Here is a 144179-nt window from a genome sequence, read left to right on the forward strand (position 1 = left end):
GATGAGTTCTCGAAATCTATATAGAAAAGAAATAAGTGCATTTAGAACTAAGATTAAGTCAAAAGTACTCAGTGGTAGCGAAAATAAAAGCAAAAAAGCGAAACCATATTTTTCGATTTGCCTTGTGTCAAAGCAAAAGAAAATATGCATTTTCCCAAAATGACATAAAACTGTCAACAACAAAAAATAAGAAAAAAAGTAATTCGGTCTACGCATCTTTTAAGCAAACGTCACTAAATTTGAAAACCATTTTGAAGTCTCGTTTATGCCATTTTGTGATCTACATTCGAAGATGCATATCTAAGAAGATCACAGAAGTTGAAGCGACAGAAGGTTTGGGGGAGGGAAGGACTATCACAAAATTTCGTTTTGTGCAATCCAGCACAGATGTCGCGTCTCCTTTCAGAAATGGTTTTCGAAATGAACTGATATCTACCGCATTTTCTTTTTTTTTCTAGTATATAAACACTGTTTTTTTCCCACTACGCACGACCATCTCATTTTCAAACAGCAAGCATTCTTTCTCTTTCTGTAATCTAGGACATAATAACACACAAGGCCTCGCCGAGTCGCTTTTGTTACAGTTAACAATAGAGGGACTGACGTTGGTGTATCAGCATATTTTGCTCAAGGTGAAAACATCAGGAATACATTTAGCCATAAGAACGTAGACAGACAAACGCAACTTATCAACACATATATTATAGCAGCTGCGTTCATATAAAACATAACATTTCACCTTCTTGTTAACTCATTTCGATTTACGTGTACTGAGTTCTTAACCTACATAAATTGTTAGATTGCTGCTTGCAGCAAATACTGTTTTAATGTTTTCTGATTTTACTGCCAAATTTTATGACCTATCTCCCTGGTATTAGTGTATTTTATGCTGAAATTTGGACCACCAGTCTCCTAATGAAGTTTGAGCTCCACATGTTGTGAAATAATTTCCACTGTATACGTAAAGGTCTTCTTTTTTTCCTATGTCAGTGCCTGCTTCACTTTTTAAACTATTCCATGCCACTTAATTTTTTGCCATTATTCATTAAATTTCAGCAGCTTCTATCGGATAAAGGCACAAAAAGTATGTGAAAAAGTATTTTTTTTGTTTTTGTTTGTATAATTCTTTTTTGGTGTTAGCTCCTCATTTTTTTGTTTGTTTTTACTTTGTCTTGGAAATTTCCATTCAGAGTACCGAGTAGAGTTATTGTCCAGTTCGCCAACGAAATTGAATTTGCATGTCATTAATTATAAAAGTGAACTTGGTATACAATAATAAACACATTGTTGCAAACACAAATACTCATTCAAGGATACTTTTTTAAATATATACGTGGGTCTGTCAGAAAGTTAGTTGCACTGCGTAAATATTTTCGGTCAAAGGCTATTTTGATGAAACTGTTTGGCAACACTGCAAATATGTAGCTGTATCGTGTGACGTAACGGCTTTCACGAGGCAAGTGAAGGTATGCTGATATAATGAGTTGTAAACTTGTCTCGACAGCTGCAAATGGCATCCAGATTGGAAATGCGTGCAGTGTTTCGTTTTCTGTGGGCGAAAAGGTGTAGCTGCAGTGAAATTTATCGGCAGTTGCATGAAGTATATGGTGAAAATGCAAGGTCACATCAAGTTATCGCGAAGTGGTGCAACCACCGCCCGCTGGAGTCACTCCTCTCGCTCGCTCGAGAGAACAGTGACTCCAGCGGGCGGTGGATGCAACATGTTTGAGAACGGACATACAGATATTGATGATGCTGACCGCGAGAGAAGACCATCAACTGCGACAAATCCGGAAATCGCTGCTGGCGTGAATGAATGCATTCTTGAAAACAGACGCATAACAATAGACGAAATCGAAAATCAACTGGATACCTCTCACGGTAGTGTGGTTATCGGACATTGGACGGGCTTGTTTTGCAGAGGGCATATAAAAAACGTGAGTCACGACAAATGCTTAAATAATGAAGATAATTACGTTGAAAAGTAGAATGTGAATGGAACTTTACGGCACAAATAAAGTTATTGTAAAATGTCTATCCTGTTGTATTTTCTTAAGGGTCTTCACTACTGCGAAATTAAACTACCACTAATTTTAGAGTTTTTCTGTAATATCCTCAAAACAAATAAAAATATCCGAAAAGCAGAAACGTAATGAACTAAACAATACAATTTTGCGTGTGATACCTTTATCACAACTCATCTATCTGCTTTCGATTTGCAACTGTAGATAGATTTAACAGTTTTTGCGGGTTCTGTAAATAGCGGCATACCAAAAGCAGATAGGTGAATTCTAGTAAAGGTATCACATGCAGAATTGTATTGTCTAGTTCACTACGTTTCTGATTTTCGAATATTTTAATTAGTTTTCAAGATATTACAGAAAAACTCTAAAATTTGCGGTAGTTTAATTTCGCTGTAGTGAAGACCCTTAAGGAGTACAACTAACTTTTTGACTGACCCTTTTAAATTGCAAAACTTAGTCTTTCATTTTATTGCAGTCTTTACTCTCGACCGAGGATAGAAGATAAACAAGGTTTATAATTGTGTAAGAAGAACGAAAAAAAAAAAACGATTTTAATATTTCAACAAATTTACACTTTTCATATGCTATACACGCGGTAAAAGTGAATTTTGGCTCTTCATATGAGGTTCTTTCATTTCAAATGACCGTTTCAGTACTTAATTTATGTCATAAACACACAGGGCCTTATGCAGAGTCGTTCTGACGCGTGATTAGTCACATACTAAAGATTTCGACAAACATGTCTCCTGCAGTAGTCAAGCCTTTAGTATGATGCTAATCATACGTCAAAACGACTCTGCATAAGGCCTACAATTTTTAAAAATACTTAATCAAAGTATGTTTTATCTGTATCAATATTCATCTCTCATCGACTTCAGAGTATTTTTTAGAGCCAGTTTTAAAGAACGCCTCAGTCTTAATGTCTACAAATTATTTAAAGGCTGTTTTGACAGAAATGTATTCACCAAAAATTCATTTAAACGCGTAAAGAAGTAGTGATCAGTAGGCGACAAGTCTGATGAGAAATGTTGGTGAAGCAGAACCTCAAACTGTAGCTCTTTTAGTTTCCGTAGAGACACACGCGAATCGTGCATTTTCTTGGAGAAGAATTACGACCCTTGTGAACCTGGCCCCCCCACCTCTCGGTACAAACGATTTCAGCATATCAATAAAAAGTACTTCGTTTGTACCGGTTTGTACCGCAAATATTTTTGTTTGTACTATACTGCAGTATGAGAAATTAAGAAAACAAAGTGGGGGAGCCAAGTTCACGCAGCCCCCCCCCACATTGTCCTAGGATCGATTTAATTGGCTCATTTGAAAGATTTTCGTTTGTACCGGATTGTACCGTAGTTTGTTTCGTTTGTACCGTTCTGGATTATGAAAAATTAACGAAACAAAATGGGGGCCCAGATCAAACAGGCCCCCAAATCACGACTTTATACACTGGGTACACACGATTTTTGTATGCTATATGAAAGTACGTCGTTAGTACCGGATTGTACCACAAAGAGTTTTACTTTAGCCATAATAGATTATGAAAAATTAAGAAAACAAAATTGGGGGGCTGTGTGAACCTGGCCCCCCCACCACGTCGTACAAACGATTTAGTTGGCTCTTTTGAAAGATTTTCGTTCGTACAGGATTGTACCGTAGTTTGTTTCGTTTGTACCGTTCTGGATTATGAAAAATTAACGAAACAAAATGGGGGGCCAGATCAAACAGGCCCCCAAATCACGACTTTATACACCGAGTGCACATGATTTTTGTATATCACATAAAAGTACGTGGTTAGTACCGGATTGTACCACAAAGAGTTTTATTTTAGCCATAATAGATTATGAAAAATTAAGAAAACAAAATTGGGAGGCTGTGTGAACCTGGCCCCCCACCACGTTGTACAAACGATTTAGTTGGCTCATTTGAAAGATTTTCGTTTGTACCGGATTGTACCGTAGTTTATTTCGTTTTTACCGCCGTAGATTATGTTAAATTTCTTATGTTAAATATGACTTTCGAGAAACTTGAATTTGTCATGGCAGGTCAACCTGGCCCGCACATGTTTGTTTTCTTTCAATTCGAATCAAAGCGTCACCAAAAATTTGTACCAGTATGTATCAATTTATAGCATCAAAGTTAGAATTTGTACCGCCATCAATTTCGAGAAATTTGAATTTTTGATGACAGGTCAAACTGATCCAGAAAACATATATATATTTTTCAATTCGAATGAAAACGGTACCAAAAATTTGTACCCAATATATGCCAATTTGTACCAGCAAAATAAGAATTTGAACTCTTACCAGGTTGTAGACGTTTGAATTTTTGTTGGTGGGTCAAGCTGGAACGCACTTTATTTTCTTTCTAATTCGAACCAAAAATTTGTACCCAATATATACCAATTTTTACCACCAAAATTAAGATTTCTACCCCCACAAATTCCGAGAATTATGAATTTTTAATGGCGCGTCAGGCTGGGCTGGAGAATTTATTTTCCTTTTCAATTCGAAGCAAAAAAAAGTACCAAAACTTGTATCCAATATGCACCAATCTGTACCACAAAAATTAGAAATTGTTCCCCGAATATGTTTTGAGAAAATTGAACTTTTGTTGGGAAGTCAATGTAGTCAATCTGGACAGCACAAGTCATTTTTCGTCTCAATTCCAACTAAACCGGTACCAAAATTTGTACCCAATATATACCAATTTGTAGCACCAAAATTAGAATCTGTACTACCACCAATTTCGACAAACATGCATTTTATTGGCGGATTAAACTGACCCGCAGAACTTTTTTTCCTTCGAATTTGAATCGAAACGGCACCAAAAATTTGTAACCAATATGTACTAATTTGTATTACGAAAATTACAATTTGATCCCCCATGAATTTCTAGAAATTTTAATTTTTGATGGCGAGTCAAACAGGCCCACACAACATATTTTTCTGTTCAATTCGAATGAAAACAATATCAAAAATTTGTAAGAATTTTTACTCCCACCAATTTCTACAAATTTAAATTTTTGATGTGTCACGCTGGCCCGCACAACTTTGTTTTTCTTTCCAATTCCAATCAAAGCGTTACCAAAAATTTGTACGCAATTTGTACCACAAAATTTAGATTTGTACTCCCACCAATTTTGAGAATTGTGAATTTTTGATGGCGGATCGAAGTTACCCTCATGACTTATTTTTCTTTACAATTCGAATCAAAACGGGGCCAAAAATTTGTAGCAGATCTGTACCAATTCGTATCGCTAAAATTAGAATTGGAACCCGCATCAATATCTAGAAATTTTAATTTTTGATGGAGGGTCATGCTGGTTTGGGCAACTTATTTTTCTTTCAAATTCGAATCAACACGGTATCAAAAAAATTGTAGCCAATATTTACGAATTTGCAGTATCAAAATTAGAATATATATCCCCACCAATTTCGAGAAATACAAATTTAATTATGCGGGTTTAACTGATCCGCACAACTTATTTGATTTTAAAATTCGAATCAAAACTGTACCAAACACCTGTACCCTATATGTACCGATTTGTACCGTCAAACTTAAAATCTGTACCCTCACTAATTTCGAAAAAAAAAAAAACAAATTTTCACATATAACAGGTGAAGCAGAGCCGAAGAACTCTTTTCCCTTCCAATTCGAATCAAAATGGCAACAAATGTTGGTACCCAATATTTACCAATTTGTACGACGAAAATTAGAGTTATACTCCAACTAATTTCGAGAAATTTGAATTTTTGTGGTGGTAAAAGTTCTCCTCCACTGTTTTTTTCATTCTAGTTCGAATCAAAACGGTACCAAAAATTTGTACCCTATATGTAGAAATTTGTATCAACAAAATTAGAATTTCTACCCCCACTAATTTCGAGAAATTAGAATTTTTGATGGCGGGCCAGGTTGATGACAAGGTGGCCCGGACAACACATTTTCATTAAAATTGGAATCAAAACGGTACCAAATATTTGTACCCAATATGTACCAATTTGTACCACCAAAATTAGAATTTGTACCTCCACCAATATCAAGAAATTTGAATTTATGTTGGCGGTTCAAGCTGGCCTGCACAACTTGTTTATCTTTCTAATTCGAATCAGTACAGTATCAAAATGTTGTACTCAATATGTACCAATTTGTACCACCAAAATTAAATTTGTATCCCCAGTTATTTCGAGAAATTTGAATTTTTGGTGGCAACGTTAAGCTGGCCCCCACAACTTATTCTCTTTCCAATTCGGATCGAAATGGTATCGAAAATATGTACCTCATATGTACCAATTTGTACCACAAAAATTAGAATTTGTGCAACTACCAATTTTGAGAAATTTGAATTCTCAATACTCGATCCAACTTGACGTCGAAACCTGGCTCGCCCAACACATTACTTTTATTAATTCCAATCAAAATGTTACCAAAAATTTGTGCCAAATAGATATCAGTTTGCGCCATCTATAAACACCGAAGACAAAATTATTTTAATATTTTTCTACGGTGTACCAAATGTTAGAAAGAATAAAGGAAAGCATTATCACAAAACAAGTTGTTCGATAGGCGGCAGATTAAATGGATAGCATTGGCATTTGTACAACTTGGTTGGAGGAGAGAGAGTCAAACATCTACATATGTTGATGACTCCAAAATATTTATGAGCGAGTGATTTTTTCCCCAACCATTTGTGAAAATTGACAATATTAATTTTTATTATAGAACTCATTCAGAGGATCAGTTCTGTGAAGTCATCTCTATCCACTCATATCTCCGTTTCGAAAACAGAGTCTAAGTTCTAATTTTGCTTATACAACTTTTTACAAATTCAGTTACCATCAATAATACACTCCAGAGTTAAAATGTTTAATGGAAATAGTAACAAATTAATTTGCGAAGTAGTGATGTCGAATTTTAAAAAAATGTGTTTCTCTGGTTTACCTTGAGATCAAATAGATAAACATTTTTGAGTAAGCATTTCAGATTTATTGAATTGGTGCAGGTACAATGTAATATTTTTTTGTTACAAATTGTCTAAAAAATTTGGACAATTTTCATATGAATTCTGAATAAGCCTTTGGCATGAGAGAGTTGACTTGGTGATAAATTTTCCGTTCGTTGAATAACGATTTCTTTATTCATACATGATTTTGCTCATGCAAATCATAAGCAAATTTTCCGTTCTGCTTTTATGAATTGCGGGGAAATTTGGTTGCACGTTCTCGTTCGAATCGAATACTATTTTGATTGAATACAAAAAAAAAAGGATTGCCATGCCCAGGAAGACTGCAATGAAAATTTAAATTTCTAGAAATTGGTAAGGTTGGAAATTCTAATTTTGAGAGTACAAACTGGTACTTACTTGGCACAAACTTTAGGTAACATTTTAATCCGAATTCGTAAACCAAATGTGTTGCGCGAGCCAAGGTTCGACGTTAAGTTGGCTCCAGCACTGAAAATTCAAATTTCTCCAAATCGGTAAGGGTACAAATTCTAATTTTAATGGTAGAGATTGATACATATCGAGTACACATTATTGGTACCGTTTTCATTCGAATTGCAAAGAAAAATAAGTTACGCGGGCCAGTTTCACCCGCCACCAAAAATTATAATTTCTCGAAATTAGTGGGGGTACAAATTCTAATTGCGGCGGTACAAATTGGTACATATTTTGTTCAAATTTTTGGTGAGGTTTTGAGTCGAATTTGAAACAAAAATAAGTTGGCCGACCAGTTTGACCTGCAATTAAATTCATATTTCTTGAAATTGGTTGCTGTACAAATTCTAGTTTTGGAGATACAAGTTGTTACATATTGGCTACAAGTTATTGGTACAGTTTTGATTCTAATTTGGAAGAAAAAAGTTTTGTGCTCGCCAGATTGACCGCCTAACAAAAATTCAAATTTCTCGAAATTGGTGAAGGTACAAATTCTTATTTTGGTAGTTCAAATTGGTACATAATGGGTAAAAATTTTTGTAAGGTTTTAGATTCAAATTGGAAAGAAAGTGTTTGTGAGTCAATTTGAACCGCCATCAAAAATTCAAGTTCCTCGAAATTGGTGGGGCTAGAAATTCTAATTTTTGTTGAAAAAGTTGTACATATCTGGTACAAATTTTTGAACAATTTTGATTCAAATTGGAAACAAAAATAAGTTGTGTGGGCAAGTTTGACCTGCCAACAAAATTCTGTCTGACGTGACCTGCCACGCTGCACGAAATTTCTTGGGATATAAATTCTAATTTTGGTGTTACAAATTGGTACACATTGGGTACAGAGTTCTGATACCGTTTTGATCTGAATTGGGAAGAAAAAGTGTGCAAGCTTACTTGACTCGCCATTAAGAATTCAATTCTTGTGAAATTGGTGAAGGTGCAAATCATAGTTTTGGAGGTACAAATTGTTTACAAAGTTTTAGTACCGTTTTCATTCGAATTGAAATAAAATGTGTTGTGTAGACCAGTTGACGTCATATTGATCCTCCATTGCATCCCAATTTTGTCGAAATAAGTAGTGTGTACAAATTCTAATTTTCGTGGTACAAGTGGGCGCATAGTGGGTACAATTTTCTGGTACCGTTGTGATTCGAATTTGAAAGGAAAATAAGTGGTGCAATCCAGTTTGACCCGCCATCAAAACTAAAATTTCTCGAAATTGGTGGAAGTATAAGTTCTAATTTGGTGGTACAAATTGGTAAGTATGGGTACCAATTTATGGTGCCATTTTGATTCGAATTGGAAAGAAAAAGACTTGTGCGGCTTTGCTCCACCCGTTACCGGTATCAAAAATCAAATCTTTTTCGAAATTGATGAGGGTACAAACTTTAATTTTGGCGTTACAAATTTGTACATATCGGGTAAAAATATTTGATACCGTTTGGATGTGAATTTTAATGAAACATAAAATGTGCGGGCCAGTTTAACCCACAAACCTAAATCTAGATCAAACTAAAATCATTGTCTTACATTCCGCTACTAACCAAGTACTTTCATATGACATACAAAAATCATGTGTACCCGGTGTATTAAGTCGTGGTTTGGGGGCCTGTTTGATCTGGGCCTCCATTTTGTTTCGTTAATTTTTCATAATCCAGAACGGTACAAACGAAACAAACTACGGTACAATCCGGTACAAACGAAAATCTTTCAAATGAGCCAACTAAATCGTTTGTACGACGTGGTGGTGGTGGGGGGGGGGGGCAGGTTCACACAGCCTCCCCAATTTTGTTTTCTTAATTTTTCATAATCTGTTATGGTTAAACTAAAACTCATTGTGGTACAATCCGGTACTAACAAAGTACTTTCATATGACATACAAAAATCATGTGTACCCGATGTATTAAGTCGTGATTTGGGGGCCTGCTTGATCTGGGCCCCCATTTTGTTTCGTTAATTTTTCATAATCGGGAACGGTACAAACGAAACAGACTACGGTACAATCCGGTACAAACGAAAATCTTTCAAATGAGCCAACTAAATCGTTTGTACGACGTGGTGGGGGGGGCCAGGTTCACACAGCCCCCCCCCAATTTTGTTTTCTTAATTTTTCATAATCTATTATGGCTAAAATAAAACTCTTTGTGGTACAATCCGGTACTAACCACGTACTTTTATGTGATATACAAAAATCATGTGTACTCAGTGTATTAAGTCGTGATTTGGGGGCCTGTTTGATCTGGGCCCCCATTTTGTTTCGTTAATTTTTCATAATCGGGAACTGTACAAACGAAACAAACTACAGTACAATCAGGTACAAACGAAAATCTTTCAAATGAGCCAACTAGATCGTTTGTACGACGTGGTGGGGGGCCAGGTTCACACAGTCCCCCCAATTTTGTTTTCCTAATTTTTCATAATCTATTATGGATAAACTAAAACTCATTGTGGTACAATCCGGTACTAAAAACGTACTTTCATATCGCATACAAAAATCATGTGTACCCAGTGTATAAAGTCGTGATTTGGGGGCCTGTTTGATCTGGGCCCCCATTTTGTTTCGTTAATTTTTCATAATCGGGAACGGTACAAACGAAACAAACTACGGTACAATCCGGTACAAACGAAAATCTTTCAAATGAGCCAACTAAATCGTTTGTACGACGTGGTGGGAGCCCAGGTTCACACAGCCCCCCAATTTTGTTTTCTTAATTTTTCATAATCTATTATGGTTAAAATAAAACTCTTTGTGGTACAATCCGGTACTAACCATGTACTTTCATATCGCATACAAAAATCATGTGTACCCAGTGTATAAAGTCGTGATTTGGGGGCCTGTTTGATCTGGGCCCCCATTTTGTTTCGTTAATTTTTCATAATCCAGAACGGTACAAACGAAACAAACTACGGTACATTCCGGTACAAACGAAAATCTTTCAAATGAGCCAACTAAATCGTTTGTACGACGTGGTGGGGGGGCCAGGTTCACACAGCCCCCTAATTTTGTTTTCTTAATTTTTCATAATCTATTATGGCTAAAGTAAAACTCTTTGTGGTACAATCCGGTACTAACCACGTACTTTCATATCGCATACAAAAATCATGTGTACCCAGTGTATAAAGTCGTGATTTGGGGGCCTGTTTGATCTGGGCCCCCATTTTGTTTCGTTAATTTTTCATAATCCAGAACGGTACAAACGAAACAAACTACGGTACAATCCGGTACAAACGAAAATCTTTCAAATGAGCCAATTAAATCGATCCTAGGACAATGTGGGGGGGGCTGCGTGAACTTGGCCCCCCACTTTGTTTTCTTAATTTCTCATACTGCAGTACAGTACAAACAAAAATATTTGCGGTACAAACCGGTACAAACGAAGTACTTTTTATTGATATGCTGAAATCGTTTGTACCGAGAGGTGGGGGGGGGCAGGTTCACAAGGGTAGAATTACGCCCTTAATGTTTATCAAAGCTGGCTCTCAGGACAACCATTATAATGCACAATATCAATTTGTTTTCAGTAATACTGTTTATTGATAATTTCATAAACTCCTAGAAAGCTGTAATGGATAACTTCCCTTTGATTTTACCAATCAGTTTCCATTATCTCTCCTACAGGTAAGATAGGTTTGAGTATACTTTCTGGATTTTGGATGCATGAATTTAAGTTCAGTGTCCCTTTCAGCAACGAGGTTATATGAGACACGGACCTCAGCTTAACATGAGATCCGAACCATATGAGCTCCAGCGGAAATCGAACCTGGGTCTCCCACACTTTTGTGGCTTTTGATCAGTATCCAGTCATTGAGAAGAAGGTCTACAATCATTATCACTTTTCATCTCATGTGGTTTTAAGAGCCAAAAAGGGGACATTCTTTATTTCTAGCATTGAATGATGTGCAAACTTCCAAACATCGGGGTTGTGCATTTCTGTCAACAAATAAAGAACCCAATTATCAGGTATTTTTACCCTCTCAAGAGCTGCAAGTTGTATGAAAACTGTGGGCCATACTACCTACACCCAGTTTGGCAGCAAGATTTCGAAACGTTATCAAAGTGTTACCTTCAACTATTGTTTTTATGTCACTATTCCAGAGGACGCTCTCAGCTTCCCCATGGGGTTCATTATGTAAGGATATATCCTCTGAACAGAATTTCTCAAATCAGTATCTCACTGTGGATTCATTAGTGGTATTCTTCCCAAAACCAGCATTAATGTTTCGAGTTGCCTGGCATGCAGAATGTTTAATCTTAAATTCCCAAAGCATAAAAAATGAAATCTCAGTTTAACTTCCCACGATTTGGCCGGTTTGACCAATCGAAACGGATAAGAATGCAAGTGAATGATGATGGAAGAATTGATGGAATGAGAATCTAGGAGGAAATAGGAGTATCACCGAGAAAACCACGATCACGATATTATCCATCATAAACTTACTTGGGAATCGAACCAGGGACCCTATACACCAGATGTAAGCGCTCTACCACTGTTCCACCCAGTGGCAAAACTAGAAAGTGAAAACTGGGGGCAACCTGATTATGATAGGTATAGGCCTATCATGTGTTTCCTATAAATTTTAAAAAAATATATAAATAATGCCTTAAATTATTTTTGTCAATCTAAAAACTGGTAGCTTAGGCCCTCGCGACCCGGTCTAAATCTGGTGCCCCCCAGAAAGCAAAGAAACAGCATATGATGGGTTTTCATGTCTGTACTTAGTTTAGATTTTTCTTTAATACTTCTTCCCTAATGTAAAAATGTATATATATATATATATATATATATATATATATATATATATATATATATATATATACAGATGGTGATCAGAAAAATGGAAACACCTGAAGTTGGCAACACGTCAGATATATGGGTTCGTAGTGGTGTCGTGGCGCCAGCAGCGCCGGACCGCTGGTGGTAGTGTGTTAGGTCGGTCTCCATACTACGTCAGGCGCAGTGGAACAGCAGTGTCCAGTGGCTGCAGCAGTCGGAGGTAGTGGAAAATCGGAGACCTCTCAGATTTTCAAACAGGACAAATTGTTGATGCGCGGTTATGTGAAGTGAGTGTGACGGCAGTGGCTACTGTGTTAGGTGTGCCGCTTGGGACAGTGTCGAATGTGATGACGGCCTACACAACACACGGGCAAACCACATCGGGGATGCGGAACAGTGGGCGGAAGAAAATAATGAGTGACAGGTCACGCTGGGTATTAAAGCGCATTGTCACGCAGAACCGTCGTGCCACTGTGGAGCAAGTGACGGAGGGACTCAATCAGCACCTCCCCCACCCGGTTTCGACAATCACAGTCCGGCGCGAATTACATGACATGAACTTACGGGGTTGTGTTGCACGGGCCAGACCGCTCATCAGGGACCATAACGCTTTCGCACGCCGCAAATGGTGTCGCGACCATGCAACATGGACCGTTGAGGACTGGAAACGTGCGATATGGTCGGATGAGTCATCTTTCACCCTATTCTCAACAACGGGCCGTGTTTATGTATGGAGAACGCCCAAAGAAGCTTATGATCTGCAGTGTCTCCGCCCAACTATGAGACATGGAGGCGGCTTGGTGATGCTGTGGGCCGCTATATCATGGTTTTCATTGGGTCCTGTGGTCACACTTAGTGAACGAATCACTGCCAACGATTATGTCGCAATTGCAGAAGACCACTTGCATCCTATGGTCCGGATGTTTTCCTGGACAATGACGCCATCTTCGAGGATGATAGTGCACCCATTCACACAGCTGGCGTTGTTGCAGCGTGATTTGAGGAACATGGAATGATGTTCAACACCTTCCCTGGCCCGCCCAATCCCCAGATCTAAACATTATAATTATAATTATCCTGAACAAACAATAAGGAATAAAATTTCAATTAGCGTTTACATCTGGTGCTTGAGGTCCCGGGTTCGATCCCAGACCCCGCCAAGTAAACTTTGTGGTTTACAAACACCGTGTGCGTGGGTTTTCTCGGGGTTCTCCCACTTTCTTTATTCCACCATTTCATTCATTACTCATCATCACCGTCTCTTTTAGCCTAACCGGCATAACCGTGAGACGTAAAACTCAAAGATTTCATTTCATTTTAAAATTACATATAACAACTTGCACTGAACTTTAAATTACGCAAAATATATTATAACCAAAATTAAGCAACACAAAAAATACATCTCATATGGAGACCTAATACATTTGTCTACAGTCTGATTTAACAAGCACAGTTCTTTTATTTTTGCTCCTAGAGGCGACATTTTAAAACTAAAATCGAGCCACGAGAGTGTCCCGAAAAAAAAAAAATAGTTATTTTCATTTATACATGCACAATCATTGTTATTTTTTTTTTCATAAAACTTATCAGCTTCATTGTTGACACGTTCTATTTAGATCACCGCTTATGCATATTCTATTCAGAAGCAGAAACACAGAAATATGGTATCTACTCTGTGGTAATGGTAAACAGTGTTTCTTCCAGATATATTTGGGGGGGCACTGCCCCCCCCGTATCTGAGAGTGTTCTCCGGGCGAGACCAAAATAATACGTCTATAATATAATAATAAATAAAATAGCACCAGGAGTGCCCCCCGGAATGCTATGGTTGTCCCCCCGGAACACTTTTACTAAAAGATCAACTGTTGGTAAAAAAAAAAAAAAACGAAACGATATTAGGAAGTAAGTAATTCTTTATTATATTTATGCACCACACTTCTGAGAGTTCAATGTAAACTATAAACCACAAACTGTTGGCGGCACACGCCGTGGTATAATTCGTGAGTAAGCCTAGTGCTGGTGACCATAGTCTGGTAGCATGTAAGCAAAAACTATTGGTGTAATTATTCCAAAGTTCTGCCGAGTAGTCGTATTTTGATCACCATACTTTCTGTTCTATGTCTCGGGCTCAGTGGTAGAGCGTTTACCTTTGGAGTGTAGTGTCTCTGGTTCGATTCGCAACAAAATAAGCTTATGGTAGACAATATCGTGTCCATGAGATTTCTAGGGCCACTCGCATTTCCTCTAACATTCTGATTCCATCAAATCTTCCGCTATCATTCACTTTCCTTTATCATCCGTTTCTCTTAGCCTAAAGGACATAATCGTGCTAAGTTAAACTGCAAAATTTCATTTCATTTCATTTCTATGTCTCAAGGTGAAATACAACAATTGTGTTCAAAAGCTAAATTAAAAATTCAAAGGATACTAAGAGACAAATCTCACATAGGAACTTACTTCCAATAGTTCACTGATTTGGTGAAATGACATTCCAGTGCGTTCTGAGCTCCCTCTTGTAGCTCAACTTTCACGTTAAAGTAAATTGCCAATAATTACGATCCGTTTGGAAGCTCCCCAATGATTCAGTTGGAAGTTTCAGAAAAATGTCCCTACTTCATGTTCTGAATATTTGATAGCCTTAATGTACACACGCATAGACGTTATAACTTTTCAACGTATCCGGTCCAAGTTTTAAACTGAAGAAAATGAAGGAAAAGTGATTACATTAAAATATAGAAAAAAGATACTTCAATAAGGATGTAATCTTTAAAATACGATTGAAATATATATACTAAAATATATACCTAAATTAAAAATCGTTAGCATTAGTATAAAATTATATTAAAGATCATAATATGACGTGGTAGATTGAGCATTGTTCTAATATAAGATTTTGTAGAATAACCTGGGAAGAGTAAAAAAAAAAAAAAAAAAAAAAAGAACTTTTTCATTAGAATATGAAGTGTTATTTCAACGCACGCTGTAGAACCGCACAACCTGTTCTGAAGTACTCTTCTTCACATAAATTGGTTTCAGAGTTTTTTTTTTTTTTTTAAGAAGAGAACAAACGTAACGAAGCATCCACTACAGAGGGAGCTAAAAGCATTTAAAAAAGATAGAAGAGAACTTTCAGGTAATATAAAAGCATTCTTACTCTAGTAGCTCTCACCGTATATTGAATTGTTTAAGGGTTTCAGTGAATTTGAACAACAATTAAGGCTATATATTTAATGGCAGAAGTGTAGGAAGTATTAGTATTAGTTTTATTAATTAAAAGATGATTTTATTTTGTCTTATAATAAGTAATGTATCTGTATAGAAGGAAGCAGGTCCATATCCAGGGGGGTCTAGGGGTACCGGACAACTCCAAATTTTTACTGGTCCCTAAAATTTTCACAGTAGGCTTGCAAATGCACTATAATATGGTGATGAACCATAGTATGGTTGGATCGGGCCTCCTCTATCTTCTACCGCCCCCCCCCCCTACATTTTTGGGCTGGCTACGGGCCTGGAAGGAAGAAGGTTATTTTCTACAAATTTCTAATGTATTACTTCACACAATTTCAATATAGGTATGCCCTTAAGCACTCAACTTCAGAACATGATCGCTTTTTCCCTGATTCAACCACAACCGTACCGAACCTTTATCTATCTTCACCTTATTGCTAGTTCAATTCAGACTTAAACTAACCTAATAACCATAGTCATAATCTCAACCTTAGAGGGCACTTCTACCTCTAAATTTCACTCACGCTCACAGAGCTTTACTCCTTTCCAATCTCAATCTCATAGCAAGTTTCTATCTTTGTATTTCTCCCAGGAGTTGAATTTAGAAGAATTTAGAATCTCGAAGAAAGAGACTTACAGAGAGGGAACAAGCACTATGTTAGTATGTTATGCATGAAAAAGAAAAAAAAAACGTGCTAATGTTTTACAAATGTAACAAGAAGTTTTAAATATATTTTAATTAACAGAGCTTGTTGAAACTGGAGCGAAGAGTTTGTTTTTGAGATGGAAAGGATGAGTGTAATATCCAATACGTGCTCATGCTACTCAGTGCATAGTTGTCACGTTCCATTCACTATGCGCTGATGCTTACTCTCTGTCACGTTCCATTAAATGATTACTTTGAGGTTCTTCTTCTTCTGGCCTTTAGATAGTTTCTGTGCCTTCGTTGTGTCGTTGTCCTTCGATATAGCTGGGATAGTTGGTCTGCTTCAGTCCTGGTTTCCTTTGCTTAATGTTGTCTTCTCAAGCTTTCTCTAGTCAAAGCCAACGACTACTTCGATGTCTTTGCCAAACACGGGTTTTTCTTATGGTATCTGATTCAATAATTTTGTTGATTAGGTACTTAAACCAGGAAAATGCAGCTGTCATTTCTGGCTGATGACTTGGTGACCTGAAATTGTCATATGTCTTCTTCCTGCACTCATCAAGCTGAAAATAGGGTTTGGACAAGAGGAAGGTATGAGTAACATTGTAGTTATCTCATAATCTCATCCAATCTCGCCTTCCAGCAGTTATGTTTTATTTTATAATATTCCGGGAATCTTAACTTCAGTCAACTTCAAAGTACTTTCATTTATTGAACAAAAATTAAAGCAAACCTTACAGCATTTCAATCTTCTTAACTTCACTCAACCTAACAGTTATTATCCCTTTAACATTGTTTCATAAAACTTCAGTTCTCTTAACCTTAAAATACTTCTAACACCTGAATCTTGCACAATTTCAACATTATTACACTGTTAACCATTTCTCATATATTACTATCTTATAACATAATAGGCTTGCCAAAATTATTTCTAGCCACAAGAATATACTTTCACCTGTTTTTCAATCTCTTGTGATCACACACACACACACACACACACACACATATATATATATATATATATATATATATATATATATATATATATATATATATATATATATATATATATATATATATATATATATATAACAAAAGACGAATTATCACCAAAGCATATATTAACTGATAAATAATTGCGTTACAGTTTCGGCACATTAACTTTGCCTTCATCAGACACATTGTGAAATACAATTTCTAAGATTACAGCTTATATACTTCTTAAAATGAGTGGTCATATCTATGAACCAATCAGATTCGTCCTTTCATTTTTAACAATTTTCAATTAATTACATATGCAACTTTTAACTTTCACTTGAGAGCTAAATTTTAACTGGCACACTTGTGTATTCGAAATGAGTAACTTTAACTCTTGAGAAACTTAAACTTTTTACTTGGCTATCTGGTATTCAATACATCAGTTTTTACCTGTTCTTCTTTCTCTGCTTTATCCAATATCTTCCTTTATACATTGTGTATATTTAGTCCACTATTCCTGTTCATAAGTTCCTCGCTTTCTTCCTTTCGTATCCATTCTGCCTCTTTTCATTTTCTTACAATGCTTCTTCTCTCCCTTTCCAGCCCTTCTAAGCCTTCCCAATCTATTTCATGTACTGTCTCCTTTACAAGTTTATATATAGTATTACTATCCCTCTTCAATTTAACGTCATCTTTGTGCTGTTTAATCTTTTCTTCTAACCTCTTTCCTGTTTCTTCTATATAACTCATAGCACATTCTTTGCATTTAATTGTATTTGAATTATATATATATATTAGGGTGTCCCTTATTTAGGGTAATTCCGTGTTGCGATACGCACATCCGCTAATGTGTTCTATGTGACCGCATACACGCATTAGTGAAATAACAGCTCCCTATTAGAACGTTAACCCGTGCCGACTTGACCACAAATGAAAAAAAAAAAAATAATGAAATGACGTTTCCACATTATAGTATAATTTAGAATGTCCAACCGTCATAATGGAGAAACTAAAAGAGACAGAGAGACGAAACTTTGCACGAAGCAACTAGAGAAAGGAGGACACCTGCAAGTGTATTGACAAACATCACCGGATGAACAATGTTACCAACTCAAGACAAAGTTGTGTTTTTGTAAATCGAATTACCTACATTGGATTCATCATTGGAAACAACAATAAAAATGAAGACAAAAAAGATGGTAAACGCAGATGAATGTTGCAAACTTTTCGAGAAATAACGTGAAACATGTGTTAGATGCAAACTCCGTGGCACACACACTGAGTGAGGTACTAACGTTTTGTAGACCATACACTAAATATATACAAGAACTGTATACGCTGACTTCAAGTCTAGAAGGGTCCGTTGAACAGTGTTGTCATCAACAGAAGAGAAAAATTGAGTTTGGAAAAAAAGTACAGTAACTCAGAAAAGGTCACTAGTGCAGTACGGTTTAAAACCTATAATGCAAGACGGAATGGATTTATGTATATTTAATGGGATCTACTATAAATGATTAATTTTCAAAATGCTATATTTTCTAAATTATTTAGCCGGCATAACCGTGGGATGTAAAACTCAAAAATTTCATTTAATTTTTTTAATTAAATTATTACACGTATAAACATGAGACATACGTGAAATTAATAATGAACTCACCAAGTCTTATGCACCCTCTACAAATGTACTGTATGTGCCCTTTGGTCACATGGCACACGTACGTACAAACGGTACTCGACCTCGTTCCACACAGTTTGTAGCGTCGTCCTGTCAATGGTCTGCACTGCAGCATGGATGCGTTCCTTGGACTCAACTAATGATTGTGATAATGGATTTACGTAAAGAAGGTTCTTAATGTATCCCCAAAAGCTAGGTCATATTCACCAACACGCCTCATCTAGCTCTGCGGAAGTTCATCGTTTAGGTATTCACGAATTTGTTGCAAAGAGGGGTGGTGCCCCGTTTTGTTGGAAGACAAAATCACTTAAATTGGCAGTCAGTTACGTAAATAACTACAACTGCAACGTCCAAGTAACGTGTACCGGTCGCAGTTTCCTCAGAGAAGAAAAATGGCCCATACATCTTTGTCTGTAACACTGCACAGAAATCATTCACATTTTGTGAATCTCTTTCAATTGGCCAATACATAATACAAACCAAGTGAGTTTGTGTTTATTTTCATATAAGCCTCGCAGAGTCGCTTTTGTTACAGTTAACAATAGAGGGACTGACGTTGGTGTATCAGCATATTTTGCTCAAGGTGAAAACATCAGGAATACATTTAGCCATAAGAACGTAGACAGACAAACGCAACTTATCAACACATATATTATAGCAGCTGCGTTCGTATAAAACATAACATTTCACCTTCTTGTTAACTCATTTTGATTTACGTGTACTCAGTTCTTAACCTACATAAATTGTTAGATTGCTGCTTGCAGCAAATACTGTTTTAATGTTTTCTGATTTTACTGCCAAATTTTATGACCTATCTCCCTGGTATTAGTGTATTTTATGCTGAAATTTGGACCACCAGTCTCCTAATGAAGTTTGAGCTCCACATGTTATGAAATAATTTCCACTGTATACGTAAAGGCCTTCTTTTGTTTTTCCTATGTCAGTGCCTGCTTCACTTTTTAACTATTCCCTGCCATTTAATTTTCTGCCATTATTCATTAAATTTCAGCAGCAAAAGTATATGAAAAGTATTTTTTTGTTTTTGTTTGTATAATTCTTTTTTGGTGTTAGTTCCGTATATTTTTGTTTTTTGTATACTTTGTCTTGGAAATTTCTATTCATACCGAGTAGAGTTATTGTCCAGTTCGCCAATGAAATTGAATTTGCAGATCATTAATTATAAAAAATGAATTTGGTATATAATAATAAACACATTGTTGCAAACACAAATACTCATTCAAGGATACTTTTTTTTAAATATATACGTGGGTCTGTCAGAAAGTTAGTTGCACTCCGTTAATATTTTCGGTCAAAGGATATTTTGATGAAACTCTTTGGCAACACTGCAAATATGTAGCTGTATCGTGTGACGTAGCGGCTTTCACGAGGCAAGTGAAGGTATGCTGATATAATGAGTTGTAAACTTGTCTCGACAGCTGCAAATGGCATCCAGATTGGAAATGCGTGCAGTGTTTCGTTTTCTGTGGGCGAAAAGGTGTAGCTGCAGTGAAATTTATCGGCAGTTGCATGAAGTATATGGTGAAAATGCAAGGTCACATCAAGTTATCGCGAAGTGGTGCAACCACCGCCCGCTGGAGTCACTCCTCTCGCTCGCTCGAGAGAACAGTGACTCCAGCGGGCGGTGGATGCAACATGTTTGAGAACGGACATACAGATATTGATGATGCTGACCGCGAGAGAAAACCATCAGCTGCGACAAATCCGGAAATCGCTGCTCGCGTGAATGAATGCATTCTTGAAAACAGACGCATAACAATAGACGAAATCGAAAATCAACTGGATACTTCTCACGGTAGTGTGGTTATCGGACATTGGACGGGCTTGTTTTGCAGAGAGCATGGAAAAAACGTGAACCACGCCACGACAAATGCTTAAATAATGAAGGTAATTACGTTGAAAAGTAGATTGTGAATGGAACTTTACGGCACAAATAAAGTTATTGTAAAATGTCTATCCTGTTGTATTTTCTTAAGGGTCTTCACTACTGCGAAATTAAACCACAGCTAATTTTAGAGTTTTTCTGTAATATCCTCAAAACAAATAAAAATATACGAAAAGCAAAAACGTAGTGAACTAAACAATACGATTTTGCGTGTGAAACCGTTATAACAGCTCATCTATCTGCTTTCGATTTGCAACTGTACATAGATATAACAGTGTTTGCGGGTTCTATAAATAGCGGCACACCCAAAGCAGATAGGTGAATTGTAGTAAAGGTTTCACATGCAGAATTGTATTGTCTAGTTCACTACGTTTCTGCTTTTTAAATATTTTAATTAGTTTTCAAGATATTACAGAAATTACAGAAAAACTTTAAAATTAGCGGTAGTTTAATTTCGCTGAAGTGAAGACCTTTAAGCAGTGCAGCTAACTTTTTGACTGACCCTCGTAAATTGTAAAGCTTAATCTTTCATTTTATTGCAGTCTTTACTCTCGACCGAGGGAGGAAGAGAAACAAGGTTTATAATTGTGTAAGAAGAAGAAGAAAAAAACGATTTTAATATTTCAACAAATTTACACTTTTCATATGCTCTACACGCCGTACAAGTGAATTTTGGATCTTCGTATGAGGTTCTTCCATTTCAAATTATCAGTTCAGTACATAGGTTTTACACTCAGGGCCTTGTGCAGAGTCTTTCTGACGCGTGATTAGTCACATACTAAAGAGTTCGACAAACATGTTTCCTGCAGTAGTCAAGCCTTTAGTATGACGCTAATCATACGTCAAAACGACCCTGCACAAGGCCTACAATTTTTAAAAATACGTAATCAAAGTATGCTTTATCTGTATCAATATTAATCTTTCATCGACTTCAAAGTATTTTTAAGGCCAGTTTTAAAGGTCGCCTCAGTCTTAATGTCTACAAATTATTTAAAGGTTGTTTTGACAGAAATGTATTCACTAAAAACGCATTTAAACGTTTAAAGAAGTGGTGATCAGTAGGCGACAAGTCTGATGAGAAATGTTGGTGAAGCAGAACCTAAAACTTCAGCTCTTTTAGTTTCCGTAGAGACACACGCGAATCGTGCATTTTCTTGGAGAAGAATTCCGCCCTTAATGTTTATCAAAGCTTTCTCTCAGGACAACAATTATAATGCACAATATCAATTTGTTTTCAGTAATACTGTGTATTAATAATTTCACAAACTTCTAGGAAGCTGTAATGGATAACTTCCCTTTGATTCTACCAATCAGTTACCATTATCTCTCCTGCAGGTAAGATTGGTTTGAGTGTACTTTCTGGTTTTTGGATGCATGAATTTAAGTTTAGTGTCCCTTTCAGTAACGAGGTTATATGAGACTTGGACCTCAGCTTAACATGAGATCCGAATCATATGAGCTCCAGCGGAAATCGAACCTGGGTCTCCCACACTTTTCTGGCTTTTGATCAGTATCCAGTCATTGAGAAGAAGGTCTACAATTATTATCACTTTTCATCTCATGCGATTTTAAGAGCCAAAAAGGGGACTTTCTTTATTTCTAGCACTGAATGATGTGCAAACTTCCAAACATCGGGGTTGTGCATTTCTGTCAACAAATAAAGAACCCAATTATCAGGTATGTTTACCCTCTCAAGAGCTGCAAGTTGTATGAAAACTGTGGGCCATACTACCTACACCCAGTTTGGCAGCAAGATTTCGAAACGTTATCAAAGTGTTACCTTCAACTATTGCTTTCATGTCACTATTCCAGAGGACGCTCTCAGCTTCCCCATGGGGTTCATTATGTAAGGATATATCCTCTGAACAGAATTTCTCAAATCAGTATCTCACTGTGGATTCATTAGTGGTATTCTTCCCAAAACCAGCATTAATGTTTCGAGTTGCCTGGGATGCAGAATGTTTAATCTTAAATTCCGAAAGCATAAAAAATGAAATCTCAGTTTAACTTCCCACGATTTGGCCGGTTTGACCAATCGAAACGGATAAGAATGCAAGTGAATGATGATGGAAGAATTGATGGAATGAGAATCTAGGAGGAAATAGGAGTATCACCGAGAAAACCACGATCACGATATTATCCATCATAAACTTACTTGGGAATCGAACCAGGGACCCTATACACCAGATGTAAGCGCTCAACCACTGTTCCACCCAGTGGCAAAACTAGAAAGTGAAAACTGGGGGCAACCTGATTATGATAGGTATAGGCCTATCATGTGTTTCCTATAAATTTTAAAAAAAAATATATAAATAATGCCTTAAATTATTTTTGTCAATCTAAAAACTGGTAGCTTAGGCCCTCGCGACCCGGTCTAAATCTGGTGCCCCATAGAAAGCAAAGAAATCTGGTGGGTTTTCATGTCTGTACTTAGTTTACATTTTTCTTTAATACTTCTTCCCTAATGTAAAAATGTATATATATATATATATACAGATGGTGATAGATGGTGATCAGAAAAATGGAAACACCTGTAGTTGGCAACACGTCAGATATATGGGTTCGTAGTGGTGTCGTGGCGCCAGCAGCGCCGGACCGCTGGTGGTAGTGTGTTAGGTCGGTCTCCATACTACGTCAGGCGCAGTGGAACAGCAGTGTCCAGTGGCTGCAGCAGTCGGAGGTAGTGGAAAATCGGAGACCTCTCAGATTTTCAAACAGGACAAATTGTTGATGCGCGGTTATGTGGAGTGAGTGTGACGGCAGTGGCTACTGTGTTAGGTGTGTCGCTTGGGACAGTGTCGAATGTGATGACGGCCTACACAACACACGGGCAAACCACATCGGGGATGCGGAACAGTGGGCGGAAGAAAATAATGAGTGACAGGTCACGCTGGGTATTAAAGCGCATTGTCACGCAGAACTGTCGTGCCACTGTGGAGCAAGTGACGGAGGGACTCAATCAGCACCTCCCCCACCCGGTTTCGACAATCACAGTCCGGCGCGAATTACATGACATGAACTTACGGCGTTGTGTTGCACGGGCCAGATCGCTCATCAGGGACCATAACGCTTTCGCACGCCGCAAATGGTGTCGCGACCATGCAACATGGACCGTTGAGGACTGGAAACGTGCGATATGGTCGGATGAGTCATCTTTCACCCTATTCTCAACAACGGGCCGTGTTTATGTATGGAGAACGCCCAAAGAAGCTTATGATCTGCAGTGTCTCCGCCCAACTATGAGACATGGAGGCGGCTTGGTGATGCTGTGGGCCGCTATATCATGGTTTTCATTGGGTCCTGTGGTCACACTTAGTGAACGAATCACTGCCAACGATTATGTCGCAATTGCAGGAGACCACTTGCATCCTATGGTCCGGATGTTTTCCTGGACAATGACGCCATCTTCGAGGATGATAGTGCACCCATTCACACAGCTGGCGTTGTTGCAGCGTGATTTGAGGAACATCGGAATGATGTTCAACACCTCCCCTGGCCCGCCCAATCACCAGATCTAAACATAATTGAACATCTGTGGTCCGTCTTGGAAACGAGACTCCGGCGATGATTTCCATCTCCATCCTCTCTCACAGAACTGGCCGATGCCCTGCACGAGGAATGGTGTAAAATTCCACTTGCATCCATTCACGACCTGTATGCCTCCATCCCACGTCGCATCAAGGCTAGTCTGAAGGCGAAAGGTGGCCCGACACCATATTAATCTGGTAAGTTGGAATTTCGTTCAGGTGTTTCTATTTTTCTGATCACCATTTGTATATATATATATAAGGAATAAAATTACATATAGGGTCCGCGGTGGCTCAGTGGTAGAGCGTTCACGCCGTGGTATAATTCGTGAGTTAGCCTAGTGCTGGTGACCACAGTCTGGTAGCATGTAAGCAAAAACTATTGGTGTTATAATTCCTCATTTCTGCGGAGTTTTCGTCTTGTGATCACCATAATTTCTGTTCTATGTCTCGGGGTCTACAATGGCTCAGTGGTAGAGCGTTTACCTTTGGAGTGTAGTGTCTCTGGTTCGATTCGCAACAAAATAAGCTTATGGTAGACGATATCGTGTCCATGAGATTTCTAGGGCCACTCGCATTTACTCTAACATTCTGATTCCATCAAATCTTCCGCTATCATTCACTTTCCTTTATCATCCGTTTCTCTTAGCCTAAAGGACATAATCGTGCTAAGTTAAATTGCAAGATTTCATTTCATTTCATTTCTATGTCTCAACTTGAAATACAACAATTGTGTTAAAAAGCTAAATTAAAAGTTCAAAGGATACTAAGAGACAAATCTCACATAGGTACTTACTTCCAATAGTTCACTGATTTGGTGAAATGACATTCCAGTGCGTTCTGAGCTTCCTCTTGTAGCTCAACTTTCACGTTAAAGTAAATTGCCAATAATTACGATCCGTTTGGAAGCTCCCCAATGATTCAGTTGGAAGTTTTAGAAAAATGTCCCTACTTCATGTTCTGAATATTTGATAGCCTTAATGTACACACGCATAGACGTTATAACTTTTCAACGTATCCGGTCCAAGTTTTAAACTGAAGAAAATAAAGGAAAAATGATTACATTAAAATATAGAAAAAAAGATACTTCAATAAGGAAGTAATCTTTAAAATACGATTGAAATATATATATATATATATATATATATATATATATATATATATATATATATATATATATATATATATATACTAAAATATATACCTAAACTAAAAATCGTTAGCATTAGTACAACATTATATTAAAGATCATAATATGACGTGGTAGGTTGAGCATTGTTCTAATATAAGATTTTGTAGAATAACCTGGGAAGAGTTAAAAAAAAAAAAAACTTTTTCAGTAGAATATGAAGTGTTATTTCAACGCACGCTGTAGAACCGCACAACCTGTTCTGAAGTACTCTTCTTCACATTAATTGGTTTCAGAGTTTTTTTTTTTTTTTTAAGAAGAGAACAAACGTAACGAAGGATCCACTACAGAGGGAGTTAAAAGCATTTAAAAAAGATAGAAGAGAACTTTCAGGTAATATAAAAGCATTCTTACTCTAGTAGCTCTCACCGTATATTGAATTGTTTAAGGGTTTCAGTGAATTTGAACAACAATTAAGGCTATATATTTAATGGCAGAAGTGTAGGAAGTATTAGTATTAGTTTTATTAATTAAAAGATGATTTTATTTTGTCTTATAATAAGTAATGTATCTGTATAGAAGGAAGCAGGTCCATATCCAGGGGGGTCTAGGGGTACCGGACAACTCCAAATTTTTACTGGTCCCTAAAATTTTCACAGTAGGCTTGCAAATGAACTATAATATGGTGATGAACCATAGTATGGTTGGATCGGGCCTCCTCTATCTTCTACCGCCCCCCCCTACATTTTTGGGCTGGCTACGGGCCTGGAAGGAAGGAGGTTATTTTCTACAAATTTCTAATGTATTACTTTAGACAATTTCATTATAGGTAGGCCCTTAAGCACTTAACTTCAGAACATGATCGTTTTTTCCTGATTCAACCACAACCGTACCGAACCTTTATCTATCTTCACCTTATTGCTAGTTCAATTCAGATTTAAACTAACCTAATAACCATAGTCATAATCTCAACCTTAGAGGGCACTTCTACCTCTAAATTTCACTCACGCTCACAGAGCTTTAATATTTTCTAATCTCAATCATAGCAAGTTTTTATCTTTGTATTTCTCCCAGGAATTGAATTTAGAAGAATTTAGAATCTCGAAGAAATAGACTTACAGAGAGGGAACAAGCACTATGTTAGTATGTTATGCATGAAAAAGAAAAAAAACGTGCTAATGTTTTACAAATGTAACAAGAAGTTTTAAATATATTTTAATTAACAGAGCTTGTTGAAACTGGAGCGAAGAGTTTGTTTTTGAGATGGAAAGGATGAGTGTAATATCCAATACGTGCTCATGCTACTCAGTGCATAGTTGTCACGTTCCATCCACTATGCGCTGATGCTTACTCTCTGTCACGTTCCATTAAATGATTACTTTGAGGTTCTTCTTCTTCTGGCCTTTAGATAGATTCTGAGCCTTCGTTGTGTCGTTGTCCTTCGATATAGCTGGGATAGTTGGTCTGCTTCAGTCCTGGTTTCCTTTGCTTAATGTTGTATTCTCAATCTTTCTCTAGTCAAAGCCAACGACTACTTCGATGTCTTTGAGGAACACGGGTTTTTCTTATGGTGTCTGATTCAATAATTTTGTTGACCAGGTACTGAAACCAGGAAAATGCAGCTGTCATTTCTGGCTGATGACTTGGTGACCTGAAATTGTCATATGTCTTCTTCCTGCACTCATCAAGCTGAAAATAGGGTTTGGACAAGAGGAAGGTTTGAGTAACATTGTAGTTATCTCATAATCTCATCCAACCTCGCCTTCCAGCAGTTATGTTTTATTTTATAATATTCCGGGAATCTTAACTTCAGTCAACTTCAAAGTATTTTCATTTATTTAACAAAAATTAAAGCAAACCTTACAGCATTTCAATCTTCTTAACTTCACTCAACCTAACAGTTATTATCCCTTTAACATTGATTCATAAAACTTCAGTTCTCTTAACCTTAAAATACTTCTAACACCTGAATCTTACACAATTTCAACATTATTACACTGTTAACCATTTCTCATATATTACTATCTTATAACATAATAGGCTTGCCAAAATTATTTCTAAGCCACAAGAATATACTTTCACCTGTTTTTCAATCTCTTTTGATCAATCACACACACACACACACACACACACATATATATATATATATATATATATATATATATATAACAAAAGACGAATTCTCACCAAAGCATATATTAACTGATAAATAATTGCGTTACAGTTTCGGCACATTAACTTTGCCTTCATCAGACACATTATGAAATACAATTTCTAAGATTACAGCTTATATACTTCTTAAAATGAGTGGTCATATCTATGAAATAATCAGATTCGTCCTTTCATTTTTAACAATTTTCAATTAATTACATATGCAACTTTTAACTTTCACTTGAGAGCTAAATTTTAATTGCCATACTTGTGTATTCGAAATGAGTAACTTTAACTTTTGAGGAACTTAAACTTTTAATTGGCTATCTGCTATTCAATACACCTGTTTTACCTGTTCTTCTTTCTCTCCTTTATCCAATATCTTCCTTTATACATTATGTATATTTAGTCCACTATTCCTGTTCATAAGTTCCTCGCTTTCTTACTTTCGTATCAATTCTGCCTCTTTCCATTTTCTTACAATGCTTCTTCTCTCCCTTTCCAGCCCTTCTAAGCCTTCCCAATCTATTTCATGTACTGTCTCCTTTACAAGTTTATACATAGTATTACTAACCCTCTTCAATCTAACTTCGTCTTTGTGCAGTTTAACCTTTTCTTCTAACCTCTTTCCTGTTTCTCCTATAAAACTCATAGCACATTCTTTGCATTTAATTCTATTTGAATTATATATATATATATATATATATATATATATATATATATATATATATATATATATATATTACGGTGTCCCTTATTTAGGGTAATTCCGTGTTGCGATACGCACATCCGTTAAATGTGTTCTATGTGATCGTAAACACGCATTAGTGAAATAACAACTCCCTACGAGTTAACCCGTGCCGTCTTGATAAAAAAATATAAAAAAAATAATATAAAAAAATAATTAAAAAATCATGAAATGACGTTTCCACATAATAATATAATTTAGAATGTCCAACCGTCATAATAAACTAAAAGAGACAGAGACGAAACTTTGCACGAAGCAGCTAGAAAAAGGAGGACACCTGCAAGTGTATTGACAAATATCACCGGATGAACAATGTTACCAACTCAAGACAAAGTTGTGATTTTGTAAATCGAATTACCTACATTGGATTCATCATTGGAAACAACAATAAAAATGAAGACAAAAAAGATGGTATACGCAGATCAATGTTGCAAACTTTTCGAGAAATAACGTGAAACATGTGTTAAATGCAAACTCCGTGGCGCATACACTGAGTGAGGTACTAACGTTTTGTAGACCATACACTAAATATATACAACAACTGTATACGCTGACTTCAAGTCTAGAAGGGTCCGTTGAACAGTGTTGTCATCAACAGAAGAGAAAAATTGAGTTTGAAAAAAAAGTACAGTAACTCAGAAAAGATCACTAGTGCAGTATGGTTTAAAACCTATAATGCAAGATGGAATGGATATTATGTATAATTAATGGGATCTACTGTAAATGATTAATTTTCAAAATGCTATATTTTCTAAATTATTTAGCCGGCATACGCGTGGGACGTAAAACTCAAAAATTTCATTTCATTTCACATAAACATGAGACATATGTGAAAATAATAACGAACTCACCAAGTTTTCTGCACCCTCTACAAATGTACTGTATGTACCCCTTTGGTCACATGACACACGTACGTACAAACGGTAGTCGACCTCGTTCCACACAGTTTGTAGCGTCGTCCTGTCAATGGTCTGCACTGCAGCATGGATGCGTTCCTTGGACTCAACTAATGATTGTGATAATGGATTTACGTAAAGAAGGTGCCTAATGTATCCCCAAAAGTCACAGTGCGTTCAATCAGGTGATCTGGGAGGCAAAGGGAACAAAAGCTAGGTCATATTCACCAACACGCCCCATCTAGCTATGCGGAAGTCCATCGTTTAGGTATTCATGAATTTGTTGCAATAAGGGGTGGTGCCCCGTTTTGTTGGAAGACAAAATCACTTAAATCAGCAGTCAGTTACGTAAATAACCACAACTGCAACATATCCAAGTAACGTGTACCGGTCGCAGTTTCCTCAGAGAAGAAAAATGGCCCATACATCTTTGTCTGTAACACTGCACAGAAATCATTCACATTTTGTGAATCTCTTTCAATTGGCCAATACATAATACAAACCAAATGAGTTTGTGGTTATTTTCATATATCTCTCATGATTTTACGCATAATACGTTTGAAAATAATAGCCTTTTGAAAACGAATTATTCATTTGTACTAGAACTGTATAATGGAAACAGAAATATATGATCACGCATTTTAATGGATAAAGAAATTGAAATAGCTGAATCTAATGGAAACGAATATAAGTGATCATAGTGAAAAAAGAAACATAAAATACAAATATTCAAATAGAAACGCAATTAACTATATTAATCGAAATTATATCTTGAAAATTTTCAATGGTATAGAAATGACAAAATATACGTAAACTAAGTATCAAATAATCAAATGTTCTTCGTTATTTCTGTCAAACGATTGAGTGAATATCGTTAGTATACTTACGAAACATGCTTATTTTAATCAAACAATTTGTGTAACCTAGCAAGGATAACCAAACCCTAATTCCTACAGAAAACCCTAATTTTAAAGAAACTTTTTTTTTTTCATTATTACTGGAAGAAAAATCTCAGTCAAGATGGCCACTAGGACTATTCCAAGTTTGTGACTTTATGAGGAATATAACTTCCAGATTATTATGTACACAAAGATACATTTAAAAGAATATGACCGTATCGTACGTCATAAAGGCCTTCATATTTTCTATCAGGCAAAGACAACGAAAAGTACTATTTCTTCTTGCTGTCTTACGCAACGTCAATTTGTTGCATAAAACTTTCCGCGTTGTCCATTAGATTTAGGCTTTCTTCTGCTTTCTTCAGGGGTAAAAAGAAGATAAGGACAAAGAAAAAAATGAAGATATAAAATGAAGAGGAGGGAATTTGGTATGTACATTAGGACTCCTCTGTTAGATGTAGTAGTTGGAGTACCACTTGTAGAATCCCTTAGAAGAAGAAGAAGAAGAAGAAGAAGAGAAAGAAAAATGACAGAGGCAGAAAGGGGCCAATGCGCATGCGTTAAAGCTAAAACAGCAGAAGGCTGGAAAACGTGCTTATCATGGTGAAAGGCAGGAGAAGAGGGTAATCGATCCAGAATACCAGAAGCAAGCTTTTGAAAACCAATGACTCCGATGAGTAAGAGGATAAAATTCGACGTGAAGAAACATTAAATAACGAAAAAAATAAAAAAAAAATGATGGCTAATATTAGACAGCATTGGGGATTTAATAAGTATACTCTGTATTGACTAATTTTCAACTAAGAACTTTTTCATCTAAAATGGATGATTCTTTAGGCAATTTATGTCTTACGTCTATTTGCTACCAATGCTTAATAGCATGAAAGTAGCATTAGGAATAAGAACAGGATATTACTTCAGAATCCCCAAGACCCTATTAAAATCAAACTGCATCACTTCGTTTACAGTAGTTATGGAGTTTTTTTTTAAAAAACTTCCTCCTCCTCGTGGGTATTAAGACTTAATGATTTTTTTTTCAAAGCTTTAATAGGAAACAAAATAAGTCTGTAATCAGATAAGAAAATCTAAAAAAAAAAAAATGTTGAATACTGAAGACATTTTCTGAGATACTTGAGGAGCTGGATACAAGAGTACAGTGATGGTTAAAGGGGTGGTCCAGGGTTATAGCTCCCCCTCCCGGAGCTACAAAATTCTCCCGGGGTCACATCTCCAATCGTGCTCAATGTGGATTCGAAATATTTTTCCAGTAATATTTTCCCTCTCCAAGTGTATTGAAGTCTCCCCAAAACATTCTTAATTCGCCACTGCAATAGTATACTTTCCACTATTACTTCATATTTGTAATTGCCAACTGAACGCCCTGTGAGAACAAAGTATTTTGGGGTTCATTTAGTTGAAGTACGACATCTTCAAATCTGAATTTTAACTAGCTCAGAATTTTGTCCAATTTTTGTCCATTTTTGTCCAACCAAGAAAAAAATTGTAACATTGAAATTAAAAATGGGGACAATTTCAAAATTTTGGCCATTTCGATCACCAGTAGTGCAACATCTTCAAATTCAAATTTTAACTAGCTTAGAATTTCCTCCAATTTTTGTCGGTATTGTACTACCAAGCTAGTTAGAATTCGAACTTGAAGATGTCTCACTACAGATGAACAAAGTAGCCAAATTTTAATATGACCCTCCCTCATTTATTTCAATGGTACAGAAGTTTTTCGTGGTTGGACAAAAGTGGACAAAATGGACAAAATTCTGATCTAGGTAAAATTCAAATTTGAAGATATTTTACTACAACCAAATGGACCTAGTTGTTTTGCTCCATTCTCAATAACCAAATGGAGAGGGTAAAGTGGTAGCACGTAACTTGACGTTGATAAATGACAGCGAAGACGGGTTAAAAATAAAAGAATCGAAAGCGTGATCCAACGTTTTTAATCTTTTGCAGGTCTTGGTATACTAACTATGTATATTTTTAAATCCTACGGGACACACACACACACAAAAATCTAGATTTCTTTTGTTTTTTGCATTGCTAATGTCAAGTTACTTTCTCTTTTTGATCACAAAGGAATATAAGGTACAAATATAACATACAGCATTGATAATACGCAAAGTCAAAGACTTCAGAAGATTTTGGTTTACGGATATCGCATTTCCTGGTTCGCTTCGGATTGGAATTCTTGAATGTGATTAATGGCGGTTTAATATACGAGTGCAACATCTATTAAAACGGAAGATGTACTTTGGTGTAAGTTGTGTATGCGTAGACTGGAGAATAAAAGTACATTCATTTTTCAAATATCTATCTATCTATCTATCTATCTATCTATCTATCTATCTATCTATCTATCTATCTATCTATCTATCTATCTATCTATCTATCTATCTATCTATCTATCTATCTATCTATCTATCTATATACAGGGTGGCCCATTTGAATCTTTCCACGGAAATATCTCGAAAACGGTTGAACATAAATGAACTGAACAAAAACTCAAATAGGAACTGAACAAAAACTCATGGGGCAAATCGAATGGTGATGTCGCGGTGCCCCCCAGGAGCGCTCTTCAAGAAGGCACGGGGCTCAACTTTAAAATTTTAAATGGAAACATGGGGCAAGTGACACCTCGTTCGATAAATCTTTAAAAACTAAAAAAGCGATGTGGCAAAAGATTTTTCATATCTGTCACCGTATTCAAAATGGCCGCCAAGATATGTTACCTGTATCAGATAAACGTCCAGTACCACTAATATGAAAACGGCTCAACATAAATGAAGCAAACAAAAACTGAAATAAGAAATCCATGGGGGATGTTGTCGCGGTCACCCCTTTGATGGGGCCCAGGCCCAACTTCGAAATTTTAAACGAAAATATGGATCAAGTGACATCTTGTTCGATAGATCTGCATACACTAAACAGTGTTGTGGCAAAATATTGACCAGTGATATGAAAACGGTTGAAGATAATAACGGATGAACAGAATAAAACTCCTATAGGAAATCACAGAGGATATTTATCATTTCACGGCTTGAAAATGTTGCAACAGAGGAGAAGATTATTAGAGCAAAAGTGCCATAATGCAAAGGAGGAAACCGTAATAATATCTAATAATTATCTATGATGTTAACGAGCACTATAAAAATATCGTGAAACTCAGACATTCTTCTCCTATATGTATGCCAAAGACGCCTCTCTTGAAGATTTCTGTAAATAGTTTAAGTTCTTAAAATTACTGAAATAAAAATGTCTTTTGAGAAATTACCAATCAGACACAGGTCTTTTAATTGAACCTAAATTCAACAGCCTCACATTATTTGATGCGGTGAAAAGTGGGCAACAAAGAAATAATGGCACATCACTACTCAACGACGAATGCTTCAACTCCCAGCATAGATCCATTCATAAATGTAAGTTTTACAGATCATCTATAGTCTTTGTCAGAAGTTATTAAGCATTAATTTGAAATGTACGAAAGTGTATGGTGAGAGAGTTGTAGTGAAGTGTATATTTATAATAAGGATTTGTTAACAGAATCAACAAAATATAAAGTTTCTCCTGAATTCTTTCCTTATTACGAACTAATAAAAAGTGTTGGCTGGTTTTGTACGCTATATGAAAGTGTCACACAATGTCGTTTTCAAAAGTTTTGTCAACTAATTCAAATGAGACACTTTGAAAAATCTACAGGCATTTCGACTCCAACTTTTGTCTTGGTTTGGAAAAGAAACAAATAAAGAAAATCATTCTTTTTTCCCCCGATTTTATTTTGACAAATTGAGAAAACAAGAAGGATATTTCCTGTCAATGACATAAAATCGTTTGGAATGTTGAACAATCAAGCAACAGCATTGCTCCCTCGGCCTATAAGACAGAAAATGGACTCCGTGTGGGTAAGGTCAAACACAAAATTAGGTACCTTTAGCTTCTAATAGATCGAAGCAAATCTCTCCTTGTCTGCTGGTGTTAAGCTACCTTTCGCTTCTGGTACTACTTAAACTGGAATCCTGAGAAGCCTACTGACGCATTAATTGTCCTCTTTCCTTCCTTTACCACAAGCATTTTCAGTCTTCTATCTGGCGTCTCTCTTCATCTCTCTGTACTTCGAGCACCTGCTTGTATTGATTATCAATAATTGATACAAACACTTTGAAGAAACTCCTATCCCCTGTTAATGCCACACAAAATGAACACAACACCGGAAACCAAAAACAATACGTTGCTATACGATGGCTCCAAAGGAAAGTGATTATTTTAAATGGAGTTTATGACCATTTACGTTGTTTTCGAAACACGTACGAATAAGATGACAGGGTACATTGATCATAATCATCCTAATTATGTTGTCATTTGTATCACACATCATTTAGGGTAAATTAAGAAACATCCATGCGTTATATTTCTTCGTTTTGACGTAAGTTATTTGTTTGAATACTGTTTTAATGTGTACGGTCTTCTACTTCTTTCACTGCCTTGTTTTTTCCTAATACATTTTTCTTACTCTCTTTTCCGTCTTCTTCTTTCTTTTGCTCTTCTTCCGCCTTTATCATTTCCAACATTATCTCTAGCATGCCTTCGTCGTTCAATGATGTTGGTGTGGCCTACTTCAGATATAGGACAGTGGTACTCAATGTCGGTGTTAATGTTCCGCAGAGGGCGGCGTACTTATTTCCAAAGGGCTGAAGATCGTAATACGAAACCCAACAAGGATTCCAATCCCTCTGAAGGGTATGAGCATTATCACTACCCTCAAAGTTTTTGTGTTTGGATCCTTGTCGGATTGGATTGCAAACAATTTAGAATCAAAATTGGTTAAGATACAACTAAGTGAAAAGAATCTCAGTTGAAGAAAACCTTAAGAAAATTTAGCTAACATTCATTCTTTCGATGGATGGTGCCGGGTTCGATTTATGGTGTAATAATTGAAATAGATACAAGCTGGTGTAATAATTGAAATAGATACAAGCCCGAACATTGTGACGTAATCCGTTTTAAACAGGAGGCTCTGTCTCATAAAGTCTTGATGCTGGAAAGTAACATTAAATCGGTACGAATCAACATCGATAAATATTAACAAATTAATATATACCAAATTTATTTTAAAATTATAAATAAAAGCAGAGGACTTTTATTTTAACTCAAGGACATTTTGGAACATTTTACACTAAATTTTACGTTGACATAACTTCATATATGAATGAGAACCAGTGGCGGATCTAGCCCGGGGGTAGGGGCCCTAGTCCCCAGTTTTTTGCGTAGCAAAAATAATTTAATTAATTATTTATATATTTTTGAAAGTTTACAGTAAACTCATGATATACCTATCATTGTCTGGGTTCTGGCTGCCCCCCACCCCCCAGGTTTTACTTCTAGATCTGCCTCTAATGAGAGCAAACTAACAAGTTCCATGATTTCGACAACAGAAAGTTTTTTCTTTTTAATTTATGAATTTCCTTGCTTATAGGGACACGGAGAGCCATCACAATAGGAAATACGAGCTCGCCAGTAGATTATGCCCTTTGAGAATCTTAGTCAATTTAGAGCTCCTCCGTGGCTAAGCGGTTAGCGTACGCGCCTTTGGCGCGGGAGACCTGGGCTGGATTCCCGGCGGGAGCTCATGTGATTCTAATTCCTTCGGTTAATCAGTAGGTCCACGTCTCATATAGCCTTGCTACTGAAATGGACGCTAAACTGGAATTCAACTCAACTCTTAGTCAATTTAAATAGATTCTATTAGCGGTATTGTAGCTTTATCAGAGTGGCCACTTTTCCTATTTGCACAATATAATATTCCAACTTTCCCATTCGTGCAGTAGATATTCTACTTCCATATTGTATTGTACAATATCCATATTTTCTATTCATACAATATAATATTCCACATTTCCTATTTGTGTAGTTCAATATTCCACATTTCCTATTTATGTAAATAATACAATATTTTATATTTCCTCTTCGTAGAATACATTATTCAACATTTCCTATTCGTAAAAAAACAATATTCATCATTTCCAAATCGAAAAATGCAATATTCAACTTTTCATACCTGTACAATACTCCGCATTTCCTCTTCGTATAATACAATATAGCACATTTCCTATAAGTACAGTTTTCAACATTCCTTACTTCAATATAATGTTTTACTGTTCTTATTCGTACAATACAATGTTCCGCATTAGCATTTTGATAATAGTTTTTCTTTCACCGTTGCTTCCTTTATTTCTCATTCATATTTCATATCTGAATTTAAAATCATCACGCATCAGGAAAAACTCAAATATGCTACTTTCTTCCATAACAATAAATTTGATTCTCCCAATTAAGGTCTCTTTTGTCTTTTTGGTATTTAATTTCATCCAATATTCTCCCATCTTTTGTCTCAAACCTTCCAACATTTCGCATTTTATATTTCAAAGCTGGAAAATAAATTACTCTCAAATTTTAGAATGACCACAAAACCCCGTTAGCCCTGAAAATAAGTGACATAAACCAGTAAACGTACGTAAATAACTACACAGAAAAAACTGACCGATATGAACAATGCTTTAGAGAAGTTTTATTGAGATAGGAAATATTAAGTGTCCAAATTATCAGTCTGTTGACCTTCATTTTCATGACAAAGAATAATACGCCGCCAAATTCTGTGCGACATTTTGCAGAGCATTGCAAGTGTAACTTGAGTGAAAGCTTGTTTCACAGTTTCTGTCGATTCGGCAGTGGTATCGTAACGGTTTTGTGCAACGATACCCTTTATGAACTCCCATAGCGCATTATTACAAGTGGTGAGGTCTGGGATTTGTGGTGACCAGGCAAGTGGTGCGGGAAGATCTTACTACCACGACCAATCCAACGCCGAGGAAAGACTTCCGTAAGATATTCGCGTACGGCTAGGGCATAATAGACAGATGCCCCATCATGTTGAAACATTAGCATTTATCAAGGAGTAACGGGAAAAACTTAAATTAACATTTATCAAGTGGTAATGGTACTTCGTGGTCACCCTGTATATAAGTTACATGATCAGAGCACTAAAATAATATTTCATTGAGAAGCACGTGAAGTAAATTATAAAGTAAGGAAAAACAACAAGTGCAGTATCTAACTTTTGACAACATAACACACACACACACACACACACATATATATATATATATATATATATATATATATATATATATATATATATATATATATATATACCTCGAGGATAAGTGAACTTTCTAAAAAAATGGAATCCTACCACACGCTAGTATTTGGAAATCGAAACGAAGAACCTCGAACATACAAATCACAGAAGTAACTAACACTCAGCAATGTTAAACCTAAGAAAATTATTGTAAATATCTTGGAGGCCTGTATAAGAAGAAGAATGGAAATATGCACCCATAACATGAGTTTGCACAGTGATCAAATTCACGACCTAGTGGATAAAATTCGTTGATAATTTTCTATATTAAGAACTGTGAAAAGAAACATTGACTTTTCTCTCTTTGTACTACTATGTAATTACTACGGATTACTATGGAAACACCAATCCTTCCATTAATAATCTTTAACATTAAACATATTCAGTTTATTGAATTAAGTACAAGAACATAATATTAGGCACAATATGAAAAGAAGGAATAAATAAAAGTAGGAGCCTAAATGTCCTGGATCTACTAACGTGCTCTGTGCTCTAAAATTTCTGAATCTTCTCGGAGCGGAGTTTTTGATGTCGACATAAAAGCAACTGTCGTGTATGTGGAAACACATATTACACCACAAGAACATTTCACTGTGGAATGTTGTGCTATAACAACTTCAACATGTTTTCAAGTCACTCGTTAATAGTGGCATTTTTTGGTGGGGGAGAAGGGTAGAGAACTTCTCCTGTACGGGTAAAAGCTCCATCTGCTCGATTTTTCAGTGTCACCAGAACATTGTTGCCACGTCTGTTTGCAATATTGCGGCAAACATTCTCGGATACTTCGCAGCTCATCTGCGCTTATTACAACTATAAATATTATCTATTCATGTGATACGAAGGAATTTTTGAAACAGAAGTTTATATACTCTGCATTGCATTTACGCGCCATAATTTCACTAATATTTGCCGGGGACTTTCATAATATCGCAATTAATGCCAAATCACTTTGCTTTTGTAAATTCATTTTTCGACTGCATACACATATATTGAAGAGAAAAGAAAAAGTAAGTTAATGAAAACGCAACTCTTGACTATGCATAAAAACAAAGCACCCAAAGATTAAAAATAATGAAACTATTTTATAATACATAGAATTACATATGTGTTGGTGGTTTTTGAGCTTAACTCTCCTTTCAGCAAAGATTATTTGAATTGTAAATTGTTGAGAAGCATTCGAGCAGATGCCAGTGATATGAACTCCTACTGGGAATAGAAACCAGATATCTCGTACAGGAGGAAGGTATACTACATATATTTTTCCATAAAAAAGCCTTAAAGCTACTGAGTAGATAGTCATACTACTGACTTCAATAACCTAAACCTTGAATTGAAACTCCGACGTCAACTGTCTTGATCTGGTGTAAAGAAAGAGAAAAACATTTTCACCTTATAGTTTTTTAGTCTGAAATAATATCAAGATGAAGAATGGAGATAATAATAACAATAATAATAATGTAATCGTGCTTTATGCTGTAAGAATAGTAATTGACATGTAGATGTCGATCAGTGATTGACTACCAGTGTAGTGACGTCATAATTAAACAATTTTTGTATACGTTGATACCTCTACACGTAATTCGAAACCTATCCATTTAAGCCTCCTGTTAATTACCAATTTGTCTAAACCTTTATGAACCACAATGAAAAAGAACTGGCCATCCTACCCTTGCTCTACTGGTTTTGTAGCCCAGCCAAACTACATTAGAATAAGTGGACTTGAACCTGGGCATTGATACATACAAGAAGTAGATAGGAGACACAGTGGCTCATAATTAGAGCGTTCACTTCTTATGTGATGTTCTCTGGTTCGATCCCTGATCATATGAGTTTGTAGGATTTTCTCTGGCTTCTCTTGTTTCCCCCCGCGTTCTCATTTAATCAATTTCATTCATATTCATGTATTGCCATTAACCCTTCATCTTCTTTAATGTAATGGACCAGAACATGGGACGGTAATAGCACTAGAACACCCAATGGTGAACAATTTATCCTGCTAGAGTTTCTTGCTTTCTCCAGATCATTAATTTTTTTTATCCAAATTTTAATTTTGATCGTGACCGTTAGTTATTTGACCTAAAGGATAGTCTCACAGAAAATCATGTTAGTAACTCTTGGAACTTTCTAGAAAAACGTCAGTTTACCTCAAACGCCCAACAGTAAACACATTTTTCCACGAAAAACGTTATAATTCCATGTTGTAATATGTAACGTTTTATTACATGTTGGGCGTTTCTTTGCAGTGCAGTAACGATATACAATTTAATAATAATAATATAATATTTCGCAAGCACTAAAGTACTAGTATTTATCACTACTTATTATAAAATTATATCTATAAAGATAAATAAGCAACATGTCAATATAATTTACACTGGAGTTGACAATGCCAAAGGTATCCTTTTGCATCTTATAGTTCTGTTCATTGTAGAGCTTATCACAATAATCCTTGCCTTATCTTCGTAGAAAGGATAGTATTTTTGTTGATAATTGTTTACACTATGCCTTTCCTTTCACAGAACATTGTAGAACATTGTAGAACTTCAAAATATAGAGCGAAGAGCCTGACATTTTGACACAAATTTCGGAGACTCAGAAAATGATATATTACTAAACCAAATTTCAAAACTTATGTAATATGTTTAGAAATTTAGTTAAATAAGTAAGATCTGTGCAAAATTATATTTTACTCCGAGAGCTCTTATCCCACAAGCTATAACACTGTCTATACAATATAATAAGATAGAAAGATAATAGGCATCATGAAAATCAATTATGATCGATCCTCAACGTTCATCTAACGACAAGAACGTATAAAGCTATTGAGGATAAATTGTCCACCCGTGGGTGCTTAAGGTTTCTGAAAATCCTAGGCATTTGAGTGTTAAAAATTTTAGTTTTTTTTTTTCGGGCCTACAATAACATAGATGTACTAATTAATGTGTGGTTCCAATAACTTCTCAGACTTGCATTCTCTTTAAGTACCTGCAATGCGAATTAACTCGAAATCATGCGCTTAAGTCATTTTTGAAAATAACTAATTTATCCATGTTTTTCCTTTACTTGTTTTCGTATTACCTAATATTCCTTAGTTTCCTTAATGTGTGATTTCATCTTTAATTTATTAAATAGGAGCACGATCACTCATAAGGGTAAAGACATACCAAAGAGACATCGCGATTGAGGTCGAGGTTTAAGTCGCGGTCGCTACCTCGATGTCTAGGTCGCGATGGATGAAGGGCGCACATAGCGAGGAGGTCGCAACCTCGCTGTAAGTTCTCAGGTTGAGGAGAAACACTATTGTGGCGCGTGTGAAATTATTGCATAAAAGTCACTGCAAGATGACATTTCGAAATTGAAAGGGCCAAACAGTTTATAAATAGGGATGTATGCGAGACGAGATATGAGGAATGGTAAAGTCTCGTCTCTTGTTTCGCAAAAATATTTGAGTCTCATCTCTTGTCCATTTCAAAGATTTTTATATTTTTATTCAGTTTTCTGTGGAGAAATGGTCTCTTTCAGCACTCAGGCGAGAAATTATTTTCTAGTAAAATTAAAATAAAAAAGGCATGTATTCAAGTTTCGAGGCGAAGGGGGTGTTAACTTCAGCAAATGAAGTATCATCGCTGTAATTCCATTATTCGACATTTCCTCTCTATGGATACGTGCGTCTTTACAGGTACGATTTATTTACCTTATATTAGTAACGAATTTAGAAGAAACCTTTTTTTTTTATTAATCTCGGAATTCGGAGGGCGTGGAATTTTTAAGTATAGATATGATCAACAGTAGCTCCTGTTTTCTTTAAAAATTCCACAACTTACGGGCTTCAGCTCGATATCCCCCCTGTAACCGCCACTACCTTATTTAATAATAAGCTACAGTGTAATTCTCATATGAGTAACTTATCTGATATTCCAATTTCAGTTGCTATTTTCTCCCGTTCTCTATTTAAAACGTGCCTATTATGTTTGTGTTTATCCTATACTGCTGGAACATTTCTCACTAGTTCTGTTAATATGTCATTCATAATCAAATTTAATGGTTCAGCAAAACCTCTCGAGCATAGGCACACACAATCCTCTGCAGACGAAATTCTAAACAAATGAAGACTTTTTATTCCATGCAGCGCTTCAGGTAGAACGAAAGAGAACACGAGCCACAGCGATGCTTCTGCTGAACATCGACATAAAAACAAACTCGGTTGTTTATCATCGCAACCATTAATTCACCCTCGTGGTCGACCTCTAGGTCGCAATATAGCGTACATCTTCGACATGAGTTTACCCATTTGAATCCATGAGTTTGTACCAGTATCAAGGGTATGACCGCAACTTAAACCTCGTCCTTGATCGCGAGGTCTCTTCGGTATGTTTCTACCCTAAGACCACTCCACTCGTCTAGTGACTAGCGTACGCACTTTTAGTTCACGAGGTCACGCGTTCGATGCCCAGTGAGTGATCCTTACCAACTTTGAACGCATTATTGTCGTTCGGATTCTATCTTAAACTATAGATCCACATCTTATATTGGCTGGTGCTGAAAAGAAAGGTTAGTTATACTCAGTGTTCAATGTGGAAAAAAAAGCAGAGATTGTATATTTTAGTACGATTTTGACTCGACATACCGGCTATCTAAATGTTGAAATACAGTTATGGTATGATGCCTAAAAAAATGCATTTCTATTTACATAAAGACTGAAAATCATTGGAGGGCTTCTCTTTAGTTACGAGGGGAAAGGAAGGCATGGAGTGACTTTGATCCCCCGCCAACAACTCTTTGAAAAAATAAAAAGTTTCCCGGTATCTTGTATTATAGAGAATTATACACAGAAATGCTCAAAAACCGAGTTTCTATGTATTGACAATTTCTTGAGGGAAAACTCCCGGACTCCTCACCCTACTGAGGGATACTAAAAAAAAAAAAACAAACAAACAAAAAAAAAAACAAAACAGAAGATCCGTCTCCCATACCAGACAACCCCCTAAATCCTCCCATGTTCGAATCACGACATTTATATGCATTAAGGCAAGAAGACACACATACTCATACAGTACATAAGAAAGAAACAATTCAATGTGAGACATCAAAATATAAACTACATGAACTTCTCTGAAAACACCTCATCTTAAAAACAAAAACTTAGGAAAAAGATAACAAAAATGTCGGTGTTGTCAACTTAGAAATTATTTCTACATTAAAATAAAATATTTTTAAGTGCGCAGCTATTTGTCAATTATTGTGTATAAAAATGGATTTATTAAAAGGATTTATCACCTACTCTCCAGTAACTGTATGTCTTCATCACTGAAAAACCAGAGGGCGGTATGTTTTTATCACTGGAAAATCAGAGGTGGTATGGCATACCACAGAATAACGTCTCACTTCGACCACTGGTTAAACTTTAATAAACAAATAAACGAATTACAGGTATTTAACATCGTGTACAATTGAGAACATCTGTACTCGTCAGTGATATTCAAACCTACGATGCATACAATTCTGTTACCGCGGTAGCTCAGTGGTAGAGCGTTCACCTCTGGTGCATGGGGTCTTTGGTTCAATCCCAGCTTGCGCCAAGTGAGCTTTGTTGTGGGCGCCGTGTGCGTGGGTTTCCTTGGGGTTCTCAAGTTTCCTCGAACTTTCTTCATTCCACTGTTTCATTAATTTCTCATCAGTACCGTCTCCTTTAGCCTAGCCGGCATAACTGTTGGATGTAAAACTTAAAAATATTTCATTTTCGTTTTTTCACCATTTGGCTACGACCATCGATCCATTTGGCCCAAACAATGACAATGATATATATATATATATATATATATATATATATATATATATATATATATATATATATATATATATATATATATATATATGTTCACTGTGCAAAAGTGGTATGAGGTAAAGCCGTGGAATTTGGTATAACTTTAGACGAAGGATATAAGTTTTGTTTCGCCATAGAAGCATGTCACTTGTACTGAAGATTGAAGAGATATCAGATCAAAGATCAAATTTCGATTCTTTCCTTATGGAATTCCAATGTTAAATCTTGAAAGAGCCTTAAAACCCATTTGACATGATGAGGTACGGACATTGCGTTGTTTTTAGTGTATTCAAGTGGGTTCTCAAGATGACCTGTGACCTTGATCTGACCGTGACCTCTGACCTTGACACTTGATTCACGCATATTTGGTCGGCTTGCGACATAGAATCATACCATAAAGCAATTTCTTTGTTATCACTTCGATTTATGCTTTTTCAGGCTCTTTCGAAATTTAACATTGGAATCCCATAAGAAAAAAATTCGAAATTTGATCTTTGACCCTATATCTCTTCAACCTTCAGAACAAGTGACATGCTTCTATGGCGAAACAAAACTTATGTCCTTCATCTAAAGTTACACCAAATTCCACGGCTTTACCTCATACCACTTTTGCACAGTGAACAAATGAAATTGACACACGAATTAATCAACAGTCTGTGTATATATATATATATATATATATATATATATATATATATATATATATATATATATATATATACTAACAGGAAGTACATCCTAAAATAAGAAACTATCGAATTGCTTAGCTGCAGAAGATTCTTAAAGGCGGAACCAACATCAGGGCTTGAAAAATATGCATCTTCTCCGTCGAGATATGTTTCTGTTAAGAGAAGAAATGGTGCTGTAAAGAGCTGTCTGTCAAAACTGACAACGGTTGGAAAGCGGCAACAGGAAATTATGAATTATAAATTTAAACTCGTCGGTTGTTTTTCTTTTTTCCTGTTTGTTTTGTTCTCTTTTAATGCTTATACATACAAGGCAACACCATGAATGTGACATTGATTGCGGTCTACTGTATAACACAGAGACTGACGTTTTAGCCTCATAACGTTACGTACTAAATTATTTAGATCCTTCAAATGGGTTTTAAGTACCCTTTAATTTGCAGATTTGTTCTATTCTATATATTTTTGAGAGAAAAAGGACACTGAATAAAACTTCGGACAAAAAAGGAACACTGCGCAAATGAGTTCACCTTATTTTGAGAATCAAATGAAATGAAACGAATTTTATAGCTAAAAGAAGAGATTATAAAATATCTATATCCTAAAAATCGTAAAAATGGTGCACACGAACCACAGAAAATTATTCTTTAGGCAAATATACAATGAAAATGCTATCTAAGTCTATAACCTCCGCAACCTCATTCAAACCAAAACTTTGGCGAATTCGTCAAATAATTACATCAATTCTTTCCCAATGACAGTTAATACTGATAGACATTGGCACTAATCTATTCTATTAGCATCAGTACAAGTTATGTACACTCATGTCCAAAATGATTGTAGCATATCTATAACTGTCTTCTTATGAGAGTATAATTTGATAATGATTTTGCAGGGTACTTTTAATACTGATACTAAGAGTATAATCGGAAATATATATATTTGTGGTAAATTTCATAGGAAAATAATTATAAATAAGAAAATTAGAATGAGTAAAACAAAATGTTCCTAAATGGACAAGAAAAATCTATTTTCGTTTTATTGTTCTTATTTACTGCTCTCTTGAGATGAAATTTGCCACACACATACATGTCTTTTCCGATTATAAACATATTAACATTGTAAGAAATATCGGGCGAATTCGTTACCAAATTATATTCCTACAACAACATATTTATAGACATGCGAGAATAATTTTGGACATAAGTGTACATTAATAAATAGGGCAACCCAAAAGCATAAAAAGCATAACAGCAATGTACACACATTGTTGTGGTTGTCAAAGGGTCCAGAAGAAACTAATTTTAAAAGCATAATAAAACATAATTTTAGAAACTAAAGCGTAAAGCATAATGTAAAATATATAGTACAATTCTTGGTAAATTCTGTTTAACTACAAGTTTAACACACACTATTAATATTTATTAAAACCAATATTTGCAATGAAAAATCATTGAAAACAATGCAACAATGAAAAGCTTCTTTTATTTTTGTAAACTTCTCGGTGTAATCCTTTGAAGTGGAGAAAAGAAAAACGGAAAAGAAGAAGAAAACTTTCTACCAACAATGAATAAACAACAGTTCTATTCCAAATGTAACTGCGCAGTTATGTATGATGATTCGAAATGAGCAAAAAGTGCACAGAACTCCACATGTGTACCTCTTGAACCTGAGCACTTTTGGTGCAATCTCTTACTTTCCCTTTCTGCATATATGCACGTCTAAGGTACACACAAGTGATAAAAAAAGTGACTCGAGTAAAGCATATCTCTTTACAGTGCATTAAGTAGAAAGTTCATTAAATATGAAACCAACTGGTTGCATAAATCAACATATTTAGAATATTTCATAATGTAGTAAATATTATAAACGATTAATGTGAAACAATGATTGAAATAAACAATAAAGCATAATAAAGCATAATTTGAAAGAAAAAAGCATAGTTGCTCTATTAATAAATAATAATAATAAAAGAGTATCCTGCAAACAGAAGAGCAAATAAATACATATTCACAAACCACTAAGGATGCGACTTCATAAAACATAATATATCTTGTACGATGTTATTACATGGGGCTAGTATCAACGTCTACCGCATTTGACTGTCATCTGGCGAGAAGCGATTACTGCTTAATAAATTCATAGAACTATATTCCTACTGGTTAAAAAATTATCTATGACGTTGGTATATCGTGAAATGTTGGTAAGCCCTAGCATCTAAAGAAGACCATCTAGGTATACCATTATATAGCATTTTCCTTTTATTTCGACCAATAGAATTGTATTTTGTGGTCCCATAGGTACCCGTCTTGTACAGCCTCGGTTTTGAGAAGGGACACTAAACTACAATCAACAACGTCATCTGCTTTTCACTGTCAGATACCGAACTCCTCCTAATGTAAGTGTTTCCTATGAAGAATTAACTTTTGTATTTTTAAACCTACTTTTAGCAAAACTGCGTAAGTATGAGAAGTCTCATAAAACGAAACTGCCCATCCAACAGTGTGTCCACCGATAGATGTCAGAGCAAAAACCGTGGGATATAGTGAGAAATGATTTTCTGACATATAACCAGCATCCCAAGGACAGATTTATCTCAGTCTTTATTAAGATATTAAAACAGAAAGTGTTAGATACTCTCAATTTCAATATTGGCAAGAACTGGTTCTTTGACATGGATTCAGAATTCCAGAAATTTAGTAAACTTCCAATATACTGGCAATACTAGTTCACAAAACGCATTTTGAGATATTTGAAGAAAGAACTTTTCGTTTGTTAATGCCAGAAATGTACATTCGACATTATAGCATTCTGCTATAACGCGCGAGTTCTTGCAAATTGTACTACTCTTCATTGCAACTTGTAGTTATACATCTTTAGTGTTATTTTTGGCTTTACCTCAAAAAGGCTTATTTTAGATTCACACTGTTTTCCCACTCGCCGATTCAATTTTAACGTTGAATTATTCCCAACAAGTTCTTTTTTTATTTGGATATGCACAATCAGAGTTCTAAATACACATAAATTCACATGAATAAACACATAATACTTATTAATGGGCATGGAAAAAGTGCACATTACGAAGCCTATCTTGCGTACAAGATAGATCCCAAATGTCATCCACTCTTTCTCGAAAACTATCAGGGTAGAAACAAAACATTTTTCGGTACAAGCGGTACAAACGATTTGCTTTCGAATGGTGTATTTCAATTTTTTTGTGTTGTGAAACGGGGGCTATCTTGGCGCCAGAATATTCGCCCCAAATATCATCCCCTCTTTCTCGAAAACTATCAGGGTACAAACAACACTTTCTTTTCGGTATAAACAGTACAAACGATTTGCTTCCGAATGGTGTATTTAAATTTTTTGTGCTGTGAAACGGGGGGAGGTGCTATCTTGGCTCCAGAATAGCTCCCCCAAATGTCATCCTCTCTTTCTAGAAAACTATCAGGGTACAAACTAAACTTTTTTCGGTAGAAACGGCACAAACGATTTATTTTCGAATGGTATATTTCAATTTTTTGTACTGTGATATGAGGGGGCTATCTTGCCCCAAGATAGACCTCCAGTTGACCTCTCAAGTAACCCTATAAGGAAAATGGTACAAATGAAAATAATTTCGGTACAAACGGTACGAACGTTGTACAAACGAATGACCTAGTCATTGTTTCAATTTTCTAAGGTCGGGGAGCTATCTTGCCAGACGTTCCCCTCGTGCTAAATTTAACATCTGTCTTCAAATGTTTGGAATGTGAAATTTGAACGTGAAATGTTTCAACATCGATTCTTATGTGGAAAAATATGCAAAACATGAAATTTAATTGTATACATGTTATGTTTGGGATAGTGTTGCCATATTTCTCCAGAGTAAACAGGACACCCGTTGAGAAAGAATTTAAAGCAAATACCTAAATATAAGTTATTTTTGCATTTATAAATATATTAAGTGAACTTCTTTTTAACAGTTCACTTCATTTTTTGCACCAACTCTGATTTGCGAAGAAAAAAGGAAATGAAAAGTAAAAGATGGAATACAAGCACATAAGAATTCTAATATCGTAATTCTCAAGATCGATTTCGAAAATGCCTTCAATTCCGTGGAAAGAGATATGCTACAGCAAGTGATACAAGTATTGCCTCAATTATGTTCATTCTTTTGGCAAAGTTATGCTCAACCTTCTTTCTTCTTTTTTGATGAACGAACGATTCTATCACAAGTTGGCTATCAACAAGGCGATCCAGCTGGTCCAATGCTCTTTAGTTTGGCCATCCACCCAATAGTTCACGCTTTATCGTCTGAACTAAATATCTTCTACTTAGGTGGGTCTCCACAGTCAGTTTACGAAGACATGAGGACTCTAATAGAGGAGTCAAAAAAAACTTGGTCTGGAAGTTAACCCGTCTAAATAAGAACTTTTTTTCATGTCTGGGAACCCAAGCAAAGAAGTTGAATCATAGTTTCAAGAATTGTTACCTGGGATACGGATGGTACTCAAAAATGATTCATCTCTCTTAGGATCACCCCTCCTTGAGGATGGATATGAGGAAACTTTTGATGAGCATTTAAATAGATTAAAACTAACTCAGTGTCTGAAGACTTTAACAGCGCATGTCGTCTTTTTTCTACTTAAGAATTGCCTGGGAATACCGAAACTGATCTATTTTTTACGCACCACTCCCACATGGACCATGCCTTCCAAGGTACTTCAGCTTGATAATTGTTTGAAATATGCATTACAGTCAATCATCAATTATTCTTTGAATGAAAATCAATGGACTCAAGCAAGCTTACCAATTCGCTTAGGAGGTTTAAGTGTAAGAAAAGTCTTAGATTTAAGCCTTCCAGCTTTCCTGCCCTCATGTTTTGCAGTGAAGCCACTTGTCTCCAACATTCCAGTTGACAAAGTGGAAATTCATCACCTGGCGGAGGGATTGGAGATATGGAATGGTATTTAATGTACAATAATGAGACTATCGCTGTGTTGGACTTACAACAGAATTAGGATAAAATTATATTAACAACAATAACTGATAAAGAATTGGTCCCTGAAAATGCATCTGATATTGCCCGCTTTAAATCCTTACAATGAAAAGAATCTGGTGAATGGCTACGGCTACATCGTCAAAAAGTATTGGAACTTTCTTGGACAACAACACGTTTCAAATTTGTGTCGCTCTACGTCTCGGCTTAAATATCTGTCACAATTTCAAATGTACATGTCAAGAACAGGTTGATGATGCACTAAGCTGTTCTAGGAGTGCAGGTCGAATTTCTCGTCATAGAGAGCTGAATAATAAGACGAGCTCTTGCCAGCATTGATGTCCAAAGTATTTTAGAACCATCTTTAGTCCCTTGGAAAATGGGGCAACGACTGGTATAGGACGTCACCTGTGTAGACACATTTGCACCTTCTCATTTAGCTTCACTATGTAAAGAGGCCGGAAATGCTGCTAAGACTGCCTATAAGCGAAAACACACGAAATACTCCAAATTAAAAGATCATATATTCATTGCCCTTGCTACGGAAACCATGGGAGATTTTAGCCAGGAAGCTAGGGAATTCCTAAAGGAAATCGGATCGAAATTAAATCTCAAAACAGGAGATCCAAGAAGTGCACGACTTTTAGCCTAGCATTTCAGCTAGGTAATGCAGTTAGCATTTTAAGTTCCTTCCCTTCTAAAATGGAAGAATTTTTTTATTTGAAATGAACCAGAATTTATGAACACTTTGGACTGAAAATTTTGTAAACTAATTAAGTTTTGTTAACTCCATGATATTTGTCATGCTACTTCCAAGGATGAGGAAGGTGGACTTACTCGCTCTTCTCAATTATGAGGTTACTTGTTCCATGTAAAAATTGTTCATTAAACAATTGTAAGGAAAAAACATCATTAGAAATTTGACAATGATAAGATAATATTATAAAACCACTGTTGCAACAACTGGATTTAATAACAAAAGTGGCTGTTATCTTTTATAATATATATTGATACTTGTAAATAAATAAATAACTAAATAAATGTCATTAAGATTTCGCTTTCTACAAATCTTAATTACTTGAACATTTTGATAAATACACACTTCATGAACTCCATAAGTTCCTTTCTAACATCAGTTAATATTTAACAATGGTTTTCCTTAGTACACTTATCTACTGTAACTGTGTTTTATGTTTGCAATAGTGCTAAACAAACACGTGGTAAGAAAATACAGTACAAGTATGCTCCTATACAATTTTCACACAGGACAAGAAAATATATTGTATAATACAGGACAATCTTGCACATGCAGGCTATCTGATAGAGTTAGGTTGGGTTATCTAATTTATCTCTGGTTACAGAATAATCCGTATATACCAGTTGTAGTAGTTCATGTGAAGAATATTTTGCAAGTAAAAGTTCCTATTATTCGTATGGAGAATAGAGTACTTTCAATGAATGTTGTCCACTTTCTATGTGACAGAAGTCTTAGAGAACCCAATGGTATTGTGCTACTTCTGAAGGTCATAAAGGCTCCGTCTTTCTCTTGTGTACTTCCGCATTGCATTTATCATTGATTTCCGCTTCAAAAATCCCAGACTTTCTCGCTGCCACAGCTTCTGTGGAGTTAAAATATTCTCGACATTTTCTGAAAATATTTCCTCCGTTGTTGCTCTGCATTGTAGCTATGCAGAATCTCAGATGTCTTGTCATGCATTGCAGCTGTCTTGTGATGTGGTTTTCCGTTCTTAAGACTGGCAAAAGCGTCTTTATTTTTTTGTATTTTTTGCTTCTAGGTTTCAACATCTCTAGACAATGGAAACATTTTGTCCTCCTGTATTGTCTACATTAAATTTACTCACTCAAAATATTCTGCAAGAGACGTGGGGAAACTAGGAAGAATATGGCATAAATGGCACCGTCTTTTAGCATTCTAAAACTAGTATTAATTTTGTTTTAAGAAAATGTGAAAACTTGATAGTACTAGTACTTTTACAAATGACTTTTACAATAATGTTAGTTTTTCTGCTTCATATAGTATATTTTATAACTTTTCAAAGCACTTACAGAACTTCAAAGCTTTCCGAAACGTTTCTCTGTCCGTAATGAGAACAGTTGGCAGAAAATAGTTCTTACAATCCTGCGAAAAACTGAAATGAAATCTTTAAGTTTTACGTCTCATGATTATGTCAGCTAGGCTAAAGGAGACAGTGATGATGAGAAATTTGTGAAAATGATGGAGTGAAGAAAGTGGAATGAAACAAGAGGAGCCTTAGAAACCCCCCACACACGTTGTTTGTCTACCATAAAGATCACTTGTGCGAGCTGGAATCGAACCAAGGATCCCATGCAGCTGAGGTGATTTGTGAAACCATAAGAGAAGGACAAGAATCAAGTAGCGTGGGGAATACAGAAGAGGCAAAGGAAGTGTTGAGTGGATCTTACTGGAGACGGAACACTTATGTTCAGTCTGGATGTTAAGGCTATGCTCCCGAACCTTAGTAGAGAATCGATAATATATGTCATAGAGGAAGAGATGGGAAGTAATAGTGTCAAAGGATGGACAAAAGATAAGGTAGTTAAGGCTTTGAAGGTACTATGGGAAAAACAGTTATTGTATAATAGGGGAAAAGGTTATAAAAATAAGACAAGGACTGACTAGTGAGTGTAGGTTCGAGGCTGAGCCAAGTACCGTCAGAAATATTTATGAACAAATGGGAGAAAACGTGAGAGAAGAAGGGAGTTAGAACTTAATAATGTTTTGTAGGTATGTGGATGACTGCCTAGGCTTATGGAAAGGAACTAGGAAACAATTAGAGAAGTTCAAGGATAGTGTGGAGGATAAAGAGAAAGGCATAAGCTTGGACATAGTGTTGAAAGTAAATGGAAGAAAAGCTTTCCAGACATAACCATAATAATACGAGGGGGGAGACTGGTTACGAAGTGCTACGAGAAGGAGTGCTCAGCGGGGGGTTTTCTTCCACAAGAGGAGCAAAGTGGATAGGAGTACTAAGAGGAATTTCATAACCAATATGATAAGAATAGAAATGTTGGAGGATGAAGAAGGAGGAAGGAAGGAGAGCATAGAGAAATTCTACAGACAGTTAGAGAAGAAGAGTTACAGAAGAAAGAAGTTAGAGAGGGAACAATCACGCAGGAGGAGGAAGAGAGAGAGATAGGAGAAAGAAGAGGATGAGAGTGGAAGATGGGATGGTACAGAAAGCATGGAAGAAGAAATGTAGAAACTGAAGAAGTTATTTAAGAAAGGAGAGGTCAGAGCTTATAAAAGGAGTGGAGAAAACTTAATGAGATCAATAAATAAGAATAGAAAAGGCACCAAGAAGATTAATGAGGAGGAAGAAGGAGTAATCTATAGGGTATGATGTGGGGACTGCAATATGTCATATAAAGGAGAGACGGGGAAGAAAATTAAAGTAAGGATAAAACAACATAAAGATGACGTGAGGAGGAGGAAATATACCAATGCGGTATACAAACATGTTAAGGAGACTAATCTCGAAATTAACTAGGATAAGATGGAAGTATTTTAGACAGAGACGACAAGTAAATTGGATAAAGAGGGTAGGAAGAGATAAGCTGATGAACTGGACAGGGGGCTTACCTATTAATGAATTATGGCAGAGAATGTTGGATACTGTAGACAAGATGAAATTGAGAAAGATCCTTATAAGGACTAAAAATGGCAGGACGTGATTTTGTTGGAAAATAAATACGGGGACCTACCGGATTGGCTGAAGGCTTTAGCCAATAGAATTTTCATTTTCTCGTAAGAATGACTGTATATATGTCTGTATCTTCATTAATGTTCTATAGTGTCTGATGGAGGATATATTAGGTATCTGAAAATGTAACAAATTATAGTTTAAAATACAGTATGTGTTGAAGCTTTTGTCAGTGTTTCTTTTGTTATAATATCCAACCCAAATCCATGGTTAGTGTTGTTATGTAGATCAAAGATGTGTTAAGTGTAACTTGTCAAATAATAAAAAGAAAGACCATCACCATTACGACCCTGAATTGGCGGAAAATATTTCATATTCATCAAGTGAATTGTAGCGTGGCTAAGTAATGCGCTTTCTGTACATGTTGTTTCAAATTGGATTAACTGTGAAAAAGAAAAATTGAAATTTGAGAGCATTAAGGGTCTTCACTATAGCAAAATTAAACTAAAGCTAATTTTAGAGATTTTCTGTAGTATCTTCAAAACAAATAAAAATATTCCAAAAGCAGAAACGTTATCACAACTAATCTATCTGCTTTCGATTTGCAACTGTAGATAGATTTAGCATTTTTTGCGGGTTCTGTAAATAGTGGCATACCAAAAGCAGATAGGTGAATTGTGGTAAAGGTATTATATGCAAAATCATATTGTCTAGTTCAGTACGTTTCCGGTTTTCGAATATTTTTATTTGTTTTGAATATATTACAAAAAAATCTAAAATTAGCGGTAGTTTAATTTCGCTGTAGTGAAGACCCTTAAGGTGAATTGGATTCCACCTTAAACTTTAGGTTCACGTACCATACAGCCTCGGTGATCAAAAATAACGCTAAACTAACAAACAGGAACAAAGAAAATGCTGTACCGGAATGCTGAAGCGCATGGTTTACTCAATAATTTAACCTGGCAGCCGAACTGGCGTTTCAGCGATGCTTTTAAGTCAAGAATTCTGTCGCGGCCACGTTGCCATTTCTGTGATTTGGAAGTTGTTTCTGTCACAAGAAACTTCTAGCCTGATAGAATAATGGAATTTATAGTAATCAATAATTTTGTTCTGAAGATATTGCGAAACAAACCACAGTTCTGTCTTTATTCGTTTCCATTTTAGTGTTCGACTTGTTTAGCCTTAATTTCTAATTGTGGTTATTGCACCATTATGAAAGTTTATTAATATCGATTAGAATTACATGCAATGTTATTTAACTTTTTAAGTTTTCTGCTATCTTGAATTTGATTGTTAACAACATTTGTTCACCCTAATATACGGGGAATTCAAAGGATCAGCAAACTAAGTCCAATCACCAAAGTTGTGAGAAGAGGAGACAAAGTTTGTGATACACTGAAGTGTATAGAAAATTAATACTCTCTTGTATATTGTAAGAGTTATTTACCAAATCTGAACATAAATCATTTAAGCTCTGAAATGAGATTCAGATAGAGATTTAAAAGATGAAGTCTGTTTTAAAAAATATAAATTTGGTTCCCTCGTGCTTTAAATACGCCATATGCACTGGTGCAAATCCCGGGGATTTTAGGGGGACATGTCCCCTCCAATCTTGGAACTACGATTTGATTTATTTTGGGGTGGGGAGAAATGTGGTGATTTGTGTCCGATTGACACAAAGGAAAGTGATGTCCCCCAGAATAAGCCTCCGTCCACCTCCTAATGTTGAAGGCAACTCTCCTTTCCTGATCCTCCACAGCATTGTCTTTCAATTTCATAATTTTAACATTGCTAAAAAAAAAAAAAAAAAAAAAAAGCGGAACGGTCTTACCATCTTCCTCAATGTTGCAGACAGATTTGCGCCGCTGGCCATACACAGACAAAAGGTATGGGACCTTAGCTAAGGTTCGAAACCAATTGAGAGGTGGGGATAATCGGTTGAAAAGGTGTAACAGCTTTTTTTACGCCAGTCATCCTGAGTGAGATTTTTAATGAGTTTTTCTTATTCACACCAGGCAAATGCCAGGATGGTACCTAACACACAAGCTTCAGGCCGCTTCCTTCTTAATTTCTCCCCCTCACCTAGGTGTGTCATCAATCACACATATGTGTCGAGCTTAACACCATAGACGTCCATATGTATAAATAAATATGTATTCTATCAATAAATATGTATAAATATATACAGCATTTGTATAAATAAATACAATTTTTAAAAAAGTCATAATGAAATAATGTTACACTTATCGTAAGAGAGCATTCGGCTAAAATATCAATAACAAAGAAGATTTCGTAAAATGAAAAGAAATGAAATATTTAAGTTTTACGTCCCACGATTATGCCGGGTAGGCTGATGAGACAGTGATGATGAGAAATTAATGAAATGGTAAAATGAAGAAAGTGGGAGGAAACGGGAAAACTCCGAGAAAACTCACGCACACAGTGTTTGTTCACGAGAAAGCCCATTTGGCGCGAGCTGGGATCGAACCACGGACAGCATGCATGAGAAGTGAACGCTGTACCACTGAGCCATCGCGGTCCCAAAGTAGATTTTGTTTATTAGCCTGATCGTTGGGTCAAAATGACAAACACATTATTTTGCCACTGCAGATGTTTGTTCTTCATTTTATTTAGAAAATATCCAAGGGTAGTATATAAGGTACGTATTTTACAGCAAGCATCTGAACTTCCACAATGTTGATGTGAAAGTAGATCTTTATTTTCTTAGTATAGATGTGAGATATGTATTTTCTTGTGTAGTCTTCGGTTCCCAAGTTATTAGTACAAAATATTAACTCTGTAGTATTGTGTTGGGTAATGTAGTGAATATATGTATATCTTTTAAACTTTGGAAGAGAAAATTCAGACTGCAGCAGTTGAGATACGACACTTTATTTTCCTACAGGACTTCATTAATGAAAATGTAATTTTGTCAAGTGTAGAACACATTTCGTTTCTTTATATGTGTTTAATCTTCTGTCAGAAATAGAAATTTTATGTTGCACTGACACAAAGCGACTCGAAATGAGGCCTCTGATTTTTTATGTTTCGGCACTTACACAGATGTCGCTACCATGTTTCAATGACCAAGAGAAGTAGCAATTTTAGTTGGCGGATAGTTGCACTTACCTGGGTTCGGACGACAAATTTGTAGTCACAAAACTGACAAACACTCTGCTACAGTTCTGTTATATACGAATAGTGATCTTCCCTTCACCATTATCTTCTTTTTTTGGTCTCTGTAGTGGATCAGCTACAGGAATATGCCCAGTACTTTTCGATTTGAGAGTTATTCAGTGAATGGAATTTAGGATCTTGTATAAACTGAATTATATGCCGAAAATTATATTAAATGTATAATTAGTCACAACGTTATTGATAGGTAATAAGTATATTGAAAGTATTAAGGTATTTGTGTTAGACTCCTATTTATATTACTAATAATTTAACGTTTGTTATTTGTTATCTGATGTTTTTAAGAATTTAGTTCCTTTTCTTTAAAAGGAAAGGAGAAATAAAGAACGATAATGGCGAGAGAGAGAGAATTTCCAACCCTGAAAGACAAGTTTTCCTTGCGAAGTCGTTGTCTCGCGAGGCTGACTTGTTTCTTTGGCGTTGAGCGGTGGCGTTGGTTTGGCGCGAACTTGTTCCGACGTGTAGTTGTTACGTTGTTAGCATGAAGCATGTCTTCGTGTTGAATACATTGTAATTTAGTGGAGAAAGCGAGTGGCCAAAGGTGAAGTGAGCGTATTAAGAAGGCTTTTTATGCAAGTAATTAAGCTTTTTTTTAGTAATTGATCGCTGTGAATTTTCCTTTGGATCTAGTGAAATTTTTCGATGTTTGATGGAGTTAACTTGGTGTCCTGGTTTACAGATTTTGTGAGCAAGCCTTGGTGGTCATTTAATTGTGCCCGCAAAAGTGGCTTGTACTTACTGCATCTGCTATTTATTAACTTTGTTCTTGTAGCTTTGTGATTTCCAGTGATAATTGCTCAGTTATTTGTTTCGGGTCGTTAAATGTTATATCGCGATACTCACTGTATCTCGGACCAACTTTGAATGTAAGTCAGAAGTAGACCAACGATACGAAGCTGCGCAAACCATAGGAAGGAAGTTAATATCCATAAAGGTACAAAAAAATCAAAGAAGAATTCATTTGTTTCGAAAATACGTGGTGAGTTTCGAAGAATTCATAGTGCAGGAACTAAACAAAATAAATAATATTTTCATAAGCTTTTATAGTTTAATAAAAACGGAAGCTAGTGGGTGTAGTCGACTTTGTTGTGGTGTTGGGAAGTAGAAATATGTTCAATATAATTTGCTTACAATTGCCAGCATGTACTTTAGTATTATCTACCCGATAGGCGTTAGAATGAGAATTTCGAGGAAGTTAAAATCGGCCCCTCCCAAAAATTTCTTTCTCCATTAGAAGTAATCTTTTGGCTTTTGTATTAACATCGGTTGAATTATTGTCCAGTATACATTGTATTACTTTTCTTTATATGTTTCGTATTCAGTTAATTTGAACATTTGGTGAAATCTCTCTCACGTCGCTTTTTGACTTTCGAGACATCAGTGGTGATTGAATGTAACGAATCTGGTATACGGTAATGAAAATTTTCAGAGGTTAATAGGCACTTTTAATAAGCTTACTAAGAGTGTTCTGGTGTTGTATGTATTGCTTTATTAGCGAAATTATTGCATTTTTGGAATGTGATAAACTTCATTTGATCGGTTGAGGTTTGATAATAACCATAAGTGGAATAAGTTTAAGTAGATTTAGATTTGATTAGCATATTAAACCTTGAGCACGTAATTTGCGCTGATTTCATTGAAATTTGTAATGTTGTCAATTTTGTCCCGTGGGCAACCTTGAGTTTATGGGTCTCTGGGCTGCCTACGTCCTTGATAAAGACAGAGTTTGAAATATTCATTAACTGCAAATTGCGTTATTTACACATAAATGTGACTACATTTAGACGATTTGCATTCTTGTATGCTGAAGAGATGATAATCAAGAGTTGTTTTCTCGCGAGCAACCCTCACAAGAATGGTATTTGAGGTTAAACTCCTGGACAGACGAGATTTTACTTGACTGTTAGCTTGTGTATTTGCGTGCATAAATAAGAATTAGATATTGAGATCATATCTTTTTAACTGAACTGTTAAAGAAAAGAAGAAACAGATAAATATATAGATTTTGAGTGTTCCTTGAGAATTGTGCCGTTGTTATTGCTACTTGATGAGCTCAGAAAAGATTTTTTGGAGTTTGTATACGTTATTGTATTCTGATAACTTTACTTTGTTGTGTCACTTCAAGTTTAAAAAAATACTCGACTTTTTCCTAGATTTTTTTTTACTCAGTTTTTCAACAGTTTAGTATATAATTTACTTGGTATTGCATTTTGATTTTTTGTGTTAAGGAATATTAGTTCATCTAACGCATGTGCAGATATTCATGACACTTGTTGTAATAAAGTTATTTAACTGAATGTATATTTTTTGTTATTGTTTGCTATTTACATTGTGTATACCTAAGCTAGAGTGAATACTGTATAATCGTAGGCTAGTTGATAGAAATTTGAGCTGTGCTGAATCACCTGCCGTAGGCCCTTCTTCGGTTGGGTTTTGGTTGTTTTGGGGAAATTCCAATTTTCTTCAACAGTTTTTTTTTTCTGAATTACCTGATCTTCTAGAGGAGAGGGCGTTACATCTCTTCGTTAGTTCTAGGTCTATCTCAACTCTTGGGGTGAGTTTTCCTAACATTTTTAAACATATTCCATGACTTAATTGTAGTCATTCTTACATTATTATTGTTATTGTTATTATTATTATTATTGTTATTATTATTATTATTATTATTATTATTATTATTAGTAGTAGTAGTAGTAGTAGTAGTAGTAGTAGTAGTAATATACAAATACATAATAATATCGTAAAATCATATATCAAATAACACTACTATTGTGCTGCCAAAATGTCTTGAGCGGTGGCAAAAATGCGAACTAAAACTCACACCCTCGTGTTGAGCCAATAAGGGTTCAGCTGTTGCTAAGCGAGAGAATGTGAATGGAGTTTCTGCAGCCGATAGCAGCACTTGCAACGGAAGACTAGGGATCAAGTCAATGTGGTATATGTATAATGCATATTAGTAATTTAACTTATTGTATTAATCATAGAACTTGGTATTAAATAATTTGAACGATATTACAGGGATGGAAATAAGGGAGGACAGCATCCCCTTAATAAAAGCTAAAGAAAGATAAGAAAGAAAATAAAAAGAAAACAAACAAGGAAGAATGAATGATTAGAATCATACGAAGGTGTGTACACAGAAAGAACTTTAGGTTTTATTCTATATTTCGTTCCTTCTTCGAACATAAGAACGCCGGTTCTCAACAAAGTGGTTAAAGTGACAAAAGAGGCCAACATGGTTTTTGAATTCTGTTACAAATACTCTAAAAATAAAATAATAGTATGAAATTTCAAGAAACAGTCATCATTTCAATTATATAAAGAAACGTCTGAATAGTTTGAGTGACTGTTTTGAAATGTGTAGTTTAGCGTCAAAAGGTTGACACAGAAAGCCACTGAATGGGAGGTGAAATGACTCCAATCTGGGTGAAAAGTCGCTAAAAGATTATTCGTGATATTCCGTCTCCGCCTCCTTCTCTCTTTACGTATATATATATATATATATATATATATATATATATATATATATATATATATATATATATATATATATATATATATATATATATATATATATATATATATATAGTCCCTTGGGCTTGTATTTTCGTGACTTAACTCGATCAGACTGCATTGCACCTATTAATGACCATCAGCCTAGTTCTGGAATTCCATTCCCACTCCTAACTTCGACTATGCCAAATTTTAGCTATTGTGTGCTTATAGTAAAGATTTACTAAATTTAAAAATAAAACCTTGATTATGTTTTCGTTATCGAGAAAGTCACTTAGTTAACATAATGGAAGAGTTTGAAAAGTGCTTCAAAAAGAAAAAATCTCAGGCTATTGAAGAAATTAAAACATACTCTAAGCAATTTTAATGAACCACTTGGACTATATCATATATATTATGTAGACGTGTTCGAGAAATTAAACCATAACTCTTTTACATTTTCTTTACATGGAAGGAAACTCTTACTCAAAATCGACAATTTGATGTAAATTATTGACAAAATACCTGATTTTGATGTTTAATTATATATATATTATATATATATATTTAAATATATATATAGTATTATATATATATTTAAATATATATAAAGTCAACCTAAACATAATACGAAGTGGAGTGTTTGTGACAATAGTAGCTACTACGCTGATAGAAGAAAATACGAAACAAGAGTTACACATTGGTAACTTCCTTATCCAGTATTTCCAAATTTGTAATATTGTCGATATTCAATATTTTATTTATTTCCATTAGCTTATTAATATATTGTTACACACATTTCTGTTAATCTGAAATGTATGTCTAACAATATTGTTTTAACATAGCACTTTCTAGACAATGTATCCATAACTACAATATAATTTGTGAACGTAATGTAACCTATATTTCCAGTACAATCTACGAGCGCATTAAGAATTACAAAATGTTTGAATGGTTGCGCACCATAGCAAAGAATGGTATATATTTCGATCTGTTTTTGTAGTAAATGATGCTGAACGTGTTGAAATGTTACTGTTGAGTGGACGTAAGGATTACACACACCGAGATGTTGTCATTGATTTCAATCGACGCCATCCCGAATGATAACTAGTATACCACATCACAGTCGCGATAAGGTTCATTTTCGCACAAGAATCAGCGACGTATACAAAGCAATTGGTCCAGATTATGTCCTCCATGTGCTCAACAATTTGGGATCCTGCCTACAATCATGTTTGGAACTCAACAGAGAACAAACTGGATTAATACTTTGATTTTCGCCTATAGTGAGGAACTATTTGAATACCCTGCATATTTACAATGTAATCTATTACTAAAGATACACACTTTTGTTGCTGATTTTATATTTTCTGGACGTCCTTTGTAAATCATTTCTGTGTAGGAAAGAGTGGGTAAGATACAAGAATGAACAAATCATTGCAAAGAAGAAGATGGAGGAGGAGGACTCAGTACTCGTTAACAATATATTATAAAGATTAAAGAGATTCTAGTTATTTTTGAAAATGTATTTTAAAAAGGAATACTGAATACTTCCAAACAGAAGAAAAATGCAAATTGAGTTTTGTACCAAGAAGAAATAATAATAATAATAAAAAGACGACTTCACAGAAGTTCATCTTCTTAAACATAATTAGAATACGATGATAAAGAAAGAAAGATCAAGAAATCAAAGTGTTCTTCATCCCTTGAAAATGTTTCTTTCCAGAGTAAAAAGGTTTTTTTCTTTTTTCTTGCTCTCAACCTTATAAAAGTTAAATGAGATTTCTAAAATTAGAAATATAGGCGGAGAATGGTTGCTAATTGCTACATTATTAAGGGACAATCCTTTTTACTAAGAGCTGTTCCAATATATCCGGTGTACTTTTTAGCAGCTCCATTAAATGTTCTCGGCGTTTCTTATGGTTTATCCATCTTAAGTAAGGTACTGAAGGGCAGTAAAAAAATTACAATGCTGAATTAAAAGGAGAAATCTAGTAAAATAGTTTCCTACTTAAACTGGACAAATTTGTCAAAAAATAAATTCGAACTTTCGGCCTAGACACATAAATGAAATCTCAAAATAATCGTATTATTAACGATCAACGGAAAGATACCCAGCGATGAAAGATATACCATTTGACATGTTTCATTTATCCGAAGAAAATGATGAGAGAGTATAAATCCTAATGCGTAGTTTTTGAAATACTTGAGAAAAAAGCTAAAAGTTGATACTATACAAAAACCACGCTGTCTATTACGATAAAACTGATACTGACAATGTGAGTTATGGCTTCCTTCCTCCTTGTTCTGTCCCTTCCCCTCTAAAACTTCTTTATCATCTAATTTGAACTTTTAAAAAAGGATTTTTTTTTAGAAAAATACCCATTTTCCTCCAATTTCCACTTTCATGTGAATGATATGGACATGCAAATGGTGCTTTGAAAGGTACTTAATTCTGAAGAGAATGAGATACGTAGCAAAATCCTAGGATGAAGAGTGATTGTTAGGAAATTTTTACATTACGTCATATCATTTTTGAGACTTAAGGGTTATTTTTGGGAACATCATCGCACATTCTTAAATACTCTTCCTCTCCTTATTTTTCAAGAGACCAGATTGATTTTCAAGAGACCAGATTGAAATTTTGCACACGCACCGCGTACACCACTTAATATTTTTCAAGTGATTTTGAAATCTGTACGTTAACATAGGGCTGATCCAGAGAGGCCTAAGCTTTTGAAAAAGGGATTTTTCTTTTTTAAAAAAATCCAATTTTCCTCGAATTTCCCTTTTCAGGTATATGATACGAACATACGAATGGTTGTTCTATTCTAAAGAGAATAAGATACGAATCATGATGCTAGAATAAGTACTGACGATGCAATAGTTGTTTGACTGAAAGTCTAAAATTTATCTTAAAACTCCCAAAATCCCAACTATATAGTATTTTGTTGAACTACGAATACAATAATGTTCATGGATGAGGCGATAGATGTATTATATCGAGATTTATACAATGAGATGTTTTAGACTAAATTCTTAGATAGAGTTTTGGAGGAAATCCACAAAATTTTTTTATAGCATTAAATGGTATATCATTGTTTACTGATCGTAATTGGCAGTTTCTATTTGGCCGGAACAAGTTGTTTATTTATTTACGTACAGTAATGTAAAACAAATATAGTGTTAAGTAATAGATTGTTTATTGTTTCTTATGTTGATTAGATTTCACAGAATAACTTCTTGAAAAATCGAGTTCATCGTTTTGACTGATCCTGTACAATTTGCTCCAATAAATTAAAATAAAGACTGTCATTTATTATTGGCAACATATGAGATAGTTTCAATGCGTCATAAAAATTAGTTTTCCCCTATTTCCTCGAAAATTTCGCATGTAAATTTAGCCTACCATTTTCACCTCTGGTGCTTGGGGTCTCGGGTTCAAACCCTGCTCCCGCCAAGTGAACTTTGTGGTAGACAAACATCGTGTGCGTGGGTTTTCTCGGGGTTCTCCCGTTTCCTCCCACTTTCTTCGTTCCACCATTTCATTCATCTCTCATCATCACCGTCTCCTTTAGCCTAACCGGCATAACCGTGGGACATAAAACTCAAATTTTATTTCATTTCATTTTTTGAACATTGCAATTTGTTCGGCTTAACGTGATATACCAATTGATAATATCACCTATTGCCAAGGGCGCCCATGTTGTGGTTTGCAAGGGGGGGGGGCAAATAAAAGAGAGGTTTCAAATATAGCTTCAAATTTTGCTATAACTAGTGTAAAAATTCTATTGGGCTTTCGATATTCCCAAGTATGATTTACTCTTAGAAGAAGCGAGCGCCCCACCTTGCCTCCCCCTGATGGGCACCCTTGCCTATTGGACGGATTAGTGGCATGACACCTGTTCCAACTATGAAGTCAGAGACGTGACTTTGTTTGCGATAAATGTTAAAACAATAAAATAAAAACAAAATGTTTTCTTTTGATTATAACAATATATTTTTTTTATTAATTTACTAAGATTAATAATGTAGTAGATGTTAATTTCAATTTTAAACCAGTCGAAAATTGCAAGTTTAACCCATCTACAATTTCCTTTCTATTGTGCATTTTGTAAGAACAGTGTAATGTTTTAAAACCTATTCTGTGTTTTAAAACTTTCTATTTCTGTTGGCCATCTTTCTGTATAAGATTCGACGTTTCGTATACTGTAATCATCAATCCATGCATCCAAATATTGCATGCACTATCTTTTGCAGCATTTACTTCACGATAGAAGGTATATTAGCGAAGAAGGATACAGCCGCCTACAAGTTCTCGACGCCTCTTCGGGAAATGAATCAAACTTGTTCAAATATATGACGAAATTAGCGCGCGTTGCTCTCGTTATCCAAACAGTGCGAATAGAGCCTCCAGGGTGATTTTGCAACGTGAAAAAATATATGTGAAAAAAAAGAGCTCACAGCACACTAGCGGTGAACCAAGATAAGCGTAGGTGGTTTTATATTTATATGGAGAATGGGTTTGTTTGTTAACGTGTGGGATGTTAAATGTTTGTGAACTAACCAATTACTCCATTCATCTTGCGCCACTTTGAGGCAAAATATTATCCATTCATTTAATTTTTTAAAAAATATTTGTTTTTCGTTTTCTAACAACAAGTTCGTAAATATCGCAAATGTTGTAATATATATTTTTTCAATTAATAAACAATATCAATGAAAATATACGGAGAGAAACTCTCAAAATTCTAGAATGTTATTATCTTTTAACGAAAATGGAAGTTATGTGAAAATGATCTAAACTTCAATCGAAGTATCTAATTGAGCAAAACAGTTTTAAGAAAACAGTTTTAAAAAAGTTTTAAGAAAAAATAAAAAAAAACTATAAAATGAAGGTCAACCATTTTTCCATGTAGATAAATATTACACTAGTCGAATGCGGTATAGGTAAACCGTTTTGTTTGGTTATTGCTCCGGTAACAAAAATGTTTTCAGCTCTGGAATGAAGCCCTTCTTGCACGTAAATTATAGACGAAGTTCTGTATGTATGTAATGTTATTGTTTTTATTATTTTGTTGCTCTCTGTTAACACAAAACTGTGTTTAGACGTTTCTTACTCAGTTAAAAGTCCATGGTAGGTATAAAAAACGTAACTCCAAATGGAAACCAAGACATGTTTATTGACTACATTAATTTACTGAACACAATGTGCATATTGTATTAAGGTTTGTTCTAAAAAAAATATCAATTGTCATGGACTTCAAGCTCCATCTACTCAACTGCAGGCGAATTCATAATCAATTCATAGAAGTGTTTGTATCCTATGCGTAGGGCAGAAGTTTCCAGACGTCATTGACTCTGACACACTTGATGGAAACTTTACCGGCGGCATAAGCTGCCAATGGTGGCAATGTTGGTTTTTGTCGTTCATCTTTGCACATTTTGAATGGATGTGTTACTATGCTGTGAATGCTTTGACTTACAAAGATTTTACTAAAGTTCTATTTAAAACAATACAACTGCAGTTAATTTTTTGGTTAGGTAAGTTAGTTGAGGTACAGTTAGGTTATGAATCTACTGACGTTATAATATGTTAGGGCTATCATACGTCCTAGTTTTCCCGGACATATCCTCTTTTTGCATCCTGTAATTTTGCGTCCTGGTAGGTCTTCCATGTATATAAAAATTACAATAACCGAATGTTATTGCCACTAACATATAAAGCAAATATAATTATCCATGCAGAAAGGCCTTCAGCCACTGATTCGAGCCCATTCTTCGCAAAATAATCGAAGTTTACGCCGTCTATCTTATGTTAGATCAATAAAACTGAAGCCGTTTATACATAGAAAAATAAGTGTACGTTATAGAAACAAAAACCCATTGTTAACTCAATTTCGCCATTTTTGTAACTGAAGCTCATTTGTATGAAATAATTCAGATAAAAATGAAATAAATAATAAATATAAAACACTTGTGCTGTACGAGAAACTTTGCCACTAACTGTAATGAAACCGATATTAAAATATACTTTCTTAATCTTTTCATCATGACATTAACAAGATGACAGCATATAATTAACATTTGAATTTTAATTTCCGTTTAACTAACATGCTGTCCAAAGATAAGAGATGTCATCATAGGGAAAACCAATACGTGCAGGGCCGTTCGTAGCGGGCTTACAATGGTCCAGTCAGTTCTTGGGAATACATGTGAAAACATACCAATTTGCACTCACATACTGTAGTACTCAATGTATTCACGTATATTAAATACTATAGTACTATTTTTTTATTTAATGTAGTTAATAAGCATAGCGCGTAAATAATTGTAATTTTATATGATGTATTATGAGTACGTTTGGATCTATGTGTGTGTGTGTGTGTGTGTGTGTATTCGTGACTGAAATCCTATAGGCGTCCCTCAATAGACGTATCTCAATATTTTGAGTTAACATCAATACTTGATAGGATTTTGTAAGATCTACCGATCACTCTGTCTTCTCACCACCTCGGCATGTTATTGCATATGATTCTTGCAGCTATCGTTAGATTTCGTTCTGGTGTTACGGTCACAACGCAAATTTTGAGATATGCCTATTTGTTATTCCAACGACTATACATCATAGTCGATAGATCAGATCAAGCTAAACATAATGATATGCATGGTGGTAAATTGTTATATGTAGTTTTCGAGAATATAAAAATAGTGTTAATAAAAAACGGAAACTGGTTTGTAGAAAAACATTTATGTTTTCTCCAAATCCGGTTGAGTTTTTGCAAAGAAACCGGTTTTTAATAGGAAATTAATACCTATTTGATAGAGAACCGAAACAAGGTTTTTATAGAAAACCAAATCACTTTCGAAACCGAAACCGAGTGTTGAAAAATATCAAACCGTTTTCTTAATGTCTTTTAAAATTGGTTTCGTTTTTTTTAATAAAAACTGAAGACTTTTTTGAGCCCATCTCTAATAAATATCGAACCTTCATTCATTCATGAATAAATAAGAGATGAATGAAATGGTGGGATGAAGAAACTGGGAGGAAACGGGAGAACCTCGAGCAAACCTCGAACGGGAGAACCTCTGTCCGCCTTACTTAATACGAGCTAAGATCGAACCAAGAACCCCATGTACAACAGGCGAAAAAACTTCATATTTCAAAATCTCATGTAAATCGCATAAAGAGAATGTTATTCACTATCACCATTAGAAGATAATTTTCATAATTATATTTTCGGTTGCAATCATAATATAAATATGATTTTTAAATGAGATATTGAACTTCAAAGTTCTTTCCTGAAAATCTTTAATTTTAGAGATATCCCACTTGGTATCCAAGCTCTTCAATTTAATGTAGGGAAGTTCGCTAGTTAACAGGTAAGTTCATGTCCTTGCCTTTATTGTAGAACGTCCAAGATCGATCTATAACTAGACTACATTTGATTTAGATTCACGTCTTCTATGGTCTCAAAGCTGATATATAAGCCTGCAATTCCAACAATTAAACATTTGATTGAAAACAGGGGATTTGCTGAAAATAGTTGTAAATACCAACATAAGTTCCTTATTTTAAATTGATACCAGCAGCACCATGCTCGCTAGTATGTGAACCTTTTATGTATGAGGTCTCAGTTTAACTCTCGGTGTGGAATACATTGAACGCACTACTACAGTGGTGCAAATCACACTTCAAGAAGTAGCTATCGACTTACATAGCCTCGCAAATGACAAATAAACCAATACAGTATCAGTCCTCTATTCTCTTCGCTTGGTGGTCATCTGTCACTTGATATTTAATAAATTAGATCTAATAGACTAAATGATGAAGTAAATTTTTAAATTTACTTTCCATTTACAGTCTGATTTGTTTTCTAACTACATGTGTCTTTATAAAAAATCAGGAATACTAGCTGCAATTTACTATTAACAATATTGAACTATTACCCAACCAGGAAGCAATCAAACGTCATTTTACGCATCCTTGTGGATGAACAGAGAGAAGAAAAAAACAGAATCTCATGTGATTTCGACGTGCTCTTCCGTCAAAGCTGAGGCAGAGGACCAACCTTTGAAATCACGTGATTCCGTAGGAATGAAGGGGAAAACCGAAGTAAAAACTGACGTGCGATGTTAGAATCCAGTCCAATTACGTTTCGTCGTGACCTAACCAACGTGACCCTGTGTCAAAATGGAAGCACACTTCACGCTGTCTCCATGGATACATCACTTTGTTTTGTCTGTAGAGCACCTACTAAGCTTGAATCCAAAAGTGAAGTCACTTTCCAGACACGTATAAAAATATGATTTCGTTTTATGTGTGCATCCAGCAATTATCTCGCGAAAATGTCTTTCTTAACAATGAAATAATGCCCTTTTTTATTTCACATGAAATTGCTTACACCAAAGTGTAATTTCTGCCATAAAAATGTAGTTTCGCAGAAATGCAAATGAATGAGAAGTGAAAGCTACCAGTTTTAAGACATAGAACTTACATCAGAGCAAAAGGTATGCAAGAGCGTTTAAATGTACGTTTATGAAAGCATAGTACTATACATGCTATTACATACATATGAAAGCATAGTTCAAAATGGATACTATTACAACCTAAAATCGAAAATTAAACTTCTTATCCTGAAGGTTATGCTTCCTAACAAAGAATAGTGTATATCAGTTTGTATATCTCCAAACGGTTCATCAATACCATTGGTACGTGAGAATATTTGAATATAACTAACTTGGATGATTGCAGTCAAGAATATTACTATTCCCTACTCATTGTATGGCATGTATCTACATACACCCATGATTTAACTTTGTTTACCCATTATTTAAGTAGGGTTATTCTTTATTTAACTATCTCTCTCCTTCATAGTCGAGTAGTTATTGCACATGTTTGTTGTGCATATAGTTCCAAGTTCTATCGCCGGAACGATTGTTTAGCTTCAAGTACATTCCGAATACTCATTCGAAATCCACTTTAAGGAATACTTTCAACTTCATATAGCCTAGGTGTAAAATTCCAATGAAGTAATTTCATTATTTGAGGATCATGTAGATTTACGTTTGATTTCCTTGTTGAAAAACATATTTTACGTACATCTGATGGGTATCAGGAAACTTTGGCAACACTATGAAATTAAAATAAAAGAAAAAAATGATTATTCTAAATATTTTCATCACTGAAAAGTCATCTTTAACAAACTCAACAGTTTATATGCATAAAGTGTTTATGCTAATCTCTTTATCTCGGTACACATACTGTATGTCTGAACATCATTCACCCATTGTAACCTGGTTATTCAATTTTTCTGACTTTCTAAAACCCACAGAATCTATCATATTCCCGAAAATAGATCTTTTGACACAATATCCAACATATTGTTTCTTCTTAATTAGCTCCAAACGCGCTAACAAAGCTATTTTCAGTCTTACTATTCGAAGGACGTCGTCATTGATTTTTATTCAGTGTAAACAATTTCCTCATTATTTCCTCCATATTTCGAAGCTATCTAGAAATTTCCTGTTGCTTTTCCTTAATGTTTAAGTTTCTCCTCTGTTCAGTACAATAGTCTACATGGAACATTAGATAACAGTGGTATCTCTACAACTGTCTATACTTAGATGTACCACAACATATTCAATATCACAATTTCTTTGCAATAATGCTTGAAGAATTTCACGCTCAACCTCTCATAAAGACTCATAAGGAACCTTGAAGTATTCGCTGCTGACCACATAACCACATTTAAGTGCCATGCCATTGGACACCCAAATGTACAGCCTTACTATTACACTACCTGCAGTTACATTGATCTGTTCCAAATGGTGATTTCTATTGGGGAAGGAATGATTCGTTCCACTGCCAGATTAGATCCGTAGTGTGTGTTACCTCAGACATGACTAAAGGTAGGCTGGCTCAAACCTTTGCTCTTCTATGGTTTCCAAATTACTGAAACGATATACTTATATCGCCCAAAGAAAGATTTGTTCTAATACGAATTTAAGTATTGATTTAAATGAATTTACTTTTCAATGGATACATTTAATAGGCTTCAGATTTTGATATGTATTCAAAGAAAGAACATAGATTAACATTTTAATACTGTCTATCTATGGCTCACTGAACACAAAAGTTTATCACTGAAGAAAATAAAAAGTTGCTATTGGATACGATATCCTACACCAAACCAATTATATCTGTGTTAATTCTTCCATGTGTAAGATCTATTTTACACACCAATTCTTATTTTCATTTTGAACTACTCAATTGTCTATCAGCCATGGATTTTCTAACTAATTCTGTATTAGCATTGTGCAATTGCTATTGTAACAATAATCTTAACAACAATCTCAAATGTGTTGATCTAATTAATTGTAATTAATATTAATGACAAGATTCGTGCAGCGAGACTTACTTATAATAAAGTTCCTTGTTATGTAAGTGCCTTCATTGAAATGTTTGTAGACCGTGATTTTCATGCTGTTTTAAAGTGTTTTATAACACACACTTTCAAAATCTACTTTCAAACATTTTTTCACAGTATTAAGTCCTCTTTGAAAGAATCAATACTTTAGAACTTCGTTAATTTAGTGTAAAATATAGGAACTTCTAAGGTAAATACATTTGTAATAACAGCATCGAATAACTTTCTGAAACTTCTAAGTTAATAAATTATTACAACGATATTTATACATGCACTGCGTGTGGCCAGACCACCTTCAACATGTTAGAACGTGAGTTATTGATTGTAATATGTTTGTTCTTCGTCAAAAGAAGAGGAAAACATTTATCCAGACCGTGTAATACTCGAGTTGTTTGGCTTTGCGTGTAACTTAGGCGTTTCCATGTCAAAACAAGCCAAGAAAAATATTTCACTCCTTTTTTCATTTGTGAAATGAAAATGGTTTCCGTGGGGTCTACCATCCGGCTAATGATCTAGTACCATTAACAGACACCCTGTTTTCCTTCTTTCGCGAACAATGAGGTGTTTTATCCAGGCTGATTTGCATATATTGATGAGGGTTCAAATATTGTTCTCATACATCATTTCACAAATGAAAGGAAATGACCTACAAAGTCTAATATACACAACAGTTGTTTTGTTTCACAAACGCAATCCTATAATTATAAGAAACTATCTTTAAATTACAGTGATCCTTATAGCTTGGTCTTGTTTAATTGGCCACATATTTCTATATACTATTTATTATTAATTAAGAACATAGCGATGTTCATAGTGGTTTGTAAAAGGAAATCAATGTGTTTTGCTTTCAAAATTAAACAAGAAAACTTATGTCTTCGTTTGTACACGATGAAGGGAAGTTTGATCAACATTGTTGGATAATAAACACTGGCAGACGCGCACCCAGATTCTTTTTTGTTATTGGAAGGTATCCAAAGTTGTCTTTTTTTCTGGGAGGGTTCAATACGTTTATGTAGTATAGTATGTCCATAAAGTTACGCAACCTGAAGTTTGATTTGTATTGTGTTTTGAAACAAGAACGATAAAGACCTCCGACTTGAAAAATAATTAGGAGTCTTCTATGTAGATATTTGCGAGATCATGACCAATATTGGAATTTGTAATGTTTTTGTGAAGAAATGAAAGAAGGTACCGAAAGTATAAAATTAAAAAAATGTAAAAAATCAATCAATATCCCGTTACAGAAAACTGATTTCCTGTGTGTAAATCCCTGTGTATATGTGCAGTGTTGGATATAATACGAATGGATATAATATTTATCCATAGATGCAAAAATGTGACAAAGTTGGTGCAGTGTTGCCATGTAAAATAGCTATTTAATGCAAGTCCGTAAAATGGGTGTTTTTTGATAGAAACACTGCCCCTTGCCAACATTGTTGCAAAATTACTGCAATAATTGTGTTTTAAGTTAATTAATGGTAAGCAATGAAAATTTGCAAATAATTGGTAATTTGAGTTTTTATGCAAAACTTGGCGATAAAATTTGGAATCTAAATTTGGGTCAAACAAGGAACAGCTTATTTTTTTCATTGCCATACTATTCATTCATTCATTCAAGTCATTTAAATTTAAACGTTAATTCACTAAAGACTTATCATATCTAATTTTGTACTTGAGAAGAAAAGAGTCAACAATCATAATTAGATTTATGTAGAGAAATTTTCTAATATTTTCCGAAGTCTTATAGTACACTAAAGACAAGGAATTAAGATTACTTACCACAGTGATAAAAAAATCATCATTACTTACTTAATGGGTTTGTACATACCTGAAATGAATAAAAAATCAGATTATTATTATTATTATTATTATTATTATTATTATTATTATTATTATTATTATTATTATTATTATTATATTACTAATCACATTGTAAGACTAATAACATTTGTTGGTAAGACCTAATCTGGTTATAAATATAATAATCATGCCTGGTGTACTGTATGGTTGTTAAACATGGTCCTTTATTCTGAGGCAAGAACTCAGACTGAAAGTATTTGAGAATGAAATTCTGAGCCGAATATTCGGACCCAAGAGGGACAATATGGAGTGGCGGAAGTTTCATAACGAGGTACTGATTAATTGGTATCGCTTACCAAAGTCTAGGAGGCATCAAGTCTAGGAGGCTCAAGTGAGTTGGTCATGCATCCAGAATGGAAGAAAGTAGGATCACTTTTAAAGTTTTAATTAGAAATTCAATCGAAAAACGACCATTAAGAATACCTAGGTGCAGATAGGAAGACAATATTAAGATGAATCTCGCAGGAATATTATTTAATAATACAAAGTAGAAACTGGATCCAGTTGCTAAGGATAGTAGTCAACGGAGAGATTTTGTCAATGGTATTGAACCTCCGGGTTCCAGATGCCATAGAGTTAGTTAACAATCAATTGAAGCATTACTTAAATGTCCCTATAGAACAATGATCACAAACCTCTTTGCTATATTTTATTTTGTGAATTGCTTTTTTGAAACATTTTGAAATAAATTGAAATCTTTCAATACAACTTTCCTTGAGTCTGAGAAATTTTAGTTTTTTGCATAGTAACAAAAACTGAGCAAAAATTGTTTAATTTAATCCCATGATATGCATAAAATACCTCTTCTAAGGAATAAAGGTGGAGATGATAAATTACATTTTATTGGTCAAACTCATATTATTAAATGATTGATTTGTGTATTACATTCTTCGGCAGCAGTGAAATTCACAGGACAAGACTCTTGGAGGTTCAATAAGAGGCAAGGTGGTAGAGCATTTTCTCTATAACGTTGTGTCCCTGGTTCGATCCCCGGATAAGTAACTTTGTGGTGGATAACATAGTGTCCATGGGTTTTCTCGAGATACTTCCGTTTCCTTCCACCACCCTTTCTCATTCCATCAATTCTTTCATCATCATTAACTTTCCTTAGTCATCCTTCTCTCTTAGTCCAACAGACATAAAAGTGGGATGTTAAACTGAAAGATTTCATTTTGTATTCCAAAAGTTTCAAGTTTCATCGAATTAAAGTCCTTTTTTTTGTTTAAAAGAAACTGACTCGGTCCTATTACCTTAACACTAGATCCATTGCATTCAGAAATGTGTTAATTTATTATTAAAAGGAATATGTTATAGCGTTAGGGTATAATTTTAAGTGTGTGGAAATATTATTTCAACTAACGTCTAAATGTACTTAAGTCAAGCTAAGAATGTAGATAACACTTTCTCTTCACTATCAACCTTTATTGGCTTACAACTACAACCAGCCACACTTGGTTTTACCATAAACCACTTAAAATATCACTTGCCATTCTTGGCTCATAAACCTAAATTATAAACAGCCACTTTTGGCTCAGCAACCTAATTATCAATCTCTTCAGCCACTTATGGCTTCATTGCAACATACAAAACAACTTCAGCCATTTATGGCTCCTTTCCCACATCAACATTATTTAGACCAAGGATCTTATAAAATAGAGGATCTGCCCATATGTATCTTCATCCTATTAAATCAATGAAGCCAAAAACAACCAAGCATCGGCACGTCTGATTGGCTACTCTTGTTTCCGCCATCGTCTCATTGGCTGCTTTCGTTTCCGCCATGTTTGTTGGCTCAAAACATTGCGACCCTATTGGGTGGAGTGAGCAGAGTAGGTGTGGCAAAACTGTGACGTATGGCTTCAAGATTTTGTTGTAAAGGCAGATCCTCTATTTTATAAGATCCTTGATTTAGACACACTCTTTATATTTTATAGCAACGACCTTCTTTTGTTACTACAATTTCCCCAACACCTTGTCCGATTATTTCTAAGAAACAGCTTGTCTGGTACTTGTAGATAATTCTCTAGTTTAACTCATCACAAAGCATAGAAAAATCTTTCACCGTTTTATCCAGTTTGTAAGAAATAATTCTAGGACCACACTGGCTCAGTGGTAAAGTCTTCTCTTGTACCGAGTGGAGGCTCTGTCCGATCCTAGCTCTTGGCAAGTAGACTTTGCACTAGACAAATTTCGTGTGTGTGGGTTTGCTTGGTATTCTCTCGTTTCCTTCCACTTTTGTCACTCCATTATTAGCACCCATCTCATCATGACGGTCTCCCTTAAGCTCAAAGCATAATCATGGGAAATTAGACTTAATAAGAAACGGAAAGAAGAATTCGTATGGATGTAACATTTAATTTTTTATCTATGTTCAACCCTATTTTAAGAACTCTTTCAAACTAAATATCACCGGTAAAACTTCTCTATTCTAAATAACTGTTCATATCTCCTTTACAACCGTTTACAAAACCTAATTATAATAAGAATATTTCATTACTCACAGATTTGTTGTAACTTATAGACCAATACATATAAACTAACTAATAAGCCAGTCAACAACGAATTATATAAATGTTGGGCATAAATAAACACCACGTCCAATAATTTATCTATATAATACTCCGAATTATATCAACATTATGCATTTTACTGTAGTGCGTTTTATGTTCACCTACTGGGAATCGATCTTGGCACCTCGTGCGCCACGACCAGAGCCAGTAACTACTAGACAAGCAAGGAAGAATAACATTGATTAATTCACAGCAACAGTAGGTTAAGTTAATAAACGTCTTTTACTGAAGCAAACGCATTAGAAGATACAGGTAAATCTGGTACGTTGCTCCCTCAGGTCACATTATCATCATACAAAATACTCATCTTGTTTTCTCCTTGAAATGTTACATGAGTATTTACATCTAACAAAGCTGAGTAAGCGTGAAAGTTGTCTGTGGTAAATTAAGAGCTATTAACACATTATGCATACACGAGAAACCACTTTTCAGATCTCGTGGCAAATTTCAAGAAACCTGAATATTTTACACTTGGCGTAAACGCGTTAAATTTCCCGTTAGTAATAGGAGCGTACCTAAGTGGCTGTAATAATTGGATTCCTTCTAGCAAATAGTTTCGAGTATTTCTTTTCTGAATAGTTGTCTATTATAAATTCTAAGCCCACAAAAGTAATTTTCTTCCTTATTCTTAATACCTTGAGCACATAGACTACAGCTTAACTTCCTGGCGGGAACTATAGAAAAGCCTTAAGATGATCAGGTTGCGATTTTGTATTTTGAGATGCGTTGTGGACACATCGTTAATTTTTATACTTACAACTCAGAAATGCTTAAGTATGGAAAGAGGGCATAGTGGTTCAGTGGTAGAGCGCTTAACTCTGGTGCGTGGGACTCCTGGTTCAATACCCGGCCAATTAAATTTATGGTGGACAACATCGTGTACGTAGATTTTCTCAAGGTATCCCAGTTTCCTCCAATATTTTTATTCCAAATTTATCCATCATTATTCACTTGCCTTAATCATTCGTCTTCCTTAACCTAAAGGGCATAATCGTGGGACGTGAAACTGAAAAAATGAATTACATTTTTTTAAGTATGGTAAGTCTTATTGAAGCCATCCATAGAAATTACAGTGTTGCCAGAATAACAACTACCGTAAAATCTAAGGTAAAGCAGCGACCACAGGAACGAACTCAACTACATTTGATTACGTATTATGTTGTTTTGGTATCTTGTGAACTAATTTTGTAAATAGCATTATTATTTAATTTTAATAACTGTATGTTAAAACTACTTTGTTTACAGGATACCAAAGTAACATGGTAAGCAATCAAGTGGTGTTGAGTTCTTTCCTCTAGTAGCTGCTTTAATTTAGATTTTGCGGGCGATGTTATTCTTGCACACCAATTTCTGTGGATGTAACAATAAAAATTCTTCAGGTTCATATTTTCTGTTGTAAAATAATATTATCTATAATTGTGGTAAGTTGCATTTCATTATCTCCTTTCACTTATGAATAAACAAACAAAAGAAAAATGGTAAATTTTGTATTATTTTTAGTAAGTCAGACTCTTAAATATTGTTTTTTAATGTTGCATGTTTCATAGAATAACAATTATAAATTGATTGTGCGGGCACCATGAAAAACATTTATCAACATAAAATGTTAAGAAAGTCTTAACATAATATATTCCAATATAGAAAATGGCTTAAATGTTGTTACATCACACCTTTTATATGGACCTCTCGTGATGCGGAGGGATTCGGATGAACTTCAAGGTTAAATTAAGGGAAGAAACAGTACACGAACTTTCTTCATAAATTCGCGAGAAGAGACAAGAAAATCTTATCTCTTGACTTGTAGGCAACTATAGTTAGCCTATAATTAATTATAAACCTTCCAGATATGCAAAAGCCTCTAATATATATTCACCACTAGGAATCTAATTTAAATCAACGACAAATTTAACATATATCCTCGATTTGTCAGTATTTTTTCTGTTTAGGATCGATCTCTTACAGCAAATTTCTTTAAGGAAGTACTGAATATTTTACAATAAATAATTTTCAATATGTACAAAACCCGACAATAAACCAATAGCTTTCTCGGATATATGGGTGCAGGGCTGAATGGTCAATTAACTAAAATGTATTCTATTCTTAAATGAACTAATCTTATGTTTGCCTGTCTGCTTCTTGTCTTCCTTCTCTCAAAATACTACGAAAGTTTTCACATCAAATATGAGAGGAAAAAGAACGCACTTTCTTCTTTATCGTAGTTTTTCCCTTCTTCTTTAATACCAGAGAAATGCTCTGTCTCCAATGTTAGCTGATTGGGGAGGCGTTTTCCCGGCACTGTGATGGAAAAATTGTCCTCAAGTGGACGGAACATTGCAAGTACAACGGAAAGCTAAGGGATGAAAAAGGGAGAACTCACTTTTCCTCCGTTTTTGCTTTCAGTTCGTCGCTCTCGTCAGTTGACACAATCAACGTATTCCTCTCTTCCACCTGTTTTTCCACTCCTCTTCTCCAATTCATCATTTTTACCTCCCGGGGTCCCCGCCAGGCGGCGGGTCGATCGAGCCAGCCACAACCTGCCCAGCTCCAGCCAATAACCAGTTTAGCAAAAGCTACTACCTTCCTTCTCTTCTCCTTCCTCCTCTTTTTCTTCTTCTTATACCTGGTTTATTTTTCTCTCTACCTCATCTCCCACACTGCATTCCTCTGAGGCATATCTATTCAAGTCATCCAGTACTGCTGTTCGGAGTAAAATGCACATTCCATCAGGAAGCAACTCTCCAAGACTTCTGACTTCCTGACAAAGAACTTTAATTATTCGCTTTAAAGGTACAATTTTCGTACTATACGTTTCAACTTAAATCTCTGTTTTCTTTTCCACATCTGGTAGAAACAAATAGTTCATTTCGAAAGCGTCAATGCATTATGATCAATTAAATTGCCCATTCGTGTAGCTTGGTCTAAGTTTTGTCGCCATTTCGAGACATTACGTGATACTCTCGATGAGTTGATTACTTAAATATCTTGAAACTTTGTCCTTTTAAAAACAACTATTGTTAAGCGTAAATTTCTCTTATGCATATTGACCACCTAAATTGAACTTTTACCTATGCACAATTAGTGATGTTCCCATTTCTTGGTTGAAAAGTATTTAACTTACGTTCCACTAATATGCCCTTTAGGCTAAAGGAGACGGACAATTAGTGAAAATGAATGATCAAGAAACAATTGTCAATGTGGGAGTAAACGAAAGAATTTCTAGAAAGACCACTACACCACGTTCGCCACTTCATTTCTTCGAATTTGTATTATACGAAATGTCGTTATTTACTGTTGGGTTTCAATCTAATAAACTTAAATAAAGTCTGTCAAGAGAGTCGGTATCTCTCAATTAAATATTTCTACTTATAGAATAAAATTCCAGAGGAATTTCACACCGAGTCTACTGAACGAAATTGTACACCGATACTTAAAAATTCGAAAATAAGGTAAGCTATCCCCATCACACACTACTGTATTTTAATTAATCTTTTTCACTTATCATTCACAGCAAACCTACGAGACCTTGAGTCGTCAATTCCAGAGCAACAATAATACAGATGTTAATGCTATTTGTTTCCTTTTTCACTCATACATAGATATTTCATTCTCTTCTTTTGTCAATAGCAATAGCTAGAGCCCCTGACTTTAGAGAAGGAGTTTGAGACTTTGGATCCTGGTCAAAGAGGATCGAATTCAGCACTACAAGGATTTAGATCTCAGCTTAAGCAGTAATGTTTGGTCCTTATATAATCATGCTGGTGACAAAGAGCATAAACATAAATCATATCAATTAAGGTCTGACTGTCAAAGAAAATGAAGCACTTGGAAAGAATGGTCGGACGTCGACGTCAACGTAATTCCGTACACGTGCAGGCAGGTATGTGAATGATTAGAGTTGTAATGATCTGTGACTGCTAGAAAGACCAGCAGAATACATTATTGTTGTTACTATGTGTAGGATGTCGCACACCCTATAGTTTAGACGCATACAAAGATTCGGTTCGAAAGAGTGCCATACAGCTATTGTATCCTCTCCCGAGACAAGTTGGTCATTAGTTGTTGTAACTTGTCCTCGATATCCTGTCTATTAACACTGGGACAAAGTTAATGTGATAGTTGGTTCTACACAGTTCTATTGGGGACAAATCGGGAAGACATCTTGTTTGCTAAGACAGTTCATCAAGCTGCCAATATCATGAAACTAGTTCATAGAGGCACGTACCGTGTGTTGATGATCCTTGTCTGTTGAAAGATTATACCAAAATACTGTGTCATGAGAGTTAACACATGATGATTCATAATATTCGTGAAGCTCCACCATGCCGTCAGAGTTCCCTGAATCACTACCAGGGGTGATCTGAAATCATACCTGAAGAATCTCCACGCCATGACGCCAGTAATAACGCTGGTGTTCCACAGCATTAGAAAAATACCTCCCTCAGCACTGCCATACTTGCAGACGATAGTCGTTCGAGGTAGTACCAAACCGAAATTCATCGCAGCAAATGATGTGACGCCTCTCATCAGTAGTTCATGCTTCCGGGTATTGCATCACTCCAATATAATTAATAGTCGTATATATTGTGGTATTAAAGGCAGCCTACGCATGGTAAGGCGACTGAGAATCCGGCTGTTGCTAGTCTCCGACCGATGATACGGGTTGATATGGGGTATTAAAGTCCGTTACTTGTACCCAGATGAGAGGTGCAGATGTGTGACTTACCATGTGCTTGGCGCACAATACAGCAGTCCTCCCTTGGTGTAATCAAACTTCATCAACTGGAACCTTGAAGATGCATGCGGCTTTCTTAACCTTCCCATGCAGTCTAACATCGTGCCACTGCTCCATTCCAGTCCACAATTGGCTGGTTATGTATGATTCTACCATTCGGTCAATGTGAACGAAAATTAGGTGCTTCCAAATTTGACAAAGTGCTGGTAGCGCTGTCTCATACGAGCATGCAGCATTCTTCGTGGTCTTTCTGTCTGACGCTGCGCACAACGCTTATATACAATATCAAGTCTGGTAATGTGGTAACAACAATAATGCACTCCGGTTGCCATTATAGCCTTCACATATCGTTACAATTCTATTGATTTACATAACCGCCGATTGTATGCACTTGTGCAAAATAATACCGACATTGAATAAGTACTTCCTTGGATACATTATGTTTCGTCAGTAACTGCATAAACTCTCTCTCTCTCTCTCACACACACACACAAATATATATATTGTTTTAAAGAATAATGCTGGGACCTTATTAAAAACAGTAACAATGAAAGTTTAGAAGGAACCTTGACAGGAAACCGGCTAGGCATCTACAGTAAAAGTACCATATAAGGGTTTGCCTTTTTAATTAGGGAGGAAACAATGGATAATATTCGATTGTAGTGGAATTTGAACCCCGGACCTCCCGAGTATGATGTGATCGCTCAACCAAACCACACATAATCAGGGATAGAACTTAGACCCTTTGTAACTTTTGAAGAACATTAAGTAAACAGTCATTTGGGGAGTAGTCATTTGCCAGTGTCTGTAAAAAAATATTAAAGAAGTATCTGTAAAAAAATGTATTTTTGCAGTTAAGGTATAACTAATATTACAGTTTTCTCCTTAAAGAAATCTTCACGAAGCATGTGCACGGGTAGGGTCTGCATTGTATATCAATCGAAAGGTTCGAATTCAAATCCACAGTTTCACATCCTAACTAGGTTATCCTAAAATTTTTCTTCAGTGTCACCACATGAATTTAATTAGTATTCATGAAAATGTGCTAACAAAAACATTTGATTTTGTTACTGTTTCTGAATTCAATGTTACCAATCATGAGTAAAATTTTCTTTGAAGAATTGAAAAAACGCACAAAAGAAACAGTTTGTGTAAATTAAAAGACTACAGAAAGGTTGAAACCATACGGTAATTGAAGCGTGATGTTGTTTATACGACAGTTGAGTTTGTTTTCGAAGAAAACAAAGGCAAAGCAATCAGCAATTCCAAAATGGTTGACCATAAGAATAACTGACATAAAAGAGGAACAAAATAAAGCAAAAACTGTTGAGTACTTAGAAGAAAAGGCAAGCGAAAAATAAAGAAAGAGTTATAACAAAGCAAACTTTCATCTGAGTGTACAGTAGAAAGTTGTATGAAAGGGGTCGTTCCGCAAACAAAAACAAAAGACATTACTTAGGAGCGATATAAATTAAATTGCGGAGAACAAAACAAACATAACTTAATTTAGCGTAACATAATGAAACAGAGTTTCAAGTTAACATTGAATGTTTAGTCTAGTAGTTACTGGGTTCTGTTCAAGAAAACGAGTTTCAAGTTAACATGTTTCTCAACTATATTTTGTTCTATTATAATTTATGGCACACGTGTTTATGCTCGTTCACTTTATAGTTATTTCACAGTTCTTTTTGTAGGATTGAACTAGTTCAGGTTTTAGTTATCATATAAGATCCTTTATAATTCTTTAATCAGTTAATCTGCTCCTATTCTATGTAGATACTGTAAAATAATTGGTTCTCTAGTCATATTAAATAGTAAGTTTTGTTTGTGTTTCTATAGAGAATTATATCATATTTTTAATGTGTATTTTTAACTGGCAGTATTGATTTGTTCTCGTGGGAATACTGTTAGATGTTTATTTATACCATAATGGATGATACGGTTGATTACAATATAGACTTATTGTATGATCATGAAAGTATTTTATTTTGTATTTTACTTCCAATATTATAGTTACTATTAGTTTTGGGTTTGGTTTATTTTTGTTATACTGTTCCGAAAATAAATCTACATTCTGTAAGATATGTAAATCCTGTCAATTTATCGGTTGGTAGTTAATTTTCTATTGGATAATGTTGTTCCCTTTCACTGCTTCGATTACTCTAACTTGTTTACGTGATTCTTCATGTAGTCCGGTTACTTGTAACCAAAGCAGTGAATCGAAACATTGAATTATGTGTGCCATAAGCTATAATTATTCCAATAATGTTACTCTTTAGATGTCGAAACTATGCTGTGTATAATGTAGGAAGTGTTATGGAACAGCTATGCTCGTTCGTTTATCTACACTGAGAAAAATTCAATATACGATACTTATATGTTTACCATGGAAATCTTTACGGAGCATAATTATCCACATGCTACATTGTACTTGTGTATATGCTACTTGTGGATGTGTGGATATGCTACATAATACGGAGCATATCTACATGCTACATGCTACATAGTAGCCTTTTTCCTGCTTAGATGTTACATCATACAGTTGCAGGATGTCTGACATTTAACTATCTTCCGTATATTGCATACGTTTACGTATGTTAGATACGTCAGCTAAGTATGATATACGTCCATCTATATATGATATCCTTACCAATATACAGTTATAAGGAAAGTACGTATACATGGAACACTTACACATACAGTATTATAAAAAATATATTTTCAGTTATAGATTTGCTGCTGGATATTATATATAGTCGTAAGGATGTACGCATGTAACCTACGTTTTTATGTACACCACATAGTTTCTTTTTTTCTCTCTCTGTAGATAGTGTTAATATTGAAATAATACTGTATATGTGGAACTCCTGTTAATACGTACCTATTTTCAATAATGACTTCGTAAGCGAAGCAGACTAACAGAAGTGACCATTGACATGGTAAATAAACCTTTAACCCTACAATCACACCGTGGGGTCACCGGCGAACCCAGTACATATAAAATGCGTTCTGCGACAGCGCCGTTGTGAGAAGGAAACACAACACTTCGTCTAGCTTCAGCTCGGAGCATGCCGTTGATACTGCATGTTGCAGTGTTGTGTTGGTGCGGAAAGTTCTGTGTTATTTTGAGTGCTCGGGTCATATATGACCCCACGGTGTGATTAATGAAACATAGTTTGTTTTGAATAGCCATATAACAAATCATTTTCTAGTGGGAGATTTTTTTTTACGAATGGCGGCATCAAGGAAGTTTTCTAACCAGGAAGATATTGTACGCATTTTAGAAGAATCAGATGATATATCCGATGCTGATGAACTGTTAAGTGAAAATGAGGATAATGAGGAGCAGGATGATCAATCGGAGAATGAATTTGAAGCTGATGTTGATAACGATTATGTTGCTGACTTGTTACAACGTAAAGTCATTTATGGGAAGAATGGCAGTAAGTGGTACACTAAACCCTTCCGCCAAAATTCCACTAGAACGTTGAAAAAAACATTGTTATTCATCTCCCAGGGCCCAAGAAGGAAGCGAAACAAAGAACCGATTCAAAGGACATTTGGCCATTGTTTTTTTTTTTCAGGTGACATTTTGAACACAATTGTGATTTTTACCAATGAAGAAATAGAAAGACAAAAGTGTGTCTTCAAATCAGATCAGAGTTATCTATCCCCCACTTACAAAATTGAATTGTGTGCCTTATTTGGTTTGCTTTATCTAGCCGGTGTTCTAAAAAATTCTCACCTGACAGTAAGTGATATACGGTCTGAAGCGTTTGGTCCACCTGCATTTAGGAGCACTATGTCAAGAAATAGATTGGAATTTTTCATAAACTGCTTACGCTTTGACGATAAAGCTACAAGGGACCAAAGGAAATCTATAGACAAATTCGCTGCCATCCGCGAAGTGTGGGATATCTTAGTGCGTCACTTCTCTGAATATTATATTCCTTCAGAATATGTCACGATAGATGAACAATTATTGGGGTTCAGGGGTAGATGCCCTTTCAAAATGTACATTCCCAGCAAGCCCGATAAATATGGGATAAAAGTTATTATTATTTCTGTAGCCGGAAGAAAGACAGAAGAAAAGGAGTAGCAGTGTGTTACTTGTAAAATGAAATGAAATTTTTGAGTTTAACGTCCCACGGTTATGCCGGTTAGGCTAAAGGAGACGGTGATAATGAGTAATGAATGAAATGGTAGAATGAAGAAAGTGGGAGGAAACGGTAGAACCCCGAGAAATCCACGCACATGGTGTTTGTCCACCACAAAGTTCACTTAGTGTGTTACTTGTGTAAGAGAAGTGTGTGTGCTGAACACCGACACAACATTTCCGAGAATTGCAAAATGTAAACAATGGTAAACAATGAAATCTGCTTCATTTATCTCCATGTAAAACAATGAAAATATCAAAGAATTGAAACCCAATGAAAACATTTAATATTGTTATAATGTAGAACTCGTGTATTTTAGACTAATTGGATAATCGGTAAAGAAACGAATTATTTCAACATATATAAAATGTGATACGTGAAATGTATAAGATTACATAACCTAATAAGCCTAACCTAACCTCATCTCATTTAGCCTTACTTAACCTAATCTAATACAGAAATAATAAACACTTCTGACCAGAGTATATACACTTGTTTATTAAAAACTAAATTCCAGTGTAACAGTTTCAACAACGTAACGTTTTCTTCATCAGACACTAACTCTTCATCAGACACTCTTCATCAGACATCAGAGTTAGTGTCTGATGAAGACAACGTTACGTTGTTGAAACTGTTACACTGGAATTTAGTTTTTAATAAACAAGTGTATATACTCTGGTCAGAAGTGTTTATTATTTCTTTAGTGACTTCCATAATCTAATACATATAGATATAATCTAACATATATATATACATATATACACATATATACATAACCTACATAAACATATATAATCTAACAAACCACACACTATCTACCCTAAGCTAACCTAACCTAATATTATCTAATCTAACATAATATAACCGTATCTAGCCTAATAAAACGACTCTCCAGACTGGGGTCGTATATGACCCCACGGTGTGATACATGTCCTAATAAAAACACGGTGTGGTTGTAGGGTTAATTTAGATGTTCATCTTATAATATTTCTTTAGGTGCTTGAAGGACTTTCTTCTCACATCAATACACAGATATTGCTGAATACTCGGAAGTAAATGGCTACAAATAGTATAATTAACATAATAAGGTAACATTGGAGCCTATGGCAAACACAAGAAAGAAAGCGTTTATTCCGTCTCTGCTACGTATTTGGGAAGGTACATAGCGATTCAATCCTTAATTCAAAATACTTATTCGTCAATCGTGAAAACGAAATTATTATCATGAGATTTTTAAGAATCAGTATGTAATAGAGTACAATTTCACATTAGTTTCTGAAATATGGATTAAATCAAAATTCAAGTCATCAGTATTATACATTTTTCTGACTTACTCAGAGAAATGAATAATATTAATTAAATACTAATTTAATATTAATAAATAGGTTAAGTGGACTACACTTTTAAGTTAAATAGTAACATAAAGCAAGAACTGACTGAAGAATCTTCAGTATAACTTAAAATGATTTCTATGTAAGCATGGAATGTAATTTCTGGTTTTTCGTTCCTCAAATATGTCTTTTATTCTAAAGGCGAATGGTTAATGAAAGTGAAAGCTAATTGAAGTACTAGTGGAATAAAAATACGGGAAAAACGGGAAAACTCCGATAAAACCCAGGAACACGATATTATCCACACTAAATCACATAGTGCGGGATTGAACGAGAGATCCCATGCACTAGAGGTAAGCTATATTACTGAGTCACCATGTTTCCTTGAGAATAATAAGAAAAAAATTTGTTGAATATTCGATATCAAACATGATATCAGTATGTTGAGATGCGAGGTGATGCTATCTTCATAATGATAATTGTGTGCATATCTGAATAATAAAGTTTATATATCCGTCATCTATCCCTGTTCGGTAACATCACTTCAGTCTTTTAATCCAAAAAAGACAGTAAAGCAACAGTAGAGATGATTTGCATAGATAACAGAGAGAGAAAAGAAGAAGCGACAAAGAAGACGGAAAATAGGTGTATTAAAAGTGATGGACTAGAGAAGAAAAGGTGAAAAGACAGATCAAAGGAAAATGAGACTCACAATGGGCTCTTCGTTTCCATGGTTACCCTTCTTCTCGTCTGCAAATCTGAATTAGCCGGTTGCTCTCCTCAGTTTCCTTCGCCATCCAGCAGCCTATTTCTTCTGCTGGACACGACCTCACTAGGATTGGAAGTGACAACAACGCGAGCTGCATAATACTCGTCTTCACTGCCCACAATGTTATCCTTTAGTTGAGTCGTAACCATCCCACACACAGTCTTCTGGAACTACGAATGACCTGCTGTCGATATGACTATCAAAAATGGCGAAAAGCGAAAATTCGGGCTTCGTCATCAACCAACCCACTGTGTATATCTTTTAAAGCAAGTATAGCAAGATATTACCATGCCAATCAACCGGAATTGATATGTTTGTCTGTTTTACAATAAATCCAATTTGAATGAAATTTGGTATGTCTTTTTCGCCATCCTCTTGAAATAAGCCTTTCGTTTCAGGCTGTAGTCCGTTAAGAATATGTACTAAAATCCACCTCACGATGAAAGTTTCCATAAACACATACAAAACAATGTTTCAGTTTAAACTATGTAAAAACTATTCAATTTTGATAATTCATATTGGGTATTTAGTTCAGAACATCCCTATCATCTCCAGTGGTTTCGGTTAAAATTAGTCAGAAATAAGCGATTAAAGAAGCACGTCCTTCGTCAACTTTTACTTACTTAAATAACAAAATAATAAAGTAGTGTTTCAAGATAACTTTCCCCAAAACAAATCGATTTGGATGTAATATTGCCGTTTATTTTCTTTCATTCTTCCCAGTAGTTGATTGGATTTAAAGTATGTCAAGAAAGAAAATGTGAATTTATATTCTCCTCATCAAAAAAGTATTCCACAGCAATTTTCGTTTAAAAATGTATATTTTGTTTTGAAGCAATATGGCGCACGTTTTCTTTGAACATCCAATGCTGTTTTCGCACAGAGTTAAAACTAGTTAAGAATAAGGGATGGGTTTACCCTCCAGAAAATTTTAACAATACCTTTAGTGAAAAGATGTGTAATTTTAATGGGGTATGTATGGCACATTTTTCTCAGGCTACTCCGTCATCCGCAATACTTGGGATTAGAACGTTAAAAATACCTTACCAAGTGTTGTTTATCCATTATTCGACTGCTATTGCTGGGTTTGTTCTTTCGCGTGGTTGAAAACACAATGTGTTTTAATCTCACACACATGCAGTATGTTTTGCAGTCGAAACAAAATGAAATTACCAGTGGACAAAGCTCCACTTTCTGGTCTTCGTGTTTAACTGAAGAGCAAATGAAACAGAAGAAGCGAAAATAGTTTGTGATTGTATGAACTTAATGCCATAGTTAAAAGAACAGTGGGTTTGATTTCCGGAAAAAGTATAAAAGTTTTTTTTAGTCTTATCATCGTAAGTGAGATTTTCCCTTGTGGTTTCCTCATTGCCACCAGGCAAATGCCGAGATAGTACCTAATATAACGCCCCAGTCCGTTTACTTCCTTCCCCATTACTTTCTTCTACCAATTTCCGTCACCGAGTGTGATCGCCGAGGAATGTTATCTCTCATATGCGACAGACTAACATGATTATAGCCCAGAAAGTTAATTCCTAATTCTAATCCCGCTAAAAGAACAACAAGGAAACGTTTTATCTAATATTCTATGGCTAGAATGGCTGTCATAATTCGAACATTGCTTAATGAGATTAATCACGAGAATACTCGTCAAACAACTCGCGTCTTGATCTCGTTATGAGTTGTGATTACTCAAGCATTGCGTGTCATTTGCATACCGTGAGTACGATAAAAATTTTAATATTAAGTACGTGAATAAATATACGATGATTTACAAAGCACTATGAACTTATGAACCTATCCAATAAATTTTAGTCATTATCCCAACATATTTTATACAAGCATGTTCTGAAAATATTGTGTTCAAATATAATTTAATAGTTGCTTTGATAAAATTTTTATTCATAATCATACCAACTGTAAGAAATTACAAATCTTTAGGGTGTGAGAGATGTTTCTCCTTTTCAAACACGCTTCCTGTTTAGTGAGACACTTGGTAACTAACTTCTGTACATGACAGAGAGAGTTATTGCTTTCTCAGGATGCAGTTTCCTGGAAAACCACAGACTACACTCCACTTTCACTTCTACTGCAGAAACTTTGTTATATATGTTAATGGCTAACCCCGTTCCCTGCCTTACTTACCCTGCAGTTAATTTTCACTAACCAAAGACTTTCACACGAAGTCACAATTGTCTGGACGGGGAATGGCGACACGGAAACGATCTTTCGCTTTTAAAGTTTAGCAACAGCACAGATAGTAGCTGTTGGCTACAGTGAAGTTATAGTTTTGAGATCTTGCCACCTGTAGAATCATTTTTAGTTTAACAATTTTCTGACATGTTCTCATTACAACATTTTAAGGCATGCTACAGACTCACTAAATTGAAGAATTAACGGGGAAAAGATTTGCATTTAGATAAAAATGTTCTCTATTTTCCCATATATGCAGATAGACTTCTGTTAAGAACCTATTATCTTGACACTACAAAACAGTTATTTTCAAATCAGTGCTCTGTGACGAGATAGTTTACTTTTCTCCTTCACTGTAACTACATGGAGAAGACAAGGACCAGGCAGTAAATCTGACGTTGTGTAAGAAGAGTGCTGACAGAAAAATAAAACTCTCGATAGTGTAGTCGATGATTTAGCAGAAGTACTACTAATGGATCCATAAATATTTGTACACTACCAGAACTTGCTTATCGTAGGAGTACGCTAATGGGCCTTATAAAATTGTAGTTGTTAGAACGCCCGTCCGTCCTTTATTTCACACGACAATTCCTGATTGAGAGCGAATTCTTTCATTCAACTTTCAGTAAGAAACACCTAGAGCATCATCGCTGCCGAATTCGTTCATGGAGTCAATTCGACATTACCTAGCTTCTATGCAACCTGTACAGTAACAAAGAAATGTTGGTTGCCTGCAATAAAAGGAAATATAGCTTCGGTTAAGGAACAGGTCAAAACTCCCACAACCCAAACCCCCACACTGGTAATCGGTCATAACCTCCAACGTTCATAACTCCCACACAAATGGACAAAACTCCCACACATAGCAAGTCACAATCCTCACATAAATGGACAAAACCCCCACTCAAAGGGACAAAATTTCCACATGCAGAAATTGTCACAACTGCCACACAAATGGACAAAACCCCCACACAATCGGACAAATCTTCCACACTCTGAAATGATCCTGGTTGCATGTCTTGCCCGTGTGACTGATCGTGTGGCCGTTTTGACATTTCTTGAGTGAGGGGGTTTTGGCTGTGGAGGTTTTGACCTAGACACTTTGGTTATTGCAACCTCGGTCGTGTTCATACCGATTACCCCAGTCAAGTTCGTTATTGGAGTCAATCCATTAACATATTTACGGATAACAGTGACTTTTACGATAGTTACTCATATTGCATATCATATACATACAATCTCTTGATTCATTTTATTTTCTTTAGCAGAGTTTATTTCTATCTTCTATCTCATCCCCTCCAATCCTTTTTTCCAGAATTTCTGCTGGTAGTTTTCTGAAAAGCGTGCTTCTTTGACGAACATTGGTCAGTTGGAAATTAGTGTTATTGAAAGTTGAAATGTCTTGCAGGATAAGAATATTAACTGTTATATGTATATTAGAATAACGTAGTCATAATTACTAAATCTTTTTTAAAATTTCAATTTAAGTCCTTTTTCTGGAACGAGGCTGTATACGCCAAAATATACTGTTTAACTGTGGCATGAAAAATTTAGGTGCTTTCGAGGATCCCCTACCAGGAATCTAACCTGCTAACTTCTATATCAATGGCGCGCGGATTAGCCACTGGACTGCCGATTAGGAACAGTAAGTGTTTGTATATGATCTTTCCTAATCGGCTACCTTTTCATGTCAGCCCACCAATTTCTAGCTTTTTTTATGTAGCATTAGCACTGAAAGGAAAAAAGAAACTTACGCTCTATTCTTGACATACTGGCTTACTTATTCCCTCTAACTGTAGAATATTATAAATTCTGTGGAACGTGCGATTGGTAGAAGTACTCAAACAATACGCTACGCAATAGTAAGTCTGGTTAAATACACACGGTTCATGACAAGCAGATATTCACAACGATTATACAAAGTAAAAAGAATGCCCGTTTATTCCCAAACTAAATGTGTGTAACAGTGTAAGACGTTAAGGTATTCGGAACTTAAACCTCTCATCCTGATCATTAGTATAGCAACATTACTGCTCATGTGAATTGCCACGCGATTGCCGGGTAATTGACATGTGACTACCCACGGAGCAAGGAGAATGAAGTCTGTGCATTGATCAATTTATTGTCTCGCCTTTCCGTGTTTGGTGAACAATGACATATACCAGTGATTTCACTTTGAAGAAGCGCTTGTTGGCAAATGAAGAGTCCAGGGGAAAAGGAGGGAATGTCCACTTTTGGAAAAATTTAGATCTTCATGCCATCTTGTAGAGCACACTGAGTAGTTTCATTCAATATATCAAAAAAGAGGGGGAAATATATGGTTAGCGTGCTATAGCCGTTTAAAAAATCCTTAGAAAATGAAAGAACGGGGTATCGTCATCACTTGCAGTAGAAAAAGGGAGGATGTCCACTTTTGGACAAAATTTAGATTTTAATGCCAGCTTGTTCTGTCACTGACATGCGTACAATACAGGTAAATTCAACGAATTATTATAAACCGATACTAAATGAGTTAAAAATATAACACTCTTGCCCCAGAACCGATTTTTATCATTCCAATGTCGTCAAACTTGCTTAAGCAACTGAGCCTTTCCGTAATTAATGTCAGATAGCGGTTTACACGACGTTGACCATCAGATCAACAAAGACAATGATCCTTTGTACTCCACTTGTTCTTTTTGCCTCACTGTTCCATACTTGATACTGACTTGAGGGTAAAAGTACATTTCCAAAATTTTCGTTGTACGTTAAAGTACTAGGATAAATCGGTTCAGAACTGTTTGAATAGGATGCTGTGGCTAACACGATAATTATTGGTGTGATTTTGAATTACAAGATCTTTTCCTCTTTTTAAAAAGGAAGTTGTCTATCTTAGAATATAAATGGCAGGATCTGCAAGCTATGAAGGTCGTATGCAGCCCAGATGCTCAAATCTTCTATCAGAAACATATGGAACTAGCAAAGAAGAAATTAGAGGAGTAAAGGAGAATAAAAGTGACAAAGGAAGAAAACAATCTATTTTCAATAATACTGCTTATATTTTTTTTAAAAGAAAACAATCACTTCTTTTTTCCATTGTTTTGCATGCAATAGACCCCTTTATCCCCAGTACAAACCAACTACATGTCAGTTTTCTTTATATATATTCTTTTACTTACAATAATACACGTTGGGCATAATATTTTGCGAGCTAGTTTCCAATATAATAACGAACTTGTAAACCAGATTTGAAGCATTTTCCACGATTAGTTTAGGGGAAAATGTTTTCAAATTTACAAATCATTTCCTGAAAAATTAGTAAAAGTAGGCATCCCCCTTTTTTTTCCTGTACTCTGTCCTGTAGTAAATTTATGAATGGATGTGCACCAACGAAAATATGCCATAGGTGATGGATAGGTTTCGTGAATTGTTCGGTAAGGAGCCGCCAGGTCGTTAGACTTTGATCACGTGTGTAAATATAGCTATTCCACTATCCAGGGAAGTTGTGGAGGAAAACGATGGGGATGGAAGAGAGAGGCCTGGGACCTTTATATTATATACCATTCTGGTATTTACATGGTGTGAATGAGAAAAACCCAAGGAAGGAAACCTGACTCAGATCAGTTAGATCTTACCAGGTGGTATTGTTATCGTACGTCATCAATGTTTAGGTTCATAACATGTGATTTTTCTCCAAAACTACGCATGAGAATATGCACTTACCCATGTCATTTTGCTCAGATGATTAGATCTATCGATTGGTATGTCTCATCTTTGGATATTTCTATTAAACGTTAACACTTTGCAACATATACAGGTATTTATTAACATAGCTATGACACTTTGCATTTCACATAAAATAAATAAGAATAAACAACACGAAACCCGATTTACTTGGAGATTCTTCTGTTTCCTCCCATATTCTCGTTAATATGTTCTTTAAACTTTAGGTGATAACCATAGAGCTTAAATTAAAGATTTGATTTGTGAAATAATTTTTATAATTTACTAGAAATACCGTACTATAAGAACAAAACAGTGAGTGTCTGTTACGAAATCCTTAAGGAAATGTTACACCGCAAATTAACTTCAGTTGAAACAAATTTTCAATTTCATGATACTGCGAGAAGTCGTATTTAAATATAAACTTAAAAGTTAGGTTTCAACAAGGAAGAAACAATTTTCGAAGTAACTGGATGAAACGTAGGGAAGTGACATTTCAGTTTGTGTGAGGTGCAGTTCTGTGCAATGCAATCTATTTACCCTTTTGATGACGATAGATCTTGTTTATCTTAATGAGGCACTCTGCACAGAGAGAGACCCAAACAGAGACAGACTCTAATGACCTCTGTCGACTATATTTGCTGTTGGCTTCCATTTGAGATGCTAAACAGAAGCAGTGTTTTTGAAAGGCAAACATTTTAGCTAAATGCTTTTCTCGTGACATTATCATCAAATGATGGTTCAAGAAGTGCCGTGATGAGTGCTACTATTTTGTGTTAAGTGTTAATTGTGAGAAAGGCAATTAGCAGAAAGGATGGACTGTTAATTAACAATAATTTGAACTCTATAGTATATCATAAACGCTCATCTTCAAAACAATCTTAGTAGATCTTCACTACCGGTACGATGGCTAAAGAGGTATCAAAGGAAGGTTATTAGGTTAAAAATAATATTGGTGAGAAAATAATTGTTAGTGATTGCAAGGGAGATGGATTGGAAAGGGAGGAATATTTTAGTATGCTACACGATTGAATTAACTAAAGATTTAGAGAATAATTTATGAGCAGAACCACATAAATCTTAAATCACATACGGGTTTAATCTTTACATTAACAACTTAAGACTTAAAGTTCTCTCTGATCTAGTAACTAATTGGTGCACTGGGTTTTAGGTTCAAAACCTATGGCGAAAATATCCAACACATTACATTACATTCATTCATATCCTATTTTACACTGGAGATCTCGTCGTGTATTACCAGGACATGAACACAAATTAAGCAGTCAATTATGCCAAGAGGTAACTGAAAATGCAAGGAATATGTAATTCAGGTTTACCTTTCGATCTGGTATAGAGTTAATTACTTTATAGTGGTGTGAACGGAATTTTCATGAATCATATTTGGTTCCTATAGCTGCAGCTAAGTGCTCTGTAAAGTTTGATTGAAAATTACAAGGCACACTCTATACATACTCTTAACACCACGTGCTGCCTGTAAACAACTTCAGACCATAACCTCGAAGAAGACATCGTCAACCATCGTCAACGATCGTCAAGTGACGAAGATTACTGAAGTTAGCAACATTTCTGGATAAAAAGAGCCAGAAAATCGAAGAAGCCATCTATCTCCACCGATTGATCATCACTTCTACTCTCTTGGGCGCCTGGTCTCTGAGAGCTGCTTTATCCTTACCACTCTCTAGGACGCCTGGTCTCTGAGAGTTTCTTTATGCTTACCACTCTCTAGGACGCTTGGTCTCTGAGAGCTTCTTTTTCCTTACAACTCTCTTGAACGTCTGGTCTCTGAGAGCTTCTCTATCCTTACCACTCTCTAGGACGCCTGGTCTCTGAGAGCTTCTTTATCCTTACCACTCTCTAGGATGCCTGGTCTCTGATAGTTGTTTTATCCTAACTCTCTCTAGGACGCCTAGTCTCTGAGAGCTTCTTTATTCTTACCACTCTCTAGGACGCCTGGTCTTTGGTTTTTTCCCTTACAACTCTCTTGGACGTCTGGTCTCTGAGAGCTTTTTTAACCTTACCACTCTCTAGGACGCCTGGTCTCTGAGAGCTTCTTTATCCTTACCACTCTCTAAGGCGTCTGGTCTCTGAGAGCTTCTTTTTCCTTACAACTCTCTTGGACGCCTGGTCTCAGAACTTCTTTATTCTTACCACTCTCTAGGACGCCTGGTCTCTGAGTGCTTCTCTATCCTTACCACTCTCTAGGACGCCTGGTCTTTGGTTTTTTCCCTTACAACTCTCTTGGACGTCTGGTCTCTGAGAGCTTTTTTAACCTTACCACTCTCTAGGACGCCTGGTCTCTGAGAGCTTCTTTATCCTTACCACTCTCTAAGGCGTCTGGTCTCTGAGAGCTTCTTTTTCCTTACAACTCTCTTGGACGCCTGGTCTCAGAACTTCTTTATTCTTACCACTCTCTAGGACGCCTGGTCTCTGAGTGCTTCTCTATCCTTACCACTCTCTAGGACGCCTGGTCTCTGCAAACATCTTACATTCTCTAGGACGCCTGGACTCTGGGTTTTATCTCCCACTCCAGGACGCCTGGTCTCTGCAAACATCTCACATTCTCTAGGACGTCTTGACTCTGAGTTTTATCTCCCTTTCTAGGGCACCTGGTCTCTGAGAAGCACCTACACACTCCTTGGCCACAAGAGCCTTTGATTTTGTCCCCCTAGTACGCTTGGTATTTGGGGGTCCTGAAACCTAACCAAAAAGAATCTAAGAGGAACTTATGTTTGAACTGTATTACTGCTGTATATAAGAATAATTTTTATAATAAAAGGTGATTGGTAAAGTCCTAAATTTCCGTGTTCCATTTAGTTCTACCTTAAAAAGAAAATATTACAATATTGAGGTCTAGTTCCACTTAAGTGCATGCATGGTCAAAGAGTAGTAGTAATACCTAAACAATGATGTAAAAAAATGTTAAGGATATAAATTATTTTTAAGTTTATAAAGCAGATAACGCGCTGCTTTCTGCATGAATGCGTCCTCAATTTAATATTTGTTCACGTACTTGCCTTGGACACAAATCTGAGAAACGGTTTGGATCCCACGTTAGAACTCGTTTAATATACCCTCGATACTAAAAAGGGACATTACACTTGAATTAGCGAACTTATTAATGCTTATAATAATGATATACTATAAAACAAGACAATCTATAATTCTAACAGGTAAAACATATTTTAATTTTATGGACTGGCCGAAGAGAAGATCTCTCTTTGCTGTCAGAATGCCGGTACGTAGCTAAAAGGATATTTTGTTATATAGTAGTAGTATAACAAACCATTGTAATCATAGGCAATACAATTTGTAACAATCATATCTGAAATATACTATTCCTATTACTAAGTATTCTGCTCGTTAGCAGGTCCTCGGACTAATGAGGGTTTATTATTATTGTTGTTATTTAAATTTTAGATTTGGGAAAGGAAATGTTTCTTTCACGTTTCTCGATCTTCAGCTTCCTCTTTTAACTCTCAATATTTTATTCTATTTTTCAAATCATCCATCCTTTGTATCCTTTTCTTCCTATTTTTCGCTTTTCTTTCATCTTTCCTTCTATTTCAGTATGAAGAAGACAACTTCTTTGCAAGATGTGTCAATTTAATTGGACTTCCTACGAAGGATAATCTGACATCGTCCTCGTCTCTCTTATCCTTTTTAAAACATCTTTGTATGTTACTCTTTCTGTCCATTTTATCTTCCCCATCTTTCTCCAATACCGCATTTCGAAGCTCTCTAAATATTTCTTCTCTAACTTCTGTAGTGTCCAGCCTCTGAACCCTACAATACTCCATATATAGAACTAGACCAACTTTTGAGGGGCACGGTGGCTCAGTGGTAGAGCGTTCACCTCCGGTGCTTGGGGTCCCTTGTTCGATCCCAGCTCGCGCCAAATGGACTTTGTGGTGGACAAACCCCGTGCTCGTGGATTTTCTCGGGATTCTCCCGTTTCCCCCCACTTTCTTCATTCCATCATTTCACTCATTTCTCATCATCACCGTCTCCTTTAGCCTAACCGGCATAAAACTTAAATATTTCATTTCATTTTTTGACCAACTTTTTCCTTAGTCCAATATTAAGCCTGCAAGTTAAGACTGATAATTTCTTGTCGAATGCTTCTTTGGGTATGATAATTATTGACCTGATTTCTTCGCTGCAGCAAGCGTCTCTAGTCAACATACTTCCCAAATACGTGAAATTATCGACTTCTTCAAGTTCTCTTTGTTCTACTCTGACCCATAAGAGCGCGTTTCCACTGGATATACTCCAACTTCCGATTTTTCAATGTTGATTTCCATTCCATATTGAGAAAATAATTCACATTCAGAAGCTATATGGAATGGAAATGTACTAGTAAGATTATTTCAATAGTGCTATTTTATAAAGGAAAGAGTGAGGTCGTATATAGGGTTTTAAGGATTATAATACTAAGTATGACTAGTACAACTGTTGTCGTATGTTTTCGACAAAATCTATACAATTTCAGCTCCAACGTACTATATCTCAAGTGAAATGTATAAGACCATAAATACACAAGACTTCGTTGTAAGATAATGGTTCAGTACATCACGCTAATTTCTAATAGTAAACAATAACCCTAATCGGTGTTGCTAGCTGCATTGCTTTCCTGTCTAATAACAATAGATATCGCTACATGCAAGTAATTTGCAAACAAATAACTATTGTCAGAATTAGGTACTAAAACATAATACAGAAAGTCGATTATAATAATTCACTGGAAAAAGCGTTTCCACTATCACATCTAAATTGCATGAGCTTCGTGATAGAGTTTAGCTTAGGTATTCCAGAGCAGATAAGTGGCTCCACGTAGGGTAGTCGCTAACGCTTTCATATTTGGTGCGGGCGGTCTCGGGTTCCCTTCCTGGTGGGGATACTCAGTCAAAAAGTGTAAAAGTAAAAGTGTAAAACTGTATGCTTAGTGAGGCTTTCCTGGGTTTTCTTCATTCACACCAGGCAAATCCGGGATGACACTTAATTTCCAGGCCACTTCCTTTCTTTCCTTACCTCGGATTGTGTGATCGCCTTCCCATATCTCATACGTGACGGGCTAACATGTCTACAGATGCCGAAAGCCCAGAAATCTAAATCCTAAAGTACTGTTTAAAGAAATAGATACAGTATCATTCAACACTTCCCTTGCTGAATATACTCCCATGGTATTACACTACACATTTCAAATTTGTAGATTTTCAAATCAACTAATGCTTTCTTGGATTTGTAAATGTAACTTCACAACTCACACCATTACTTCTTATTCCCATTTTTATGGACATAGTTTAACAGTGACTGAGAATGATGAGATAACTTTACTATCAAAGGTTAGAGAGTGAGATTCAGTGGAAGAGGCATTAACATGAGGGAATAGAGAATAAATTTTCAAATAAGTGCCTTCATATATTTGTCGTTACATATTGTTCTTTAGGAGTACGATGGCCCAGTGGTAGAAAGTTTACTTTTGGTATCATAGACTCCAGGTTCAAGTCAACTGAATATGTGGTTATTAATATTGTGTATGTTTACAATAATAAGTCCATTATCTTTTTACATAAATATAGTCATTCACTCACTACCACGGTCATTAGTTTCCTCTCTCCGTTTTCTAGAAGTAATAAATAGCTACTACAGATTTTATTTCATATTGCAATTTATCCACATTACTACATATATGGGAATTGAGTTTCTCGAAAAAAAAATACCATTATCTTCCTACATATGAAATCTTCTAAGATTTTGTCACGCCTAATCTATGCAGAAATACGTTTATCATTTCTATAATATATATATTTGGTATATCCTTTCTGAGTTAAGTTTCTAACTTACACTGTTAAAAAGAAAAGTCCAGAAGCAGCGTTATGTTTTTTTCATCGTCTATCTCCATTAATGTTTAATACCCATAAACTCTCAGGTAGTTACTCTTCCCTAGGCAGTAATTATCTTCTAGACTATAGAAAGAAAAGAAAAAGGATTTTGTTTCTCAAAAGGAAGTACAAGGACTCGATAGTATAAGTTTCTTACACGGTCTTCTTATCCCCCTAGTCCTATCTTCCAGTAGCTACTTTTTTTTTGTCTCATGCTAGTACACAGTAAGAGTCACTCATAAATGTTTCTCTGAAGTCCCAGTAACTCATTTTATTTTAAAACTCTCAACTCTCTTACTCAACGCCAATCCGGCGTTTTTATATCAAAGTTCATTAAACAGAGAACTTGTATAACTTTATCCTTTTGTCCTTTGTGTTGCGGTTATATTTTGCTAGCAAGAACTTGAAGGAAATTGGGCTCACTACTGGAACGTGTTTAAGTTTAGTGTCCTTGTTTTCTTGTTTGTTCTACAAAGAGGAAGACATTTTGCTAAGAAAGGATTTATCTCTCGCAGTATTCTGTGACAAGTTATACTTCAGTTTAAGAATGCTTTGTATCGTTGTGGTGGAGACAAGAGACAGAAGCACGAAGATTCTTGTAACTTCCTTCTTATACTAGTAAATGTCGTTCACAGATATCTATTTCTATCTAGCATGTTGACAGGAAGAATATACATTTATATTCTCGGTCTAAATAGATATATTGCTAGCGTATTGTAATATACAAGATCTAACATCTGTAATAAGGGTATTAATGAACACGATAGGCATAAATAGGGTCTACGGGTTTCAGTTCCAGAACCAGAACCGATTTTCTAAAAAGAAAAATTGGGCTCGGAACAGAAAGATATTTTGATGAAAGCTGTTCTGAGTTCGTGGAACATGGAAGCTTTTCAGTTACGGCAAGCGACTTGCCAATAATGGCAGAATACTGAAGATGACAGTAAATTGACGAGATTTTTGGACTGAATTTAGTATCTTCAGTACAAGTCCTGCTAGGACTACATTCCAACAGAAAAGTGCACAGTCACACGTTCAACATACTATAGGCTTCCTGGTTGAACACAGTATTCATCTCATTCCTTGGCCGACTCATTACCCCGACGTATCACCAATAAACACGTCTAGTCGATGACTGCAAAATGCTTTGCACATCTACGAACTCTGTCAGCTATAGTTGAGGGATGCAAATGATGAGCTACTGTCGAAGAGACATAGTTTGCTTACGTTAGAAGAACACCCAAGAACTTATCCGTATATCTTGGCGTGTTGCCGCTATTCTGACTGCTCATGGCGGGCTCACAGGCTACTTACAGTCGTTACCTCTGCTTCTCTTTCGCCACGTTGTCACGTTTGCACAGAGTGGTAAGTGTAATCATTTACCTCTTATAAGATCAGATCTTCTTGCCAAATTTGGGGCTAATATTTTGTCCCCTTTTTGGTGAGGAATTGTTAACGACGAGCAGTGTGTTAAACATGCTACTTAATATAGAGATATACTTATAAGCTATACGAGATTCCTTACAATATCAGTAGTAACCATAACGGCATATATTGAGTAAGTCAATTTCACTCACGTTATGCATAAAAATATTCATATATAATTCTGCTTTATGGATGTTGCTGCTTCACATAAATTAAACATAAAGTTTTCTTGAGCCCCTTTATAGCTATATGGTTAGTGTATGCACTTTTGGTGCCGGGTCCTACCTCGATTCTAGGTAAGAGCTTAAATGGTTCGGAATAAGACGTTATCTTGCAGGTCCACGTATTGTATAGCCTTGGTGCTGAAAAGGAACGTTCAACTCCAGAATCAGCCAACCATGAAGTTATATCTCCGTGATTTTATTACATTATCCAGTTTAGAAATTAATGTAGAATATGACAACTATAAATAACAAAATTTAAAAATTTCAACTCACACATAGCTCAAGTAATATATTTATTTCGAGTATAAGTAAACTTTAACTCGAAATGGTTGTCACCAAAAAAGTACCATATTTGAAATATTTAAGAAACAGACAGTAAAGCCAAATCTGCATATTAAAAATTAAAGTTTCAATTTCAACATAGAGTTTTTTATATTCTTCATATAATTTTCACGCATATAATTAATTAATTAATTAAAGTCAGTTGCTTTTGAAAAATCAGTAGAAATTAAAAGTAACGCAAATGGAATATGAAACTTTTTATTTATTTTATTATACGTCTGTAAACATAGATTCAATTATCATCTTCAGATCTACAACATTTTATTTAAAAGATCTACAAAAATACAGTTAATACAATATTTTCAAACTTTATTACAAATTGAAAGTGGCTAACAGATTATAGAAACAATTTATTCTATATCGTTATTATAATAGAAGCAATGGAACGTTCCAAGAGTGTAAAAAATTTTCCATTGTTTCATGGAAGATACCAAAGGAATGTTCCCATTCTCACGGATTTTCCTTCTCCACATTCTTCCCACGAGGACAGAACATGCAATTTATACGCTCCAGGGACATGTAAGGCAAGAAAGAAAGGGAGAAAACCCACAGCCTAGCCTTGTGTTAGCCTTGGTTACTTCTAAGTGGAATTCCAGAGGTGAAACCTTTCCATTTACTTTTTCTTTTCAAGAAAGAAAAAAAAATAACATTGAGGTAATCCTCAAAACGAAATATCATATACAGAACATGCTTATTAACTTTGTTTGGCTCAATATTTAATGAGAAAGAAATGTAAATATAATTTTATGTAATGCACTATGTGGGTCTAGAAATTGGATATTAATAAGGTGGAGTAAATACAAGCTAAAAGCCTTTTTTTAAAAAAAAAGCTCAGAAGAAAATAATGAGAACGGGACTAGATTAGTATATGAGGATAGTTGTATATAACTCGGAATAACACAATACATACGTATAAAATACTACGACCTCAGTAGTAAACAATTTCGAACCTCGTGTACGAGGGAGGATCCGAAACTAAGATTACAAGACCGATGTTTCTGGAGTCTCGTCTGTTACAGAGGAATGAGATATGTGCTGTAATTTTAATATATGGAGTTGGCAACTGTGCAGAGTTTCAGCCTCTCGCTACCTACGACACTAGTTTTATGCAACAAATGGCGACTCGTTTGGAAAATAGGTCTCGCGAAGAATTCCTCTCAGTTATTCGATTTATGTGGGCGAAACCAAACATCTAACTGCGGCTAAAATTCACTAGAGAAACGGTAATGTCTCGTCAGTATGTCTCAGAACTGTGTCGAAAGTGTGGGGCTGATACAGAAAACGTCAGCAAGGAGGAGTGTAGTGGCTGACCCAGCATGCCATCAACAGATTGGAACACAGCTCGCGTGAAGGAGGTGAGGAAGACTACGTTAAAGCATCTGATGGTAGAATTTGGAATGTTGTTCAGAAGCGTTCATCACATTGTGCAAGATATTCTGGAATACTGGAAAGTGACAACGTGGCTGAACATGCAAGAACAGGATTTTTACCAGGAGAGAATCTTCAAACTAATTCCACGCTGGAATAAGTGCCACGTACAATATGGATACTATTTCGAAAAATAACCTAATGTATGCACTCTATTGGTTGCAATGGTTGGTTGTATGGGGATATACACGCTTCACTGAAGGCTTTGTAATCACCCCTCGTATTTACTCTTATTTTCAAAATATTTGATCACGATTATCCTCTTGTATTCTTTCCTCATTGATATATGAGGAATCCAGAGTAAAAGGAAGTCAACTCTAAGTACCAACGTTATGAGAAAAGAGATATAAAATTAGTACAGAACGCTTAAGTCCACGAAAAATTATCACTATTTTCTTACATTATGAGGGATATTTAACAATATTTAGACATGAGTCCCTTAAGCTGTGAAAGAAGCCAACAGTAGGAAAAGATAAATAAACATAAAACTGGAAACGTGAATATCGAAGAAATTGGGCCCCCTTTTCCCCCTTTGAGAAACGCAATTTTCGAAAACACTACAAAAGTTGGACGTTTATTTTTAATGAAAGTTTATACATTATAACGAATTTCATACCTTATATTTAAGAAAACCTCCACATTGTGTATTTTCTAAGCAAAAGGAATCGGAAATTCTAATATTAATATTACTAAAATTACCCATTTCCTCGCATTAGAAGTGGAATGCTCGATAGCGTTGAAAACGTGTTCAGTTATCGTTAGTAAGAATTTTATGGGGTGCGATTCATTTCCCAACTTCAGGAATTTGTGAGGTTCTATATTCCTAAATAAAAGTTTAATCTCCTTCAGAATACGTAGTTTATAAAATCCTTTCCTATTCCTTGCTTTCGTGATGAAAGGTGTTTTGTGTTCAAATATCACAATTTTAGCTATGCAGTAGTGTTTTGGCCTGTTTATACAATAGTGAACCACTTTTACTCTACTATATAATAGTAGTATATATTACTAAGCCTGTAGTTGTAATGAAGTCAGTGTTCGTTTTTTATGTTCATCATAAAATATAGAATAAATTAGTTCAAGATTCTGGACTCCTAGATGTTACTCTCATAGATGTCTCGAAATGTCTATGAAACTTTGCGTTCCCTTAACCCTCAATTTGTAATTCTAATTAAGCAAGTCTGCTATCTCTCTCTATTAATTATAAACCATAGAATAAATTAATTCTATATTCTAAGGTGTCATTCTGATAGTTGTTTGAACATGTCTATGAATAGTTATATACTTAAATGGAAACATTGTATACAATAGTCATCAAATGTTTCATCTTGGATGAATACCATTATGAGTAGCTTTAGTATTGTCATGTTTTCCACATTAAATACTTGATCAAGTAGAAATAAGCATATTGTTCTGCTACTTTTGCTCCTATATGTTTGCTGTTCCGATATATTTCTAAATCTTGTAGTGAAAAACTTTTCGTAATATATACATAAGATAGAGCCTATCTATTTCAAATGTGCCTCTGCTGGCACTGCTGTCGATATGTGTTTACTCGTATCTCCCTCGAAGGTGTAGGGTCATGTTACCTTGGCTGAGATCCTTCAATAGTTGGATGTGGAGAGGTTTATCGTATTGATAGGCTTCGTTGTGCAGTGTCTTGCTAGCCGTTCTAAGTAGCAGACGATCTTTACTCCGACTGAACGACGAATTGGCAACACAGCCGAGATCATTCTCTTCTTTCCGCAAAGCAAAGGAATGTTTCCTCCGTAAGAGGTTGGCCGAAGTTTGTTTCGGATATTTTCCGAGGGGTACACTTGAAATACAATTGTTCTTTCAACAGCTTTTTGGGTTTGAGTGTTCGTTCGCAACAATAAGATTACAAAGAATAATATCTACCACTAATGCAGTCTCCCTGCCACGACTGAGGCTTGAACCCGGTACAGTAAGCTGATACACAGACCATCATGCAAGTCCAATAGGTTAATCTTCAAATACAGGCCGTCCCCACCACTTTATGTAGCTACTAAGAGAGGTGGATTATAAGAATACGTCACCGATACAGGCTAATTACATTAGAAATCCAGGAGAGTACACTAGAAATAACAAGAAAAAGAAGGAACTTTTGAAAATATGACATGGCTTACAGGTTAAAAGTATAAGAATTCGCCTCCTAGGACTGAAGAAGACTGAATTGTTTTTAGATAGAATGAGTAGAGACGAGATTCAAGCCATTTCAAACATTAGTGAAAGATACCGTTCATCTGTATCCTTTATTTAGGATAGAAATGTAGCCTTAGATTGACGCAACAAGCTTACGTCGAACTATTTTTTTCCTTTTTAAAAACGAACACATTCACAGCAAATGGGAAGGAAAGTAAAATAACAATGCACTACATGTATCTTATATTAACCACTGAACCTAAATTGGATCGCTTTATATAACACAAAAATTTATGTTCCGATTATACAACAGAGCGAGCATTCTCTCTCTCTCTGAAAAGCCATTTCCTTTTCCAAGGAGGCAGGAAATGCGATTTCTCTTGAGGCTATTGGTCTAAGCTTTCGGATTTTCTTGAAGTATTAAATTATTAAATACTGCTTACACAATATATATATATATATATATATATATATATATATATATATATATATATATATATATTCAATTAATTTCCTGGGAAATGGAGTGAGTTAAGCAACATTTCCACAGAGACCAGAAATAGTGGCTACCTCTAAAGAAGAATGTAACCTCCGGTAAAGGAATCATACAAGAGTGTGTATAATGGTGGTTTATATAGTGGTTATCTCATATGATACAATCTAAAATAAAAGCAGAGAGTGGTTCAAATTTTATAGAAGTCTAGCTGAACCTGCGCACAAAGCATCATTCACATATGAACACTAGTCTCCTTATCATTTCTCACAACATCTGTACATGTCCCTTTACAGACACAAGTGAAGGACGTCTTGATAAAAATCGGCAAGGGGGTATCATAAAGGGTTAATTTTTTCAACATCTCACACCATTTGCAAGATTTGAGCCTACTTCCGTTTGGAGTTTCTAATTCATGTATGATCAGTATTTCCTTTCTTCTTGCGTGCAGAAAGTAGCAAATACAGTACACACACAATTAATTATAATATCAGTGATATATGGTGTTCAATGGGCAAAACACTCCAAAGATTCATCTTAGACTGGAAAAAAAGATAATTCTTCGTTTTCTATTATCATTTGACCACGAAAAAAAAGCCGAAGAGATATACTAACCACGTATACAAATGTGTGGTGTTGGAATGTATAACTCGTAGGATGCATGGTGATGATTTATTTTTTTAAAATCTCAATACTTCCAGTGTACTCATAAAAATGTGATAAAGAAATAACGGTCATTTTTAAATATTCAATTAGAACTGAACTATCTACATAAAATTTGCAATTGATCAGTGAAAACGACATCTTTCTAGAGCTTGTAGTTACCGAGGTATCACTGTTAAAAGCATAGGCCAAAAATATATAAACCTATCATTATAATATATAGATAATATAATATGCGGGGTGTAAAATGGAATTTCTAGATTTACGCAAATACTATTATATCCTATAAAACAAAGGACATGGATGACTAACGAAAGCGAATTATTACGAAATAATTAGTGGAATGAAAATGTGAAAGGAAATGAAAAAAACCAAGAAAATCTACGAAAACGATATTGTCTACCTTAAGCTAGCATGGCCTGGAATTGATCCAGGCACTTTTCGCACCAGAGGTAAGTGATCTATCATTTTATAATCAGGGTATTTCAAAACAACACCGACAACGTTTGGGAGGTGATTCCTGACATCAAGATAAGACAAAAAGTTTAGATCAACCTGGGTGCTCAAATGCTTCCTTTCGGAGTTATAGGCTGCCGAAAATTTGAAAATTTGAACTTCAAAGGTCTATAGCTACAATACAATGGGACCTACCGTAGTCGGGTTAAGACTTCACTTAGGAACTAATATGTGCCCTATCCAAAAATAACTGTTTCAGAATCCTAAGTTACTCACGCAGAAATTTTTATAGAGGGAGTTTGGCTAAGGGCATATAACTTGAAGTACTCACCAACTACCTCTATTAAAACTGTTGCCGAAGTACCACAGGGTTCTGAAGCATGGATATTTGGATAGGGCACATACTAATTCCTAAGTGAAGTCTTGACCCGACTACGGTAGGTCCCATAGTATTGGAGCTATAGACCTTTAAAGTTCAATTTTTCAAGTTTTCGGCAGCCTATAACTCTGAAAGGAAGCATTTGTGCACAAGAGCCCTGCACGGGCCGGGCGCGCCCGGTTCGGCCCGGAATGTGCCCTGTCCGTTTCAAACTGGACCGGGCCCTAACCGGTCCGGACCGGTCCGGGCACATTCTGGGCCAAATCGGGCCGGCCCGGCCTGGCCTGGACACTCTGAAAGACGGATCGGGAACTAATATTAGCCTATGCTAATTTAATGTGTTTGGGAAACTGACTCTTTATTTAAGACTGCAAAGTACTGTAATACTACTACTATTACTACTTCTACTATTACTACTACTACCACTGCTAATACTACTACAACTGCTACGACTTCGCTTCAGAGTTGACATGTCTGGTGGTACCGAATTTACATTCTAAATACAGAAAAAAGGAGAAATACTAGTTATTATAGCCGATCTGCGTAGAATATGAAACGATGCTTGATCTACGAGGGACAACGGTGGCTCATTAGGAAAAGCACTCATATCTGGTGCTAAAGGTCATCGGATCAATCAGCGCTCGTGCTATCTGAGCTTTGTGGTGGACAGACACCGTGTCCGTGGGAGTTTCCGAGGTGGTCCCGCTTCCTCCCCCTGTTTTCATTCCACCAATTCATCCCATCATCATCCATACGCCCTGAGCCGTAGTTACCTAAATAACGTATGATAAAGTCAAGCACTTGACCTACTAAGTAGAATTTGGTACGCTACCATTAGACCACGGAGGCCAAAACCGTGAACTGGCGTGCTCATAAGATCAGGGCAATTTGTAATAATGTTCACTTAGAAAGGAAAATACCAAATGGTGTTACATGTTCCTGTATTGTTTATAGTATGATACTTTTTTTGGTCCTCCACTATCCCTGCCTTTGCCGTGTTCATACGGTCTTATTGGCAGACGCATCTGCCCCTAACTCTTTTTAATCTCTCCCTAGTATGATGCTACAAATATAACAAAATATAATGATCAAATAAATCACCAAGACGTCAGGGTCTATTAGGTGTTCCTGGAACGGTGGCTCAGTGGTTGAGCGTTCACCTCTGGTGCATGGGGTCCCTGGTTCCATCCCAGTTCTTGCCAAATGAACTTTGTGGTGGACAAACGCCATGTGAGAAGGGCGTTCTCGGCGTTCTCCTGTTTCCTCCCACTTTATTCATTCACCATTTCTCCTTTAGCCTAGCTGGCATAACTGTCAGACGTAAAACTCAAAGATGTCATTTTCATTGCTTTGTTTTCGTATTACTAATAATAGCAGTAGTGGTATACGCTGTTGTATTAGTATAGTAAGGACTAGTAGCAGTAGTGGTAGTAGTAATAGTAGTAGCAGTGGCAGCAATAGTGGAATTAGCACTAGCATTCGTAATAGTAATAGTAGTATTAGCAGTAGTAGTTGTAGTATTAGTATCACATATGATGTAGCTGTTTTACATATCTTCTCTGTTACTTGTAATGCACTAATGAGTGTAGTATAAGACTTTTACGTCCATGAGCTGTATTATTATATCTAGGTATAATAAACATGGCTGGACAGAGCAAGCACAGATAACACATAGACAGACAAAATAGGGATATAGAAAACAAACTTTGGGTAACCTTTCCCACGATTTTCTCATTCCAGTAGGACAGATAAACATTGCAATTTTATGGCCACACATTTCTCATTTTCCATTGCATACTGAAGGATTGACTTGACTTATCAGACTTGGTTGATCTCAGGACGGTAACGCCCGGCCCGTTTAGAGCCCGGCTTGTTTATGCCCGGCCAGTTTGAGCCCGGCCCTTTCTCCGCCCGGCCGGACCGGGTCGAGCCGGGCACAGAATACAGATCCAGCCGGGCCGGGCCGGGCCGGGCCGTCTTCGGGCGTAGGTTTGCAGGGCTCTGTTGTGCACCCAGTTTCGTCTATACTTTTTTGTCTTATCTTGGTGTGAGGAATCACCTCCCAAACGTTGTCGGTGTTGTTTTGAAACACCTTGTAAAAACTTCTTCAACAAGGTCACGAACATAAATTCATCAAGGACACTCAAAATCTTCCATGCTCGTCATAGAGACTCCAACTCTGGATGGGTGTTGTCTCACGATGGTCAGCCTAAAGATTGAAACAACTCGACCACACATTAACAGCTGTACTGACCTTACGTGCCTCCAAGTAAGCACCAGGAATTGTGAAATGTAAGTTGAAACATTGTTTTAGGAGGAAAAAGTCAACATAATATGCTATAAAGAAAAAAGAAATATGGAGAAAGTATCAAATCAGAGGTTTCAAATCAAAGCTTCAAAAACGAATAGTTATCGAAAACAGGAAGAAACCAGTTGAAAATGCTCCTAAAGCATTGCCAGAACGAACGTGAAGAGAATTAATTTCTTATTCTACAAGAATTATACTAATTGTACTATGTATTTTATTATACTCATTATTAAACATTATTGGTAATATATCTATCCATTTATAATTTCCTTGAGTACTAAATTTTTTCCACATGTTTTGCTTAATAGTTCTCTTAAAACATTGTTGTTTTACGGAGACAAATGCTCAAAATGGACGCCTCAAAATCAAAGAATTCGCAAAACATTATTTCTCTATGACTTATGGTTCCAAAGATATGGCTCCCTAAATCTCCCGAAATCTGAACTTTTTTGGCCAATATCTCGGGAACGGTAAGAGTGACGTGAAAAATTCCATCACTTCTTTCAAATACTTTTTGATGTTGTACAGAATGGGGGGCTTAACATAGAAAAATTCGCAACTAATAGACACACACACACACATACATACATACAGAGAGAGAAAGAAAATTCAGTAACGAAATTTTTAAGTTCGTTGAAAAATCAAAAATTTTAAAACTAGAAAAGGACATCTGTAAATACGTATATATTCATTAATACAACACCAGGAAGGATAAGAGTAAGTTAAATTATTCATGGAGCAAAATATATTCACGCATGAGTACAAACTAATCATATTAAGCGAACAAGAAAATGAATATCTCCAAATATTAGAAATGCTAATCTACATGACTTATGATCAGATATTAAGAATCGGGAAGGTTAAGACTACATGTAAGAAAATTCTCCACAAATAAGGCAAAATTACGTAAATGAAAAAAGGTTGTTTAATTTAGATTTATGATGTTCCTTTTCAGCTCCAAGACTATGTGAAACATTTACCTATGGCTGAACGTGGAATCCGCATTGTATGTTTTCAAACCGGGAATCGAACCCAGGACTCCCACACTAAAGGTGCTTTTGCTAACCATATCGTCACAAGTCAATTATTTACAGGAAATAGAGTGGGAAAGGACATAAGTTCAAGTGACAATATGAAGATTAAAGGGAAAAAAAGTGTTTAAGATAAGAAATAAAAATGAATAAAATTATGAACAAAATAAGTCGTAAACTCCATTTCGTGACAAATACTCGTATGTATCTATTTTCATGTATTGAAGAGTATATAAACATAAAAGTAATGGAGATACAAACTCTCTATTTTACTAACAAAACAGAATTCCAAGCACTGAAGTCTGCCGATGAGGGACAGAAGAACCAAGAAGTTAATTAGATAATGTTATATTCTGTATGTACTGGTGAGAAACAATGCACGCTTGATTGAGAACAAGAAAAAAACACACCACAACAAGAAAAAATGTGAGTTGTTTTAGCTTATCTTACGCTTATTAATAGTAGTGGCAATACTAAGCCTATAAGATAGTTAGCAATTACTGCATGGTGAATATTTTCACGAGAACAAAACCAATTACTGCATGGTGAATATGAATATTTTCACGAGAACAAAAACAATTACTGCATGGTGAATATTTTCACGACAACAAAAACAATTACTTCATGGTGAATATTTTCACGAGAACAAAAACAAGAACTAAGAGCTAGAACTTACTCCTCTGGCGGAAAGTCTGAAAAATATTTACATATAAATATTTATTTTCCTTTAAAAATATTTAAAGGACATATGTTGAAGAACATAACATTAGTAGTATTGGAAAAACATAATAAGAGTGTCCGTTATATGAAGTGTATTTTGCTATTTAGACATTAAATAAATGAATAGCAAGCATGTGTAGCCAAGAAAGGATGATACTGTCCTGCTTATTGTAGATGGCTATTGTAGTCACAAGGAACTTGAAGTTATCTTGTTCGATAGAGAATATCACATCTACATGCTCAACATCCTGTCACACACTTCTCATAAGCTACAGCCGCTGGACCGTACACTGATAAGATCTTGAAACCATTCAAAGATAAAGTGTCTTAAGAAATGGTTCTCTGGACGAGGAAAATTGCAGGCTAGAGATTTGCAGGCTAGGAATTGCAGGCTAGGAAACATAGGTGATCGTTCGTACTCTGAATATTGTGGTGTCCACCTAGCATGCTGGGAATCTACTAGCAAGAAAAGAAGTAACGTAATCCAGCCTAGATAGATAGCATCAACGGATTGCAGAGGTGATGTTATTACTTCATATAATTTTAGTTGCATGAGTGTCTCTAAGCCAACAATAGGTTCTATCACCCTAATTGCTGCTGCGTCAGCTTACTTTGAGCCTTCTTATTCCTATGATTATGTTCCAAGGCTAAGGAAGACGGTGATAATGATAGTGAACGAAATAGTGGAATGGTGAAAGTAAAAGGAAACGGAGGAACCACAAGAAAACCACGCTCACGGTAATTGCTCACCACAAAGCCCATGGGGAGCAAACTGGGATCGAACTACGGACCCCCATGTAGCAGAGGGTTCTGGCATTGAGTCTTCCGGCCACGGATCTCGTTAACACGTTGGCCGCCATATGCATAATTCTGATGCACAAATAGTATGGTGCTAAATACCGCGAAATATGTCTTGGCGGCTAAAGGCGGTATGAAAAATCGGTTAAAACAATATTCTGTGAACTGGATGAATATTAAGGAACCGTACTTACGTGGTTTGTTGGTAATTTAATATTTCTTAATAGCATCGAGGCTATATGAGACAGGCCCTACTAATTTAAAGTAGGCTCCAAACAGGGTTCGTGTTTGTGGCAAGCATTCCCATCGAAAATCAAACCCGAAATTACGTGCAGATACTCGGACACGAAGGAGTATTTATATAATATTAGTTCATTATCACTGTAACTGTTCTGTCATCTCTTTCAGTTACAAATAATTGTGAAGCCAACATTGAATAACCTCATACTTAATTTCTTTGTTATGACGAAATAATTGCTTTCAATTAAACTTTTCTTCATTCCTACATATCATTTGTCTCACTCCTAATAAGGTTATTTACTTTTAAACTAGCCATTCTTCACACAGAAAGAATACGTTTATGAAACATATTTTAAAGATACATTCCAAAGCATACATTGAACTTTCACGCTCTTTCTCTCTCTTTCTATATATATCTATATATATATTCTAAAAACACACTTTTCTTCTTTCTATTTTGCTCCGGTATTCTTCTTCTCTCTCTCTCTCTACAACTTCTGCTGAAACTTATTAATTGGTTTGTAACGTGTCTTCCTGTTTCGCCGAATGCCTTTGGCTACCGTACTAAATTATCGCATACCTGGACAGGCAGTCATGTTAGGCGAATCAGGAATTCCTGTTTGACCGAAAACTAGTTAAAGGGAATTTATATTCAGAAGGAGATTTTTTCAGCAAAATCTAAATCTTTTGTAGCTTGATTTGTGTGGTGCTGCCAATTTTCATGGACGGTTAGATTGATTGAGGGAACAAAACAGTCCATTTAGTGTTAAGCGTAGAAACTATTTTATTTTCTACAAAATTTTAAATTAAAGGTAAGAACTTTTGATTAATTATTATTTCTTATTAACTGTATTTAAGACGGCCAGAGAAGATAGGGGACAAATAGTGGCTTTATTATTCGATATAATTTCGGTACTTCCTTGACAAGATGAAACGATTGTGTGGCTTAAAATATTCTTATGACAATTTAGGTTTCAAGGTTCTGCAAGGGCACAAAATTACTCTCAGAGAAATGAAATGAATACTTTTCTAATGCATAATAATAATCCTCATTGTAGTGGACTAACCAGAAAAATATAATTATTATTGATATTTTTTAACTTAATCTTGCTGTAATAATTTAATAAAATAAACAAACTTTCTCCCTGCACCTAGTACAGTAGATAAAAGGGAAAAGCCGGAAAAAATGGTACAGAATGTACAAAAAAGCTACATTTTCAGTTCATTTCTTAGAGAATATATCAGAAAAATACTTCTGTAAAAATGTCATGCATATATTGCAGCCATTTCTAAAATATGGCATCTAACTATAAAAGTCGAGAGGCTAATCGACTTTCTAAGTGCATTTTATATAAGGAATATTTCTTTACAGCGCTACTTTGTTGCAGAAACCCTCATATCAGAAATTTAGTGAAAATTATATGTAATTTTTCTGTTTGTCATCCTCTAGAACATATGTTTAATAGTCAGCAAGATCGTATGATAAATTTCAATATATATATATATATATATATATATATATATATATATATAAATGAAAGTGACTATGTTTGTAACTTAATGGCTCTTGGACTACGCAACTGATCTCGATCAAATTTTCAACATGAATGAGTTTCGGACCTATGATGGTTTTTCTCATTTCACTTCGAAGGTGCAACTTGGGAATATATAAAAATAATCGAAAATGGTTGATATTAGTATCGAATGCGTAGTTTTAGAGGTCGCTGAGATGAACAGTAACATTTTCAGTGTCATTTAAATTGAAATTCAGCCCCGCAACTTGGGGGAGAGGGAGGGAGAGATATACAAAAATGATTGAAAATGACCAATATTAGTGTCGAATCCATAGTTTTCGGGGTCGCTGAGATGAACAGTGACACTTCCAATTCCGTTCAAATTCATCCCCCATTTTTACTCCTAAGGGGATGGTTATAGCTCAAAAATCATTGAAAATTATCCATATTAGTTTCAAATTAATTGCTTTTGAGGCCCCAAAGTTGATTGGTGATTATTTTGGTGCCCTTTATGTCCAAAATGAAGCGTATTCTCCCCGTTCGAAGAACGGGTATTCTGCTAGTTATTAACTAAACTAAACTTAGCATAAAGATGGGTATATACAATATCTTAGTTGTGCGTTAAAATCATCATGATTGTGCAAAATCTGACAACTGTTTTAAAGAAATATTCCTATTCTGGCGGCTTTGTGTTAAGAGATTTAATGGAAATTAACGGAAATATCTAGTCAAGGGTATCCACAAGGGAGGAACATGACGCTAATAGTGTCATTAAAATTTTGGGGACATTTTTAAATTTAATATAATTAAAATTGCCTTGTTTAAAGGAAAGACCCCCCCCCCCCAAAAAAAAACGTAAAAGCTAGTTACTAAGACAATTACTACATTATTATACCAAAAAGCAAAAATGTTAACCTACAGCAAATCTAAAGGTGCGACTTTCTGTGTGCATTATATGCTGTTTGCATCACTAAGCAATCAGACTGTATGGACTACAACGGGATACAAACGATGAATTAAAAATGCTTCTAGAGATATAGAGTTCCCCGAAATATCAAAACGGCATTTAAAATGTTAAATTGGAAGAATACAATGGTTAGCAGGAATCGAATTGGTTCAAGTCTTATGGTGCAAAATAATGAACTTGTAAATCATCATCGAGAAGTAATGAAGGTTAATATTGACTGCTGCAAATACTTAAGCGAGGAAATGCTGGCTTTTCGAAAGAAAGATTGCATGACCAGAAAATTAATGAAACTATTTCGACTGTTGGCAACACATAACCCAGACGCTTGAGTCTATTGTGAAAAGATACATGAGTCTAGACGAGAAGATAGGAAGATGAGCTCCAACCTTTTAAGCTACCGAAAGAATTTTGACCTCATAGATGTTATGAGCAAGCTTGTTGTCTCTACTATTGCACAATGTATTTTTTTCTCTCAAAATACTATTCTATCATTGTGGACTTCTTTACATATGAAGCGAGTAAAAGAGAAGAAACTGCAGTCTTAGTTTGCTAGTGCAACATGATTTAAAAGCATGCAGATTTAGAAGCAAACCTGGTGAAGCATTTGTTTTCGGTTTTCGCAAGCGGAGACACAATTCGCAGATATATATGTAGTCGTGAAGTTAACTCTTAAAATCATATTAACATCAATCTCCAAGACATGTTTGGTCAAAGCATGGATTGAGGTAGTGCATGATTTGTATGTGTGGTGTTACGCCCACAGGTTTGCATTAGTTATTAAAAAAATCATAAATATTTGTGCAGAAATGAAGAATATGTTTTTCTTAATAGAGGAGCTGTATGTTGTCTTTTCTGGTCATCTCCGATAATCCAAACTTACAGACAACTTAGAGAAGCCTGGAGAAAAGATGAACAGAAGAAAGAGATTAAAAAGAGTTGATACTACTAGGTGGACACGTAAAAACGATGCTCTAAGAACTGTGTTGTTCTGTTTTGATGTGATCAAACAAATTCTTTAGTAACTGAGTACAAAGATTCATATGGTGATACTATAGCTACATATAAAGGTTTGCTCAAGCAATTTATTATGAAGTTGTTGCTGAAATGTATATCTCTAATAAGACATTTAAAGTTCTTATTCCTGTGACGATTTGTCTTCAAAGCACAACAGTTGATTATAGAATAGTTTATTCAGTGATTGATGGAATAAAATAGAAGCTTAGTTCACTAAGGAATGATGAATCCTGGAATAATATATGTTCAGAGATAGATGCATTTGGTGAAAAATATGAAGCTTCAAAATAAAAGATGCAGCTTCCAAAAGGGAAGCTTTCTTTTACAATAGTCAAGAAATCGTGTCATATAAACTGAAAGTAAAAAAAGTTCTACAACTATGAACACATTGTATGTAAATAAAAGTGATCTTTAAATTAACAAGTACAAGTCGAGACATTAAAATAAATGTGTTCATATCCACAGTAAATTGAGAAAAATAAAATTATTTGTGATCACAGTTACTAATCATCTAATTCTCTAAATGTATGCAGTGCCATAAAAAAAGTCCCAACAAACATGGGCCAAAAATGCCTCTTTTTACAGTTTTACAGTTATGCTGAAAATGAGAAATCACATATTAAAACTTCTTACTTTGAAAACTATAGGATCTATTACAAAGGGTCAAAGGAATTACACAGGAAGAAGTATGCGTTTTACTTAAACATCCATGTTTTACAATTTTCCAGTACCGGCTGAGTGAATTATAAAAGAGGATGTTATTGAGAAAACTTCTTTGAAGATAGAATATGTTGTGTGGTATTTCATAATTTTTAAAAATTATATTGACTGTTTCATGATAGAGAATATAAGTAATTTTCGATTACTAACAGAGACATGAATTGATTTTTAAATGGCATTTACTTGAATACTGCCAATAATGTTCCTTTAGTAGTTAAAAGTATATCCCCTTAAGGGTTCGATTCCCAGAGAGGTCACTCGGCCGAAAATGTGTAACAGCTTTTTCAGACCAGCTATCGTGAGTTAAGTTAGTCCTGGGTTTTCCTCATTTACACCAGACAAATGCCGGGATAATACTTAACATATAGGTAACAGGCTGCTTTCTTCCCTCCTCATTCCTTTCTTCCTATCCAGGATAGTGTGCTCGCCCCGAACGCCATCCCTTATACGTGACGGGTTTAAGATTATAGATGCCGATAATGTCCACACATCTGTATAAATAAATGAAAAGTATACAATAACAGAAATTCCTTGACGATGGGGAAGTCAGGAAAATGATAAGCAAAATTATAACTTTAATTATATGCTTCTGTTTGAAAGTTAATAAAAGGTGAGAATCACGAAGCAGCACACTTAGTTTGGAAGTTTCTTGGAAAGGAAAAAAAAAATCTATACTTAACAACATCTAAGTGCAGTGTAACGCTTGACGACGGTGCACATGAAAATTGGCAACATTGTACAAATTAACTGTAAGAGAATGAATACTTAGATGATAAAAATCCCTACCTGTACGTAACTTTCCTTTTAAGTAATTCTCGGCCAAACAAGATTAGGCCAAACAGGAATTCCTGTTTCACCGAACATGGCCGACTGCCCACGTGTGCGATAATATCATAGCTTAAGGCTTTCGGCGAAACAGGAATTCAGCTAATTAATTCTCTTCATTTTTTCTCTATACTTACATTCAAACGCGCTAAAAGGAAAGAAAACTTGTTCATGAGGGAAAGAAAATATGTTGTGCTGTGTTTTATTTTCATGTTGCTGTTGTTAGTAACCATCTTTACCTGTTACTTTAAAAATGATGGATCACATTGGACATTGGGTTGCGGTGGCTCATTGGTAGAGAGTTCACCTTAGGTGAGTGGGATCCCTGGGTCGATCCCAGATCGCGACAAGAGTCCTTTGTGGTGGACAAGTATCGTGTGCGTGGGTTTTCTCCCGTTTCTTTCTACTTTATTCATTTTACCATCGCATTCATTTCTTATCATCACCGTCTTCTCTAGCCCAGCCTGCATAACTAGTGATGTAAAACTGAAATATTTTATTCTATTTCACATTGAACATAATGTTGCAGTTCGTGATTTAGTGACATTATTACACACAATCACCTTCAAATACCGAAGAGCTCTCTCGTGAATATATTGTTAGCATGCGCATCTCGGGAGCAGGACTTCGATTTCCAGTGGGAGTTAATGTAGTCCGAATCCCACAGGATGCTGTACGTCCATGTCTCATACAGCCTCACTGCTCAAAAGGGACGCTAAAATCCGAATCAATCAACCAAACATGTCGTTACTTTACTTCAACATAAAATTATCTATAAATAAATTTAAGTTATTAATGACTTAAAATGAAAACGCACAAGCAGTAGTGCTCATGGTTGGGCCTTAGGACAGTGTACTCTATGTACGAGGGGATGTAAAAACTTATGAACCTTTTTGTTATAACTCTCTTTGGATCGTGTATATTTCCATCTGCTGCCGTATGTTACAATGTTTTACTATTGTTCGATAGGAAGAAATGTATTCGATTCCGAGTGAGTGCTCATGTGGTTCGAATCCTATATTAAGCTGTATACCCATATTTCATGTATCTTCGGTGCTGAAAGTGACTTCAATCCAACGAAACAAGCGATGGGATATTCACAATAAAAAAAAGTCATGAAAAAATGCGGATAATTTTGGACCTGTTCACATATATTATTTGATAATTAGTAACTATATTACATTAGTTGTTGTTCTATTATTTTCTCCTGCTTACGCAGGGTCACCATTCTTGATTGTATGTTTTCATCTTAGTCTTTTTTTAACTTCTTTCCGTTGTATTCCGTATTCACAAAATCTACCTTTTTCTTTTTTTGTCTTTATCTTTCCCTCGTACCTTCCAATACAATTTCCTCACTTTCTTGCACACATAATTCTCAGAACTCTAAAAGTCTTTTCTGTAGTTTCAACACAATAGTGTCTCTAATTATAATTTTTATATGTAATTTTATCCATCCTCGACACACGACATATCCAGCACACATTCAGTTTCATTTCAACAACATCTAACTAGTTTCTTCTCTCGCATCTTTTTTGATCTCCCACGTTTCTGCTCAAGACAACAATGCTAATTCGGCCTTATACTCTGACGCTTATCCTTTCATAGCAACGATCACCTGATATCTTCTATCAGTTTACCCATTGCATCTTAATTCTTGAACCTATTCATCACTCAAATTTTCGATTCTTAAACGGAGTTGAACAAAGAGATTTCAATGTATCCGATTTTGTTGTGTCCAGACCGTCTAACTGCACATTTGCTCACGTTCTTGTAAACCGTGCATATGTTCTGAACAACTGAGAAGTGTGTTTAATTATTGTTGAAAATAGTGTTATACAACAAAAGTACGGTTAACCTTTTAAAGGTTGTTCAGAACCGTTGATTTAAACTATAATGATTGGTTACAACAAGGCTCAACAATATTAAAAGTTAATCATCGTTAATTTATTGTCAAAATATATTCGTATCTTACACAGTTCTAACGTAACAACGGTGGACTGGCAATAAATACGACAGTTAGTCGTTCTGAGTTTGAAAGACATACTAAAACTGGCATATTAAGTTTATCCATATCTTACGTAGTTGGTCTGACTGATTTAGTAGAGATTAGTCATACCTGAAAGTCAAGAACTAAACGAGTCTAAAGACTAATGTGAGGATATGATTATAGAAGTATTAAGTTTTTACTGAACTTAGTCATAAGCTAACAAAGCGAATTGTGGTATGAACATTCTGAAATGACACGAATAAGTTCACATTGATTCAAAACTGCATTTACTGATCTCAACCAAGGCGCAACAACTAGTCTTATAGTGTACCATAAAAACGTCAGACTAAATAGAATGAACCCACCTTTGTACGTAATGTGTTAAAAGTAGACCTACATTTTGCAAACTGTGTTGTGTCCCTATACGAAGGATAATATATAGGCGAAGAGAGCACACTATTTCCTCAAAAGACAGTAAAAAGTAATGAAATATAGAAGTGTAACGAAAACGAGAAATTCGTTGCTTTTTTTCTTCGTACTTTTCAATAAAATGTTCTTCTATCGCCTTGAAAATCCGCACGAACGAGGAAGTATTCTCGGTTTTTTCTGTACGCCTAAAAGCGTAAAAAAAAGTCTCCGTTCTTGATATAATTTACGCGACTGTTAAAGTCACGGACCGCCTCACAACGAGATTAGGTTAGAATCCAACAAAGGAAATAGTTCTTCCTCTCCATCAACCCCTTCTCTACGCAAAAGTTCCTCTTTTCAACTAACCAAGCGACCAGGCAGCAGCAGTTTCTATCTCTCTGGGATGTCCGGCGCTATATCTTAGCCCTAGGATATTAGAGTATAAACGGACGGAGGCCAGGGATATTCCCAAGAGTTTCCGGTCCCTGATGTACTTGCATTAAGCACGCAGGAGGTGCTAAATGTTCTTCTTGTGTAAAATAATGGATTTTTTCTTTTACTTCTAGTATGTATTTATACCATCATATATAATAACGGAGTACTTTTGTTTTTCAGGATGTTGACATAATTACCATTTTCTGAATGTGGTTTTAGACTCTTGGTGTGGACAGTTAATTAGTAGTTATATTACTGTTCCGGAGGACATTATAAGACAGTAATTAAAACTAATAATACAGCAGTGATTTTGCATATAATATCTACTAAACTACCTAAAGTATGAACTAACACTAAGTCATCATTGCAGAAAGCAAAGCTTACATCAAACGATATCATTATGTGTCTATCAGATACAGTGAAGATTATTTTTGACAACCATCTTAAGATCTTCCAATTTAGCAGAAGCAGAGAGTACATATCTCACAAGTATTACAAAAAACCTATAAGTTCATTTCCAATAAAATTGGACATCCTATATCTGCCTTTTCTTAGGGCAAAATTTCTTTTATGCTATATACTTTTGTATAGCACATACGTTTTAATTTTGTGCGTGAATTTAAAAACCACTGATAATTATTAATTTTCCTTTTCTTTAAATTCATTTATAATTTCATAGTCATGTTAAATCATTTAAAAATATGATTAAGTTCTTACAAATTAATTAGATTTTTTCTTATTCAATATTTATTACACCATGCTGATTATTTTTAAACATTGTCCTAGTACAGTTACTTTTTTTTAAAAAAATCTTGAGCTTTTTTAAAATATAAATTACTCATATAAAAGGTACATTATAAAGAATTGTAAATTAAAATGAAATGGAATCTTTAAGATTTATATCCCATGATTAAACCGGCTAGGCTAAAGGAGACGGTAATGATAAGAAATGAATGAAATGGTGGAATGCAAAAAGTGTGAAGAAACGGGAGAAACCCAAGAAATCCCCCCTACACGCTAACTTTGTCCACCACAAACCTCATGTGGGGCGAGCTGGGATAAAACCAAAGACCCTTACATCAGAGTTGAACGCTCTACCACTGAACCAGCATGGTCCCTAAAGAATTACGGTGGATCTGTCGAAATACATGACATGCGTGAATGTTGTATATACATGTAATATATATATTAGTGTGTGTCGTATACTGAGTATTTCGTATGCAATATCAAATAATTTAGTTTCGAACAAAATATGTAAAACTTAGAGTATTATTTTTTTAATTTCCTGTATGTATATATTTCCTTCTGATATGTATATATTTCCTTATTTTGTAATAAGTTGTAACTTGTGGTGTGGAAGTAAGTTTTCCATTTCGTTTCGTTTCGAAAATATTTGAAATTGCAATGAACGTTAAATGAAATAAGTTATATGTAGGGCATATAAGAATGCCGCGTTACTTACATTGTTTTGGAGTCTACCTTGTTGAAGTACTCTAAACCAGTAATTCCTAACGGTTTTTTTTAAAACACACTACTTACTGTTCAGGATATTGTGACACACTTATTTGAATTTTATTATTAATAATATAAAATATTAATTTGAAACTTATAAAGTAATGATTGTATACAGTACAGAGCATTTACTGCCGCTGCAGGCGTTGAGTGGTTTAGTCTGACTCAAAATTAATTTTAACAAATTTTTAGATGTTTCATGATTTTCAAATTCTAAAATTTCGTGACACACCTAAGGGGAATGTGGCATACCGGTGTATGGCAACACAACAATTGAAAACCATTACTGTAGATAACGAATATCTGTGATACAACTCTACTTAGCCCAATTCAAAAATGTTTTTCCGAGAAACGACCAAACTAAAAATGATATGCCTTACATGTTTAGAAGGTATTCTAAAGGGAACTTTTGTATCGTGGCGAGCATAAATCATTGATCAGATAATGGCGACTGCTTTGAAATAAAATGCAGAGTACGAGAATTAAATTAGTCACATCTGCAGTTTCGTGTGGAGAAGAAACAAACTTGTGAACCAAAGGTTTAAGAACAACTCAATTTATTAATATAAACTTTGCCGAAGATCATTGACTTATATCAACATAAAAGAAATACGTAAGACGTTTTGAAACGAAGAAATATAACATACAATTTTGTAAGCGGAGGCAAAGAAATCTAACGTAACCATACTAAAGACAAATCATTTATCGCGTAGTGATAGTGGTTCAATGGTCAATTCACTCGACCTGTAATCTTGAAGCTCTTGGATCGAATCCGTATCGGGCACTTTTTCTTTTTACTTTAGGATTTTTGATGGCGATTGATCGGTGATGACACACGTGTTATTATATTGAGGTATTTGAATACTCGGATGTTTCAGTACTTGAACTATCAAATCTTCAGGAATAATAATAGTAGTAATAATAAACTAATAATAGTTATTATTATTATATCGTAGAAGATTAAAACTTAGAAACTTATTATCGCTTAGGTCATACAATTACAAGCATAAAAGTGACATTTGGCAAAAAATATTTCGGTTTTGTTTAATTTTGCCCACGAGAAGAACAACTTCTCATCTGGATTCCAAAACAAAATAAACAAAATCGGGATGAAAATTAACATTTTACATTCGAGACTTGACAAGGCTATCTCAAATTATCGTCTCGCTTTGCAGATGAGAATTGAGACGAGGCGTAAGCTTTTATAATTACATACGCCTATTCTACAAGTTAGTTTATCATATAAATTACCGTTCAATGATATTCAGTTATTTTTATTGCAGTTATTTTTCTTTAAAACGTACAGCAGAATAATTTCTACATGTAACATTAGGGGAACGCTTTCGTTTAAAATTTGCTAAGTTGCAGAGATGTCTTTTGAACGTACTAACTCTTTCCCTGAAAGCCCTGCTTTTAAATAACTTTGCCAAATTTTAAGGCAACTTTAAAACTTTTATTATTATTATTATTATTATTATTATTATTATTATTATTATTATTATTATTATTATTATTATTATTATTATTATTATTATTATTATTATTACTGATGTGTTGGTAATTTAATGGTTTACCCTGTTCCACTCAGCTCCAGCGTAGTGGGTATTGTGCTGGACAAACGCCGTGTGTGTAGGTTTCCTCCGAGTTACACTTCCTTCCACTTTCTTTTTCCAATGTTTCTTTCATTCTCATCAACGACGTCTTCTGTAGCTTAGCCAGCATAACCATTACTTAAAAACAAATTTTCTGGTAAGTTCAGTAGTCCTACTTTCTACATGAAATTTGGCTGAAAACTTTCCGTTTAACATTTAGCTAGTTTCAGGGATGTATGCACACGGTATGTCGTGATGGTCCTGACACTTCTCTCCAATCCCGACTATTTTGTAACTTTTGTCTAAAGCTAGGGTCGATTTTACAGATTTTAATACAATATGTCCTCAAGCAAAAATTTATTATTATTATTATTATTATTATTATTATTATTATTATTATTATTATTATTATTATTATTATTATTATTATTATTATTATTATTATTATTAATTTGAGACCTCAATATTACGTTCTATTCCAATGGAAATGACCATATTGAAGCTAAGAAAACTGAAAATAAATTTTTGGACCCTGTATAAGGATACATTGCCTTATAAGAGATACTTTGGGAGGAAAAGAGGAGAAAGGAAGATGACAATATGAAAATCGAGCCTTCGGATGCCTTAATAGAAAATAAAGTAGGATTTGTCTTCATCACGATACATAGTAACGCACTTTCTTTGGGCAAAAGACTTTTGATTATGTATGCGTTATATTGATATTTTATCTTCCTATTTACCAATTTTGGTTGAACGGATATATGGAACGTGTTGCAGTTGGCAAACGAAAATATTATTATTTCTAGTAACAGTGGAAAAACTTAGAAACAATTCGACAATGAAACAATAACGTTTCAGATACATTTATGACTCATACTAGGCCCTTAGGATGGCCCTTTTGTATTCATAAATTGTTTGGAAAACACGCTAAGTTTTCAGACAGTACGAATCGAGATTGTAGACTATGAAGTCATGTTCTTAGTACTTCCCTTGTGAAGGAATTTCTTTCATCTCTAACTTGTAAGAACGAGAGAAATTGTCCATTTTTCATGTTATTATAGTCAGAAATATCAACATTGCCAATGATAAAATCTTTCTTAATTTCCTAAGAGGGAATCAAATCGCGGACCCCTAAATTAAGAAACGAATGCTCAAGTCATTATCGTGAGACTGCTCTGTTAAGTAAGAGTGAAGAAACACTCGAGTTTGTAGCAAATTTCACACTTTTACGATTCCAGTATTGTATTAAGGATAAATCACTTATTCCGGTCATGATAAAATACGATATCCCAGAGAAGCCAAATTTAAATTTAAAAAATACATTAAAACACGTAAGAACATGAAGGAGAAAGTGGCCTTAAGAGTAATTCGAACAATCAACTAGAACCTTGTGCCTCAGACCACTTTTTTCTCATTCTTGTCTCCTTAACTTTTCTTTCTTACGCTCGGTTATTCTCGTTTTACAGTTACTACCAATAACATTGAACGACAGGGACACGAAGACAGATACATTGAGGACGTTTAATATTTCAAAGGCTCTTCCATAGGGAATCGAATCCGACACCCCGGCACTGATATATCTGTTTGGTGTGGTTCCTGGTTCGTCCCTAATGCAAGTACGCTTGAGACGGACTTCATTGTGCTCGTTGTTTTCTCGGAACACTCCCGTAAATGTTTCTGAAATATGTCCCATAATTTTGGAGCTATGGACCTTTTAAAGTTCATTTCTTTCATATTTTCGGCAACTTATAACTCCGAAAGGAAGGATTTATGGGCACAGGTTTGTCTATACTTCTGTGTTATATTGGTGTCAGTAACCACCTCCCAAACGTTGTCAGCGTTGTTTTGAAACACCCTATATATATACAGGTTGACCCATTTTAATCTTTCCATGAAAATATGTCAAACTTTTCAATATAAATGAATTGAACAAAAACTCATATAAGAAATGCCATAGGGCACATCGAATGGTGTTATCGTGGTGCCCCCCGGAGCGATCCTTCATGGGATCCTGCGCCCAACTTTAAAATTTTAAATAGAAACATGGGGCGAATGATACCTCGTTCGATAGATCTTTAAAACCTACAATGCGTTGGGGCAAAAAAATTCATATTGGTCACAGTATTCAAAATGGCGGCAGAGACATGGTGCCTATATCAAATAAAACGTTCAGTAGCATTAGGGTGTAAACGGTTGCAGATAAGGAAACAATAAAAATGAGGGAAAATAGTATGGGGTACGTGGAATGATGATGTAGTGACCCCAGGACCGCCTTTTATGGGGCCCAGGGCCAAACTTTGAAAGTTTAATAGGAAACATGAATCGAGTAATATTTCTTTAAACACTAAACAGTGTTGTGGAAAAACATTTTTCATATGAATCACCGTTTTAAAATTGGCCGCCAAGATGTGGTCCCTCTATCAGATAAAACTTCCAGTACCACTAATATGAAAACGACTGGAGATAAATGAAAAAAGTAATATTCGTATAAAAAGTCACAGAGGGTATTTATTATTCCACGAGTCGAGAACGATGCAGCAGAGAAAATGATGATTTAAAAAAAGTGACTTAATGTAAAGGAGGATTTCTAATTCGTAGAAAATCATTGCTGCAACCTCCCTCCTCTGAAGTGGGAAAAAATGGTGAAATTGCAAATGATAACCTTAGTTTTTGAAATTGAATCTACGCAACAAAATTATCTGAAATGTGTTTTTATAAGAGATAGATGTCTCTGTAATGAGAAAAAGTAGGTAAAATTCGTGTTATTTGGTACCTACCATCAATGGCGTCCCTGAAGGGCAACGTAACAATACCATTCGATTTGCTCCATGGTCTTTCCTATTTGAGTTTTTGTTTGGTTCATTTATATTCAACCGTTTCGATGTTGGTGATATTGAACGTTTTATCTGATACAAGCAGCATGTCTTGGAGGCCATTTAGAATACCGTGACGGATATGAAAAATATTTTAGCACTACGCTTTTAGTTTTTAAAGATCTATCGAATGAGATATCACTCGCCCCATGTTTCTGTTTAAAATTTTAAAGTCGAACATTTGACCCTCTTGTAGGGCGGCCCTGGAGGACACCTCGACAATACCATTCGCTGTATCCTATCGCATTTCCTTTTTGTGTCTTTGTTTGGTTCATTTATGATGAACTGTTTTCGACATATTTCCGTGGAAAGATTAAAATGAGCCACCCTACACACACACACACACACACACACATACACACACACACACACACACACATATATATATATATATATATATATATATATATATATATATATATATATATATATATATATATATATATATATATATATATATATATATATATAAGGGGTGGCGAAAGAGCGGACTATAGGTGTTTTATCTCCAAATTTGCACTACATATTGACAGTAGATTTCAGCAGACAATAGTAACATAAACTACAACCTAGGTTCCAAAAACTGGTTGACGGGTTTGGGTTCGGTTTAAACTTGAAACAGAATGTGTATCCTTTTGTTTCAGAAAATGATCCGTAATTTGTTGCAGTTTTGTTTGAAACCAGACAATATATTGACACTTTACAGAATATATATATATATATATATATATAGTTAACCAAGAAAGTTATGTCGCTTTTTGTGGAGGTCTATGCTCAATTCGCCCTCTCACCGTGAGTTGAATCCGAATGGAGATAAGGAGAAGGCCAGTTGTTGGTGTGGGTATATAAAACACACTCCTGGTTCCGACAATTTAGTTACACCGAGAACTTGTGTCAGGACATTGTAATCATGGAACTTCCACAGTGCTTTATATGGACGTGTATACTATAAGATTTCAAACTGAGGTCAAACGCAGCTGCAGCGGGACGGAAGATATACCGGTCCTTTGGTGAGGGTGTCGTGAATACGTGGACAGTGCAGCGGTGGTTTAACAAGTTTAAAGACGTTGACGAAATACTCGAAGATTTACCACGTCACGGAAGCCCAACACATGTACAAAATGAAGATTCCTTCAGGCGGCAATTGAGGCGAACAGTGGTGAGATATGTGAGGAATTGGGACTACAATTCATTGTGAGTGGATAAACCATATGCCAGCACGTCCATCAACTTGAGAAGCACTAAAAGTTAGGTCAGTAAGTCCCACATAATTTGACTCCGGGCCAGAAGGCAACGCGAGCACACGTCTGTGTTTCTTTGCTGTCTCGTCTCAGGAAAGAGCCATTTCTGAACAAGATGTTGACATGTGATGGGAAGTGGGTCTATACGATGCTCCGCGGCGCCGTCATCATTGGTTAGCATTCCATGAACCGGTTCCAAAACAGCCCAAACCAGCACTGCACCAGAAGAAAGTCATCCTGTGTGTTTGGTGGACTGCACACGGCATCGTTCATCAGGAAGAGCTACCAGCTGGTGAGAGCATTAATGCAACTGTGTACTGCCGGTAGGGGTGGACGGTACCTGAAAACGTAAACCGCGGTTTCGGTTTGCCACTTAAACCGGTTTGGAACGGTTAACCGAACCGAACCGTTTCCAAACCGAACCGAACCGAGCCCAAACCGAACCGTTCACAAACCGAACCGAACCGTTCTCAAACCGAACCGAATTGTACCGTTCAGAACTGTCCGTAGAACTTTGACAAACTAAACTGTCCAAAGGGTTTGAAACGTTGTTTCGTTTACTATTGGCTAACCAAAACTTAAGCGAACTCTTTCAAAGCAAATTCAGCTGTGTCCACATGGGGCTGAATTTAATCTTTAATTCACTCGTAACATACGACCAATTAGCAGATTTGTGTATAATAAAAGAATAAAATAGCAAAGAGCCTGAAAGTACTCATTGCAGTATATATATATATATATATATATATATATATATATATATATATATATATATATATATATATAGAGAGAGAGAGAGAGAGAGAGAGATAATGTTTGTATATCTTTTGTATGTATGTAGATAGATAAAAATATCACACAACTAGGTACCACGTACGCACACACACACACACAAAAAAAATCCTGGCAATACAAGTATTTGATGGAGAAATGATCCCAACAAATTCCTTCAAATTAGAAGCATTTCATACGTCAACGGAATAAAAAAATCAGTCTTTGAAAAAGATTAAATTCGTTGGGTTAAGTTCTGACCTGTTAAGCCCCCATTCTACAACTGCTTCAAATTCGAAAATGTTATTATTCTTCTTGTTTACCTTCACTTTTAAAATTCCTGCTCAAATAGCAGCTTGCATGTGTGTTTTCATTTCTCTCATTTTTCATACTTTCATTCTCAACGTCGTGATTAATATAAGAAAAGCGTGATTAACTAACCAGACTCATCATCATAAAAAAAAAAAAAAAAAAAAAACTCCGAACACATCTTTCAGACTTTGACCGTTTCTGATTTTGAAAACGCTCCTACGTACAATGTAAGTCAATACTCGGCACCTTGTATATCACATCGTTAACAAATCATTATATAATTACTTTCTGTAAATAATAAGTAAAAACTTTTTGTGAGTTTTACTGAAACGTTTGGATTGCGAGCGTAGCGAGCAAGCAAATTTTTAACAAATCTATTTCTTTGCAAACCGACAACAATACTGATTTAATAGGGCGCCAATAATTTTACGGGACACCACATCGTTTACTCATTTTCAACACTTCTTTTTTCTTATTGCTTGTTCGGCGCCCTTTTGCTACCAGTTCCCCCCCCCCCCCGCACGTTACGGCTCTGGGTGTGGTATCTTCTCTATCACGAAGTAGGTTTTGTACATTTGCTAATCGTACGCATAAATATTATTCTCTGACAAAAGAGTTGCACTAAGTTGCAATCTCGCTATCTTCGATTCTGGACAGTGAACACAATGGCGAGGAAACCTCTACCATTTCCCACTTTAATGTATCTTTATTTCATCACCATACGGCCAATGAGTGTGATTACAGAGGTAATGGAGGAGTACACACGTGAGAAATTGTAAAAGATCTAGGCTTAATAATAGACCAAGGGTTTAGCTGGAATAAACACATTTCTGAACAGTGTATTAAAGCTAAGCGCATCTTACGACAGCTTTATAAATTAAAAGACTATTTGTCGCAAGAGACAAGACTATATCTGATTAACACTCTCATTTTGTCTCTGTTCGATTATTGCGATTCAATATATGATAGCTCTCTATCCACTAAAAATACTAGAGCAATTAAGAAAATACAGAATCACTCTTTACGCTTCTCTCTCAATTACAGAAAGTCTTAGCACATTCTGCCTTTACTTAATGAAAACAATATCCTATCCATGTCCCGAAGACGATATCTCCGATACTGTTGTTTACTATACAAAATAAATTCACATAAAACACCACCTTACTTGCATCATAAATTAACATTGTAGATCAGAAATTCACCGTTACAATACTCGAGGATGTAATAAACTGAATATGCCCCGGCATTATTGAAAAATAACAGAGAAGGCATTTTCAATTTCGGCAGTAAGAATCTGGAACTCCCTACCACAGTCAATCACTGACAAACCATGCAAACCATCATTTAAATCATCACTCCAAACATTATTTAGGGATCAGAGACACAGCATTGGCACACATGAAAGGTTTACTACAGTATGAAATTGGAGTGAAATTGGTATGAAATTGGACTAACAGTAGGCTATTAGTTTTTTTCTTTCTTTCTTTCTTTCTTTCTTTTTTTCTTTCTTTTTTCTTTTTCTTTTTTTGCATTTACATTTACTGAGTGTTTTGTTTATCCTTAATGTACCATGTTATTTTGTTATTTGTATCTTGTATCCTATTTGTGTCTTCGCTTTTTTTTCTTTTCTTTGTAGGAGGCGCGGTGGCTCAGTGGTAGAGCGTTCACCTCCGGTGCTTGGAGTCCCTGGCTCGATCCCAGCTCGCGCCGTGTGGACTTTGTGGTGGAGTGAGTTTTTCTCGGGTTTCTCCCATTTCCTCCAACTTTCTTCATTCCACCATTTCACTCATCTCTCATCATCACCGTTTCCTTTAGCCTAACCGGCATAACCATGGGACGTAAAACTAAAGATTTCATTTCATTTTTCTTTTCTTTGTAATGATGACAAGGGTTAGGTGGCAGAGCAGCCTCCGGCTGAACCTCGCCCGCTGAAATAAAGAGCAATTCAATTCAAATTGGCAGACATTGATCTGGCATACGGGAAAGCGGACGGTAATAGCCGTGTGGCACAACGGTGTACAGACAACAGTTTCCTAATCTTAGAATTCCACACCACGCAACGTCTTCAGGTGTAGATCGAAGATTACAAGAAACAGGATTGCTGGAAGCACACAGGCCCAATGCTGGACGAAACAGAACCGTATAGACTGTGGCTTTTGAGGAGGAAATTCTTGCTTGAGATCAGAGAAAACCGTCCACCAGCACACGGGTAGTAACTGCTGAAATTAACACCCATCATCGGCAAGTTTGGAACATGCTTCACGAAAATCAGATGTACTCTTTCCATGTCCAAAGGGTGCATGCATTACACGCCATCCACGTAGGCGGAAGTTTGTCCAGTGGTTACGAGAACCATGCTAATACATCCCGCTTCATGTCTCGTATTCTCTTCAAAGATAAAGCTATGTTTTCCCATGATGGAGTGATGAACACTCACACTCAACATTTGTGGTCTGAGGCAAACCCATATGGAATGTCAACTCGTGCCCATCAGGAACGGTGTTCTGTGAATGTGTGGCCATGAATCGTTGATAATTCTCATCAAGCCGTACCTACTACCACAATGCCTAACCGAGTGGGAGTATTGGATATTTTTGAAAGAGATTCTACCTGAACTACTAGAGACTGTGCCACTGGCTGTTCATCGAAACATGTGGTTTATGCACAACGGTGCTCCAGCATATTTGCTGTGGAGGTGCGAAATTGTCGCAACGATTCCTTTCCGAACAAATGGACGGCAGAGAAGGACCGGTATCTTGGCCACCTCGCTCATCCGACCTTAACCACTTAGTTTTGTTTTTCCGGGGCCATATGAAACAACTAATCTGCGCGACGACTGTGCAATCAGAGGAGAATTTGGTTGCTCGAATTGTTGCTGCAGCGTGGAGCAATCAAGAAACGGCAGGAGTGTTTCAACGCGTTCGCAGCGTCTTTCCCTTCGACGCCGTTGTAACCTTTGCATTGAAGTGGTCGGTTGAAACTTTGAACACCTTTTGCAGTGTCCGTTCTGACAACCATCGTCTTTCCATGTAAACAAAGACCCCTCTGTACCTTGCTCCCTACAACTACCTTCTGTATGCAGTCCCGTTATACGATTTGGATCCAGAAATATCGGCTCCTGTTACAGTACGTACAAATATCGTGAATGGAAGGAATATTTTGTTTCACACCCGTCAGTTTAGAACATTGATTGAAATAAACGTACTGTAGTCGCATTTCTGTGATGTACTGGTCGAAATGGATGTGCTAAAACAGTTATATGTATTATTATTATTATTATTATTATTATTATTATTATTATTATTATTATTATTATTATTATTATTATTATTATTATTATTATTATTATTACGCGTTCTTTATTCGTCTGTAGTTCTTGTTCAATTACTGTAGTTGTAAAGGTAGATGCGTTCTCAAAAGCGTTGCGATATCATTAATATGAGCAGATCAGTAATCGGATTATTTCCAGGCAGTAAAATGTCCTTTACTGGGGAATAAAATATCTGGGAATTCCCTGTGCCGCCATTGCACAAATCTAAAAACTGCAAATTTGGATAGAGCAGGTTAGGATATTTTGTCGAAATCATGCCGCATCACGTCTACAATCAGTAGTTTGTGCAATATTTAACTCTAAAGTTTGTTTTCTTACGCTTTCGGCAGCCTATAACACGTAAACGACACGCTTTTCGTCCTATGTGTACTGGATTTTGTTTGTTTGTATGTTTGTTTTGCTCTCAGGAATCACCCCTCTGTTTTTGTACAACGATTTTAGCGCCATACTGTGTAGCGTCATCAGAATCAATTTGACTATACTAACGCGACAAAAATAACTGTTCTCAAAAACAGCATAAATTTTCTTGGATACCTGATAATATTACACCACGATATATTCCTCATACAGGTGTAAAGCATGCCCTCCCCCCTAGTCATTTCAAGACGAATTTAATATTTCATTCTAAACGTAGCTTCCCCTGGAATAGCATCTACCCTTCAAGTAACTGCCATCCCTACCACGGTATCTCCTAAATCCACCCATGCCGTAAAGTGGTCTTCCAACTGATATTAAGAGTTTTATTCCAAAATTCAAAGCATCAGTAAAAGTACCCACATAAGTACGACCCCAAAATTGTTTCAGTAATATAGAAATAATTTTAATCTGAGTAAAGTTATACCGAAAAACGTAACATTCACCCTTATTATAATGTCTGGGTGGACGGTTGCTAATAATGCAAACTGCATTTTTGTCGATTTCAAATATTGAACTGAAACCGAACAAAACAGTCCTCAAAAAGGGCCCAACAGTTCTTAAACCGAACCGAACCATTCTACTAACCGAACCGAACACTTTACAAACCGAACCGAACCTTTCCCAAACCGAACCGAACTCACCGTTCCCAAACCGAACCGAACCGAACCGTTCCGGTTTGAAGTCCAAACCGATTGATTCGGTTTAGACTACAAACCGAACCGAAACCGGTTAACCGGTTCTTGGAACACCCCTAACTGCCGGCAGTTGAGCTGTGTTCAAGAAAAAGTAAAAATTCTTGAGGCAGCAATTCTGAATCATAAACGGGTCTTCCTGTTACAGGAAAACAATAAGCCCCACGTGGCTAGAGTGACCCGGGACACTATTCTACGCCTTGAATGGAAGACACTATTGTATTCATCATACTTTCCGGACATTGCACCGTCCGATTATCACCTGTTCCATTCCTCGGTCAATTACCTTAGAGGACGCCAGTTCAAATCCCTAGTAGAGGTGCAAAATGCACTTTATACATTCTTCGCTTTTCGGTCAACCACGTTCTACCGCGATGGAATCCATGACCTTCCAGAACGTTGGCAGAAGGTCGTCGATGCTGATGGGGACTATTTTTAGTCTTTCAGGTACGTCCTAAGTGACATATGCATGTTCGAAGGTTGTGAGTGAAAAGCAATAAACCTTCTTGGTTACCTTTATAGAAATACGATACATACCTAAATTATGTTGAAAGAGATGCCTGCAGAAATAAAAAACTTTGAATCACGAACTGTGAAGTTAGTTTCTTATATTACTAAGCATTAAGAAGTTCTTGTAATCATTCTCTAAACATTTATATGTTTTGCTCAAAATTAGATAGAAAAAATTTCGTACTGACTATAGAGAAGTTTATCTTCATCAATGTCATGTGTTTGTTTATTGCTTTTCAGCTAACTAATGTTTTGTCCTTTTGTCAATTTTTTTTAATTCTATATTTCTTCAAAGTCCCATGCTTATGCAACGAATCTAATGGAGAACGCAATGGTAAAATGAATGATAGTGGTGCAAGAAAGAAAGTGGGAGGAAATGGGATCACCACGCGGAAACTCAGGTAAAGAGTATTTGTTCACCACAAAGCTCACTTGGCTCGAACTGGGGTCAAGTCATGGACCTCATGCACCACAGATACTTTTTTTTTTTTTACTTTTGTTTACTTATTTTCTATGAAGTGGTGTATTATCCGTATATGCGTATGTTCCTTACTAGAACATGCGGAGGAACAATATACTGTTTTCCATGTAATATTCTGCAGCCCCTTGGTGTTATATGCTTACTAAAATTTCAATGAACGTGTGTCTCCTATGTTCAATGAGTGCTTCTTATCGGTTTAAGCAGAAACTCAACGCTGTCCGTATATTTCTATTCTCTATAATCGGTCCGTAGAAGCCATTTTTCTTAGTATATATATATATATATATATATATATATATATATATATATATATATATATATATTACTGCTTTATAATTCTGTCAAGAATATAGAATAAACTGTAGTGATACATGAAGTGTCTCATATTGTATATCATGGAATATTTCCTGTTGAACGGTGCAACTCAGAGAACATGAATAAAACGTCTGTGTTTTTCGTCACGTACATCATGAGTTCATCTTCGCCAAGATATGTATCATATCCATTATTCACAGTTTATGCGCTTTCTTTTCATTTTTTAGAACCTCCACAACAGAAAATACAATCTTCAGGTTGTTGTTATCATAAGCTTAAAAAAGTATAACATCACCTTTTTGGGGATGAAAACTGAATACTTTTTCTTGAATGTCTGTTTTACACACATGCATATATTAAAGAGGAGTAGGTATTCCTCTTTCTTATCTTGGTATTTTGAATGTAATTTCCTAGCCAACGTACGGAATTCAAGGATTTCATTTTTTTTTTTTTTTTTTTTTTGGTGTGTGTGTGTTTAAGGTGGGTTTTATAGAATGGTTTATGTTTAAAAACATATATGGTTACTTAAGGTAGCAACTAAAATAAATCTTTGAAGTGATCCTAAGTATTTTTGGACCATGTTATAAAAAACAGAATGTTGCTACATCAGAACACACAACGGCCTCCATTTTGAAACAGTAAGATGGATCGGATTCGATATTTCTAATATGAATGAACTCACCAAATTTTGTTTTAATCCGTTTGGTTTTAGGGGAGTTACTCTATCCACTATATACAAGAAATGGTTTCTGCTACTGTATGATAGATATCGTGGATATCTATATGAATATTATGGATATCGTGAGATCTCCGAAATAGGTATATTAAAAATCCCACAAAGCTTATTACAAACAAGAAATTATAAGAGGGTTGCTGGGAAGAGGATGTGATAAAATGGGGTCGTGATAGAAATTAGGTTTAGAACCACTGGTATATAAAATACTTTCAATATAATTGACTAACTTAACAACTAATAACTTCATAGAAATATTGTTTCACGTGATGGATATTTTCTTTTGGGATAGCCATCTTTAAGTTAATTTCAACTACATTTCCATGTTTGCCAATTCTGAACAAGACGTTTCAGTTTCTTGAAGCCTTTGTTCACTACCCTTGCAATAGTTGTTCTCATTTCACCCTCGGCCATTATCTGGATACTTTTTTTCGCTACTTCCTGCATAGCTAATAGCGTGACTCCTCTGGAATGGACACTTGTATAAAATAAATTATTGTACTAAAACTAAAAGATTCTCATAAAATTAGAACCACTTCTTGTAGTAAAATACTATTATATATTCAATAGTTCTTTATCAGCGGGTTGGGATCGCGAATACTAGAGATTCTGTGTTACGGTTCCTTCTAAAATAAAGGCTTCGTTACATATTGTTGTAAATATTTTTTTTACGATCTACGAAAAACAGAACACAAAAAGTATCTTTACATATATATTTAACCAACAATAAATCTTTTAAATGGTACTTTGTACACACGAGAGCAAATAAACTTGAACATTGCAGTTTATGTTAGTATATACACTCTTAATATCTGTCATTAGTTAGGTTAAATGAATTCTACCGTGATGCACGACTGACTGCAATGTGTTCAATAAAATTTAAGAAGTGTATTTGAGCTTAGCATGTGGAGAATTATAGGTGAGATGTAGTGCATTCTGTTTCCGGTAGGGGAAAAAAGAGAGTAAACCCGTAAGTGGAGGAAGAAAATAAAATCTAATACTTCGTATAAGTATAGAAAGCGAGTTGTGTACTTTGCAAAATTTTGAAGTTATGTTCCAATCATACAACACTATTGCAGTGGAGGTTATAAATATAGATTATATTTTAGTGGTTAGAGAAAGATTATAAAGTGACAAGCATATTTGCCTCTAAGTGGATCAAACAATACTTTGAATAAGTCTTGTTTAAAATGAGACAAGGACTATTATATGCGCTTCATAAGTGTAATATTGATAACTAAATTCTTCGGGATTATGCCCAATGTCGTCACCATAACATTAGCTTAAACTTAGTAGATGTATGGAAAGGACCTCACGACTTCTTTAATTCATGTTGCTAGTATTTTTTATTTGGAATTTTCAATTTACTTTATTCAAATAGATCTCCAATATTTCTCACGACTCTGTGGACAATGCACTGCTAACATGATCTGTTTTAACTCATGTGATCCATCTTAATCTAACATGAAGATGTGACTTCTATAAACTCACGGGAACCAGAAGACCAACGCGGCTAAGGTATGCGTGTTATTGATGTATGGTTTAGTTAAGTTAGTGCTTAATGTTGTACTATTGACTAGAAAGAAAAGTTTGAAGAACTAAGCAAAGTTTATTTCTTTTGTATTTTTATTTTTCATAATATTTCAAGATAGAACTGATGACAGGGGCTTCTCGACGTCACCATCAAATGTCACGACTGGTTTTTTTTGGCTTGTTATGTAGAATCCAGCAGAGAAATTAGTATATTTTTCATAAACGTTTCGAACGTCCAACAATAGTATCGTAAGGTTGTTACCCAGGAATTATGCTTGAACACTGCCAAATGATTACAGGAAAAACATTCAGAATCGATCTTGAATCTCTAAAATCATGTATGTTGTATTTCGTAATGTGTTCATAAAATTTTCTGTTTTCCCGCCTAAACATTTCAAAATGATTCACCCTTTCGGGATTATTATTTTGACGTGAAGAGTTATGCGCCCAAAGGTACCCTTTTGCTTTTGTAAGGAAATATGGCTTGACGCCTTAAATTTTAAATATAGCTCTAGCTCTGGAGTACAAACCTGATTGTTAGATTAGTATTTCAAAATTCAGAAATTGTAACTTCCCATGATGTGTTTTTCCAAGATCTCCAATTATTCCCAGATTTCATTTTGAAAGTTTCCTTTCCTATTATCAGGATTCTCAAAAGTTCGGTATCGAGGTATTCGGAGACTTCACGAAGATTTGAGAAAAGCCAGGTTTAGTTACCTTGCGTTGATAGTGAGCAAGTGAATGATTGATTCGTTCTTGTAATTTATATTTTATGTTGAGATGACAATAACTCTTATAATCATGCATTTAATACACTTTAGACCTCTCTAAACACATATACTTCACCAATAATGAACGTAGGTTTTCCGCACTAACCAAGAAAAGGTTCTGCAGCGTTTTCATGTTAGGTTTTAGATCTATATTTTAGTCTTCAATACTGAGAAAGAATACTAATAAACTTCCATCAAACAAGCAAACAGAGAAACCCTTGAAATATAAGTTTTGGTCATTGTGTGCGTACTGGCTTTATCCATAAAAGCTTTAAATTGCAATAAGCATTGGTACAAAGATAACCACGATTTTCTTTCTTTATATTATGGGGAAAATATGAACTAAATTTGCGATACATCGGCTTCTAAATAACTTATGTCTTCTGTCTTATGTCTTATGTCTTCTGCTGTGTTCTGATCAACGCTTTTAATAAGTTCATTTCCACGAATTTATTGCCTTTCATGGGTTAATTGGTTAATTATCATATAAGCTCTCACTGAAATCTAGCCTGAATCTCCTGAGCGTCATGAACCATATAGGCTGGTCAAAAGGAGCTTTGTCTTTTATGGAGCTGATGGCCAAAAAGTAGAGATATACCTAAATTAAGTTCCTGACAATTTTGATTTGTATTTCTATTTTTGTCAACAGCGATGATATATAATACGAGTTCATAAGTACAATCTAGACACCTATAGTAAGTTCGATTATTTCCCCACCGGTACAAGTACATCAAAGGCATGTATGCAGGCCATTAGACCAGTAATGAGGTCTCTAGTTAAGCTTCTATACAGTTTTACGACTCTCGAATGAAGTCACGTTAGTAATAATTTCAATGGTACTACTACAAACTAAGGTAAGAAAGCTTACATACACATATGGCCTAACTTTTATAGGTAAGTTTTCTTCCCTTAAGTTTTAACTTATTTATTTTTTAATTTTTTTTATTTAACAATCACCAGATACAGCTCAGAAGCCATTTTATACTGGATATCTAACAACAACAACAACAACAACAACAACAACAATGGAAAGAATTTAGGAAGGTATCGGCCAGGGTCTGTTCAGTAGGTACCATCCCGGCATTTGCCTGGTAGGAGTGAGGGAAACCCTGGAAAACCTCAGTCAGGATGGTCGGCAGCGGGACTCGAACCCACGACCTCCCGAATGCGAAGCCAAGGCTCTACCACTTGAGCTACTTCGCTCGATATGTAACGATAAAGATGTAACTGTTACTGCTGTGAGTTTCCTCAATAACCACTTTTGTTATACATATGATTCATATCACATACAAAATTCTGCAAAAATTACGTATTATTTGATTAATGGTTACTTAGCAAGAATTAAGTAACATTGGGTAAACATGAATCCTGACTCATGGACATTGAATAGCAAGCGTACCTGCAAGATGAGAGCGTAACTCATCTTTGAACTTACATTTGCAGATCATATCACTCTTACTGTGAAGAGTGCTATCAGAATACTGGATATTCTTTACAGATTTTCTGAAATTCGCGATCTCAAATCACTCAGTATCTCCTAAAATTAAGTATTGCTCACAGATATGGAATATGGCCTGTGCTCCAAACTTATGCCGTTTTGATTCTGGCCTTAATTTTTTTCTTTTCATTGTCAAACAAAGAGTTCCTCCAGTGCGTAGTCTTAATAAAACACAGCTTCTAAACAAACTTCATATTCAGATTCGACTTATTCGACGCATGGTGGTGGACCTGCTGTTTCTCCATAAAATTATCAATGGGAAAATTAACTCTGAATTATTGGTTTCTGTTCTAAATTTTCACGTACCTTCTCACCTTATTCGCAGTTAACATATAACACTCAGACTTTCAATTATAAAACACTCGTTAGACTTCAGGCTGGAATCATTTTATAATAGTTTATCGTCAGATGTGGATATTTTTGTCATTGAGGATCTGTTTAGAAACAAACTATAGTCTCTATAAATGTGGTACATATTTTTATTTTCATTTTTCATTTGTTATTTCTTATATACTTTGTTACATAGTTTCAGAACTTTGTTACATAGATCTGTATCTGAAACATTTATAAATAAATAAGTAAAATTCTGCAGCCGCCATTATATTGTAATGTACGTATGTAGATAGGCTTCCTATATTTGAATGTCCATTACAACCTAGTTAGTTAAATCCGTAATTAACTGGACTGAGAATTAGTAAACTTAATTGTAAAACAGAACACAAAATGTTTCGAATTAAATGGTAGAAACTAATTTATTTTTAGCTAAAGGCGTGTATACATACTTACATCACCAAAAGCTTTTGCATTACCCAAACAAGTCAGAACATGTTTCTGTTTGCATTTATAAAAGAAAAACACTATCAGAAAACCTTATAGTAATTTAGGAAATATAAGCGAATGAATCCACGACCACACACAGGTTTCATATGGTATACGAAAATATCCATATCAACTCTAAAATTGAGAAGCGGTCAAAAGAGTGACGTACAAAATAGAAAACTTCTTTACTCTGTTATTCCTCTGTTAATCTGGATTTCCAACATAAATACCAAAGTTTACTTTAAACAAACACAAAATACCGTAAAGAGCTAAATCCACGGTAAAACCATCCTCACATGTAAATTTATTTTCCAGGGTAGTTCTCTCAAACCTAAAGCTTTCAGTGATCTTTCGCACACGAACAGTCTAATCACTATCTCGTGAAAATACATGTAATAGCCCCAGATTATTTTCGAATTTTCAGAGCGAGCGAGTGAATACACGCCTTTAAGTTTATATAGTTTATTTAAACGTTGTTTCAGCCGAGATACGTAAAGTATAAAATGTAAGTTATTTGGATTTTCCATCTATGATATTATTTTCTTTTATTCCTGAAGTTCAGAAAATAATTCAGTATTTACATACTACTCGGAGTTTGGAGTTTCAAATAATATAAATATTGCAAGTTAATTGTTAAGAAGAACATGCAAAATCTATATATGTAACTCTAGTAGTATGTTGTGGATTAACACGATATGCATTAGGAACAATTATCTCAGATTATCAAGATAACTTCGGCCAGAACAAGTTTATCAGCTAGAAAAAGAGTACTCGTGAAGATATATTGACCGAAAAAAGTATCGAACATTCATGGTAGTTATTTTATTTGGTTTCGCAAAGATGCTTGTGGTTGAATAGATGAATTTTGATTTTCAATCCACGATATTATTATAAATATTTTATTCCTGAAGCTTATAAAAGAACTCACTACTTTCAATGTCAGGCTTGATAATAAATATTATATACTTCAATTGACACTTAGGAGAAAGAAAAGTCTATTTTGTGGGTCTTTGAAGAAAGAGTTGAAAAAAGAGCTTTTAACCCTGGGAGTCCCAAACGGGTCCATTGGACCCATACGACTTTTCGTTTATTAATTACAGAGAAAATTTTCGTGAGTGGTCGCTAATATTCCGTGACTTTTTCTTTATGATCCTCCTCTCCCATGTTATGTGAGAAATACTTTGTTCCTTTAAGTCAGGTGGTACATATAAAAATTATAGCATTGTGTACCAGGTGGGTCCAGTGGACCCATTGTATATTTTAAATAGGAATCCTGGTCCAACTTTGGTTTTGATTTATATTGTGCATCACAGATGGCAGAATTAACGTCAGCGTGTTCTTTATTCTTTGTTATCAGTATTACGTTTTAAAATGTTTTACTTATAAAGGAGTTTAATGCAGTTTTAGTAAGTTTTCCTAACTAATTATTCCTTTCTTACGTAATGTCTACTGGTTTATGGTGTTCTCCCTGAAACCTCTTCTCAGGGGCATATTATAAATTTCTACTTATAATATATTCTAAACTAGTCAGGGAATGTTTCACTTTAGTCATTGGATTTAGTGTGTGAGGATAATGGCAAGTGGTGGACTTTCCGAAAACGACATACGCCAATGTCTGTTGGCAGAAGAGGAGGATTTTTCTGGTGATTCGACAGATGATGGAGAAGTGGAATGTGAATTATTAGAGTTATCTGCAAGTGAGAGTGATTTTTCTGATGTTAGTGACAGCGACGTACAAGATGAAGCAAACATTGGAATTTAGTACCATTTACTACCAGTCGCGGGTGTGCTGGTGCTGCCAATGTAACTAGAAAGGACCGTGGTCTTACACAGTATGCTAAAAGGGAAGTTGATGATGAGAAATCTACTTTTTGTCCATTATTTCGTAGGAACATTCTGGAAACAATTTGCAAGTGGACTAACAACAAAGGTAGGATAAAATTTCCAAAGGGATCATAATTTTCAGTTTTCTGGAAGCAAATATTTGCTACTTGTAATCTAATGTTGTTATTACGTGCATTTAAAAGGTCGACTATTTCATTATGCCTAAAAATTAGAACTTCTGTTTGAACTCATATAAAGAAATAGTAATACTGCTAAGTTACCATATTTCTAGTATACGGTATAACTACGATAACTACGAAGTGTATTTTATTACTTCTTCATAAATACAGTGCAAAAATGACATTGTTTAGTATTTCGTTGTTCATTTTCTCCCAAAAATTTAATTGTATGGCTAGAAGGTCTCAATATATTACTGTGGGTCCATTGGACCCCACTGGTACACAAAGGTATAAAAATATGTCTGGAGTTCCAGGGTTAAAGTGCTTCATGTGGAGTATTTTACTGTATGGGGTAGAAATATGAACATTACAAGAAAGCGATGAAAATAAACTGAAAGCCTTCGAAATATGGGTGTGGAAAAGAACGGAGAAAATTAGCCGGGTCAAGTGAAAAATGAATGAGAGCGTGTTAGAAATGGTGGGAGGACAAAAGAATAATTTTGTATGAAATTGGAAAGAGGAAGAGACATTGGCTAGGAAAGAATTGTTTTATGAGGGACGTACAAATGGATATAGAGAAGGTGTGGAAAAGAGAATAGGGATGAAGAAGGTTATAGTTTATGGATGGTATTAAAACAGAAAAATCGCGAAGACAAAAAGATTAGCTGAAGACTGTGGAAGCTTCTCAATTGCAACAAGTGGCATGCCAATAATGACAGAATACCTGGGGTGATGATGAATTGGTTTGAAGAACGTGCCCTATATATTAATTTAAATCAAGTAGAAAAATATGGATTAGCGCAATATGCACGAAAATCATATTTCAGGTCTACTAGAACTTCTTCAGCCGATAACTATTATTTTCTTGAACGAGAGTATTAGAGAAGATATATTCAAGAAAAAAAGTATCGGGTATTTATGTTACATATTTATGGGATATGCCACGTAGATATTTTTTTTTTCTCTTTAGCTTGTAGGCTCTCTCAGGAGCCTCGACTGGTTGGTTTGCTTTTGTCGGAAGCGTTATCTATCACAAAATGTTCACGTTTTGTGTTATGGTTACGTCCTATAAATTATTGTAAATAATATGACGTTACAATGAGAGCACATCATAAATGAGATGGTTAATAAAATAAAATATTTTGAAGAATTTTGTATTGTACAGAGGTACAATTGTTATTGTTTATAGGCTCATGCTATGGAGCCTTACATCCATGTGAATACATCCATAGACTGATAGAGTGAAGTCCCTACGTATAATGGTGGCTATTTATATCCAATTCATTTATAAATGTGCGTTCGCGCAATGCTAATACGCAACTCTCAATACACTGAAGAGATACAGTTGCATAAACACCTAGGCAGTATTAATCCTTATTATAAACGCAACCCCATTAATTCATAAATGTCGCTTTGCGTTATTCTCTTTTATGGCTTCAGGAAAAATTATTTAATATTACACAGTGAGGTGTGCTCGGTTGAGAAAGAGAAAACTGATAAAATTTAATATGTTGGTAAATAGTTGTGTTGTAGGCTTGAAGTTATACAAAAGTATGATCATTATAGAGCAGTTGTCCATGATATAATGAGATGATAAAAGCAAATCAACTAGGAGATTGAGTGTTCATTATTACTAGACTAGTATGGATATTCGTATAAACTTCTAATAATAGCCACTAATTGGTCAGTACAACACATTACAAGTTTGCATAATAGATGCAGCAGATGGAAAAAGCCATCATGATACTAATTAATTTTAAGCACATATATCTGTTTCTAAGTAAAATTATAATATCTATACAACAACACTCTACTGAATTCATTGTTGTGAAAAGAAATCACGTTTATATTGTATAAGTAACACTAAGTGCATGTGTATGATTCGTATATTGACTGTCAATGAACTGAGAATAATATATTTCATACAGAAGATGGAAACATTTTTATTACACGCTTATATCCGGTCGCTTTTATCCCCCAGATCTTTATCCACTTCACTGAGCTACATTGGAACAAAAAGAATACAAGAAAAAATGCACCAGCCAGACATCGAACACAGACCGCTTAATTGATAGATAAATGTATTGCCCATTATATCACTGAAACTCTTGTTACTTTATCTAGATGGGCTTTAAAAATTCTTGGAGCAAAACATTAAAATAGGATCAAACTGACATAAATAATTATGAAAAGAGTCATATTGACTTAATTCATATATAGTGCTGTAGTTTTGAAGATTCAATTTATGAATATTTCAGTATAAGAATAGGATATATATATATATATATATATATATATATATATATATATATATATATATATATATATATATATATATATATATATATATATATATATATAGAGAGAGAGAGAGAGAGAGAGAGAGAGACATGAAAATCACTATGTTTGTGACTTAATAACTCTTGAACCACCAGACCGATTTCTATCAAATTTTAAACATAGATGCAGTTTGGGGATGGGATGGTTTTTATCATTTCACCTTGAGTGTGAAACTTAGAAGAGGGGGAGATATATAAAAAAAGTAATTGAAAATGACTGATACCAGTGTCTAGTCCATAGTTTTCGGGGTCGCTAAGATGAACAGGGATGCTTTTGATGCTGTTTAAATGCAAATTCGAGTCCGGGAACTTGAAGGAAGGGTAGGTATATAAAATTGATCGAAATGACCGCTCTTAGTGTCACATAAATAGCTTTCGTGTTCGCTGAGACGACCAGGGTGACTTCCGATGCGTTTAAATCCAAATTCAGCCCTAATTAGTTCTCCTAAGGGGGATGATGACATATAAAAATAATTGAAAATGACCGATATTAGTTTCGAATTCATAGTTTTTGGTGTCCCTAAGTTGATTTGTGACGGTTTTGGTGCCTTTTAAGTTCAAAATGAAACTTATTCTCCCTGCACAAAAAACGAGCATTCTGCTAGTAATACTGTTAAAATTGAATCCAACACTTCATCTCATTTGTATGGTAATTATTTATTTACTTACAAATTAAAAAGTAATATTTTGAATTTCTATAAGTTGACGGATTTTTTTATGTTCATTTGGAAGCAATTTTCATTTCTTATTTAGCACACGAGAATTTGCAAGGCAAGAAAGACAGTAGACTTTCCACATATAATCTTATTAAATATTGTTGTTTATAGCTAATAATAATAATAATATTTCAATTTTTAGTATATCCTCACTAAATTGGCATGTTCATGTAAAAATAAATACCTTTATACATTATATTAACGCCTTGTCAACGGAGATACTCACATACCTGCTAGTCCTCTCGCATCAACACTTCATATGCTGTATCAATTAATTTATAATGGCATACTTCACTCTCTGGAATCATACATATATATACTTCATCACACGTGTTATCTCGCCCTGTGTATTTGGCATTCAAACCACGAAAAGGGAGAGAGTGCGTATGAATGGTGATCCTGCTTTTGTAGATCCACCTACGTTTCCATGGTTACTTTCAACACCCTGTGGAAATCACTCTGAAGAGAGTATCGCAAATCCCATTTCCCTACACGCACACACACACACACACACACACACACACATATATATATATATATATATATATATTCACATCTAATATTCGTATATACATATATGCGCAGTTTATACAAGCATATGGAGGTAGATCATTCCATATCTTTACAACTTTTTTTACCCGAAAGCAGAAAGCATTATCAGCGAAACAGTCACTATACAGGTATAATGTATTGTCTGTTTTTTTTTTTTTTAGCCAAGTCTTTGAATGAAGGGAGGGTAGCTTTATTTCTCCTGAATTTGTAACATGAATGTATGTGATTTTCTCCTGTTTCAAAGTTAATTAAACGGCGTAAATATGTTTTTTTCTTTAATTACATTTTCTCTTTTCATTTTGTTCCTGTATTGCAACAGTTCAATTCACTTTCCCTTATGTTAATTACATCCTCACACAAATAAGAGATAAATTATATGAAGTACAAAACAACCTATATACACAAGAAGATAAATCAAAGTTATGTCTCAAATATCAGCGGTTTTTGTTATTTCTATTCTAGGTATGTAAACTGGGAGGTTTATACAGGGTGGTGCAAAATTCCGTTTTCAATGCTTGGGACAAGAATCTACACATGAAATACAAACAAAAACATTTATGTGACATTTTGTTAAATTCGGCGTCGTTTCCGATTTACAAGCTTTCGCAAATGGTGGCAAAACGACGTGTGATACCTCATTGCGGACAAAGGAATGACGCAACAGCAAACGGTCCCAAACACTTCAGAGAAAGTAATACATGAATGATACAATGGTGTCAGAAGCAGGGCGGTAGAGAATTTCTCAAATGGGGTTCTGATGTGGAGAGACTGAGAACGGAAAATTAATGCAGAAGACTGGAAACTTTGAACCATTCATGTAGGATACATAACCAGAATCACCGAGAGTGATCAGTGACGTATCGCAGGGGCCAAGGGACATTTGCCCCAACAAGAAACTTGTTCTCCGAAAGAAAAAAGAAGCAGTGTGCTGGGGTACATTGGTAATGTGAGCAAGGTGTAACTCAACCATAATGCAGTCTATCCCACCCCTAGACAACCACTGCCAATGCCAATGAACGCTCTCGAGTTTTGCCTAAATCGTTTGGGAGCGGGAGCCATGAGAACGTCGGTTTGTACTGGCAGAAAGTAGCAGTAGTACGAGAAGAAATGAACATATCACAAGTGGGTAAAAGGAAAAGAGACAAAGTTGTACTTGAAGAAAAACAATGCTGTAAACACTCATTTACAGTGCAGAGTACACAGAAAACTCACGGCGGAACGGCGTAATCCTCAGATAAATGATAGAAGAAAACGTTAGAAAAACGCAAACAGAGACAGGTAAAGAGTAGTAGGCACAGTAGTAAGGCGTAATAGTGAACGGGTGACCTAGTACAGCAAACTACAGCTTCATTTAAACTCATGACAAAAGTATCAAACCGGAAGTATTCCAAACCATGGAAATTGAGGTTGCTCATTAGCCCTTCTACCGAGCATAGAAGCACCACAAAGACGATTGGAGTATCAGACATGGGGAGCAAGGAACAACAGTGTCATAATGGAAATATTTTGCATGAAGAAACACTCCACAGTTCAATCCAGAATTAAGTAAACACTCCTACTACTACTCTGTCTTGAGCACGTACGCACCTCACAGACGTTGTTGAATTTTTCCGCCATTGACGTCCATACAGAGATAAGATCGGCGAAGTTTATGGTACGAGCAAACACATCTGGTGAGTCCTCGATTGGCCTTGCAGCTGCAATTGCACAAGCAAGGAGATCCTTCTCAGTTGATATCGGGGTCTTATATCGTAAAACAATTGTGTCACCGTAATGTGATCAGTGTTGTTCATCTGGGAATCAAACCTACAGTCCTGTGCACCAAGTGCGCAGCTGACATCCACTAGACCAGTAAGGACAACTAAAAAAATGTTTTGAATGAGGAAACGACAGTTCCTCTACTATTAC

Source organism: Thermobia domestica, chromosome 5 (assembly GCF_964235325.1).
Source record: "Thermobia domestica chromosome 5, izTheDome1.hap1.1, whole genome shotgun sequence".
Lineage (NCBI taxonomy): Eukaryota > Metazoa > Arthropoda > Insecta > Zygentoma > Lepismatidae > Thermobia > Thermobia domestica.